Consider the following 144,179-nt stretch of genomic DNA (forward strand, 5'->3'; position numbering starts at 1 on the left):
AGTCACGTCGACTATGCCTGTAAGAGGGCTTCAACGGCCGCTGCAGGACTATCTCGAATGATGTCCAATAGCTCAGCGGTATATGGCAGCAAGCGTAAACTTCTTGCCAGCGTGGTTTCGTCCATACTTAGGTATGGTGGGCCAGCGTGGTCCAAAGCGTTAGGTACCAACAGTCATCGTCGAAAACTGGAAAGTACCTACAGGCTCATGTGCCTGAGGGTTGTGAGCGCGTACCGTACAGTGTCATACGACGCAATCTGCGTCCTGTCCGGCATGATGCCTATCAGCATAGCCATTAAGGAGGACGTAGAATGCTTCGATCAACGTGACACAAGGGGTATACGAGGCACCAGAAGGTCATTCTCGATGATCAGATGGCAGCAGGAATGGTCCAATTCCGCAAAGGGTAGATGGACGCATCGACTTATTCCGGACGTATCCGGATGGGTCGGGAGGCGCCATGGAGAAGTTAACTTCCACTTGACACAGATTCTGTCAGGTCATGGTTGCTTCAGGCAGTATCTACACAGATTCGGGCATGCGGGGTCCCCCATGTGTCCCGAGTGCGCGGATGCGGAAGAAACTGCTGAGCATGTCTTCTTCGTGTGCCCTCGTTTTGTGCATGCGCGGAGCGACATGATGGTAGTGAGCGGGCCAGACACCACTCCGGACAACCTAGTTCGGAGGATGTGTAAAGACCCAAACATTTGGAGGGCGGTTTGTACAGCCGCCTCTCAAATAGTTTTAGAATTGCAAAACAGGCGACAGGTTGACCACCGACACGCCAGTGTTAGCTAACGGCCAGTCTCCAGGTTAGTTAGCTAAGTTAGCAAAGAGATCTATAGAACCAACAGAGCACAAAAGCCGCTCCCCGAAGCAATACCTAGCGGTGGTCCCGGGGAGTATTATGGGCTGGAGACTGGAGGGGTTTTAGTGGGTCCGGTCACTGATTCAAACCAACCCCACACTCCCTGAGGTTGGTCACCTCAGGGGTTTGGATGCAAATTTCCCCTCCACCTGAAACAAAAAAAAAAAAAAAAAAAAAAAAAAAAAAAATATATATATATATATATATATATATATATATATATATATATATATATATATATATATATATATATATATATATATGTTGTGTGTGTGTGTGTGTGTGTGTGTGTGTGTATGTGCAACTTTTCTTGCTCACTCACTTTTCTCAGAGATGGCTGGACCGATTTTCACAAAATTAGTGTTAAATGGAAGGTCTAGTTGCCCCATAGATTTCTATTGAATTTCATTGTAATCGGATTGTAACTTTGTCCGTTGTTCATAAAAATGTGAAATCACATAACGAAAGTAAACATATTGACTTTCTCCTAACGATCACTGGCTAAATAAAAGGTATAAAAGTGATCCGAATGGCCGAATGTCATATACTACTCGACTAAGCTCGACGAATCGAGCATTTTCTGCATGTATGCATGCATAGGTGTATATGTTTGTGTGTGTGTGTGTGTACGTGTGTATGTGCACCTTTTTTTCGCACTCACTTTTCTCAGAGATGGTCTGACCGATTCTTTCTATCTTGGTGTCAAATGAAGGGTCTATTTGCCGCTTAGGTTGCTATTGAATTTCATTGTAATCATACTTTTAGTTTTGGCGCTGCGCCAGAATGTGAAAAACGCTCTTATATCTCAGAAGCTATGAACATAGTTGAATTCAAATAGATGGGCTTTTAAACCCTCAAACAATGAATTTCGTAATGTTTAAACATGTGGTTTGAAAGTTATAGAAAGAAACGTAACACGCAGACTGTTTAAAACCATAGCTACGATCAAAATATGTGGTCTCAACATCATTTAAATTTGATGTCGTACTATTTCAATGTTTGCGGCCTTGCTCGGGATTGAAGTTGAAATTAAAAGTCATTTCTATCATTTCACTATTTTTTTGTTTAAATAGTTTGTTTGACACGGCACGATACATTTTATGTTTTACTGAGCCAAATACAATTCTTATTATGTCTAGGTTAGCAGGAAAAAGAGAGAGGCACTTTTTTTATTTCTCGCGGCCGACTACGAGCTAGTGGGGATTACAGGTGAGAGGAGGGGAGTATAATTTTAACTTAAAACTTATTTCACTTTTTCTTTAGCACAAATATTACGTCAAATATTATAATTATATCTAAATTATTACTTTATATACAACATCGATATTCTAGTACCCAATGAGTGGAAGGTATATTGTATTGTATTCGACAATTTAAGGATGTTTTTCATAAACCGGAAGCGGCAAAATCGGGTTTCAAAGTGAAATAGGGAGTTTACTCGCGGCTTGCGAGCCCGGGATAATGTTCCTGAAAAACATTGGGTAATGTTTGTCCCTTTAAGGTTGTTTTCCAGAAATCGAAAGCTACTATGTATCTAGAAATTTAAAATGCCGTCCTAAGTTGATTTCTGGCCTCTGGGTGTAACGCTTCCGCAATACTCATGATGGATGATATTTGCTCATCTTGAATTGTTTTCCCGAAACTGAAAGTCGGCATCTTCGCCATCGAAATACCCGGATTAGGCAAAACTTGGCCATTTTAGGATGTATTCCGGCAACCAGAAGAAGTCATCTGGATTTTTCGCGTGACGTATTTGAAACGTATTTATTTCATTAATCCCTTTCCGACCGGGCCCATATAATTGTGTAGGTAGAAGGTGACTTGAACATAACCTCCTCTCTCGCATTTTGAACGTTCTATTATTTGTTTTATTGCTCACAACGCTAGTGTAAACATCGCAGTTACTGCGAAAAATAAAAAACCGGAGCAATCGAATGTTTTTATTTAGGAATTGCTTCGATTTAGGTTTTGTTATCCGTCATATTTATCTACACAATTGTGTGGGCTCGGTCGGAAAGGGTTATATTTGCTATCAGAAACTCCTTATTTAGAGTGAAAAATGAAACCACCAGAAATTCTCAAGGAGTATTGTTTCCTTTAAATCGTGTAAATCTATCTAAACATATAAAAATGCAGCTCTGTCTTTCTGTCTGATTCATATAGGCTAGGAAACTACCGAACCGATCGGCGTGAAATTTTGTACATAGGGGTTTTAGGGGCCGGGAAAGGTGACCAAGATAGTTCGAGACCCCTCCCCCTTCTACAAGGGAGGGGTCCCATACAAATGAAACACAAATTTCTGCACATCTTGAAAACTAACCAAGCAAATGAAACCAAACTTGGCATGTGGATGTTTTTAAGAGTAACAAATATGTCCGTGTTGATTCTACACCCTTCCCTCTTCTTGAAGGGAGGGGTCCCATACAAATGAAACACAAACTTCTGCACATCTCGAAAACTAATCAAGCAAACACAATCAAATTTGGCATGTGGATGTTTTTAGGAGTAACAAATATGTCCATGTTGGTTCAACACCCTTCCCTATACTGGAAGGGAGGGGTCCTATACAAATGAAACACAAATTTCTGCACATATCGAGAACTAACCAAGTAAATGGAATCAAATTTGGCAAGTGGATGTTTTTAGGAGTAACAAATATGTCCATGTTGGTTCGACACCCTTCCCTCTCCTGGAAGGGAGGGGTCCCATACAAATGAAACACAAATTTCTGCACATCTTGAGAACTAACCAAGTAAATAGAACCAAATTTGGTAGGTAGATGTTTTTAGGGGTAACAAATATATCCTAGTGGTTTGACACCCCTCCCTCTTCTACAAGGGAGGGTCCCATACAAATGAAACTCAAATTACGCACAGCTTGAGAACCAATCAATCAAATATAACCAAATTTAGCAGGTGAATGTTTTTAGGTGTAACAAACATGTCCATAATGTTTCGACACTCTTCCTTCTTCTGGCATGTCTCCAAATACCATTTCGAAATCCAAGATGGCGACTTCCCGTTTCTGAAAAATAGCGGCAAATGACCTTATACCACCAAACATGGATATTTCCGGAATTGTTATGGTGCACTGAAGCCACAAATCGACCTCAGACAACATAATTGTAAGATGGCGACTTCCGGTGTCTGGAAAGGAGCCAAAAATGATCAAATACCACTCAATATGAGCGTTTCTAATCAGATTGACGCACGGAGGCCAGAAATTGTTCCCAAATGCCATTTTGAAATCCAAGATGGCGATTTCCGGTTTCCGAAAAACAGCGGCAAATGACCAAATACAACCCAATAGGCGTCGTACACAAATTACGTAACGCATGGAGGGGGGGGGGAGGTATAAGTCTGCGTTACTTATTGTTACATAGGGGAGAGGGGGGTGGGGGGGTAGTTGAGCCCGTTACGTAACTGCGATGTTTGCTCAAAATTGCAAATTTGGAGGGGGGGGGGACAGGTTGTCCAGCGTTACGTAACCTTAGGGGGGGAGTCATATCTAACGTTACTTATCGTTACATAGAGGGGGAGGGGGTCTGAAATCTAGGTTTTTAGCGTTACGTAATTTGTGTACGACGCCATATGGGTATTTCCGAGATTGTTATGATGCACTGAAGCCACAAATCGACCTCAGACAACATTTTGAATTGTAAGTTGGCGACTTCCGGTGTCTGGAAAACAGCCTAATATGATCAAATACAACTCAATATGAGCGTTTCTTTAACCAGATTGACCGCACGGAGGGCCGAAATTATTTTTAAATCCAAGATGGCGATTTCCAGTGTCCGGAAAACAGCCTAAAGTGACCAAATACCACCCAATATGAGTATCTCTGGAACGAGAATTAAGCTGAAAATTGACCTCAGACACCATTATGAATTGTAAGATGACAACTTCCGGTTTCTAAAAAACAACCAAAAATGGCCGATTTCCATACAAAATGAGTATCTTCGGAACCAGAATGATACACAGGAGCTAGAATCGATCACAGACACCATTTTGAATTCGAAGATGGTGACATCTGGTTTCTGGAAAACAGCCGAAAATGACCAAATAACACCCAATATGGGTGTTTCTCAAACCAGAATGACGCTCAGGGGCCAGAAATTGTCTCCAATTGCCATTTTTAAATCCAAGATGGCGACTTACGGTTCCGGATCACCGGATCCAGAATGATGCAAGGAGCTATAAATTGACCTTAGACAACAGTTTGAATTAAAAAATGGCAACTTCTGGAAAACATCCACAAATAACCGAATACTACTACATATGGATAAGTCCGTAATCGAAATGATGTAAAGAAGCCAAGCATTGACCCTGGACACCATTTTGAATCAGAAGATGACCACTTTCAGTTTCTGGAAAACAACGAAAATAACTGAAATGCACCCAATATATATCCGGAATAGAGGTCATGTACAAAAGCCAAATGTTGAGGATGTTGTCATTCCGATAAAACCAATTATTTTTAAACGATATAATCCAATCACAAGGAATCAATAAATTTGAAATGTTTAAAATTATTAAATTAAACACTAAAATAGGCGGGACGAAGTTTGCCGGGTCAGCTAGTGAAAAATAAATCTATAACGGGCTTATAAACTTCTTGGTATTCTAGTGTAGGCGTATAATACACTGGTCAACAAAGGTGTGGCCTTTGTAACATCTGTTCTAGCATTTTTTTCTATTTTTTTTATTTTTTCACAATTAATTCTCAACTTACAACCCAACTTCGTAAGGTGTTGTATTTTCATTCTTTGAAACATGATAAAATATTTCCTGTCGGTATTTTCAAACTATTTCTGTGGAAAGTTTTTTGCTCATGTGTTTTGATCTGAATTCAAAAAGCTAGCTGCTTTATATAAAAATAGCTCCATGGCTCAATTCCCCTATTTAGAAATTGGAGCGAACGTCCTTTCCTTTCCCGTTTGATCTCTTGACGTAAAGAAGGAAAACAAGCTTTGACGAGCGAAGATAAAACTCAATTTTATCTAAGCATGGTATTAGCCAGTAAAGAAGCCTAAAAAATAAAAAAAAAAGAACGACTAAAACAAATTAAACGAAGACACTCGACCAGATCCGTTCTCCTACCCGGGGTTTGGTGATTCGAAAACTGAATTCCGTTGAAACAGCATTAAAAAGTTTGTTTTCTCGGCGCACTAAGTTGCTTCTCCAGTATCAACATCCGACGACGACGTCAGCACCGAACGAATCGGCGCTTGGTTCGGCCCCAGGACACACGGTTTCGCGTCAGCAAGTATATTTGCATCGTAAATTTGTCCATTCGTCACAGTTCACCGGATCACGGGATGTCGTTCGCCTTGGGGGTAAGCCCATCACCGACCCCGGAACGAAATTTCATCCAAACTCGGGGGTCAATGGTGCTGTTTCTGGCTTGTTCGATTTTGTTGCTAGAATATTAGTTGCAATTAATCATCATTAGGCTGTTCGATTTATGCTCGATTGATGATTTGAATTTTCTTATTGGGGTCGAAGCAAAGCATAGACTCTACTGAGCCATCGTCCTTGAGTAGTACCGCAAGTAAGCGTTTCTAGTGCGAGGTTTTGGTTGCGGATTTTTTTGCTTGTGCACTTCTGGAATCGTTCCAATCAGATCTTTCGCCGATGACGACACCGGCGTCGACAAGGACGGATCGGCTGGCCAGCTGTATGCGCTGTACTGGGCTGCGATTTGGGTCCGTCAGGCATGGCAAACGATGACAAGTTCGGAGAAATATGGCCGATCCCGAGATAGTAACTTCCGCTGCCAACGCGCTGCCCAACGAGGTGTGAAAGTTGATAATCGTAAATTAATGAACGGAGTCACCAGTTCGGGTCTGACTTTGAGTGCAGATGATCAACTGAAATATTGCATTTTTCGCAAATATAATTATGAATTCTGTCATGCAACGCAATAAGCATGCTTTTAATCTTGATGCATTATCTCAGCTCGTTTGTAGTAATAAATGTCGGAAAATTGCAAGCTGTATTTACTCGCAGGCATTCCACAAAACGGCAAAGTACAAACGAAACAACGCGCGATATTGCGCTACAATTGTGAAGCGAAATCCACAATTCAAATTCATCTGTTACAAACTCACGCCACCCTTTTAATGCGATAACAGCGTTTTACCTCCCAGCAACGCAGCAACAGCGGTACCTTGTCAGCAGGGCACGCAAATTTCCCACAAATAAGCCATTTAGGTTGCAGTGAGAATATCCCCGTGTACAATACATATATTTCAATTGTAACGTACGCTTGTCTGTTCTTCTGTTGGTGCCCTGCTCCTTTTGAGTGTTCGACCCACCGCTGGGGCCACCGACCGCCAGCGCATTCGAATCCTTCACCTTTCGCGCCACGGTATCATCTTCAGCATGTTTCACGTTTTGTCGTACACTCAGAAAATTGGCTCGGGCTGGCCAACTTCCTTCCTTCCCCTTCATTTCAATCGATCACTTCTGACGAATTGCTCGTCTGTACCTGAGTATCGAATATTTATTTTTTTCTTGCCTCAATTGTGCTCTCGATCAATCATCGACCTTTTTTTCCGCTTATTTTTTCGAGTGTACAAAACTGACACATTTTAAATGTTTTTCCACTTCATTCATATTACCGGGCTTGTGCCGGAGAGCTGCCAGAAGCTTGACGCAAGCCTTAATACAGCTCGGAGAAACGAGCTGTACGACAGCAGGACGATGAAAGCAGTACCGCGCATATCCTCTTTATTTGATTTTATTGGGCGCTATAAAATCAAGCGATGCTGTACGGTTTTCCTTTCTGCTTTATTTTTTTGTTGTATTTTCATTCTCATCCCATCTTGCAGCTTCTTTTGACAGGAAAAAATCGCATGAACAAAAGGTGACAGCCACAGCCATGGCAGAGGGACGGAGTGACAATAGCCGGCAAAAGCGAGCGAGCGACGCTGGCTGACGATGGCAGGTTCTCGATAACACAGCAATATCAATTTCTGACGGTTAGCAGAAGCACCCGATGAAATTCTACTCCAATGGTTGGGGATGCTACTGGCTGCTGGGTGAAGATTTGCAACATATTATGGGCCTATTGACAAAGGCATTGACAGGCACTACCCTTCAATACATTCGCGGTAACAATCTGCACGAACAGGAGTAACTCTTTATGTGTTGCAACAAAAGTACGTAACATACGCATTATTGATAATGATTCAATTTGTTCAATAATAGCAGAAAGGTGTCGAATGAAACAATAGAATAATTACGTATAATTATTCTACTTGATTTAAAGAGATTCTTCTACATTTAAAAGAAACTGACCAATTTTCTTCATAATAATTGCTAAAGTTTTCAATCCTAAAGAATAAAATGAAGAAAAATGAGCAACTTTTATTGATTATTGATGTATATTTTTTTATTTTTTTGATATATACGCAAAGGCATAAACTTTGGCTTCTGACATTTTTCCCTTCAATAGAATAAATTAAAATTATTAGCATATGGGTCATTCCATACGAAGTGTACATGCCACTTGGACACGACCATTACAGATTTTGCCCAAAGTTGGGGGAATTATTCATCTACTGTCTCTTTGGAAAAATCCCAATTTTGGTGTCGATTGGAATTCCCCCGCTTTGTAGGACCCCCCTCTTTATTGCGAAGTCGAGCAATTTTAGTCAAAAAACTCTTTTTTTCTTTTTTTCACAATTCATAGACGTAAGATGTCTGAAAAATACTGATAGATGATTTTTGCAAAAAATAAACCAAGGAATCCAAAAAAAAAAAAAATTTTGACCTGAAGTATTGCCAGATAAATTATTTTTGTATTCGAAAATTAAATTTACATTTTTTGGCAAATGCAGCAATTTTTTTTTTCAAGTTTGATAATTTCATTGTGTTCATTGGAAGTTTTTACGTATGAAGCAACTATCATTCCGAGGTCATATGAGCTAATCTCGAAATATAACATTTTTACGCAAATACTTGTAAGTTTCCTAATTATTTTATTTTATAATTTATAGATGTAAGACACTCGAAAAATAGTGATAGGTGAATTTTGAAGAAAATATACCAGGGAATCAAAAAAAAATAATATTTTTGACCGGAAGTGTTGCCAGATAGTTTATTTTTGTACTTTAAAATTAAATTTGCATTTTTCGGTCAATGCAGCTAATTTTATTTTAAATTTGATGGTTTCATCGTATTTCTCGGAAAATTTTGCATGAGAAACACTTCTCACCCCGCGGAAATATGAGCTAATCTCGAGATATAATATTATTACAAAAAAAAATGTTCGTAAAAATGTTATATCTCGCGATTGGCTCATATTACTGCGGGGTGATAAATGTTTCTTACGTAAAATTTTCCGAGAAATATGATGAAACCATCAAATTTAAAATAAAATTAGCTGCATTAGCCGAAAAATGCAAATTTAATTTGAAAGTACAGCCAAAAATAAAAACAGTTCATAACAAGTATCAGAAACCGTTCAAAGCCTTCAAACGACAGAAATTTTCATAAAACAATCATCAAAAGTTGTTGTAAGGCAGAAAAAAAATCTTCGAAAGTCGTTTGAAACTGCAAAAGGTTGTCAGAGAATTGATAGACTGTTAGCCAAAAACAAATCGCCAAAAAACTTGAAGGTCATCAAAAAAATTGTCAAAGAGATTCAAAATAAATATTACAAACCGTTAATCGGTAACATCACAAAAACGTGTTGAAAATTGTGTAAAAATTGTAAAACAAGAATAAAGGCTTCAACCTAAGAAAGTGTGAAAAATTTTCACAGAAAGATGAACTAATACCATTTAAATAAATACAACTAAAAAGCTATAAAAATTGTTCAAAAAGAACAAAAGTCAAAAATGACAAGTATGTGCAAAATGTCAAAAAGTTTCAAGAATATGACCAAACTGTTGAAAATCGTACCATAGTGATAATAAAAGCCAAAAGCCATCGAATAAATAATTACAAAATTAGTAAATAAATTTTTCACAAGTTTTCAGCTAAGCAAACTGAGTATTTTTGGCAGGTGGAGGTTTTTTTTTTGATTTAGAAGGAATCTGTTTGAAGTGGCGTGTGCATTTTGGTTCAGGTATTATTCAAAGCATCGTTGTCTCGAAACCCTTAATTATACAATCGAATTGTAGGACTAATAATGCGTTACGAAAACTTACTTATTTACAAAAATATTTACATCGTTAGAAATTTTTTTCACAAAGATTTATAAATAAACTTTGAATTTTAATTTGAAATAATTTTTTTTTTCAGTCACATATTTCAAATTTGAATTTTGAAAATGAGAAAATAAACGTAAGATTCCGAATTTCAAGCTCCATACTAATGTCTACCACCAGTGTACGTCAGCACCAATAGAAATTTCCCCCAGTCGCATAGCGGCAATATGCAACATGCAACAGTTGCACCCCTGATATCTGCTTCCATCCCATACGAAAATTTGATTGTCTTTCTGCCACACGACACAGTACATGTTATATTGTTGCATTTGCAAGAACTTCATTGATCCGGTTTCGCTGGTTGCCAACACGAAATGAGATTTATTTCTCGTGTATTAGTATTCTTGCGTTAGGAAAAAAAACCTTTGCGCGTTTTGCGCAGCTAAACAAATGAGATAACTTGAGACATAAAAGTAACTTGGCACATTGCATTTGCGATTCTACACTATATCATGCTGTCCTCAGTTATAGAAGCGAGCTGGTGATTTGTTGAATGCTGTGAAACTGAATCAAAATGATTGATTTGAAGCTCAACTTCTCGTCAGTTTACTTTTGAAAAGATATGCCAATTATTATACCACAAATTTGAGGCAACCTTCATATGGTCGGTGTGCGACCATACCGAACCAAGTGCCATTTTTTTGAAAATTGAGTTTTGAACACTAGTGGATGTTAAAATTGATAATCTATATTTCATGAAGAAACGAAATCATTTGAACAGTTTATAATGGTATTATAACAAAATTTCTCTGCAGCAGCTTGCAGGAAGCATACGGGGTTAGTAAACTTTGATCGCCGATTACTCGAAATAATGTTTTTGGCGCTTGGTTCGGTCTGGTCGCACGCCGACCATATTTCGATCAAGATGAGGGCGTTTGAAATTCGCTCAGTGGTAATAACATAGTTCACATTTTAAGAGGGCGCATTGTCATTACACTTTCCACAGCGTAAGTCAGATCCTACGTCAAAAAAAACAACATCAAATGAAGATTTTTATGTTTGCCAGTATTCTATCTATATTGCAGCTACGATTATTGTAATCATTTTCATCGTTCAAATAATTTACCTACTTAGAGCTCCTCCAGTTTCCCTCTTGTTAGATTTGTTTTTACTTTATTCTTTTATGTGTAAACATCAGGTTTATTTTTTGATAGTCCTCATGTAGTTATTTGATGATGTTAATTTGTTATAGCTCCATTTTATAACTTTCACATTTCATCATTGGCCGAGAACTGCTCGAAAAACGGCCAAAATATGAGCAGAGGTACGAAAAAGTGATTTACTCCATGACAACGCTCGGCCTCATATTGTCAAAGTCGTCTAAACTTGCATAGAAGCGCTCAAATTGGACCTCTCCCGCCAAATTCCTCCCAGATATTCTGCCGTTCAATTATTACTTGTTCCGTTGAATGATTCATGGTCTGGCTGATAAGGGGCCATCCACATTCCACGTGGACAGCTTTTGAGGAGGGGGGGGGGTTCTGCGTAATGTTCTGCGGGGGGAGGGGGTGTAGTAGGGGTGGTCATAATTTGTAAAAATCTGTCCACGTGGAATGTGGCTGGCCCCTAAGTGATTCACATCCATTGCGCTAAAGCTAGTGCACTAGCGCCGACAATAACACGTATCTTTTTCCTTCTTCCTTGCAGCAGATTTGGTTGTCCGATCGTTCGAAGCTGCAGCCGTTACAGCCACATAGCAGCGCCAAAACAGTCACATAGCAGTGAACTGGGTGCCGAATCACTTTACGCAACGACACAACTTACTTGTCAGTTGGCCTTGAACGGGGATTATCTATTCACTGCAGCCGGTAGCTTCGCAATACAGCCGCAGTGTGTGCCGGGTACGGAATCACTTCACGTAGCGACACAACACACTATAGCCGGTTGAATTTGAACGCGGATTATCTTCTCTTTTGTTTTGTACACACAGACCGAACTATAAATGCACGACCACTTTGCACGTCCGTTTCTGTCCCAGCCTCAAAAGTCTAACTGAAAACGCTAAGAGGATAAGACAAGGACAAGACAAGGTCATGACAAGGACAAGACAAGGACAAGACAAGGACAAGACAAGGACAAGACAAGGACAAGACAAGGACAAGACAAGGACAAGACAAGGACAAGACAAGGACAAGACAAGGACAAGACAAGGACAAGACAAGGACAAGACAAGGACAAGACAAGGACAAGACAAGGACAAGACAAGGGCAAGACAAGGACAAGACAAGGACAAGACAAGGACAAAACAAGGACAAGACAAGGACAAGACAAGGACAAGACAAGGACAAGACAAGGACAAGACAAGGACGAGACAAGGACAAGACAAGAACAAGACGAGGACTAGACAAGAACAAGATGAGGACAAGACGAGGACCTAGCGTGGTTGGTAACGTCTCCGCCAACCACGCTCGACGCCTGGGCTCGAATCCCACCGCCGACATAGGTGTCGATGGTTGTGAGGTGGCGTGATCCACTCACAACCAACCCAAACTGGTCTAGATTCAATCCTAGCCGACACCGGGACATTTTCTGAGGCGAAAAATCTCTGGGATCACGCCTTCCATCGCATGAGGAAGTAAAGCCGTTGGCGCCGGTCCGTTAATAAACGGGTCGTGAGTTAGGGTCCTGGGTGTGGAGTCGCCTCCCTGGGCGTCGGTGATTGGCCACAACAGTGGCGGAACTAGACCGACGGAAAATAAGCGAGAAAAAAAAAGACGAGGACAAGACAAAGACAAGACAAGGACACGACAAGGACGAGACAAGGACAAGACAAGAACAAGACAAGGGAAAGACAAAGAAAGATAAGGATAAAACAAGAACAACCCGAATAATCAATAACCATCAACGGATGATAATGCAGATTGTTTAAAGGACAAGACAAGAACTAGGCATGTATAAGAAAAGGGCTAGATTAGGATAAGACAAGAGCAAGATAAGGACAAAACAACGAAAAGATGAGCCAGAGAAGGGTGAATGCGGCTAAAAAAAAATCTGATCTCATTCGTTATTCTTTTGGGAACTTTTTAGTTATTCATTGACTGATGAAGCATGAGACAGCTATGTGATGAAATCAAAATAATTAATTTTTTAAAGTTATAAAACCAAATGTAAAAAATGGTTGCGAATACTCGAAATATTTATATGCTGAAAACTATGATAGAGCTGGTAAAAATACAGTTGAGAACAAATTCAGTCAATTTCTTGTTTTATCAGTTTGCTCGTCATCCAGTTAAGACATCAATTTGACTCCAAATGTAAGTTTTATAGCGTAACCAAGAATACCTTTTGCTATAATAATCGAGAGTGAGAGCTTGTGGGAAATGGTTGGTAGAATAATTTAATGTTGGTCTGTAACGAACGACAAAATAGATCGCAGTTACCCAGGATAAAGCCCTTTGACAGTGCTATCGAAATAACCCCGCTAAATTCGCAGTTGCTTTCAAAATTGACAATAAAAATGTACGAAGAATTTATCGAATCCGCCACCAAAGCGGTTCTCACAATGGCTACCGCAATGTTACTGTACCAATCGGACGCACTGGATGAACTACACCAAATTGTTGAGCAGTCAGAGGCCACTGGTAATTTTCTTATGCTGATATCATTATTTTGATTTACATTGATGATGAATTTTTAGGAGGGGAACACGAAATTTACAGTGAAGGGCCCTCTGCTCTCGGAAGAAGCAGTAAGCTGTTTCTTTTTATGGTATTTTTGGGTGTTTGATTAGATTTAATTCATTACAGTTCCAAGGCACGATCCCATGACAGAATCTTACATTGACCAACTGGAACAATCACAAACGATCCATTTAGGCGCGGATACTCCTTTGGTCCCCGATGAAAGTGGCGAATCGTTTCGCCTGATCCGCACTACTAGACCAGTGCGTCAACGTGATTTACGCGATGCTCCTGGATTGTATCGCTCGTACGAAGCCCCACCTCCAATGCCGTTAGCGGAAACTCCCGATGCCGAGAGTAGACCAACAATAACACCACCACGAATAGGCCATCGAAAGCCGCTCGCACAGAGATTTATTAGAAAAGAAACAGCTCAAAGCCAACCTCCGGTTGGAGAAGTCGAGTCCTTCCGGATTGTTCGACCTGCCAGAACACCTGTACGTTTCGAACAATCTGCAGAGTCTAACTTAGAACGGTCTTATATTGCACCCAGAACGCCGGCAGCTTATCAAACTCCTAGAAGACCCATTCCTATATCACCCGGAGAGGATCTTGATGCCGTTACTATGCCAGATGAATCTTTGCTGTCATTTGCTGGTTCACCAGCTGAAGAATCCTTTCGAATAGCACGTTCGTCTGGTCGCGTTGGTTGGCGAGATCATACTAGACACTCTGGTCTGTACGGTTCTTACACAGCAGCCCAACAAACTCCGGTGTTAGATGAGAGTTCGTTCAGAATCTCACGACCTGCTGGTGGTATTCAAAGAAGACATGTAGGATACGTCGATCCAGGCAATTACCGTTCATTCGAAAGTACGCATCCAATACGAACGCGACCTCTTCCGAACGTATCCACGACGGAGAACTTAGACAGTATTCTGCTTAACGACACCACTCTACCTTCATTTGCGGAATCGTCTCGCCACAGAAATCGTAGCGAAACGCCACAACTGTCTTGTATTCGACCGGATTCAACCCGGAGAGCCTATACAACCTTCAACGAACCTCCTAGTGTGCCCTTTCCCGAGCTTTCGAGGATGCCTCCCACCATAAGAAGATCATCTACCCAGGAGGAGGAAGTAACTGAACAAGAATACCTGCACGATATTGAACCGGACTTCGCTCCCGAACTTAACTCAACAATCCTAAGTGAAAACGGCGGCTCACAGCTGGATGAAACCATTTACAAGCTGCTAAACCGAATCAGTCGCCAGGTGGAGATTATTCGCGCCGATGAACGGGTCGGAATACTGCGAAGAAGCTCGGATGACTACGATTTTGAGCTGGGTAGAATGAGAGATTGATTGGTTTAACAGGCGTTTACCCGTGTATTGTAGCGAATAAAGCACCGCAACAAAGGTCCTCCGCTTGAGGACTGAAATTCTATCTTGTGAAATGCGATACCCAGCGGTCCCTTGTCTTCCTCCATCCGACTGTGATGTCCTTCACATTTTTCTTTAGCATGGGACATGCCAGCCGTCCATCACTGTAGCGTTAAAGATGGTCAAACAGTAAGCGACAAAATTAATAACATCAACCCTTGTCATAAGTCAGTATTAATTAGCAGCGAAACAATGGGGGGAAACTTTGGGGGAAAAGTTTTTCGGTACTTAACTCGCTACAAAACTGCTTCCAGTAATCGGATAGGCAGTAGCCGCAGCTGATTGTTTATCTGTTTTAGTTACATCACGCAACGCCAGATTTGGAATTCAGTTTTATTTTAACAAAAATACCGGAAAGTTTGACAACCACAATCGGCTGAAAATTATGATCACCGATCATAGGAACAATGATTGATGCAAAGTGCGTAGTACATCAAACTGAATTGAATGTGAAGGGAGGCTGTGGAGGCAGGACATATTTATCAACGTTTCTCCTGTGGAACAATTCCTGTTGCTTTCCTGCAGAAAGTGCACCGAGCGAAAAAGGAGGAAGGAAAGTGAGCGGCACATGATTTAACTCCCAAAAATTCATTTCCTGCTTCCGAGCAGACCTAGAAGGATGCTAGAGGATGATGGAATAATTTTGTACAGTGCAAGTCACAAGCAAAGCTGAGCTGCGAAAAACGCCAGTGGGTTGGCACTCATTCTTTTGTCATTCTGCTCATTCCGCTTGCGGTGAAGTTTCCACTGCCGGTGAGGCAGCTACTTGGTACACCACTATATTTTGCCCCGACAGACCGTTGGTAATATCCTAGATGGAACCATCGGGTGGGAAAGGTGCTTTATCATCCAATTAAATGTTGCTCTGGGGGTGATTCACGAAGAGATGAGAAAGGGAGCGAAAGAGTACATTTTTCACGGTCGAATCTGAAAATGATGGCGTTACGAATTGTCACTGGCGGAAATTGAAGTGATTCTAGGAATCGGCAACGAATGTTGTCCTCTGCTTAAAGGCTAACGTTCTGGAAGCTTGAGTTTGTTGTAAACCCTTGCTTTTAGGGGCATGAGACGCACGAAAAATTTGGTTTTTCGTCCATTACAGTTACATTTTTAATTCCATAGCACTTTTTATTATTTTCCTTCACTTGTTTGTTTGTTTTTTTTCTTGATTCGTGGACCTTTAAATTTTAGTTTTAATCAATGGCTTACAAAAAATTTCAACAGTAACCGGATTATTTTTAACCAACCGCGCTTGGTTTTATTTTGTGATAACCTTTTCTTTGGGTTTGGTTTTGGAATTCAAAAGCAACTCCTTCATTTTTTTTACCGAGCTCAGGAACATTTTCTTCCGTTTTGGCCCTCAATCTTTTCTCAGTAATTGTGGATCATGTTTAATACTTTTATTTTGAGACTCACTGGTTTTGTGTTTTCCAAGCATTTTCGGCATTTTTTTTTAAGTTATTCAACGTCATTTGTGATCAATTTTTTTATAACCAAAGAAAATAGTTTATTTATTTTGTACTTGACCAACTTAATTTAACTATACTGCTATTGCCTTACATCAATTGAACTTGAGAGTTAGAAAATCTTTTTTGATTTTATGGGGTGTCCTCATCCAAATCTGAAAAGATTTCTTCTTTTCCTATATCCTATTCATTCTTTTCCTCATTTTTTATCAATTGCAATTATTATTATTTCTTATTATATTTTGATATCATTAAAAACATTAGAAGCTTATCGTTATTTATTTCGATTCAGTCTAAATTTGGTCTCAATCCGGGTTCATAAATCTATATGTAAGCCACATACAGTGCAATTGATTCCTTGTTGAAAGTATTTCAGGGGCTGATAGAGGGTCACATTTGATGTTAAAAAATCTTCTACGCATATGCCCTAACGGTAATCTACTCGGCCCAATTTAATTTTCAAGTTTCTTGGATACTCTTTCATGAAGTGGCTCTAACTTTTAATGTATTCCATTCAGAGCAATTCTATCAGTTTTATTCGAAAGCTGAGAACGAAACATTATTGTTTTTTCAGCTTAAATTGAACATTTTTAACCGCTGAAAAAGTCACCTACTCTCTATCTATTTCAGTTGATCTTATTGATATTATTCCCTCCGTTTCTGAGGTGTACGGTAATCATCGTCCTTTCAAATTGTTCTGAAAACATTTGAAAACATAAGAAGGGACATACAGGTTTTTTACATGAAAATGTTCATTGATGTTCAGAAAAGACATTTGAGGAAAAACAATAGGTATCTAAATACCAAAAATTTGAATAATTTTATTATTCACTAAACTACGTGAAACACGCAAAATCGTGATTTTTATGTTATTTGCTTCTTAATCAAAATACAAAGATATGACATGTGGTTTTTGTATCATTAAAATGGTCGGTAATATTCAGGAAAAACATTTCAAGAAAAATTATAGCTATTTAATTTCTAAAAATAGCAGAAAACTCCATTTTTGTTCTAGTGCCAGTCAAGCAAAAACATCTACGTATCCGTTATTCCGTAGTAATGTGAATAGTAACACATCACTCGATTCAGAGTTATTTTAGTTTACTTAAACTAGATCTTAGGGCATAAAAACATTTAGTTGAAGAAAAGGCGGTTTCATCGGTTTATATACCGATTAGGAGCGACTTAAGCATTAAAAATAATGTTTTTTTTATTACTTTTCATGTAGTTTCGTGAGTTAAATCACAATTTTCAGTAATCAAAAAATCTAAACTTTTTCATAGAAGTGTTCCTTGGACACCAGCAAACATTATCGTGTAAAAAATCCGGATGTCATCACTTTAGAATTTACTGTAGAGGCGAACTTAGCGTGAATGGTCTTCCTCAATTCTTTTTACGTTGATTTCTTTCTTTCGAAAGTGACAGAAAAATGGGTTTTCTGTACACACCTGTAGTTTAGACCGAGTACTACCCGAAACTGGGATGACCCTACACACTATCTAGAATTCCTCCATGGCGGTTTCTGGGCCTCCAAAACAGTATGTATGCATATGTCGGAATAGGATGGCGGAAGACAATCCGGCAGTGGCGTAGTTATGGTTTGATGGGCCTGGTGCGGCAACAAAAATGTGGGCCCCCAATGAAAATGGCTGGGTAGTTTTTTCTTTCATAAAAGGAATTGAGACAAACAAAAAATTTAAATTTTTTTACTTATTTATTCCGTTGTCCCCAAAATTGAAAATTAGGTAAATTTAGATACTTACTTTCCGTGCCTTTTGGTTGGCAAAATCAGAAGTTACAGATTCAAAATCAATGGAATCAGTGATATCACGTTCGATTGATAAAATGGCAAGGTTTGTTAATCTCAAGTTACTCATCGTTGACCTCAAATAGTTCTTGATCAACTTCAACTTGGAGAAACTTGATCAACTTTAACTTAGAGCCAACTGTTTTCAAGTACATATAGTCACGTGCGAACACAGATTATTTCCCTCGCGCTGTTTCATGTTTTCAAGTTAGCCACACAGCAACACAGATAGACAACGTTTTCCAGACTTGGTAAAAGCACCGCTCCGAGCCGCTCGGTGACATCGCTGAATTATAGACACCCAGCACCACGAGCGTATTATCTTTTTATGCGACATTCGTAGCAAGCACCAACTCGGCGCAAGAGCTAAAGAAGCTACGAATGCAGTGCGGTAACCCTGTGTATGTCGCCGGGAGGCACTTTGAGCGTTTTTTTCTTTTTCGTTTTGTTTCGATCCGTGAAGAGATATTTGCTGTGTGATGCTTCTCTTAAGGGGTATATAAGGTATATACTTTTTAGTTTTCGAAAAACCGAAAAAAATTTCATTGCATTATCTTCAAATACAACATCTTGAGAACATTTTTACAAATTTTAAAGATCTGAGCAACAGGAAGAAAGTTAGAGCGATTTGCAGCGCGCCTCGCCACGGCCGCATAACCTAAACTTGAAAATTTACACGCGATTATCTTGGAATAGTGTTTTCCGAAAAATGACTTTGCCGTGATCCTGATTGCGGGAAAGCTACTGAACCGATTTCCTTCATCTTTTTTTTTAAATTTTCGTTATAAAATTCGCCGGTCCTTGAACGATCAATTTTGAAACATTTTTTAATGCAATTTTCAGCGCTCTAAACGTGCATCTTTTGGGAAAAACGTTCCCGTTTGCACTGAAAACAAAATACTTATAAAAGCGATCGTTCAAGGACACGGCACACTTCTAAACTAATGAAATAATATGAGTTTTTTGATTTTGGTTGACCCGTTGAGTCTCTATCAGTATCACCGCAAGGCTCTGCAAAAAAATAGCGTTTCGGGGAAACTCCAGTAATAAATGGTATATCTCAAAATCAAACGTATTTTTTGTTGTTGTTGATAAACTGTTATTGCAGATAAATACCACTTTGATGCAATAAAAATGGTGCTGTGTACTAAAAACTAAATTCAAACTTCCTTAATTTTTCTCGACCAAAAAGGTATATAACCCCTTTATTAGTTGCGCACCAAGCTGAAGACCAAAGCACCTAGCCCGAGTGTGTGTGGGTTATGAAGCAAGAGCAACAGCCAAGCTGTGCTTGAGATGCTGTGCGTGCTTTACCAAATTTGATTAGGAATTTTGTAATATTTTTCAAAATATAAACTCGTTTTGTGATTCAAGATTGATAATTATTCTTCCTGAAACGACGGAAAGTATCAAAATAGTATCTCAATAATTCTTTACTGTATTTTCTGGCTGAAGGCTCAAAAATATAAAGCAATTTGAACCTCATGCGAAACGCACGTTTTTTTTAAACTGTGTAATGCGCCCCGGTTTTAATGCCTATATCTAGATTTCAATATTTAGAGAACAACATCTCGTAGCACATCTTGCTTTAATTCTTGCTTCATTTTTTCAAAAGAAATAAATCAGCCTCCTGGTTTGCGCGTGTGGACACGTGTGGCACGTGTTAAAAAACATCAAATGTGAGGACGAAACAAACAAATCCAAGTAATTGCAGCTGTTGCATATAAAAAAAAATTCACGGCATGTTCTTTTGAAATTATAAAACAGAGCATTATTTTGCTGCTTAATTAGACTGAATTTCATTGAATGTCATTGAATTCATGAAATTTAATTTCGTAATTTCAAAAACAACACAAATTATTATATATAATCACCCACTCACTCGCATACGTCGTCAGCGCTCACCCTCTGCACTAGCTGCAACATGTAATTTAGCAAGGACTCACAAGGAGAAGCAGAGTACAAATAGACGGAGATGTCACGAAGCAAAAAAGCAAGCAAAATGACTCGGGGCTACACCGTGCGCTCTATGTAACTTTAGAAAAAACACCAGCGAAGAGATATCCGCTCTGTGGTGGTATTCTTCATTCTTCGCGTGCCGAATTGTCGACCGGAGCACCCAGCTCAAGTGCGTGTTACCTAGCAAGCAAGAGCTCAATTTTTATTCCGCTTCTAGTACGTTGCGTGCTTTACCAAGTCTGGTTTTCAGCATCGCAAAAAAAGCTCCTTCGTTGCGTGCTTCCACGTTGCATCGAATGTTTTCTGCGATCGCAAAACATTCAACTTCGGCGTCAGTTGAATCACGAATCATGGTGCAAATGAACATCGGTATCACGTATACTTTGTCCGTGTCGATCAGAATGGCGAGCACAAATACATGAGGTTGAGTTCAGATGGGGCCCTTGAGTGGTGGGCCTGGTGCTGAGCGCACCAACAGCACCTCCCTAGCTTTGTCTTTGATACCCGGTGAAAATGGTTTTTGTTAACGACCCGACTTGAACGGCTGGAAGGTGGCTCGATCAATTGGATGACGACCTGCGGGGCCTCTGCAGACGTCATGGCTGGCGAGCTGCGGCCGTGGAGCGAATTAAATTGAGACGACTTATTCGAACAGCGAGGGACACTTCGGTCTGGAGCTGACTGATAAGGTAAGGTAATCTTTTTTCTGAAACAAATAGAAGTTTCGCTGAGGTCGAAGAGATCCTCCACAAACATGAAAGTCCGGATCACCGCGTCGTATACATAAGCAGTGCGGGGGAACCTTTCCTGCAGCAGTGACCGGTACCAGTGAGGGGACGTTGAGCAACACGCAAACCCAACATGGAGAGTAACCTAGGACAGTCAACATCTTCACTGAGTAACTTTGCGGCAAACATCGCCTGTTAAATTTTACGCCTTTTTTCAAGTGTGTCCATTCAACAGTTTGCATCAGTTTTCATTTTCAGGAAGAACTAGAGGATTTCGCCAAGGTGACGCAGGGCCAGCCGGAAAGATCTTCGCTGAAAGACTTTAATTCTATTGATCTAGCACGTAACTTCAGGAAACAAGGACTTAAAGCAGTCTGGATTACTAACGTCTTTGGCTATTTCCGAAACGAACCCGATTGCCGATTGGCCTTGGCATTTAACGAGGTATAGTGGTCGTTGAATGTACGACTCCCAACTTGAATATTCATTTTCCCAACCTTTCGGAGTGAAGTGTCATTGATGTTATAGTCGAGTAAAAAAGTTCAATGGAGCATTTTGGTACGCTAAAGATTAGTTTGTAGCGAGAGAGCGAGAGCACCAATTTATGATCAGATTTCGCTCGTTTTGCAAACAGTGGCAGTCGGCAATTGAACGAATCACCAAATATATTTTCAAGTCAGCGGCGTATATAAGTTTGCAACCTAATCTCCCGATCCAATTTCGAAGAAACGTCGTTGAAAAATAGCGGAAACAACAACGGACCTGAGTTACTGCCTTGAGGAACTTCGGTTGAATTGCAGAAACTCGAGGATAGGCAGGAGTCAACTTTAACACGGAGTTCACGACCCACCAGGTAAGCCACGTAAAATATCCGAAACGAGCTAGTTTGGCCAACAGTATATTGTGATCGATTTTGTCGAAGCCACCTTCAAATCTGATGACATCAACTTGAATTTTGCACTCCATTGAAGTAATTCAGGTACTGACGAAGTCTAACGGATTCGAAAAGATCTCTTAGACTTAAAACCGTGCTGATCGTTACAAATCATTAGAGCTGTTTGATTGGTAGACGCTATGCTTCTTCGATAATTTCTTACGTTTACAGTTGCGTGTTCCCTTCGCTAGAACTTAACTAATATTACTACGACTCAATTTGTTAATAAATTTAATTCGCGAGTCTCTTTTCGGTAATCCACTCGTAAATATTTGAGAATATATTAGATCATTTGACGCATTTTGTTTATTACTAATCCTCAATGACTGTTGAATTTTCAATGATATTTATTGTTTTTTTTTTGTTTTTTTTAGAAAGCGCTTGGTTAGTTGTTAGTTTTTGTAGCAAATATTACTATATTTATGCATTTTTTCAAAACAATTTCTTACTTCACGTATTTCTTTAGAGTATAGCTTCATTACTGTAAATTTCGTAGTTTGTTTGTTTGTTAGAGAATATTTGTGCTAGTCTTAGGTATATTTCAAACAGTACTTATTCTATTTTGGATCTATTCCAATAACACGAGATGATGGTTTGGCATTACTACTGGGCTTCTTATTTTCAAATCGACGTTCCATGAATACCGAACTGCCGAGAAATTTGAGCTGTTAATAGATCTTCTGTCTCAACTGCTCGGAAAATACGTAATTTCTGAAGTCAATGAAATACGCTGTTTGCGATATATTTTGCACAAAATTGTAGCACAAACATATTGCAACAGAGAAATATATTTTTGCCCTATCCAGAAAAATGAGAAATTAAGTTGAGTTTATGAGACTTCCCATGCAACAAGGATACAAGAAACAACTGAGAATTATATTTTCAATGCATTTTTTATAACTTAAACTACATTTTTTAAAAAGCGTCATAAAATCGAAATAGAAAGCGTGAGAAAAATTAGCGTGAATTTGTCGAGTAAAGATGGAAACCAATGTTGATGAAATCAAAATAGTACTGTAATCCTCATCTAATTTACGTTTACATTTATTACTTTCTGCTGCTACTTTCATTACCTACGAAATTTTTTTTGGAGTCTATCTTTCAGTCAGTATTTTCCTATCTGCAATGACTGTTGCTTCGAATCGATTCAATTTCATCACTGAATTCGATCAACTTTGTCTGAATTTGGTTCCGATTCGAATTCTTTATTCGATGTATAAGGCTAAATGTTTTTTCTGCATTTCATTCAAATCCGCTTTAGTTGTTCTTTTAAACCCGTTTTTTATTGGGCCCTTTGATTGACGAACTCTGAAGAAGAGTGGCCCAAAAAATGAACCAATTTAAAATTTTCAACTAAAAAAAATGCACCTTTGACCAGTTAAGAATTGTTTGGCATCAAACTAAAATTTTTAAGAAGCTCTTCGTAGAAAAATACCAAACTATAGTTTGAAACTCATGATGATGACTCAAAGTATTGAGCTCTGTTATTAGACTAGCAAGAAATGATTCTGTTTACGCTTTCCCTGATGGTTATTAAAAACTAACGGCTTAGTACCATTTAATTGTTTGGAACATTGCAAATATTACCTAGATAACATATTAGAATGAATCAATATATAAGTATTCTTTTGAAACACGTAATGCATATACAGCACAAAAAGCTCAATCTGTATTTGCTTATAACAATAGCAAATTAGTGAATTCATCTGTGCTGCATTCCAGTGATCTCCAGCATGAGCAACAAAAAGCATCAGTCACACACTCTAGAAGCTCTAACGTCATTTGTAACAATAATCAGCATAGGCTGCACCCTGATGAGCCGCGTGAAACGCTTCACAGCCTCACTTCTCATCGCACGCAATCTCACACTACCACGCTACCGTGTGATTTGTGTGCTGGTGAGAAAAAACGAACCGCCGCCGCGGCGCAGACTCTTTGTGGACCCCCGACGCGAACTCCGAAAGGATCTCTCTCTTGACGTTTGCAGCTTCGCCAGACGATGACTGCATCTGGGTGTCATCACGCTGATGGTGAGCCATCTGCCGTCAGTGCTGATGCTGACGGTGACGAAAATCGTCATCAAGGACTGACGGGATGCACGTCTCTCCGGAAGAGCAATAGGGAAGTGAGAACGGGAGAGTAGCTCCACTCGAGAGTGTAGATTCAGCATCCAAGCGGATGCTGGGCAGCCTCACGAGCAGTGCTTTCCTCGGTCGGCTTTCAGTTAGTACTACGACTCGAGCGCGAATAGGCTGAAAGACGAACCTCGCGATCGGGGCCCCCGTACTCTGTGTTCGGAGTCTTGTGAATTATCAGCATTAGCTGCGGTTTCGCTGTTTGGTTCTTACCCCTAGGGCGGGTTACGTTTTAGCGTTGTTTTACTGGTGGTTCGTGTGGAGCCCACATTCCGGCTGGTGTCCTAATTGATCCAAGCGAAGTCCGCGAGTGAGTGGCCCGGTATCGTTGTTGTGCTTTTTGTGGGTAAAACTCGCGAAATTGTTTTGTGAACCGATAGTACCACACCCCGAATACCAACGTCAGCCGGAGCCAGGGTGGTCCAGGGCAAATTAATCATCTTCGTACGCGACCCGAAACGGGAGCCGCTGAACTGGTTGAACTGGCTGGCTGGTTGGAGTGATGCGGTGATGCGGCCGCACGGTCGGTGACCGTAGAACGAGAGGGAAAATGATAACGCGAAAAACACTGGAAAAAAGTTCCATCGAGCGAGCGTGAGCGGCAGTAGCAGAAAACGACCAGTCATAATCATAATAAAGGGATTAAGTGCATTTGTTGTACAATCGAGGTTGTTTCAGCAGCCGGTGCAGGTGTGAAACGATTGGCCCAGAGAAGTCGTAGAAAAATACCGTGGTGCGAATATTGTATTTGTCAGTCTTACCAAAAAAGGTCGTGGGAAAAACCCTCCGAAACAGGTGTGAATTGGAAAATGAGCAAGGCAGCGAGAGTGTGATAGAATAAAAAGATAATTCCTAGAGTTTTGTTTTTTTCTTGGCGGTGGAAAGAGACCGAACAACCGAACGGATATATCTGGTTAGAGAAAAATCTCGACCAAAAAGGGCACACTTTAACGAGGGTTCTGAGCGGTGATAAAGTACTGGTTAAGTGTCGCTTGCAAGCAGAACCAGGAGAGTGCTTGCACGGTACATGCACACAGCCAGTCTTCGTTCATTCAAGGATTGGTCAGAGCAAAGAGCGTGTCACTTCATCGAAACCATTCGAGGATAATTCAATTACCGCGCGCACTGGAGAAAGGATTCTCAGTTACAATGTATCAGCGAAAAGTGATACTGTCATTCATCTTTACTTTGCAGTGTAAGTGAATCCAACCATTATTGTGGTTGATTGTGTTTATTCTGAATCGAGAAGCTGTTTCTGGTTGCGTAGAAAGGTTTCCTATCCCTGCTTTGAGCTGAATCGAAGCATGGTAGCGAATCTTGATGGCTGTTTGTTCGATTGGTTCGCAGAGAAAAGGAAATTCTATTTTCATTGCGACTTGCGCAGACTAAAATAAATTTAATTGATGGTATAGCCACGCTCAAATTTACCAAAAGTCTAGAGTTCAGCACAGCTCAAAATACTCGTAATTTCTTACTTTTATGTTCATTCGATACAAAAGTTATTCGAAGCTATTTATTTTGTAGGCAGCAAGTTTATTTGAGCTGATAAATGTTTATCCGCGGTAGTCGAATGCCCAGAGACTTGCATTGTGAGGGTTTTGCATTGATCGTTCTCTTTTAATTTAATAATAATCTAGATGTGGGTATCAATTATTATATTTTGGGAATTGTGTAATCTAGCCCTAATTGCAAAGATTCGTTTATTTTTCTTTGAGTATTGGGCGTGGAATTTTTCTCTATTCATGCAGCTTTGTAGACTTTGTTTATCTTAAATCAATCAATTTGATAAACTTTTAGTCAGATCGATAATTGTTTATATTACAGTAAGCCAAACTGAAAAAATACTACTAAAAAAACTAAAAAAAATCACTGAATATTGAGATTCTAAAGGGAATGCCTCAAGATGCTACAATAAAAAACCTATGATAAGTTAGTTATTTGAAAAAAAGCTATTCAATCATAATATCAACAAAACCATATACTATCTCAATTAAATATAAGCCAAATGAATGGTGAATATATTTTCGAAAAATCTGAAAATTGATTAAGATTTATGGTAAAGATTTCGAGCGGTAGTAATTGTTTACCCACTAAAATTGCAAACATGCATTTTTCGTTGACAAAACAAAAGGAGCGGGATAACCAATGATAATTAACTTTTCGAATTTTGTTCAGCGGCATGGCTCAAAAATTTCTTTTTTTCGAAAATAGTTCCTTTGTTTAATTTGAGCTCTATTGAACTTTGAGAACTGGAGCCTCAAAGCGGTCAAAGTTTAACTTTTTGGTCAATAAAAAAATGCACAGTTCATGGAATTGTCGAAATCGTAAACAAAATTGTTGTCAAATATCTTCGAAATGTATGAACCGTAGAGCTCTGGTGTTGTTTAGAAAAAACAATTTCTAAATCGACTTTCTAGATAAAATTAAATGAACCCCTGTACATATTTTCTTCGGTCAGAAAAGTCAGACTTCGACTGCTTTGAGGATACACTTCTCAAAGTCCGATTGAGCTCGACTTTTTCGAGAATACGAAACTCTGGAACTAGGCCACTTAGCAAGGTTGTCAAGTCAAATTTTTTTTTGCCTTGTAATTGGCATCCTCTATTGTTGAATTTTGTACCGCGAACACATTTCAAAACTGTTGTAACATTCTCCGGTTTTTAATAAATCACCTGATCAGAGTGGAGAATTGATATGAAAAGTAGCTCTCAGTACCTGATTTAGGCATGGTTTCAGTTAGGTATTATGTGCCGTATAAACCGCACTACCTTAATTGGACAAGAATTTCCAATATTCCAAAAAGCTGTAACAGTGCCTCATCGAATAAGATTTCTCTTTTGTTGAAGAAGGCTAAAGATTCGATTCCTTCATTACAGAAAGGACAAATATCATTTTTAGCCTTCCCCATTAGTTTTAAATGATATTTCGACTGAAATGCCCTGTAATGAGACCTATACTGCCGTGAAATGCATATCAGTCTCATCTGCATTTTCGTCGATTTTTTACGCGGGGGATGCGTTCCAAATTTGTATGGGCTAGCGTAAAAACGACTTTTTGAGTTGCAAATATAACAAAGAAAACCGTCCTAAAACGTTAAAACCTCGTTTGAATATGATAATAGCCAATCTAGAGACCAAAATGCAATATTTTAAATTTTGAGTATTTACACCAAAAATTGTGAATTTTTTGAAAACTGATATATGATCACTCGTGGCCTAAAACGGAAAACGTGATTGAAATGAGGTCGATATTTTGTACCGTTTTTGAGTAATGGAGGAAAGCAACCCGCGTAAAAAACGACCTTACTGCATATAACTTATTCATCACCAATTAAATAATGAATTTAAACCGAAATAAATACTATATATTTGTTCTGTTTATATTCAAAGTGAAAATCAGTTTTATCATAACATTGGTAATATCTTTCGTATATAGACATTAAATTAGGCTCTGAGTAGGTACGTCACTGTCAACATTTTGTAAAAATTGGAATTAAATAATATTTTTAACTCTTATTATTATCTCCAGCTCCGACTTGATTATTAGGTTTCGATCCATCAGGGCAAAATAGTATAGATCCAGAACGAGTTTCTGTACCGGTACGAAACGGTAACGGTGATTCTGCCGCGTTCAAATTTAGTTTCAAGAATTTTTAATTAGCATCATACAAAATTTTGTAGAATTGGATCAATTAACTTGCAAACCCTTTTAATTGTTGTATAGTTATCCTGGAAGTTCCTGAAAAAATGAATCTCTCCCAAAATAAAACAGAGCTGAGAATTCAAACATGTTTCGTAGAAGCTTAATATGACGAACGATATCAAGGACCAGACACCAACACTTATCTCTCTTACTAAATGTAGGATTTAGTAAGAGTGATAAGTGTTGGTGTCTGGTCCTTGATATCGTTCGTCAGAGCTAAGAAACATATTCTTTTCAGTTTTTTCCAAGGAATTACAAGTTAGAACAAGGTTTCCTTTCTCTTCACTAAATATAAGCCGTTCTCGCAAATAAGCTGACCAGAACATTAGCAGCAAGTCTGGTTTGGGGAATTGTGATCGTAATGTTGTAATGGCAGGAAGAACGATGTTCCAATGAGACTTCTTCCTTTTGAGAAAAGTTCTTCTTACAGTAAACTCTCTCCGGGGAATCATAATTAGCGATATTTGCAAAAGGAACGAGGTTTCGATACGACCCCTTCCTGTTGACGTAACAAATCCTTCTTTTGAAAAACCTGACCATTGAGGAACGTATGATGAGATCCCTCGACGAAATTGTGATTTACCGATATTCGTAGAAGCTTGAAACGAAAGAATAAAAAATCTCACATAGCACTGATTTCAGTAATAAGTATGCCACTTACTTCAATAGTGGTACTGTAAATAATATAAAATGCGGACTACAGAAACCTGGGTAGTTGCACAACAAATCAATTGCTTCTAATCATATTTGCAGAGATGTCCTCTAGGATTATTGAATCATTTTGCGTAGTTATTTTTTTTTTTGAATCACGACTAATTTTCAAAAAAGGTTTATGCGAAAATGGTATTAAAGACTACAGATTACAGATTTTTAGAGCCAGAACGATTCGTTTGATCGGTGTGACATCTTCGGCGAAGTTATAAATAACACTGTTGTATTTTTGAAAAATATATGCTCAGAAATAAATAGTTTTCTTTGCTTTGGTAAATTTTAGCTTTTTTTCATTTCTCTTTTATTAGACAACAATTAATGTTTAGATAGATTTTTGTGGTTTTAGAGAAAAATGCAATGTTTAGAAATGTGTTTTTTGAGAAAATGTAATTTTAATTTCTTTTTGTACAAATTTTTTTTCGTGCTCTATATTATTTTTAGAAAGACAAAATTATTATTTACAGCTTCACCGAAGACGTAACTCCGATCAAATGAGTCGTTCTGGCTTTGAAAATATTTTTATTTAATAATATCATTTTCAAACAATACCTTCTCAAAACTAAGTCGTGATCAAGCTTAGGAAAATGACTGGAGAGCGACACTATACTGACGACTTTTCTCACTTTTCACTCTAACAGCCTCATGCATGAGCTATGAGAGCTCACATACAGCTACAGCTTACACAAGACAAAGAAACTGTCTCGTATTGCGTACGACAGCTCATTCTTGCGCATGTATTTTGTTCGTTCGGACATGACAGCCTAGTTTACTCATTTTGAGGATGTCCTGTTGCTGTTGACAGCATGCTGATCGGCTGCGGCTGTCATCGACTTGCATTTTTTCGTTTCTTCTTTTTCACAGGCTGGTGGCATATTGAATACAAAACAAACCGATTCCATTGTTGTTATTGTTCCCCACGTAAAAAAACGTGCTTCGCACCATCTTTCTTTCATTCTTTTATCGACCTTACAGTCGTGAATCATAATCACCTGACATCCCGCTCGAATTCGTGTTGAAGGACGTCGGAAGATTATAGGCTGTCATTTGCGACAGCTTGGAAATACCAACAGAGGAGATGAAGGAGATTAAAAATAACAGCCCATATGGAGTTGCATGTGTGCTGTCGTCAGTTGCTGTCGGACTGTTTACCGAACGTGTGGGGAGCAGAGAGAGCTGTGCAATACAATGAGAGCCGGATCAGTTGAAAATTTGCTGTCATTGTCTTGCAGTCATTTTCATAACACTGGTCGTGATTCAAAAACATTAAAAATGAGTATTTTTTTATTTATATAATAAATATTTATATGTTTATGTAAATCCCCTAACATATGGTTTATCAACATTATTTCTCAACAGTTCATGAAAGCGACCGACAACCGTCATTTATAATCAAGTGCTCGGACTTTTCTCTAATGTTTTCCATAACGTTCTGCACAGACTGATTCTAATATCGTTTGAATTTTTCCACGGTATTCGCTGTCTAAACATGTTGGCGAAGATACTTCTTGACCAGAGCCCAAAATCGTTCAATGGGACGAATTTCGGGACAATTTGGAGTATTCATTTTCTTGGTAACAATTATCGCGTTTTCCGATGCAAGTAAGGCCTCGTACACAAATTACGTAACGCATGAAGGGGGGGGGGGGCGGAGTTGAGTCTGCGTTACTTATTGTTACATAGGCGGAATGGAGGGGCGGGGGTAGTAGAGACAGTTACGTAACTGTGATGTTTGCTCGAAATTGAAAACTTCAGAGGGGTGTAGCTGATCAGGGTAACGTAATTTTAGGGGAGGGGGAGTCATGTCGAACGTTACATATCGTTACATAGGGGGGAGGGAGGGGGTCTGAAATCTAGGTTTTTAGCGATACGTAATTTGTGTACGACGCCTAATCGGTGATGAAGATTTTTTTTTCCTGTATGACTGAAGGGCACTGGGTACTGTAATGCCACTGCGACAGTCTTGCTGATTGTCTTTTGATTGCTGTTCACAGGTTACGGATTGCTCGTACTCATTGATGGAGTAGAACTGTTTTGTTGTAAACCTGTACCCCAATTAGTTACAACATAGTTGATGAAACTAATGACCTGATTGGGATTAGAGCTCCATAATTGGTATGGAGTTAAAAGGTAGCTCCCTAGAAAGTTGTACCTAGAGGAAGCAAGAGCTTCGCAAGAGCAAAGCAAATGCTCTGAACTCTCTGGTTCAGATTTGCAAAATTGGCAGGTGTCGTTTAACACTACACTGATTTTCTTTGAAAGATAAAAAGTGGGACAGTGTCCGGTAAGGAGTCCCGTGATTATCCGTATTTCACTACGATTAAGACTAAGTAACTTTCTGGCGGTTCCGGGGTTCGGATAGATTTACTGTTGAGCTTGTCTAAAACCCTGTACCTGTTGCCATTGGGATGCTATTTCTAGCCTTTCCCAAGTTAGTAGTTCGTTTTTGATAGCAGAATTGGACGTACCCAGAAACGGCTCTGGGCCAGTAAACCGCTGAGCTGAACCTTGCTAGGTGTGGAGGAGTGATGGAGATCTTCCTTCGTCTACTGAATGGGATTAGGACTGTTATTGAGGGGTTTAGGTTTAAACCCTCCTGTAGACACCATAACGTGGTGGCATTCAGAGCCGCTTGCATTCGGCTCGACAGAGTTGCGTCGTCTTTACCTCTGACGATGAGGACGATGTCATCAGCGTATCCAATGACCTCGTATCCAAGCTGTAAAAGCTTATTGAGAAGTGCGTCGACAACTAGTGACCATAACAAGGGCGAGAGAACTCCTCCTTGCGGGAATCCCTTGATCACTGACATTGTTACAGACGAATCTTTCAAGGTTGATGTGATCACTCTGCTAGAGAGCATTGCGCGTATGTAGCTCCTTGAAAGTATGGTCGATTCCCTTATTGGAGAGAGTCGTATAAATTGATGCAAAGGACGTGTTATCGAAGGCCCCTTCAATATCAAGAAAGGCACAAAGCGCCGTCTTCTGATAACTCAGGGACTTTTCAATCAACGTCACTAAGCTGTGAAGAGCAGTTTCTGTTGACTTGCCGCTTCGATAGCCATGTTGGTTCCTGTTCAGCGGGGAGTCTTAAAAAATTCATAACGGATATATTTATCCATTATTTTCTCCATCAACATGAGAAGTGATGAAGTCGGACTTATGGGTCTGAAAGTCTTAGGTAGGGTTTTATCCTTTCTTCCAACTTTGAGGATAAACACTACTTTCACCTTTAGCCAGTTATCCGGAATATGGCCCAGGATAAAGCTGGCTTTGAAGTGGTTGATGAGTTCGAACATGATTGCTGCGGCCGATTTTTGTAGAAAGATGGGTAGTATGCCGTCTGGATCTGGAGACTTCATAGGGTCGAATGACCTTAGAGTCCAACCTATTGAAGCTTCCGTGAACAGTCGACGGGCCAGCAGGATGGACTCCCGAGACGTCATATGTCTCGAATTGTCCCGCCGCGACCCATCACTATTCAGTTTTCGGTCTCTGTCGATCCAGGAAAGTAAAAAAAGTGGGTGATCATAAGAACCTTCAATGTTTCCTTGGTAGTGACAGTGAGGCATCCATCCTTACTTGTCCTTAACCGTTAGTATGGTCTTCGTACATCGTCTTCTGGAGCCGCGTAGCTTCCGGCAGAGTTTGGATTTGGCAGGTCCGCAAGGTAATTTTCCTCCCCGAACTTCCGGATCGCAATACGCACCGCTCTCATACCAACGTTCTTCAGTTTTTACAACTTCATGAGTGATAATGCTGGAACACGATGGCATGTCATTTTTCAACGGAAAGCTTTCGATTTGTGCATGAAACTTTATTGTGATTTGTGTTCGGTTTAACGTTTCAGTGTAAACATTAAGATGGCAGACAGACAGACCGAATAGAAATATGTAAATAAGTCTTTTTTTCTGGGACTCTCGCCCGATCGCTCGCGTTGGCGTTTAGCATTTTTCAGACCTAACTAGTATCTCCTATCTCCAGTTCCCCCGGTGTGCGTGTTGTATGCATACAGAGTAGAGAAAAAAAAACGCGACAAGAGCAGTCAAGCAGCATTTTTCCCGGTCATACAGCATGCAAACGTTGATGATTTCAAAGGCTTCAAATGCTTCTTGAAATCACATCACGATCTGTAAACTGCGTTATAGAAAAAACACAAACATTCGCCTTCTTGCAAGCTATCTAAAATACACACTCATTAGTCCATGGAAACTCATTAGGACCTGTTTGAAGATACAAACCACATTCGCAACTCTGATCACATGGTATTACACATTTCCATTTCAAGTAAACACTGAGGAACGAAACGAAAGTGTTTCTAACTAAACATTTGAAGTTATAACCGTCAACTGATTCTGATAATGTGTGAATAAAGGGGACAGAAATGAACCTGAGCGTTGCATCAATACAAATGCAGCGAGCGAAGACTCCATACAAATGCATTGCGGTTCTGGTTGTATGTTCTCCGCCAGAAACATATACAAGCGTGTAGCCGTCATATATTTGTTACTTTTTGATTATTACACTTTGTGTATAAGGCGGTGTCATAGAACACAAAAAGTAATATTATGTTGCTATAAAGTAACAAAATCTTCCTCTTTTCGGTTGGGAGTATTTAGTCTGGCAATTTCGAAAATGTATTCCAATTTCTTTTGTTTATCTGCTCTACTGAGAGGTAAAGTTTCCCTTTCCATATAGTGAAAAGATGCCATTTTGCGCTGAAAAAAAAAAATGGTTTGAAGTGTTAGGTATTACCCGTTTTGTATTCGTGGGTTTCCTAAAAATCTTTAATTCTAAGTCCGTAGACTTTCTGACTACAGCGACGTCTAGAAAAGGTCCCAAGTAACACAATAGGCTATATCTGAGTTTTTTGGTACTAGATAGAACCAAAACATAAAACCCTCAATGCCGACCACGCGGCTATGAAGACCTATTAACAACAGCTATATGCATGTGCCATGGCTAGTTGGCCCAGGTTTATTGCAGTCATCAAAACTTCATATGCGCCCCATCATAAGACCAGACGTTTTCAACAGACCGATTTGCTTGCCTCGAATTTTTAACTGAGATATATTCTTCAAATTAAGTGTAAAGCACCAAATTTTATCTTGGCTTCATTTCTCAATGACAATGTTATACTCCGACAGTGTAGTGAAAACAGAAATGTCTGAGTTTTCTTTCTATAATGGTTAATTATTATTGTCATTAAAATCGTTCTTGTGCATGTAAAACCACATGCCGTGAAATATTTATAGTGAAACCGGCCACGATTTTTATCGTAATTACTGCGCGTCGTCGTAATTCTGTTGAAAATGAATTTTCAATTAAAATTTTATTCTTCTGCACTAAGGTATATGAATAAATGCCATGAGTTGTTAAATTTTGTTAAACGTATAGTTTAATCCATCATTCGAATTTCAAAACTATCCTGTAGTATCGGTAATATTGTAAAATAAAATGCTGATTTAGGATTGAATTCCATAATTTTGCATTTTACCCATTCAAGACGACTTGTTGTTTTCGGATAAACCCTGGAACGCATCCAAAATCCTTCTTCATAACTGGTTCTTTTAATTTGATCAGAACACAGCATATCTTGAGCCCAACAAGCCTATCATGGTATTAATCTGCCTAAGATACGATCATCAAGTTTGATTTCAGCCACAATTATCGTCTGCAGGTTTTAGTTTTATTTGGTCATCAGTAGGACTATTTTCATGGCTATTAAATAAAACCAAAATATAAATTGAGGGGGGGGGGGGGGGGAAGTGATCGATTTTCCAGAACCAAGTTTTTTTGGTTCCTTTTGGGGCCCCAAACAACCCTAAACTTACCGGAAGTCGATTGGTTTTGTCTCAGCTTGGCGCATTGCATTTCAAATTTGTATGAAAATTTATATGGGAAAACCTACTTTTTTGCATTTACCTTTCTAGAGAGCTCAATAATAATGTAATAATGCATTACATTATGTAAAAGTATAGTATTTTAGATGCCTAACAACTTTGCAGAAGGCACTGAAGAACCAGGATGTCCCTAAGGCCATAGCTGTTCAAAGTTGAGTATGTCGATTTAAATGCAGAAAATCTTGTTTTCTGCCAACATTACCAATGTACCGGCGCCAGTAGGATTCCCATCAGAAATAACCTGTCGTAACGAGTTTATACACTCAGCTGGATCAAACAAATAAATTCAGGTCAATATTCTAGGCGTAGGTAGAATCTACAATGTGTTTCAGAGGTTACTTCTGATGGAAATCTGACTAACGCCGGTACACTGGCAGTGTTGGCAGAAAAAATGATTTGCAACATAAATTTCGACATACTCAACTTTGAACAGCTCCAGTATTCTTTTGGGACACCTTAACTCTTTGATGTCTTCGGCCAAGTTGTTAGGCATCAAAAAACCTACCATTTGGAGTCATGGAACCTACGGTTTGAGTCACTTTAAGCTCTTTAGAATAGAAAATGCAAAAACGTTGGCTTTTCCATACAAATCTTTATATACATTTGAAATGCAATGCGCCAAGCGGAGACTAAACCAATCAACTTCCGATAAATTTAGGATTGTTTGAGGCTTCAAATAGAACAAAAAAACTTGGTTCTGGCTTTCTGCTATCAAGTTTCGTTTTTTCCATATAACGATTCCCCACCCTAATAATCATAGACTTCTCAAATTTTCAACGAAAGCTCCTCGGATTTTTCATAAATACAATTGGGTAAAGTTTCCGTCATATCAGCAAGGCAATAAGAAATAATTGAAATGGAGTGGCTCATTAACATTAGTAGATTTTGTAATATATTGACGACTTCTCTCGTATTTTTTAATTACTTTTATTAAATCTTTAACATATGTTTAAATGCCAAACTTTTAAACATATCTTGGTAGATGGAGGCTACTGGATTTTTTTTCGTGGACTTCTTCACTTTGTGAGAAAAACCCGGGTGTCTGCTCGTTCCTCACTTATACTATTGGCCTAGTCCCTCCTACCAAATAACATCAATTCTAATTACCTGGAGAAGATTCGTCGTGCGTCATTCTGGCCAATTTCATTGGCAAAAGATACTTATTTTTTGTTTAGAGGAAGTTACAGCTATTATAGAGCTCAGTGTAAAAGAAGGGTAAATGGTGAAAGAGCCTGAAAACAAACCCATGCTTCTCTGGAAGGTTGAAAAATAATGAATTTTTGTTTTTTTTCGGGTGTTTAAAGTAAAGGGAATTTTGGCTAACGAATAAGGTATATTTGGAGATGTATTTTGAATGACCTGGATACAAATAAAGTAAGTACAGGTATGTTCCGTTTTTGGCAACATGCTTTTCGATTTTCAGTTGCCAAAAATGGAACAGTGCTAAAAACGGAACATTTTTTTTCTGAGCATATTTTTGCTTTTTTATCATTTTGAATATTGGTAAAAAACATTTAAATATTATTTAGACCCTAAAGTGTCTATAATTTTGTCTCACGAGTGAAAATTCAACGGATAACTTAAGGCGCAACGAAGGATTAGTCCCATATATTCTTCTTCTTCTTGTCCTATTGCTGAAGAGTCATTGGGTATAATTGAGTGAAGTGCTCAATTGCGGCTGAGAGAAGTAGCTTTGTGAAAAAACTTTTGTTATTATTCAACCTCTCAAGTAATTTATAATTAAATAAATTAAACAGAATGTTCCACGGAACAGCGTTCAAAATATGTAGAAAGATAACAACATGGAAAAACAGTGCTGTTTGTTCTTGTAGTATTTTTATCTTCAAAAAGTTAAAACGCTCAAAAGGCCATCATTGATAATTTGTTATAAAATTTTGAGTAAAGCTAGTCGATTATCTTTATCTTAAGAAATATTATTCACCAAATAAAATGAGAAGAAATATTTTTTTTGTATTTTTGTGATTCAATGTTCGCAATGTTTTGCATCAATGTTGTTTTTTGTTCGAAATTGAGAAAATTTGGTTGTAACATTTATAGCTTACTTTTTTAATGATTTTTTTTCGAAAAACAGTACTTTCTTTGTCTTGTTCTACATTTTGTTAAGTAATTTATGTTTCTAAAGTTGAAGACAAAACTTTCGTTATTCATATAAACAAGAAGAAAACATGGGAATAATCTTTTATTTACAAAAAATTGCATGCGTTTTTCTTAAACATTTTTCACACTCTTGAATTGTCTATCTAAAAACCATTGTCTAAAAAAATCTGAGATGACCTTTTTTTTCAAATCATTTTTTGGTTTTTCATTATTTAGATATATCGATATATGGAAAAGAGGTTCAAATTTCAGACCTTTTCAAATGATAGTCTGGATGAATTTTCAATAAAAAAAAGTATGCAAAGTTTTCTAGTGTAGTAAGGCCTACTCACTCACAAATGTTCATTAAATTCTAAAAGAACGTTGCCAGCCTTTGATTCGATTTGCCAAAAATGTGTCATATATTGTATGTATTTACACTAGTAGAGAACTATGAGGATTAGTTTTGAGCCGCCAATCAGTAAAAGATTAGAAAGAATTAGAAAAAAAAAATTGTGTTGCCAAAAACGGAACCAAAAGTTTCCAAAATTGGATCGTGCCAAAAACGGAACGTGCCAAAAACCTTCAACCTCCCCGCCTAGGTTATATTTCCACACCTTGGACTTAACGTTACTCATCAAATTCTGTGCAACACCGCAAGTGTTCTTCTTCCTTACACGCATTCATCCACTCTTTCTTCTAATCCTGGTCGTTTTTGAAGACTTGTTCTGTTTTCTGGTGCACGCGCTTCCTAACTCAGAATTTGTCGAATCCTTCCACACAAAAACATCATTGGCTTCGTACCACTCGGTTTTCTTCCACTGTCAGCTCCCCACTGTGAGGTCTGGGTGTTCTTGGACGATTTCACAACACGAAGCACAGTCAAATGGTCGATTTTCAACTATTTCACTGCCCACCTGTGCGACTAGGCAGGATTTTCCACGACCGCGCCTAGAATTTTTTATCGAAGCACTTTTTGCTTGGAAGCCATCTACACGCAAAAGTGGGATGGTGCGAAACCAGTACAAAATTGTGCGTTTTTAGCGCAATTGTTGATGTGGTTTGGAACCAGTACAATGATTGCGTGTTGGACATAACGCAATTAATGCTCTAGCGTTTTTTCAATGTATTTGTCAGCTCCAAACTACTACACCTAAACAGTTTCAGCTGGTATCAAGCAGCATTGCAAAGCGAGCGGGAAGCAAAACCTTCCTCCTCCTTTCTGCTTGAGAACGAGACATATGCTACGCTTCTCAAGTCTTGTGCACACACGCTTTCCCCTGAGTAGCAGCAAGCACACACCGACAGTATAAGTGAGACTAACAACACTGGCACCAAGTATGTACAGCACGGGTGTCTCGCTCATTTCGTAAAGCGACGAGACGTCTCTTGCGCGTCGCAATCCGAACCGAAAAAGAAGCGAAAGAGCAACCTGCAAATTATATGTGAAGTATCTAGTCTCGTCGCACGTATATGGAAAATCTACGAGCAAAAGAGAAAGAGCAGTCACTAATACACTCGGTGTGAGGAATAAAGTGTCGGTATATGATACATATCCTGATTTCAATCTATGTCAATGTATTCGCAGTACAACTGCTGCGTTATCCTTTTCACACATTTATTGTGCGATTTTAGTGCAAAATTTGTGCGAATCGGAAAGTACAATGATTGTACAAGACTTGAACTTTTGCGTGTAGATAACCACTTGACAGATTGTGACCAAATTTTGTACGCGTTAACCATTACACTCTAAACACGATTGATTCAAAGCTACCACAATATGATCCACCACTACTTTCTTTCCCACTCCGAGTGCAATTTCTCAACCTTTTACCAGTCCTGAGCTCGTAGAAAAATCATTTGCTAACTGCAAATCTACCACTATATTTAATGTCTCAGCGTTTTTCTGAATCTTTATAGTTAGGATATCGATACTTTCAAATACTTTTGCGGTAATTTTATTGTTGTTTTGGTGTTTTATTGACAGCATGCACGTGATTTTTTATTGTTATTTTTTTTAACATTCGGTGAAAATTTTTAACTTAGTGATATGCAGTTTTTAATTTGCGTATCAAACTCTATCGTTATTTCACTGTTGTTGATCCAGTATCAACTTTTGTGAGCAAGATCTAATATTCTAATTTAATTTATTTTAATTATTCTGTATTTGTCCGCCGCCGTTCATGAATAATTCATCGGCATTTATATTACAAGTTACGTCTGCGAAAAGTTTCAATAAAAGCTTTCCGATAATCTGAAGTTTAAGGCCACGATTAACCAATAAATAGCAATCATTTTTATGTACCGTCTCTGTAGAATAAATTGTGGTAGCTCTCCTTGCAACGCGTTAAAATTGGCTACCACGCGTCTCCATCCAAAGTTGCTACCATGGAGCCGCATTATGTTTTGTTGATAAGTTTCTTTTTCATTGATTTTTCCTAAGGAATTTGTAATTTAAACATGTTGTGAATGGTAGCTTGTGGTTTGTTGACATAGTCCTGTGTAGAAAATATCATTCGTTTTGCTGACTTCCCGGAAGGTAAATTTAACAGTCAACATTAACTGATCTGAGAAGCAAAATTCATCAAAAACAGAGCCCATTGAAATCCAATATAGGCTGTTATCGTACAACATGTGCTGCGTTTCAAACCTAGCTGACTAATATTTGCGCTTGTCTAATGAGTTTTGAAACGTCGGAGATTCTTACCTCATGACAGGCTGCCTGCGGTCACCAAAGCGGCTGCTGTCCAGTCGAACTGTAAAGCTGCCTCTCTACGGTGTCCCCTGATTCCTAGCTGTGATGCGTATTCATAACTTCGCTTCCATTTCTCTACATTCTCCACAGATTTCAAGCTGATCCGAACGCTGCAACTGACGGAAATCATCGTACCGGACGTAGTGGATGTTCGCGATACACCGACCCTGTCCTGCAGCTACGATATGGGCACACACAAGCTGAACTCGGTCAAGTGGTACAAAGACGAGCGGGAATTCTTCAGGTATGATAGATGCAATGTTTAAGCAGATAACAGCCTCATGGCTGCGAGTTTCACAGCCTAATATCGAATTTGCACAGTGATTGGATTCTTCCGATAATTGCTCGTTCGCATCTTTGCATCGGACATCGCTGATGACGGACACAAACATATAACATATACCTACATGTGTATATTGTCTGTCGTTTTGCTACTCTACAGGTACTCACCGATGATGGAGCAGAACGTGATGATATTCCCGGTGGACGGCGTGACGGTGGTGCGGAAATCGCCGGTACATTTCTGCAATCGCTTCATGTGCAGCATCCAGCTGCAGCAGCTGAACATCAAGTCGAGCGGTTCGTATCGATGCGAGATTTCCGGCGATGCACCGGAATTCAAGCTTGCACACGGTGTCGGCAACATGAGCGTTGCAGGTGAGTGTGAAAGTGTGATTTTTCTCGTGTTTACGCGAGTGTTAACATGTGCGGTAAGCGGTTGCCTTGGGGGAATATCGAGCGAGCGAGATAAATTCGATCGGGGATCACGGGAGGCACGGCTTCGATAAATTTGACATCGGTTTAATGCTAATGCAATTAAATATTAATCCGGCATTATCTGTCGGCAAACAATGTGAAGTTGATGGATTGATATACTAAACTGCGTATTTGGTGGAATCAATTTAAGTTGTGCTTCTTTTACGGGTAGTTGATGTATGTGACAATAAACTTAAAGCTCTAGTCTCCAAATTCAAAATTCTCTGACACATCTAATTCACCGATATGTTAGGAACATTGACAAAAGTTAATTTAAAATTAACATCATTCCTGGCTGAGTAAATTAGTCCTCACAGGCATACTGAACCGTATCGTTAAAGCTGCTCTGAATACGATTTCGTTTCCACAGTGACGCACATCAACGTATGGTTTCATTCAAAGCAACCCCCGAAATAAACTCAAATACAACGCGCCACCCTTCGATATAAATGTTGAGCAGCTTTTCTTCGAGCGTCGGTGTAGGTGTCGCTGCTGCTGCTGCTTCTGCGGTGGTAGCCGGGCAACATTCTTTAATTTAATCCAACGGCAATCACAGCCACAAACCGTTGGAAACACTCTCGCCAGCCCCCGATGTTGTTCCTACATCCCCGAGCCACGTTTCGCATGGTTAGAGTTTTCTTCGGTCGGTTGAAACTCCCTTCGCTCCGATACCGGCGGTTTACCAGGTGGAAGGGGGAAAATAAGACACAAGAGAGCCGGTAAAATTTTAATCTTCAAATTATTCAAATTCTAAGAAAACCACAATCGATCCAATTCATTCCCTATTGAACAGATTTGTTCGGCCTGCCTGATGGCCTGGAACATCTGGCTGAGGCAGCTGCTTCAGGAGACGAGTAGGGGAAGTATCATCGAGAACGAACGGAAGATTTGATTATTATTATCACATCGGGATGACTGGTCAGAGATTTCGTCTGCTTGGTTTCATCTTAGATCCGCATTGGGGGTACATTGTGGGACAGAAGCGAACGTTTGCAGTCCACAATGTGACACCTTATCACTAAGCAGTATTTTGACGCACTCTCCGGAAACCCAACGATCGACTCACCGTGCTCCGGACGGGGTGTGGGAAGGCTCGCAAGTGCCGGAAGATTTTCTGCATTTTCATGGTTATCTCTTTATTGTCATCCTGGAATGTGTCTCTGTTGTTCTGACCGGGCCGATGGTTTTATGCCTGCAGCGGTTTTCGATTGAAATAAGCCGGTCCCGAGATGTGGAAGATGAATGAACTGAACTGCGTACGTTTCGGTACCGCTGAATAATTCCTCCCGGGCCACCGGATTGCGCTTCAGCTTTCACCATCTCGTGCTCCTTCTCCCGCAAATTATACGTTCCCCCAAGAGAGCAGGGTTTGGCTTCGGGCTTGGGAAACGAACTTAATGTTGTGGAAAATTTATTGTTTCTTTTCTATTCGTCGGTTTTTGTGCCGATTTTATACTTCTGAGTCGCTAACGGTCGCATCGTCTCCGTTCGGTAATGCCAAAGCCAAACCGCGTCTCGCTTGTAAGTGTGTGTATGTATGTGGGCTCCGAAGCGCCCATGTCTCAGATTTCCAGCAGCTACCTCTGGCACAGTGAGTTGGCATAAATGGGAATTTCTAAAAAGTAAATTGTGCAATTGTGACTGTTCATTAAATCTGCTCCGTTGATCAATCACTGCTTTTATTAGGACAGTTGTTAGAGTGACGGCTGGCATTTCTTGTTAGCATCGCGAAATTCGGCGAACTGAACCTTTAACCGAATTTGCTTAAAATTATACTCGAGGAAAACTCAATAAACATTTTACTATCTTTTGCGTTTTGAAATTAAAAATCAACGAAAAATACGGAAATATTTTATATAATACATGTAGTTGTGAACTCATCAAATGGATTCTACTGCCTTCCACGAATAAGTTGGAAAAAGTGATGTGATTGATTAGTTCTAGATCTCATTTACCAAAGCAAACTTACCAAGGGACATTTTCGCAGCCATGTTTAATTAGTTTTTACTCCTAGATTCAAACAGTTTATCTCAACATGAATTATAATGATAAATCGTCAAGCCACTAATTGGATTCCATTCGTTGTCTTTCCTCGCTTATCCCCGAACAGTGCTTCCCCAGTACGACCCAATCATCAACGGCTTGCAGCACAACTACGCCTTGGGTGATTTCGTGGTGGCGAATTGCTCCTCGGACATGTCCAGCCCACCGGCGCGGCTATATTGGTTCATCAACGATCGAATTGTAAGTTATTGACCGCACTTGACGCCCTTGTTGTCGGTGGTACTGTACTAACTCCGATTTGTGTCGTTCTCGCGTTGTTTCGTCGCAGGTTCCGTCGGATTATCTGCAGCCACAGCAGGAGACTACGATTGAGAATGACGGCTTCATACTGCGCTACCGGACGCTGGAGATACGGTTTCACATCGACGAGGACCGGCTTGGGAAAATTAAGGGCAAGCTGGCACTCAAGTGTCTGGCCCGGATCGACGCTATACCGCAGGGCACGCGGGAATCGACCCAGGTCATGTACATACCGATGACGGACGAGCTGCGAAATCAGAAGCTCATTAACTGGCGCAGTGCGGGTAAGAGACTATGTTTTTCGGAAGCAGTAGCTAACAATTTGCGTCATTATTGAATTGCCATTCTTGGTATTTTATCAGGACTCCATAAATCACCTTAGTTTTTTCTTCTATGTTTAGTTTGTAAAACAGGGTGTAAACGTTGTTCCAACAACATACGATAAATAATAGAATTGCATACATTTTTCGTGAAAGAGTCAGTGAAAGTATTTCTGAACAATTGGCGATCTTACATTTTTAAAAATTGATAATTATAAGTATTAGGGTGGGGAAAAGTGATCGTTTTTTTGGTTCCTTTTGGGGCCCCAAACAACCCTAAACTTACCTGAAGTCGATTGGTTTTGTCTCCGCTTGGCGCATTGCATTTCAAATTTGTATAGAAATTTATATGGGAAAACCTACTTTTTTGGATTTACCTTCCTAGAGAGCTCAATAATGCTCTAATAATGCACTACATTATGTTAAAGTATAGTATATTAGATGCCTAACAACTTTGCAGAGGTCACTGAAGAGCTAGAAAGTCCCTAAAAAGAGCTATAGCTGTTCAAAGTTGAATATGTCGATTTAAATGCAGAAAACCTTGTATTCTGCCAACATTACCAATGTACCGGCGTCGTAACGAGTTTATACACTCAGCTGGATCAAGCAAACAAATTTAGGCCTATATTCTAGGCGTAGAAGTAATCTACAACGTGTTTCAAAGCTTACTTCTGATGGAAATCTGACTGACGCCGGTACACTGTGGCAGAAAAAATGATTTGCAACATAAATTTGGACATACTCAACTTTGAACAGCTGCAGTATTTTTTGGGACACCTTAGCTCTTTACTGTCTTCGGACAAGTTGTTGGGCATCAAAAAACCTACCATTTGACGTTATGAAACCAATGGTTTGAGCCATTTTGAGCTTTTTTGAATGGAAATTGCATAAAAGTTGGTTTTTCCATACAAATCTCCATATAAATTTGAAATGCAATGCGCCAAGCGGAGGCAAAACCAATCGACTTCCGATACATTTAGGATTGTTTGGGGCCCCAAATAGAACAAAAAAAACTTAGTTCTGGCTTTCTGCTATCAAGTTTCGTTTTTTCCATATATCGATGGGATCCTAATAAATATGTCATTTTTTAGAATCATTTTGTTTAATACAAATAAAAAAATCATGTTTTTAATCTGTGCACTGAGAAAATGGAAGTTTCATCAACTTAACGAAAGCTGCCAGCTTTTCGTGTCATTTTGGTCAATGAATTCAAATTCCTTATATGGTAGGGTAAAAATATTTATCCATAATTTGTACAACTTTTAAAGGAATTGGCGAAAATTGCGGCAAAAAAGTTTAAAAGTTCCGAAAAATTAGAATCATTAATGACGCTAATTTTCTGCATACGAATGAGCGATTTCACCCGTTTTGATTTTGTTACCTTTTGAAGTTGCTAGAAATTTGGCCTTCGGAACGCTAATCGCACATGTGATAAATTTGCAGAAGATATATAAATTTACCAAGAAATGTGTATGTTTTTCAATAAATTTAAACCAATCTACAGTCTATTTATCTACATTTTATTTTTAAAATTGCAATCCTTTTTACAGCATTTAAGAGCAATCTTTGTTTACCATCATAAGTGACAAATTTAACCTTGTAGCAATCCAAGCAATAACAGTTCATGCTCTTACCATTGTTCTTTAAACCCGTTCAATGACTTCTAGAGTTAAACTAAAGCTCATTACAGTGAGCGGAATATGTAGCTTTCCTCAAAGCGAAGGAAAAAACCATAACGAAACATCTAACTAAGATTTCTGCTTGATTTTTCGAGACCCGATATAATCGGTCATGTAGCATAGAGGCACAATTTAACCGTTTTTAAAACTGTTTTTCCTGAGCGAGGCTAAATACATCCTTGGGAGGGTTACATTACCATTAGTAGAGGTTACTAAAAACGGCAAACAATTGACGGAACAATAATATTCAATTACTTAATTAGAATACTTAATGTTTTAATTTGTTTAAAAAGTTTCGTTTCTCCAATAGCGCAGTATTAAAGAAAATATTATTCTTAAAAAGATTTTCCGAATTGCGCGATAATTAAATTAATTTTTTGCACACAGAACGATGTTCAACAATCAACTCATATTGAAATATGATTATTTTTTACAATATTTGTTTAAACATAAAAAAGAGAACCATTTGTCGAATGACTTCTAGAAAAAAACATCGTATCGCACAACTTCTGAAATAACGCATTTTTCTGGTGAATCTGTCAAGAATTACTACAGGAATTGAGAATAAGGTTTCTTAAAACGATTTTTGAGGATTGAGTTTTTGGAAGAATTTTTCTGTTTGAAAGCGTTTTTGTTGGAGAAAATTGTTCTCCTTAGGAGTGCCCAGTTTGATTTGTTCAGAAGATTTTTTGGCAACTAAATTGTCTAACTAAAAAACTTATTTCGAAATAAATCTGAAATGACCGATTTCTTGTCAAAATTACTTTTTGTTTTTTGAAATAAATATTTTTCAGTTTTGAATCAATATTTTAAAATTAAAATTCAGACGATTTCCTAGGAGCCATTCTATCTTTTGTTGTATTTCAAGAAAGGGAGCCTAAATACAGATATATATATATATATATATATATATATATATATATATATATATATATATATATATATATATATATATATATATATATATATATATATATATATATATATATATATATATATATATATATATATATATATATATTTTTTTTTTTTTTTGTTTCAGGTGGAGGGGAAATTTGCATCCAAACCCCTGAGGTGACCAACCTCAGGGAGTGTGGGGTTGGTTTGAATCAGTGTTATATATATATATATATATATATATATATATATATATATATATATATATATATATATATATATATATATATATATATATATATATATATATATATATATATATATATATATATATATAAATATATATATATATATTATTTTGGTAAGGATTTTTTTTTGCAAATAAAATTCGTACCAAAAATAGCAAATATTCGCTTCGTCTAATACCTGCTTTAGTCTGGTGAAAATTGTGGTTGAGAAAGCTTGTCAAATTCCGAACAACATTTGAGATTAGGTTATATATTCGGCTTTTTAGATGTACAGTTAGGTCTTTTTCTTGACGTTTTTTTACGGAAGTTGCTTTCCTCCATTACTTGTAAACGGTACAAAAAATCGACCTCATTTCAATCACGTTTTCCGTTTTAGGCCAGTTTGCCGGAAAATGTACAATTTAGCTTAAATATTCAACATTTAAAATATTGCATTTTGGTCTGGTTTGATTGACCGCTATCCTATTTAAACGAGTTTCAAACATTTCAGGACGGTTTTTGGAACTCGAAAAAGTCTTTTTTACGCGGGTCAATTTGGAACGCATCTCTGGCGTAAAAAAAGTATCTTAGCGTGATGTTAAAATGTAATTCCTGGGCTCGTACAATACTGGTCTAACAAATCAGTTGTCGTATGTTCGACTGCCGGCTCAGGAGACATTGTTAGTGTCAATAGTAGAGCAATTCCACAAAAAAGCGGACAACCTATTAAATCAACCATTTTTGATTTGGCTGAAACTTTGCATAGCTGTTTCTATAAGCAAAAGACGCCTATTTGAGCTATTTGTTAAATTTTTTGGAACACGACTCATTTTTGAGAAGATATTGAAAAATGCTATTTTGGAAGATATTGATGATTACAATTATTTTGTATGAAGTCTTCGGCAAAGCTGTAGATGATAATATTGTCTTTCCGAAATAAATATGGGTCATTCCATACGAAGTGTACATGCCACTTGGGCATGACCATCACAGATTTTGTTCAAAGTTGGGGGAATTATTCATCTACTGTCACTTTAGAAAAATCCCAATTTTGGTGTCGATTGGATATCCCCCCGCTCTCCAGGACCCCCCTCTTTATTGCAAAATCGCGAAATTTTTGTCAAAAATCTCTTTTTTCCTTTTCTTACAATTCATAGACGTAAGATGTCCGAAAAATACTGATAGATGATTTTTGAAGAAAATAAACCAAGGAATCCAGAAAAAATATGAGTTTTGACCAGAAGTGTTGCCAGATAAACTATTTCGTAATTAATTTTTCGTTAAAATGTTATATCTCAAGATTGGCTCATATTACCACGGAGTGATAAATGTTTAGTGTAACGTAAAATTTTCCAAGAAATACGATGAAATCATCAAATTTGAAATAAAATTAGCTGCATTTGCCGAAAAATGCAAATTTAGTTTATAAATACAAAAATAATCTATTTGGCAACACTTCCGGTCAAAAATAATATTTTTTCTGAATTCCTTGGTTTATTTTCTTCAAAATAAACCTATCACTATTTTTCGCGTGTCTTACGTCTATAAATTATAAAACAAAGTAATTACAAAGTTTACAACTTTTTTCGTAAAAATGTTATATCTCGAGATTGGCTCATATTACCTCGGAATGATAGTTGTTTCTTATGTGAAATGTTCCAAGGAACACGATGGGATTATCAAATTCAAAATAAAAATGGCTGCATTTGCCGAGAAATGTAAATTTAGTTTTCAAATAAAAAAATAATCTATCTGGCAACACTTCCGGTCAAAACTTATATATTTTTCTAGTTTCCTTGGTTTATTTTCTTCAAAAATAATCTATCAGTAATTTTTGGACATCTCACGTCTATGAATTGCAAGAAAAAGAAAAAAAAGATTTTTGACAAAAACTGCGCGACTTTGCAACAAAGAGGGGGGTCCTGGAGAGCGGGGGGTATTCCAATCGACACCAAAATTGGGATTTTTCCAAAGTGACAGTAGATGAATAATCCTCCCAACTTTGAGCAAAATCTGTGATGGTCGTGTCCAAGTTTCTGCCAAGTTTCGTGGTCACTTCGTATGGAATGACCCATATACACTCAAAAAAATTTTTTCTTGTTAAAAAGAGTTAAAACAAAAATTAAAAATTAATTATCTTAAAGAGCTTATATTTTAAAAATCTCATTTTTTGTAAAAAATCTACAAAACATTGAAATCAAGTAAAAAAAGTTAATATTTAAAAAAAAATTTTTTTTGGAAGGACAAAATTGTTATCTAAAATTTTGCCGAAGACACTATGCCAATCAAAAAAACCGTTTTGGCTGTAGAAATATTTTTTATTTCCTATGAAGCACTCTATGGGGAATTAAAAATATTTTTACAGTCAAAACGGTTTGTTTGATTGGCATAGTGTCTTTGACAAAGTTGTAGATAATTATGTGAAAAAAATAAATCAGAATTTTTTTCAAAAAATTATAACATTTTTTCCCTGATTTCTCTATGATCGGACCGGTTTAATTGTGTAGGTAATCTTTTGTAGATTTTATAAAAAAGTTAGATTATTTAAAATGAGCTTTTTCAGTTAAATAATATTTAATTTTTATTTTACTTTTTTTTCACAAAAAAATATTTTATGTATAAGTGTATATTTATTTCGAAAAGACAAAATTATTATCTACAACTTTGCCAAAGACTTCATACAGATCAAACAAACAGTTACAGCCCCAAAATATTTGCAATCATCAATACCTTTCTAAAATAGCATTTTCAATAGCTTCTCAAAATCGAGTCGTGTTTCAAGAAATTAAACAAATAGCACAAAGTGGTATATTTTGCCTATAGAGTCTATGCAAAGTTTCAGCTATATCAAAAATGACAATTTAAAAAATATATTAAAGTAGGACATTTTTTGTGGAACTGCTCAGTGTCGTAGCACTAATACGGCCAGTTATGCTTTAAAAAAGCAAGCAACTGTTTATCCTAATTATTACGGAGATTTGTAAGGTGAGCCTAATACTAAATTACATTCCATCTAGTTGGAGACAAATTGAAGTTATTTTCATGCCAAAAGCCGGAAAACGAGATAGGACAATCCCGAGAGCGTTTAGGCCAATTAGTTTAACTTCCATCTTTTTGAAAACTATGGAAAAATTAATCGACTATCATATTAATACAGTATATATGAAATCCAATCCATTAAGCAAATTTCAATTTGCTTACAAAAACAACGTATCAACCACTGACGCGCTACATATGTTAGTGGGAAAAATCGAAAAATCCAGCCATGCCAAGAAAATTTCCCTGGCAGCCTTTCTTGATATTGAGGGAGCATTTGATAATGCGTCTCACAACTCAATAAAAATAGCCTCGGAAAGGCATCGCATAGACAGGAACACAATAAAGTGGATTCATGCCATGTTAATAAGACGCGGAATAACGGTTAAATTTGGGGACACGTCCCTAACAAGAAAAACTACAAAAGGATGCCCTCAAGGAGGGATATTATCTCCCCTGTTATGATCATTAATCGTAGACGATCTTCTTCGGAGCCTATCGGAAATCGGCTTCGAAGTGATAGGTTTTGCAGACTGCAAACTGCACTTAATCTCACAGCTGAATGGTGTAGGCGAGAAGGGTTGAGTGTAAATCCATCCAAAACAACTATTGTTCCTTTCACTAGAAAAAGGAAATACATTATTCCTAAATTGCGATTGGAAGGCATCGATATGAAGCTTTTCACTTAAGTCAAATATTTGGGAATTATACTTGACCAGAAACTAAGCTGGAACACTCCAATAGAACAAACAATTACCAAGGCCACAAACGCCCTATGGGTATGCAGCAGAGCCATTGGAAAACGCTGGGGTCTCAAACCCAGCATGATACATTGGAAATACAAAACGATAATTATACCCAGAATAACATACGCCTAGTTAGTTTGGTGGCCCAAAACCACTGAAACATCCACTCAAGCTAAGCTTGGTAAAATCCAAAGATTGGCCTGTGCATCGATTTTTGGAGCTATGAGAAGCACTCCATAAAAAGCCCTAGATGAAATACTTCACCTTCTTCCACTTTATCAGGCGGTTCAACTAGAAGCGGAAAAAAGTGCTCTAAGGCTAAATCTACAGTGCAACCTAGAAGAAGGATATCTAACAGGACACCTGAGAATACTGAAAGATTTCCAAATAAATAATCTAATAAAAAGTAAGGATGATTGGCTGGAGAGGAAACCAAATTTCGAAATTCCCTACAGAATATTAGAGATAGAACGAGAAAGTTGGCAACAAGGTGGACCCAAAATTCGGGATGGTTCACTTTGCTTTTACACAAACGGTTCTAAAATGAATGGTTCCGCGGGTGCGGGATTCACAGGATCAGGAATTAATAATTTTTTCCATGGGACAGTGACCAACAGTATTCCAGGCGGCAATATACGCGATAATAGAATGCACGAATACGTGTCTGAAAAGAAATCATCGACACACAAATATTTGCATTTTCTGTGATGGTCAGGTAGCACTTAAGGCCCTGAATTCTCCTTTCTGACACTCTAAACTAGTGTGGGAAAGCATCCTGTCGCTCCGAAAGTTAGCTATGAAAAACCAGGTTAACTTATACTGAGTTCCTGGTCATTGTGGAATCGAAGGATGCGAGAAGGCCGACTTACTAGCCAGACAAGGGTCATCTACTAACTTTGTTGGCCCAGAACCTTTCTGTGGAGTCTTCCCGCGCGCTCTAAAAGCTGAACCCGGTGAATGGGAGAAAGCGATCATCAAAGCAAACTGGGATGTCATAAGCGGATTACGACAGTCGAAAAGATTCATAGAGCCAAATCGCGAGGAGAGCCTCGTGCTGCTTAGGTTAAATAAGAAAGACTTAAGGACATTCACAGGTCTTATTACAGGGCACTGTCCGAGTAAGTATCATCTCAAGAAGATAGGCAAACTTGATGATGATAAATGTCGCCTGTGTGGCATCGAAAGCGAAACTTCAGAACATCTACTTTGCGAATGCCGAGTATTAATACAACGCAGATTGCGTATTTCCGGTAAGGGACACATAGAACCTGCCGAAATTTGGAGGCAAAGTCCTGGTGAGGTAATAAACTTCATACGAAGTGCGTTGCCCAACTGGGATAAATGTGCAATGTAGCAAGGTCATCAAATCGCCAAATAGTGATGTACCTGCTCGTACGAACTTAGAGTAAGGTGAAGCATACTATAATAGATCAAACAATGGTCGCAGTGGTTCAGTCTTCTACAAGGGAAAAAATCGTAGCACTAGTTTCGCAATCGTCCTGTATATACACCAAATAGTTGGCCGCGCTGTCTGTGCATAGTAAAAAAACAGAAGGTCAATTTCCGATAACCGAATGTAGCACCAACAACGTTTTGCTTTGCTGTCTGTTCTGTCATGCATAACCCATCTACCAGCCGCGAGAGCAAGCAAAAATTAACTTGTCTCAGATCATCCAGATGCAAAGGGGCTGACTAACGTCGAGTACGCACACGAATGGGTAGCAAAGGTGGAACGAAAACAGCGAAAAACCTGCTTCATTGATCTTCCGAATCTGTATAGATGTAGGCAATCCACTGCTGGCGAGCTGATCAGAATAGTAATTTTTTTGAAAGAGCGAAATCTTTTCATCACTTTCAGAAGAACTGGTTCTTTTGATCAGCTCGCAGGCAACCCACTCGCGAAGAGCTAGTTTTTTTTTTCGATAGAGCAAAACATTTCGTGCTTTCAAAGAATTGGCACTTCTGATCAGCTCACCATTTGAAAGAAAAACACCAACATTGAAAATTGAAACTTTTTGACATTCTAAAACCCGCCTACTTTTTTCCAATAAAATACAATGGGTTGACATTCATTCTTCACCAATCACTCCACAGAAAGCAACAGTGAAACTAAACCAAAGTTTCTAAGTCATAGGTCAATTTGAAGAGTTATTCTTTAATTGATAATCATGATTGTAACAACGCCAACAAATACAGTCTGGTTGAAAATGACTTGGATAAGTTTTTGGACGTTTTTCAGTGATATTGCGCGAATCGAACATGAATTATTTAGACATTTATTATTTAAAACTTTAAAATCGAGATTTCTCGAGATCTAGTTGATGGATTTTTAAAAAGATTCACTCAAAGGTGTAGAATAGGGTGTCTCAAAATATCGATGTTAAAAAAGTCTAGGTGCTCAGCCCTAAATTGAAAGATAATGTTATTCACAGCATTTTCGTAGAACATTTCGACTCTCTAAAAAATTGTTTTCAGGTTGCCGAAATGTGATTTATGAAAAAATGACTTTTTCAAGCTACAAAACCACTCCTTTGCACTTTTTTCAATTCTGCTCGATTCTTAATTTTTTCTATATATTTTGACGTGGGACTACGTCTTTGTTTTCTATACTGGTATACATTCTGTAAAATTGAAAAGTAAACTGGCAAATGTGGCGTCAGATTTCAAACGATAATAACTGCATAACCACATGATAAATAACAATATCCAATATGTTGGTGGATAGATAAAATGTTGAAAAATTTTGTAATACAATAGTTATCATTATTTTTTCATTGCAAAGCGGTAATAATCGATAAAAAGTGTCAAGGACAAATTTACGCGAACAATGAATCAATCACATGCGCCAGACGACATGAATAGACACCAAGCGTTCCCTGTGATATTCTCTGTATCAATATCCAAAACAAATTAACATAGTCTACCCATCCTAACAGGTCAATTTATGTTTCCTTCCATGAATCTAGACTAATTTGATGTCTCGAAGGTAAAGGTTTTTCGAAAAGTTTGAAACAACCCCTTTTCTTGAACAATTTATAAACCTGCTGTTAGAGCGTAATAGGAACTGATGTCTTGAAAGAAAACATGCTGGTAAAAGCAACAGTACCGTAGAGTATATCGTCAGTAGAATTCAATACTGGCACAACTCAAAATTCTTAGTTTCAAGAAAAACGCGTTTGTAAATTTGCGTCAAAAATTTTTTTTTGCTTTTCCGTGAAAAATTTAAATTTAAAGACTTCCCATTTTTGTTGAATTTGTTTAGATCTATCATGTGTTGTAAACCCATTTTTCGGTCTTTTCAGGGTTATTTTAGATTTGTGCAATAATGGCACATCTACTCATATTTCTGGAATTATTGTGAATTTGGAAACGGGTCTTTGTGAAAAGAAACTTCATAGTATTTGGCATCGTTTGCCATCAATAACTCAAAACTGCAAAATTTTGAGTTGTGCCAGTTATGAATTCAACTGACGATATGTGGAGCAGAGCGCCGGTAGTTTCTCGTCGTCTATCATTGCAGCGAGCACGACTTCTATTCGCGTGCGTTTGAAACTGCAATGCTGCTACTGATGGTGATTGAAAGTTTATCTCATGAATATGATTACCATAAAAACCATGAATTACTCAACAAGAATTGAACATTTTTGCAACGATTACAAAGTATGAAGTTTTTTCCATTTACTAAAATCTATTCAGATTTTTTTTTTAAATTTCAACATTGTTAGATTTTTTTTTTGTTTTTGTCTTTACGAATAAAATAAAATTTACTTATATTAGCTGTCTTCGTAAAACAGTGAATGTAATTGTTAGCAAATGTAACAAACTTGTGAAGCAAAAAAATGAATCTTCTCTAGCGTTTCGTTGTAATTGTTGAAATGTTGTTGTAATTGTTGAATGTTGTTTACACAAAAAAACACTACTGGCACAACATCACCAGGTGTAAATTCTTTCGAGTGTAATTGAATATATTTCTGAAAAAATGAAGGGAAGGTGTGAATTAAAATACGTAAATCACTGAACAAACGAATTTATTGTCTTTGTAATTCGGTAATTACAGTATTTAGTCTCACGTCACCATTTTATACAACCCTAGGGCTATACACCTTGTAGAATTTTTATTTTTGTGGGATTTTTTTGAAATATTTTGCATGGTTCAGTTTAGCTTTGCATGCAGTTATTTGACTCCCAGAGCCCATTACATATCACAGAAAAATTAATTTTTTCCATAATTTTCAGATAAAATCTTTCAAAACACAAATAAAATTTTTTTTTGATCAAGAACTAAAATTTTCATTGCAAAGTGGGTTTATGACGATGATTTACATGACAAAAGATCCTTGATATCTTATCGGGGGCTGAGATAATGGCATTTTCATATGTGATGAAAAATTATAATCTGTTAAATAACTGTTTTGTTTTGGGAGATAAACAAATGCATTTTTAGATAGCTGATAACTTAGTAGAAGGTTTAAAAATTCGGGAAAATCTGTGAAAAAAGTTAGAACGAAAATTGTGATTTCTAGTGCCTTCTAATAGAAAACTTTATGTTGCTTGTAATATGCAAGAGATAGGAACATAATGTCTTCAGTAAAGTCTGTTGTTTTAAGATAACCTAAAAGATAACCTTTTTCGAAAACACCTTTCGTCTATCTTATTCCGAATAAAGAGTAAATTTCTTATCTCACTCATTGGTGGTTTGATCACCCTTCCTTCTACATTCAAAGATGCATTTTAGAATACCCTGAAACTTCGCCGAACATACCTTATGGCTATAATCAACATTTAAATCACTGTTCAATTAATCGCACAAAAACGGCAAAATAAAACGCTGTGCAATGGAGCTATTGAGCTTTAGTGGCATTTTTATGAAAATGCATTGTTTTCATCACATGTAAAAATGCCAATATCTCAGCCCCCCGATAAGATATAAAGGATATTTTTTCATGTAAATTTTCGTCTTTGCAGCAAAAATTTCAGTTCTTGAACAAAAAATTCTGCATCATTTTAAAATTTCAGTTCTTGATAAAAATTATGAGAAAAATCACTTTTTTGTGATGTTCAATGGCCTCTGTGAGTCAAATAATTGAATGCGATGCTGAGCTGAACCATGCAATATATTCAAAAAGAATCCCACAAAAATAAAAAAATATATGGAGAAATTTTCTAATCGAACAGAATTGAAAAAAGAGCTAAAGAGTGGTTTCGTAGCTAAAAAAGTCATTTTTTCATAAATCACGTTTGGGCAACCTGAAAACAATTTTTTGGAAAGTCGGAATGTTTTACAACAATGCTATAAATAACATTATCTTTCAACTTAGGGCTGAGCACCTTGACTTTTTATGGGACAGCCTAGTGTAGAATGACCTCAAGAATTTATCTCCATACTCGGATTTTTTTAAGTTTATACATTACATTATTAAAAAATTGGTTAGTTCTTTTGCCGCGAGAAAACGAATGGTCTAGCCTTCCTTTTCACATGTTGCTGTAACTTGAACTTTTGTACAATCGATTTGACAACCTTTTAGTGGCATGAGGTTAAATCCAGCCAAAACAGCACGGAGCCCGTTTGCTGCTGCAGGAACTGCAGGAATTTTTTTTTTTGAGACACTTGTTGACCTAATCTTCGTGGTTGATAGTACCGGTTGTTTTCTGCTAGCATTAGCTATACCACCTACCGAGCAACGCACTAGCTGTTTGAATAAACCATTGGGTAGTTTAGTCAATGGTCAATTCTTAAAAATTCTGTTCAAGGTTGGAGCAGAAATCGACTTTTTGAATTTTGTTTGACGGCAGGGCTCAAAAGTTTTGTCCTCTCGATAAAAGTTTCCATGAAACATTGCAGCTCAATCGTACAGCAGCCTCTTTCCCAAAAGCAGGTTTAGTCACAAAATCCCATTACCACACCTTTCCTTTGCATAGTCTGAAATGTTGTATTTTCACGACATTTCTTGTCGAAATAAAGTGCTGATACTAGACACCTTGTTTACCACCTTGTAGCAAAGGCAGCCTCAGGCGTAAAAAAAAAGTAGCGATAAGGTATTCTTACCTGGTAGCTATTGTTTCTTATTGAACTGTTTTTCTTCGGTTTTTCAGCAGGTTAGGATTAAGCAGAATTTGTTCTACGAAATCAATCTAGCAACAGACTTGATTTCGGTAATCGATTTTGACATGGTTTGAGGCTATTTACCCCGAAGTCCGATTGTGCAGAAGTTTGTAAACTTTTTTTTCGAGAAGATGACACTTATGAATCCTAGGACCTCCGCCGTAAATCTTCTACCTCTCATTTAGTTGAACAATGTACTCAGGCGTTAATATGAACGCTCTCGTGACTATGTTGAAAAACTATTAATAGAGATTCACAGATTGAGATTATGCATAGATTCGCTATCTAGAGTCGAAATATATAAACTATTTATAAAACTTTTTTGGAAACTATCGAAAATTTTTCAAAAATCTTCCAATCCTGTCCAAGTAATTAGAGATGAAAATCATTTTCCGATAATCAATAAACAGGAAGTTCAAAGACCTACTCAGTAGTTTGAGAGTTTTATTATTCGAATTTTAATTTTGTGAGCCAAATTGAATATGAAGTCATTCGTTAATAACAAATTTTTTTCCATGTATTTCTGCAGAAATAGTTCAAGTTATTTAAAATGAAATGAAACCAAGTGCCAACAATTTCCAAAACATGGGAGCACCTGAAGACAATGAAATTTTAAAAATTTTAATTATTATCTTCGTGAGAGCAAGCTATCAAAGTATGAATGTTCAAATGATACGGACTTAATTTTCTTTGTAAAAGCCAGACAGGTGCGCAAAGTCTAATTCAAATCAAGAGAGATTAAAATTTTGCGACATTTTGGCTGAAAGTTATTCACAGTTTCTCTTATGTTTGAAAAAAAAGGGTAAAATTCAAGCTATAGTGGCATTTTGAATTAAGAAAAAGTAGAGGGCTGTATTTGAGACCAGCGAAAGGACTCCCGATCAGGTCGAGCTGAAAATTTTCTCGACTGGGGCACGGTGTATCGTTGTACTTATCCTACAACATGCAAAATGTACCGAAAACAATATCGATAACGAATTCTCTCAACTAATCTAGTTGATCTAGACCGCATTACCACCCCCAGGTTAGCGGGCAATATTGTTCTGTTATATTCTACTCAGAACGCAGAATTAGTATAGGAAGAATCATGAAACTGTATTCAAATTGCAATCAATCAAAAATCAATTTTACGCTAGTTAAGTATTGAAATCGTCATTTTAGAAACATTAGCAAAAAAGCGACCATTTATCCACATTATCACAAAAACTGGACGCGAAGGAAAAGAATCAGGATCATATTTAGAGCGTTACAATAAATAAAATATTTCTTATACAAGACTGTGTTGATTTACGGCAATAAGTTCAAGTTACAGCAACAAAAGTCTCATTAGAAATAACTTTTAATTTATTCTATGGTCTTCCTTCATCTGCTTTCCACAGCGCAATCTCTGCACCACCATCGGTGTCCTCCGCCGGTTCAGCGGCTGCATCTGGCTTTGCTAGCGTTGTCTCTACTAGTACTAACGTCTTTCGTCCTGTAAAAGCCAATCCTGCGCAAGCTACATGAGGAGATGATGATGCTGATGCTGTGGTTAAATTGTGTATCGTTGTAATCATGAATGAAACGAAGCCAAAAAAAATGGAATCTTAAAATCAAGTAAGTAACAAGAAGCGTGATAGTGACCTCTACTGATAAAAAGAAGAAGAAAACAAAACACAAGTAAAAAAAACTATAGCTGTTAATTTTGCAAAGCAATTTTCGTTGATCCCTGTTTATAAGTATATACCCCAGAACATCCCAGGAATGGAACGAGACTTGAAGCTCGTTTACTCGTTACCGTTTTCGTTTTGTCAATCCGGTATACATATAGTGTAATCAAAAGTCAGTGTGTGGAGCGTGAGGGGGGAAATGAAATGATGATTCTTGTAAATAGCTAGCCTCCCTCCCTCCCCATCCTGCCTTCGGCAGAAACCTACACCAACAGCAAGAACAACAACAACAACAAAAGAAGCACAGATTAAGGGACGACCAGTGTCACTGCGTGTGAATGTGTGTGGCAAGGCTCCTCCCTCAATCGGGCTTGCGAGTAAGTTGAACCGATCCTATTGAGTGTTTAGAAAAAGAGTGTTTAGTGCGGAGAAAAGCGTGCCCTAGAATGGAGCACAATAAAAATGAAAGTATAGCGCCATTCCACGGAGGAAAGATCAAATGCAGGAGAAAGTTAGATAGTTTTTATAAATATTTTTGTAACGTTTAGTTAACAGCATATTTATACAGAGCATGAGAAAAAAAGCAAAACAAAAAAGCGGGAGAAAAAAGTACAATAGGACACAGAGCCGTCAGCAGCAGTGGTAGCATCTGCTGCCAGCAGCACCAGCGGCGGCAAGCGTCACACGAATGAATAGGGACGTGGCTGAAATTGGGCCCGCCGTTCTGTGCGAGAAAAAAAAGGCACAAAAGTTAAACAATTGCAAATCAAAGCCAAAGGCGTGTACCGGCAGGGTGTCCTTTGGTGACTGCTTCGCCATGGTCGCCATATTATTATGAGCAACTAAAAAGAGGAAAAAAACACACGCAAATTATGGATGATAATTGAATGTTGTTAGAATCCGGCGCAAAAAAAAAACAAGCGAAGAGCACCCTAACGCGAACGACACCGTTTGTGTTTGAGGCTTAGTGGGGGCAACAACAGCGAGCAACCTAAAAGCCATACCAGTTGAAGTAAAAAACACCTACCCACATAGTAAGTGAGAAAAATGTCCAATCCTGAAAACGAAAACAATGCGATGAGATATTTTCCATCATCACTATTGCTGCCGCTGTCGTAATCTATTTCCCTCGTTTTGGGTTTTACTTTCATTTATATTTCATTCTTTTTATTTCCCTATCCGCTGCGCTAACTTCGCGATACAGTGTCCTCGTTTTGTTTTTCTAACTACTGTAAGAATTGCGCCACAGTCAAATACAGCAGCTTGCCTGTAGCACCGTCAACAACAACAGCAACAGTAATAACAGCTTCGGTTTGTAGGTGGAAGCTTTTCTTCGAATGTTGGCCACATTATACGACCTACCCTACCGTAACAGCAGCAGCAGCAGCACCAAGGGAAAACAAATTTCGCGTTGTGTCAACAATATTCGTGTATGTATATTATTTTTAGACTACGGTGGCTACCGGTATTGCTCGGTTTGATCCTATAGCTGTCGTCATAGCTGTCAGTCGGTAGACAGCGCTCAGTAACTGTGAGCGACAGAACCTTGGTAACTTTTTTATCCGCGGAATCCCAAGCTGCTGTCAGCGAATTTATGCGCCCCGACTTTTTGTCTTTTGTTTTCATAACGGTTTCGGAGTAACGTTCGCCACAAATTGATCATCTCTTTTTGCACATTGGTTGGACTGTTTTTTTCTCAACAAGATTGAATTCGTGTCTAACTTATTCAAGAAATACGATTGTGTAGATATTTTCTAACGAATGTTGAATTCCCACAATGATGTCTTCTTGGTTCTCAATGTTTTTGGTAAACATAAATTTTGAACTTTCTCTCCTGCAAAATCAACAGTCAGTAGTGAAGGTCTCCGAAAGTTTTGCGAAACTCCAACAGCTGGTTGTTTCTTTTTGTTTCAACGTTAGTTGGTAATTTGACTGAGGATAGGCTGAAACAAAAAAAATAGAAATGGAAGATTTCCACTTTCCCCATTGATAATAAAACAAGTAAACCGGAAATCGGCCTTCAATGTCGTTACGAACCCTAAGATGGCAACTTCCAGTTTCTGAAAAGCCAAAACCGATGGAATATCGAAATTTTCGTAGGCAGGCTGACAGCTAGAGGTTGTAAATAATGCCTAAATTTAAATTGATAATAGTTGTGCCGTCAAATTGTATACACCGTTTGTATTAAAAACTGTTTTGAAAACGTTTCTATATCAGGGTTATTGCACTTTCCGATATTCTACATACGAAATCCCCCACCGTTCTTTCTATCGATTAGTATTGAACTTTAAACGAACATACAAAGTGGGTTATTGTGCTATTTGTGGCGAGTTTCCGCCTTTTGTCCAGTTTGTCCATTAGCTCTGTATAATAATTCATCATAACTGTTCTTTCGTTGTGCAGACGTCTCATAAAAGGAAAGCCACTATCATGGGGTCTAATAAAAAAGCTAATCCCCGGATGAGGGAAATATTATAACTTATTAACTATAATGCTAATGAAGAGATACTTGACCAGAGCAATTTATAGTTGTGGTTATTTTTGGTTTTGTCCAATCGATGCAATTGTTTTCCCGTGAGTGTTTTCCGCTTGTGCCAGCACCTGAAATAATATGCCATTTGCATCCCAGAAAATGGAGGTAATGACGATAGCATTATGACAGCTTTAGTTAAATTTCGTAGCTTTGTTGCCTCTCCGCAGGTTTTGTATTGAGCTCGAGCGTTCGGTAAATGGATCCACAAATCAACCATCATCACAAAAAGGTCGGAAAAAGTTTACTTGAATTGTTTTTGCAGTTTTTAAATATTTAACTTTCTTTTCTTCGTTTGTTAGTAAGATACTAAAAATAGTTTTTCCAAGTAACATCCCCATAACATTTTTCCAACTAGTTTCTTACTCTAAAAACCCAGTTCGTTGGTTTTGTTTGAACAATTTGGCGTCGATAGAACATAATTGACAAAATAACCTTGAAAAGTTATGTCAATTTGTCCAATTTCAAATTCCAAGATAGCTGATACGGAGTCCAAACCACGCATGCATGTGTTAGTATGGGACGTACTAACGAGCAATAAAATGCTTTCAAGCGATGGGGGTTCTTGAAATCATGTCTAGTTTTTGCGATAAAACCGAGTGGTTTTGGAAACTATCACAAAAGTCAGTCTTTGGTCAAAGATAACGCCAAGATCGTTTACGTAATCGACTTTTTTTGGCTGCTGCGTATGCAAAAACTATCGGTGATTGACCCCAGTGAAATGTAATCACTGCACATTTTGCTGTGCTCAGTGTCAAGGCATTTAATTTACACCATGTCACAAAGCAGCCCAGTAGCGACTGAAAACGGTAACAATCTTCGATGTTAGGTACGAACTGTCAAATAAGCTTTTAAATCATCAGCGTAAACAAGTTTGTAGCCTATTCCTAGGGCACTAGCAACGTCGTTTGAAAAAAAAAATGAAAAGTAGCGGCCCAAGAAAACTGCCCTGCGGTACACCAGATTTATTCGTAAAGGAAGCTGAGTCAACAGAACCAAGCCAAACTGGTAACGTTCTATCACACAAAAATGATTTTAATCACGTGACGAAACGTGGTAAAGCTCCCAATCGAGATATTTCCTTTAGCATAATACGATGGTCGATACGATTATAAGCACTGTTCGAAAGACCCTTTTAGATCAGTATAAATAACATCAACATGAGCTAACACGAACATTCCAAAAACCCGATGATTAACAGACCGGTGCCAACGGCTTTAATTCCTTTTGCGATGGAAGGAATGATCCCAGAGATTTTTCGCCTCAGAAAATCTTCTGGTGTCGGCTAGGACTAAATCTGGACCAGTTGGGTTGATTGTGAGTGGATCACTTCACCCCACAACCATCGACACCTATGTCGGTGTTGGAATTCGAACCCAGGCCACGAGCGTTGTTGGCAGTTATGTAACCAACTACGCTAGGCCCTCCGCCTTATTCCTCTTTTTTATCTTGAGTTGAGGAGATTTACTCTACCCTTAATTTGCTTTCGAAAGTATAAGAATAAGAAAGTTTTTACGAGTGATTTTTTTTGCGTCGATTTGATTATTTACGGAGTTATTTTTCATGCAAATGTTGGGATTTACGTTGTTCCTACAACAATGTTTTCACTGACCTTTCTGTAACTTTTTTTAGGATTGGTACTTGATGCCTGGTATAGAGTTGAGAGGTAAATTCCGAAGAAGATGAGCCCCTCAAAAGTAAAGCAAACACGCTGAGCTTTTAGGTTCAGCGTTGCAAAAGCGCCAATTGTCTGTTGGAACTTTGCCAATTTTCTTCCTATGATAAAGAGCATAACAGTGTCCAGTGTGGAGTCCGGTGATGATGCGGAGATCACTACGAGTGTAACTAAGTAGCCATTTGGTAACCGCATGGTTGGTGTAGATAAACTGTTCAGCTTGCCTGGAACCCTGCGCATGTTGCCAATGAGATGCCATTTCTAGCTTTTCCCATGTACTTAGCTCGCCTTTAATGGCGGATATGGAGGTACCCAGAAACGGTTCAGGTCATGTCCATTTTCTCAGATTCCGCAGTGACTGGGTACCCAAAGTAGTATTACTTTGTTGAGCACTCCCAGACTAGTGTAGACCCACCCCTAAAAACGAAGGTCACTTCTTCTAATAACTATTGAGACTTTTTCATTAAGCAGACAATGTGTGCAGCAGGGAAAGCGAAAAATAAGCGAACTGGAAATACGATACAGATTTGGAAAAATATACCGCATCCCGACGGGACTTGAGCCCGCAATCTTCCTGTCTCCGGCATGGTGTCGTTTTCCCTGCTGCACACATTGTTTGCTTAATGAACTTGAATGTTAACGGGTAAAAGCCGTCGTTAAAATAGAAATTTTATTCGAAAAATATTGAGACTTTCTGTGAGCATTTCATTCAATTTGACTAACCTTACCAAACAGTCTAAAGTCGTGGTGTGCCTTTTGATGTATGTAAGAATCGTCTTCACTCAACTCGGTCCATGTCTGCTTGTCGCTAGCTTGGCAGTTTGCGTAGAGTCCGTATGTTTTCTTTCACCTGATCGATTTAATTTGCTATCGTCCAACATTTTTACGACGAGACCAGCCTATCGTAACCTTCTAATCTTAGTGGTGTGGACGATAGATTGCTCATTCATTCGCATTTTCCACGCTGTCGAATAAACTCAGTCTTCAAATGAAATATATGGTCAAATACAAAAACGGTATCTCGAATTAAAGATATATTATAATTCAGGCCAATACAAATATCATTATCATTTTATGTCACTACCCCCCCCCCCCCCCCTCCCCTTCAAAATATTGAATATTGGAAGGAAAAGAAAAAAAGCTCAAACCGTTTTGTTAATATTATTGACTTTTCGACAACGTATATGCTAAATTTAGAAACAAACGTGTCCAGTGACAGTGAAAGTGTCATCAAAAGGCAACCCAAATGATTAATAATGATAATAATGAGTTTTTTTTTCAACACACTTTGGCATGCAAGTTACAAACGTCGTAACTTGCACACAATTTTTTATGAAAGTTATTCCTTTTTTTTCTTCTCCGTGTTATTTATTTTTTGCCCTCCCCTTAGCTAACTTTGATAACTCTGGACATAAAAACTCTTCAATATTTGTATCAGCCTTATTTACTCAATAATAAAGAGATACTGTACAAAAAGTTCACTAGTTTTAGTCCTTTTTCGATTTGTCCAATTGAAATTATTATTTTATTATTATAATTATGAAGAAATAATATACCATGCGCATCCTGAAAACTGAGGATATAACGTTGGCTTTTTTGCAGGTTTGGATCGTCACAAAATGGTCGAAAGACTATCACTGAAATTGCTGATTTAGATTACACATCAACAGGTCGCAAATCACCTAGTTCATTGTTCTTCCTGCCATGGTCGATTTTTTTTTGGCAAAGCAAGACTTGAAGATCATTGAATTTTGAAATCTATTTTTTATGAAATTCAACATCGAACATTTTTTTTTGTTACAATAATGGCTATGTCTTGCAAGTTATTTGAACTAGTCTCACGTTGGTCATGTGTCATAAGACTGCAAAAGCTATAATTTGATTTTTTTAATTAAAAATACCTTTGTTTGGCTTTACTGGTAGAACGGTAAATCGTAATATGTAATATGTTTTCTGGTGCACATATATATATCTGCATTAATGTTGAAGAATTTTTCGAACTAAATTACTATTTTTAACAACGGCTTTTACCCGTTAACAGGCAAGTTCATTAAGCAGACAGTATGTGAAGTAGAGAAAGCGAAAAATAAGCGAACTAGAAATATAATACAGATTTGGAAAAATAATGTACCGTTCGCTTATTTTTCGCGTTCCCTACTTCACATACTGTCTGCCTAAGGGGTTATATACCTTTTTGGTCGAGAAAAATGAGGAAAGTTTGAATTTATTTTTAAGTGTATAGCACCATTTTCATTGCATCAAAGTGGTATTTTTCTGAAAGTACAGTTTATCAAAAACAAGAAAATACGTTTGATTTTGAGATATACCAATTATTACTGGAGTAATGGCCGTTTCCCCGGAACGCTATTTTTTTTGCAGAGGCTTGCGGTGGTCCTGATAGAGACTCAGCGGATCAACCGAAATAAAAAAAATCATATTATTTCATTAGTTTAGGAGTGTACCGGGTCCTTGAACGATCGCTTTTATGAGAATTTTGTTTTCAGTGCAAACGGGATCGTTTTTCCCAAAAAATGCACGTTTTGAGCGCAAAAAATTGCAATAAAATTTTTTTTGCGGCAAAATGTAACTGTATGTTTCAAAAAGCGACCAAGGACCGGCGAATTTTATAACGAAAATTGAAAAAAAAAGATGAAGAAAATCGGTTCAGTAGTTTTTCCGCAATCAGGATCACGGCGAAGTCATTTTCCGGAAAAAAAACTATTCCGAGATAATCGCGTGTAGAGTTTCAAGTTTAGCTTATGCGGCCGTGGCGAGGCGCGTCGCAAATCGCTCTAACTTTCTTCCTATTGCTCAGATCTTTATGAAAATTTGTGGAAATGTTCTCAAGATGTTGTGTTTGAAGATAATGTAATAAATTTTTTCCGGTTTTTTTTTTAAACTAAAAAGGTATATAACCCCTTAATGAACAATGTTGAAGAAGTTTGCAGAACGATTTCATGCCAAATTAGGAGTAAAAATTACACCTTTGAATAAAAAAACGGATTTGTTGATATTTCTAATTGATCAATTAGGTCAAATGTGAAAACTGATTATTTTTAATGATTATAGTTAATAGTTTCTTAAGGGGGGACCCTACTCTAGAATGTCGAAAAATCATGAATTTTCATATTTTTTTTTGGCTGTCTAGAGTAAAGTGAAGTGTTTGGCTATTTTGGCTATTGATTAAGGTATATTTGAAGATGTATTTTCCATGTCGTGAATGTAAATATAGTGAGTATTACACTGTTGGCTGCTGGGAACGTGGATGCTCTCTAAATCAGTACCTAACTGGTGGTAAGTTTTTCTTAGCTTCTAGTAGACCGATCGGGCTGAATTTTTTATTCAGTATATAGAAACATTTTATCTATCTTGTTACGTAGCCGTTTTTGAAAATTCCAGAAATTGCCAAAATGGCGGCCATTTTAGTAAAAAAATGGTTTTTTTAAATGAAAAATCACTATTTAAAAATCATAAAACATTGAAAAACTCAGATATCAAGAAACGGCTACGTAACAAGTTAGATAATCCATTTTTACATGTTAAAAAAAATTCAGCAAAATCGGTTCAGTAGATGCTGAGAAAAACTTACCACCAGTTGAAAAACATGGTTTCGAGAAAAACACTGCCAATAGCGTAATACTCACTATATTTGCACCCACGGTACACAAAATACATCTTCAAATATACCTGAATCCATAGCCGAAATGCCCGAACACCTCACCTTTCTCTAAACAACCGAAAAAAATATCACGAAAATTCATTATTTTTCAACTTTCCAGAGTATGGTCCCCCCTTAATGTATTTACTGAGATTAGTAGATGATTTTTCACGCGCGTTGTAAGTAGCATACCGCGGTGTTTCCAAGAAAGATACTCATCGTTCGTACGTTTTCGTAATAAGCGAGCTTCGCGCGCATTCCATCAATTACCACGGTTACATAAAAACACAAACTTTCCTTTCCCCCGCAGTCGCGTCGATGCAGATATAAACTTGGTCTGGCCGTTTGGTCGAAGATCGCCCCCATTGCTTTTACAAAATTCACGCCTGTGCATTCGTTATCTATAGGGTGCTCGAGAATAGCAGTAAACAAATATTTAAACATTTGGATGCTTCTGGTAGTGAACAGCATTCGCGCGCTGCTCGTATAGGCCTGCGGGGTCTGACAAAAAAGATACTTATCGTTCGTCTTCGCAATGAGTTAACTTCGCGTGCAACCTTGTCCGGCTCAGTCACATACCACGGTGACATACTCTTCCTTCCCGTTGCAGTCGTGGAGATGCGGAGGTAAACTCGGTCTCCTACCACAACGACTTTTACATCGCTTTCCTTATAACATCCTTCCTCACTCTAAACGTGGCCGGTGCCGTTATCGATCCACTGAATTGTTGTACACTGAAGATGGCAAACTATTCCCAAGTAGCCATATACGGGGTTCCTTGTGCAACTTCACTAGCTCAGATCGATCACGGAGGAGAAACTACGAAATGTGCGGTCGTTCAAGCTCGAGAGTTTTTTAATGTATTTACTGGATACTGCTTAATGTGTTGTTCGGGCTACTCCGCATATCATCTGATATCGCCAGATGATATCGGATATCACTTTGAGTGTTCACGCTATAGTGAGGTGATATGGTTTGACATTTGCTCATTTGATTTGGTAATTAAAAAAAAAAGAAATCAAAAGTACGTTAAAACAAAAACATTACACAACATTATGACAGCTGATTCGGGGCTACGAAGTTAAAAGTGATAGTGTTTTGCGGTGTGATATGAACGGGGTATAAAAAAGTTGAAAAGTTTTATAGCGCTTCACTTCCTATTCCTCGTTCATTAGTAGGATACTGAAAATAATCTTCTCATGTAACATCTCCATGGCTAATTCTTACAGGATTTTTACGCCAAAATAATGTACATATTTGCAGGGAAGAAATTGCTGATCATTTAATGACAGCAACCAGGTAATGATGGAAATTGTTCATTTGAGTTGAATTTTTTTGGGATTCAGTTCAATTCAATGATTTTCCACGACATCTTATACTACCTTCACAATATTGACGTAGAACTACGTCTTTGAGGAAAATATTGGGGTGGGGTAGGGGTGTAAAAAGACAGTTTAATGTCGAATTCGTTTTTACGGCAGGACTATATCGTCCCGGACTTCATTTTGCAGTTGAAAAAAAAAAAAACATCTTTCGAGCAGATGCAATGGTGTGCGTAATACCAGAGGTAGCTGTCACTTTTGTTTTGGTCATTATCGCCATTGTCTTTTGATTGCGCTTGTGCTACTGTAATTTACTGAAAAATGACAAAATAACAAAATCAAATAAATAAAATCCAACCTGATGTTTGACACGCGAAGAACGATAATCGAGGCAAACCGATTTTGACAAAAAAATTTTTATTTTGACACATACGTATGAATGGGTTGGTGTCTTCATAATTGCACTCTGTTTCTTTCGCGGACTGTCCGGGACAGAAAAAGGGTAGTCCGGGATAGTCCGGAAAATGAAAAAAAAAAAAAACAGCTTTAGGACAAAGAGTAGTCCGCGGAGTAGCCACACCACAAAAACGAAAACGACGTAATATCGAAACATGCAACGAAACTTGTCCAATTTCAAATGCTTATAAGTCAGTTAGTTTTCAACGGAATTCCTTCGTTCTTGCAGCAAGCGATTGGAAAATGAACTACGCATTCGCCAAAATGTAGAAAATTGTAACTTGATTATGCCAAATATTGTACTTATTTTACTTTGTTGGCTAGGGCTGAACGAATTAGAGATGTCCAGCTTCTTTAGTCTGGGGAGCCGTTCTCCAGTCTCCTCGTAGACCAGCAGATCGTCCATTTTCTTTAACCGCGCACATATTTTCCTGATTCTTTACTGAAGATAGTTTTGGCGGTTTGCCCGTCAGGCATTCTGGCTACATGTCCAGCTCACTGAAGCCTGCCCCGCTGTATTACCTTCACTATATCAGCATGTTCGTACACCTGGTACAACTCGTGATTCATGCGTCTGCGCCACACTCCATCTTCCAATTTACCGCCAAGTATTGACCGCAGAACTATACACTCAAAAACTCCGAGCACTCGTCGATCAGCTTCCTTCAGCGTCCATGCTTCATGTTCGTAAAGGGCCACTGGGAGTATCAGTGCTTGTTTTGAGCGACTTTGCAAACTACGGGACCTTAGCTGGTTCCCTAGTCCGTAGCTTCAACAGGACTTGTCGCCAACAAAGGATTCCGTCAATGGTCTCAATCTGAAAAACAGGACTTCATATGCGGAGTTGAGCAACGTCATGCCTCGATAGCTGCAACAATCTAATCGATGATCATTCTTATAGATAGGGCATATGAGGCCTTCCAACCAGTCGTTCGTATTTGTTCATCCGCCCAGATCCTTAGTATTATCTGGTGAATCGCATAGTATAGCCGCTCGCTTCCCGCTTTTAGAAGTTCGGCCGGGATACCGAATATATTTTACTAAGGCATTTTTAGAAATTGATGATGTTGATCTTCGGTGAGATGTAGAGAAAAAAAAAAAATCCAGTTACAACTCTATATAATTCTTCTACGCTTTAATTGCCAAATTTAATTTTATAGTTTTTTGTTTAGTCTATACCGATCTGATCAAATAGAGAGTAATTCCAATCAAGTTGCACGAAGTAGTAATTCTGGATTTTTCCCCAGCTTTTAGTACAATTCGATAATCGTTTCTTAAAGGATGTTTCTCTGTGATGCCACAAAACTATTGGACAAACTGCTGCTCAGTTTGTCCAATAGAAGCAGCATAATACTCTCCGCAATTTTGTTCTCTTATGCTAAGATTTGAAGAACTAATATGCCGTGCACATCCACAAAATGGAGGGTTTACGTTAAAAAAGCGCATACTTCTACACGGTATGTATGTTTCGCTTTAAAAAATTTAAAGTGTGATGAAGTAAAACTATTGAGTTCAGTCGAAATGGAAAAAAAAAACACAACAATAAATAATAAAAATAAAATAAAACATAATTGTCTATCTTGAATATTTTTTATAAAAAAATCTGAGATGACCGATTTTTAAAATCACATTTGGTATTGATGATTGAATTTTTTTCAGTGTAGCGTCTCGAATTCAATTTTGTTAAAATTTTTAAAGGAAACTTCAGATAATTCTCCAGAAGTCGTTTTTCTGACAATTTTCTCTATCTATTTCTATTCGGATATGTCGATTCATTTAAAACAACCTCAGCCTTTTTCAAATGGTAGTACAGATAAATTTGAAAAGAAATGCAATGTTGCTTGAGGTTGTAAAGCCTACACACTCACAAAGTCTTATCGAATTTTGGGAAGGGGGGTCTCAACAGATTGAGGGATAAAAAATCTATGATCGATATGTTATTTTTGTGCAAATAAACATATTCCATTTTCTCCTTTCATGAAGCAAATTAATGTTTTTCTTTTCACAAAATGGTTTCCGGTATACATCTGAGATAAATTTTTACTAGCTACTATTTTTTTAAAATATTTTTCCGGTGTTTCGTTGCGTTGGACAAACATCGTTACTGGATAATATTGTTCCGAAGCTGATACTTTCCTATACAGATAATTAATGAATTAAACCCTGCAAACTATTCATTAGACTCAGGCTTTCAGTAGGACCCATTTTCTATATCATTGTATTAAAAAAGATTTTTTTTTAAGTATTTCTTAGAATGAAACATTTCTTCACAAAACAATAAATTCTGATATTACAGTTTTTTTTTGTTCAATTTGAAGTCCCGGTTGAAAAACATTAAATTCACTAGTCTCACGGTGACCATGTGCCAAGAAACTTCAATGGCTACCATTGGATGGAGCTGTTCACCACCGCTACTTCCGTTTCGCTCCACTGGTAGATTTTTTGTTACTGATACATATAGGCATGGCACTATTATCGAAGAAAGTAACTGAACAATTTCCACTTTTGTTACTTTTGTTTTGGCAGCAGAAGATGTAAAACTGCATAACTTCGACCGCACCACGTGCATCCGCTCGGGCTTCGTTTCGTTGTGTCACCAAGGCACGGAGGATGCCATCCGAGGTTGCATCTTGCATTCCTACGCCGGTACCTGAGCGTGCTGCCTTGGGTTTTCTCGGTTTCCAAGGCGTACGCTAGCACATCTAGCGCTGGATCCAGTAGGGCACAGAAGAGAATTACTGCATATTTAATGCCAACAAAAGTCAAAGCTCATGTGTTCCAGTGACTGCGTTATGCATGAGTTATGGGTTTCACATGAATTGTTATTCTTGCAAGATACAGACACGATTTTGCTGTTGCTGCTGCTGCCGGTTTGCACGTTTTCCTTCTCGTTTGGTTGGGCTTGTTTACGCTGGGATGAAAGTGAATAAATATACCGCGACGTGAGCCCTGACACGAGATTCAATCGTTGGGGTTTTGCCTAGTTTCCACTGAATCAGCGTAGCGCGGAAATCGTGCCAAACCAAGCAGAAATGGTGTTCAGTGATGCTCCTGCTGCTGTTGCTGTTGTTGTTGATGAGAGATTACTCACGAGTGGAATCCTGTCGACATCCTAGTACCGGGAAGAAACCGCTATTGACTCATTACACTGACGATGGACAACGGTGGAAGGGACGGTAGTTGTCATCACATATACAATGACGAGATGAAGATAAAAAAGAGGCCTTATAATTTGTACATTTAGTGTGAAATTAACACATACATAAAGAAAACAGATGGTGTGAAATGCCAGCGGAATCTAGTCCGTTAAATGAGAAGACATTCCCATTGGAAGAAGTAAAGCACTAAGATTAGTCAAAACCTTCAGCCAAAATAAAGTTAAACCCCCTTTAACCGTAAAGATGTATGTATATCAGAAATCCACTAAGCCAGGGATTGTGGAAGTTTAGTTGTTTTTTATCAGAAACAGCACAGCTGAATGCAAGGAAAAAAAAAACAGTCAAATTAAGCGCGATGATGTGTATTACTCTAGGCACTAAGCATTTTCTCTTCCCACGATTTTGTCACAATTACAACTTGCGTGAGTTGGAAATAATAAACAAAAAAAAATCACGTAACGATGTAACCAAAGCAATGCTAATTCATTTCAAGCAACAGCCGGCTGAAAACTAGCGCTAAATGAATCGTCCGATAAGGGTTCTTGAATTACGATTCATCGAAAACTAATTAAAAAAAAAATCAAACAAACAAACAAACACACAGTTCATGCACGGGATAATTTTTGTAAGATAAGAAAGTAACCTAAATTTAAACACAGTATGAAGAAAAAAACTAAACGCTATATCAAGTATAGGAGTAACACACAGACACACACAAAAAAAAAAACAAAAACCTGCTACTTTAAAAATTACGAAACTAAATGTAAACTAGGCTCTAAGGAAATTGAAACGCTGAAACAAAAAAAAATTGTATCCTCGGTCGTTTGTTTCGAATTTTTTACGATTGTGTTCTTTTTTTTTACTCCGGTTCGCGTGCCACAATCGAACTGAACAAAACAATGAAACCAACCAAAGAAAATGCAACTGAGCGATAGAGAGAGAGATACTGGCGGTTGCAATACGCCAACCGTAAATAACGTTGACATTGAAAAATGAATACTCGCGAGCAGCCAACCCGCAGGCGGCGGCGGTGCCAACGATGAATGGCGGTTGCAGAAGAGATGGCAACAGTAACAAAAAAAAAAAACAACAAAAAAAAACGCTAACAATTAAATTAACTGTAAAAGTAATTAAACATATCAGAAAGCAAAAATAATACTGTGCATAATTGATAGGTTCGATGAAATCCAATTAGGTTCGTTCGATCGTCCGGACGGGCGAGAGTGACTGTGCGCCAGCAGCCTTCGCCCATCCAAAAACGGTGCCACGGGGTTAGCTGTGTGTGGCGGGGTAAGAGGTGGACACATTGCACATTGTTTGTTTTGGCTGATGGTTTACTGTACCGAATGTGTATCTCTGCTTTTGTGTGCATTAGCGGAGAAATGTATGACATTTACTTTTCCGCTTGGCAGCGTGCGGCGAAGGTTGCCTTGGTGGATGTGAGTGTGGGTATGTGTGGGAGTAAACCTCGCTGATGTCATTTAAGTACCAGATTTATTATCATTTATTTTCCGATTGTCATTGTCAGAGTCGGTGTGAGATGTGTTTCGGGCAATACTTTGACTGTCAGGAGCGAAATTAATAAAGAATTGTTACCTTTGTTGGCAGCGTGATTTTTGGGGTTGCAATGACGGTGGAATTTTATTAACTGTCAATATCAATCGTAACGCGGACGGTTTTCCGTTCAGCTGTTGCTGAATTGTGCTGCATTGGATTCCATGAGAAAATGCGGGAATGAATTTTTGCTAAATTATGTACCATTGGATTTCATGAGAAAAAGAATTCTAAAGTACCACAAGGAAGTAAGTTGGGAGTGTTTTCGCTTCTCTTAAAAATTTGATTGTTATTATTTCTCGTTGTTTTTGGTCTCAGACCAGTTTCATTTTGATGTTTTTCTAGCTTTTAGAAGAGTTTTCCGGTAAATTCAAGCCTATAAGATATTTTTTTTTTTTTCTTAGCATTTTTCGAGTTTTTGATCGTCAAAATTGGTTTTCAATAATTCAGCGATTGATTTTTATCCTTGTCTTGGGTGGTTCCTTCTGGCCTTAATTTTTTTTTGGTTCTGAGCTAACTTGGAGTTGTTTTGTTGACCAATATATTTTCGGTGATTTCAACATGTAAAAACTTTATCTTCTCTAGTTTTTAGTGAGATTTTTGTGATTCTGAGTGCAGCTGAATATGAGAACACTATGATCTTACAATTTCGGCTATTTTTTCCTTATTTACATTTTTAACTGACTAATTTTGAAATGTGAAGCGTACCCTGGTTATTCTAGTAACTTTTTTTTCTGATCCTGACAAGCAGTTTGAGTTGCTTATTTTTCTAGCTCATTTACGCTGGCTTGACGGAGTAGCGTTTACAATATATTTTATTTTTACGGAATAAAATCAAACTTGTTAGAAAGAGTCATCGTTACACCCGATTTACTGGAGTTAGTAGTGGTTTTAAAATTTTCTGATTGGGGGTTGTTGGGTTGGGAGGTTGAGTTTTTTTGTATGATTAAGTAATTATTAACCCTCTAGTGCCCAATGCCGCCTTTTGGTGGGCTTCAGTCAAAACGTTTATTTTAGAGTTTAGTATCAACATTTTTCAGGAAACAGTATAGCTCTGACATATACTGGAGATCATCACATCCTAGAATGTCTCTAACGGGTACATTATAAATTTTACTGCGAATAAAGTTTTTTTGGTATAGATTGAATAATTGGAGCTCAATTTCGAATTCTATTCTTTAGGTTTTAGCAACCTCAAAAAATCCTATTTCGACGAATCTCAGCTTGATTGTGATTTTTATTACGTTTTTATAAGCTTTTTCGTTTATTCTCCATTTTATTTCTTAATATTTTTCTACAACTTTTTCAGACTAATGCTACAATACAATACTAGAAACCTATCGCTATTATTCTGTTCAATAAACTTTAGATACTTGCATTGACGGTTTGCCATTTCATTTCTAACTATTTTTTGCTATTTTCATCTTTTTCAATTTGTTATATCTTTAAGAAAGGGTTCTGAAGGTCCAGAAGTCTTCGTTTAGTAGTGTGGCATGCTATGGAAAGTGTTACGAAAATGTTCCTTCTTAAAAAGCATATAATGTTACTTTCTGTTTGCGATGTTTATTATAAATCCATGTTGTAAGTGGCTCCACCTTTTTTTCAAATTACGTCATTTTTCCAGTTCCGCAAAACCATAATTTTATAATATATATTATATATTGATGTTGTCGATACACCGATGTTGCCATAGCTTATTCGCAGGACAGTTAGGTGGTATGGATCTGGGATCACGTAGTTAAGATAGCAGGAGTCCAGTGTTGCAAAATTTCGAAACTGAAAAATGAAAATGATACAAAACTGATTTCAAACTAATATTGAGTGTCACCCGAGTCAATTATCAGTGGAAATCATGTCAGTGACATAAATGATATGTCCTATTTATTACCGTAATTATTTGATCTGATCCAATCCATTGCATGAAGTTAATGAAGTAGGTAGGTATCTTTATCCTCCATCGCATAAACATCGCTAAAGTAACACAGCGAGTGTGAAATCACCGTAATACTGCCAGTCAGCATTATCACGGTCAAGTTATGAAACTGAAAGTAACTATCACTGTCAGCTCGTTCGTGTTGAATGTGATATTCGCAGTTTTCAGTTTCTACTGAGAATCTATCACTGACAGTGAAAATTTGCAACACTGCTCACGATAAATTGAAGATGATAATGTGAGTTCTAAAACCGTTGAATTGTTTGATCTCCGGCTTCCGCCAGTCATATACTTGTATTTGTTACTTTAAAGATGGCCTCGATATCAGAGTAGCCCAAGTGGAGGAAACATAGACCATGCTGAGCTTGACCATGCAGTACGGTAGCAGAATCCCATGTGCAGCTTTACTTACCTTGCCAGTCAGCTCCAGGCCGAAGTGTCCCTTGCTGTTCGAAGAAGTCGTCTCCATTCAACTCGGTCCATGATCCATCTTCAATCTGCACTCCACCACAGATGTTACTCAACACCTTCCGGTCGAAAACCCCAAAACAGCAACGGGCCTAAATTGCTCCCCTGTGAAACACTAACAGTTAAATTACATAGGGCACTTTTAGCTCCATTGATCTCCACGTACTGCGTTCGGCCAGAAAGATAGCTACCAATCAATCGATTGGCAACACCTCTAATTCCAGAGTACTCAAGCATCTGAAGTAAGATGCTGTTAGGGTGTGCATGGATAAAAAGCCCCCCGGGATATAACGCTCCAGTCCATTTATTCGGAAACATGCAAAAAAAAAGCTATGAGACTATTGGAAATTCCTCGCAATTCATGGGACCAAACTTCTGGGCAAGTTTGATAGTTTGATAGTAGCAGCAAAATATAAACAAAAATAAATTTTGATTTGAGCTGCTTCTTCACTAGTTTATAAAGTTTATTCACTGGTATTTGCATGAATCTAAAGCAGCTGTATCAAGTAAAGGATCGGTATGAATTGTATAACTTGCTTGAATATTTAATGATTTCTGCTACACTGCACCTCCGAGCGATATGTTCCATTGCTTTAGCGTTTACTTTTGATTGAAATCGAATTAGTTTTGTATATTCCGTAGTTTTTGTAGAGCATTGTCGAGTTGTGGTTGGGCATTCAACTATTGTGCGAATTTCGATCAAAGTTGCAATTTGAAAAAAAAAAAACTTGATCTGAAAATGACTGATTGATGCAATTACAAATCTCATTTAGACCGCGTACGTTGTCCGCACTGACAACATACCATCCTTTGTCTTCTGTGGTTCTAGTTTTAATGAGATTTAAGCCAAAATATCATTTCAATTCGCGATGTTTGGTTTAAACCCAAGTTGTAAATGGCTTCGCCTTTTTTCATGTTATGTCATTTTTTCAATTAAACACGACGCAAAGAGCTTTTATTTCGTATGAATTAGTAATGTACTAAAAATGAATCTAATTTTGTGTTGGCATACTTTGCTTAGATGTTTGTATGGGCAACAGATGCCATTTTGTGCTGTTGGTTTAATATTTTGGAACACGACTCATTTTTGGGATGCTATTTTGGGAAGGTATTGACGATTACAAACATTTTTAGAGCCAAAACGGTTTGTTTAATCGGTATGACGTCTTTGGAAAAGTTGTATAGAACAATTTTGTCTTTCCAAAAAAATGAACTCTAGAAAATAATTTTATTTTAAAAAAAATAGAAGAAAATTTAAAAATTGATTGTCTTATCCGAGACATGCGCTCATGTTTTTGAAAATTTGCTTTTTTTTTAAACTATAAAAGATTCATTAAGCAGACAGTATGTGAGTAGAGAAAGAACGAAAAATAAGCGAACTGGAAATATGATACAGATTTGGAAAAATATACCGCATCCCGACGGGACTTGAACCCGCAATCTCCCTGTCTCCGGCATGGTGTTTTAAACTAATTAAACTACGGGGGACGGTGGTACTGTTCCACAAAATAAATAAAAGATTACCTAAACAATGAAACCGGTCCGGTTGTAGAGAAATCAATAAATAGCATTTTTAAAAAGCATGGCTGTTCTTCATCTCAACATGTGTAAAGAGTAGAGTGAATATTCACCGCTCTCTTTTTGTTCTGAGAGCTGCATATAGCAACTTTTTGCATCATATTTTTCCATTCTGCTTGGTGCTATGTTTTTGCCGCTCACAGAAAAATAAATGAAAAGCAAACAACGCAATCTATTTTTTTTACCTAGATGCTCCCCTCATTTGCGATATGCTTAAGAGACACACAGTTAAAGCACTGCAGTGAGCTCTGTTGTGTAGCAAGTGCGTCGCTTTGTAGAAGCAGTATTTTAGCAGTGAATGATATTCTCCTACACGTCAGTGATTCTCTGAGGAGTAATGACAAGCCTGTGAAAGGATACAGCTTTCTAACCATTCCTGTGAAAATTGCTGCCCATAACAAGCTCGGAAGTACGTCAAAAGGTGGTTAGAAAGCTATAATATTTCATTTTTTACCAGTTTGAGCTTTATGGCAAATTGTTGTTTTTTCGATGATGATAATATCATCCACTAATTGTTCCCTAAGTTGCAAAAATCTCATTATAGATGATGTTATTTGGCGAGATGATATTATTTTGAGGGCACTATTTCTTCGATTTATTTGGTCTTTTATTTTTTTCAAGGTGGTTCTGAATTTTGAATTTGCATTTGAAAGAGGAGTTTTGGTTAGACTTGTGTGTTCTGTTTTCGGTTTCTCGGTGTTTTTCAACTCAGTTCTAAATACACCTTCTTGGCTTTTACTGACAACTATTTAAGAAATAATTTAAATAAACGTTTTAGGCTTAATTTTGAACCATTTTTGTAAAACTCGTGATTATTTTACGTTATCTTATTCCGATGATTTTTTTGTTTATTCTAATTTTTCATCTGTAACTTTTTCTGCTCTTTAACTTTTTCATACGTTCATTAACTCCCAAGCAACATTACCTGTTTTAGAGCGTATTGCAAATAAGTTTTAAAAAAGTCTCCAAGAATATCACAAAACCCAAATCGCTACTTGGATTATAATACAATTCAATTTGGTTTATCGATTAGAGGCGGTTTTTCTGGTAAAACTCATTTAAAATCTGGCATTTTTTGTTTTTTATTTGGTGTCTAATTTGTGAAAGTCTTCGTTTTTATCTCTCATGATCCATGTTTTTCGGACCATTTGATCTTAATGAGAAATCACTGTTTATTTTCTTGGTTTTTCAAAGAAGTGGCTTCAGAAAGTTTTATCAAAAATTCTGAACTAATTTGTGATCATATTTCGAATTCTGTAGTTTTGCCATTTCGGCACGTTTATGCTGTGGACAGTGGTACGAAAGCTCAAAATCGTGAACTTTTCCATTCACTCTTCAAATACTGGTTTCATTGTAATACAGTAATCACCCGATTATATCTGTACCCGATTTTATCTGCCCCCGATTTTATCACATTTTTCACCCGATTTTATCATTGAACATTTCATTAAAAAATGTCAGAGTGAACTGATTTTCTAATACGCTTCAAAATTCAAGATATTTTTCATAATTCTGTGTATCATTCTGGATGTAGTTTACATTGAAAATTCAACCGATGCACAATGTTACATTTTGCTGTTACCGTGCGAGTAATTGAATAGTGAAATAAATGTTTATTATAACCGTATAATATGTTCGGAGAAGTTTCAAAATATTTGAAAACGCATCTTTTGATGTAGAAAGCTGGGTGATCAATCTTCCTAAAAGTGAGATAGAATATTTACTTTTTCATTAGATAAAGATATACGCTTGGTGTCTTAGGCAAAGTATTAGGTGATCTCAAAACAAGAACCTTTACAGAAGACATCATGTTTCTATCTCTTACATATTGCAAGCAACATAAAGTTTTCTATGAGAAGGACTTAAAAATCGTTATTTACATTTTAAGATTTTTCTGGTTGCAATATGTGAGAGATATCAGCATGCTGTCTTCGGCAAAGTTTAGTGTTGTTAGAACATCTAATATTTTGCTTATGGTACTGCGCTACAAAAAAGCAAGTAATTCATTTTACCAATTCAAACAAAAACACGAACGAATAAAAAACTTTATTGTAATTTATTTGCAACTTTACATCGATTTTTTTAGTTTTTCTATTTTTTTAGGTTTTTTATTTTTTTAGGTTTTTAATTTTTTTAGGTTTGTTCAGAAAAGTTTCAGGCAACTGAATTATCTATCTAAAAAAATGTTTTAAAAAACAGTGATGATCGATTTTTTATAGTCACTTTTTGTTTTCGAAATTTTTTATCAGTACAGGATCTCAAATTGAATTTTTCAAATATTTTTTTTTAAAAGCTCAGACAGTTTTCTCAAATTCATCCCTAGACAACTTTTCTCTATCTTTTGTCATTATTCAGATATATCGATTTATGAGAAAAAACAACTGCAGCTTTTTTCATATGTTTGTACAGATAAATTTTTCAAGAAAGATTAAAATCGCTGATTTTACGTATTTAGTTAATGATTTAACATCTTCAATAAAAATTTTTTTTTTTTAAATTTCCCGATTTTATCACTTTCCCTATTTTATCACGCCAAAATTCATCAGGGTGAGATATAATCAGGTGATCACTGTATTATGTTCAGAAGATATTTAGTATATGGAAAACCTAGTATTTAGAAAAGTTTGTTTGTTTTTTTGAGGATGTACAATGAATTATACTAGATTTATATTTTTTGGCAATAACTCGGTCTTAATAGAAGCAATCTTTTTTGGGTCTTCCACAAAGTTATGTGCTTCAATAATATGCAATTATATACTGCACATTGTTGCCTTCTAAGTGCTACATTTTTTCAGATGTTTGAAAAAGTTGAACTTTGTAAAAGGATTCATTTCTCTAAAGTGTGAGACTGAAAAGTGAAATTTTGTGGCACCACCATCGGCGGAGATTTGAGGCTTTTCAAGTACTAAACATCACCTGCACATAAATAGTATGTCAATAGAACAGTATTTGCAGAGTAAATGAAGACAGTTCACGATTTCGAGCTCTTGTGCCACTGTGATGTGATGCAATCACTAGAATTAGTCGACAAAATGAAAAAAGGGCATTCCAAAAGCTCAAACCGGCAAAAAATGAAAGATTATGGCTATTCAACCATTCCTATGAATTTTGGTGCCCCTAGCCATTACCAAAACGCGTCAACTTACGTGAGAGTGTCGTATAGAAATTGATCGCCGGGTTCGTCGCTTTAATCTTATGTTTTCGAGGAAACTCATTTAAGGCTTTAAAAAAACGATAATAATAAGGGACACCAAAATTCACAGGAATAGTTTGAATACCTATAATTTTTTTTTTTGTTTTCCGGTTCTTTTTGAGTGAACCTGTGTTGACCACTATTATCAATTTAAATAATCGGATTTAAGCTTAACTTTTAATAATTTTTTACGGCTTTCACTGTCTTAAAAACCGTATTTCGGTGATTCTGAACAACATTAGAAATATTTTTTTCCATTTAACTGAACTGTTGTCCGTGTTAAGGTTAATTTCTGAATAATTTTTCCATTACAACTTCTGGTCGTGAGTAGCTTGTACCAGGGATAAGCATACTTATATTTTTGGTCTTAGTTTCCTAATTCTGAAAAACGCTTCACAACAATTCTCAGTTTATGTTTTTTCCTCTTAGATTTGTCTTTTAAAAAGGATTTTTGATATAAATGAATAGTAAAGCGCTTTATTCGAGAAAGTATCTATCTTTTATCTCTCGTTGTTCATAATTTTCAACCGATTCGATTTTAATTGTAACTTCCTGAAGCACTCTCTCTAGCGATTCTGAGCTTACTCGAACATTGTTCTCTTCTGAGGTGTTTATTTCTTGTCTTGTTTTTCTGTAATTTTTCTACTAAATCTGAAAAGGTTCTATCTCTTCTGAATTTCGAATAGTTTCCGGAGATTCTTTTCTTCGACAGTGGTTTTTTTTCTGGTCTTCAGAGCATTTTTTGACGGTTCTGAAAGCAGTCTGAGGTAATATTTAAGTCCAGTTTGACGTTTACTTCTTATTTTTAGTATACTGTGTATCATATTTTTATCATATTCTGTGCAGATATTTTTCGTTTTTTGGTAAATTTGAGTTTGATTTTACATCATCCTTCACAGCTTGTACTGGAATTCGGATATAAAGTTTGAGGTCAATTGCAAGTAGCTTGACTTTGAAGTCATATTTGTTTCTGATATGTAGAATTTTTTTTATTCGAAGCATAATTTCTAAACATTTTCTTAATAACCTCCTTTGGTCCCTAGAATCGTGTCTCGGAGATAAATATGTTTGAGGTTTTTCAAATTTTTAATACGTTTGTCAATGGTTCTTAGCTTTATGTCGATTCTTTTTACGAATTATTACGAACGAATTAAACTTTTATTTAAAATCGTTCTCTTCTCTGGCTTTCTGTTTCGCAATAGTATTTTTAATGTGGAGTCATTTTTGTTTCGCAGTTAATTTGGTTCTCATAAGCATTTTAATCGCATAACATAAAAACAGGGAGCGGAATTGAAAATTTTCCATATTTGACCAATAATGAAAACTGTCGAAGAAATTTGTATTACAATTTGAATAAATCGCAGCTGACTCTTTAGTAAAGTTGGGGCAAAAACAATCACAAAATAATCGATGATGTTCAGTTTTACTGTAGTTGTTCTCGAGTTTTTTTGAAGTCAAATTGATGGAAATTAAATAATATCAAATTCTTTTAGCAACAGTATAACCGTAATTTTTCTATTCGGTGAGTTAAAAAATCTAGGTCACCCTATTGTTTGCATTTATCTTAGTTTTCTTAGGAAATTTGACAAAAAATTAAAAATTTTGAAGGAGGTATATTTTTATTACTTTTAAGGATAACTTTTTTTTAAATTTTTGTCAGTAAATATATCGAATATCATCCTTGATTGCGGTAACTTTTTTCAGTGGAGACGATGGGAGTCTAATATTGATATGAAAATACGAATATTTTTAACGTGCAATTGCTCAACAAGATATTCCTAAGAAGCCAACTCATTCATGTTAGACACTCTTGCTACCTGTCTAGTCGGTTTGCGCAACAATTTCAAAACAAGGCCCGGTTGTTTTTTCTTCATTTTGAGACTGTTTAGAATAAGTTTTACCAAGAATGAAGAAGAGCTGTAGAAGTTTCAGACAATAAGTCAAAATAAAGATGTTTTCGCCATTATAATCAATTGAACAGTTGTTTAGCATAGCAATTCGGTAGGCTGCATTTCCGAAATAAAATATAATGCACTCATAACGTGTTCTTTATTCAATTGAATTTGTTGAATTCTATTGAACAACACCGTTTGTGTGTTCAGTTTCCACTATGAATTACAAATGTGGTTTCACGCCGAATTTCATTTGAGCTCGAAACTCAATTTATTTACGAGACCATGGTTTATTGTGGTTAATATATTGGATATGAACTAATTATCAAAAACGTCAACACCCTTATAATCCACCCCCCCCCCCTCCTTCCCTGCTCCAGCTAACAAAGATAAACTAATTCAAATCTACGCAGTTACTCAAACCACAACCCGATGTTTATTTCAGTTTCCGATACCGAGAAAAAAAAAAGAATTCGACAATCCGCATCAGCGTTTAATAATTTCACGTTAGCCGCCGTTTGATCGTTGATTGATTAATTTCCAACCCATCATGGGCAGTAGTTGTTTGGTGCGATTTCGTAAGCCCTCATATTAACTGCACGAGCTCATCACGTACTTTTTGCAAACATACTGGCTAATTAATATGCGAGTGCATGCATGCGGATGTGTGTGCGTGTGTGTCTGTGTGCGAGTGTGGGCGTCCGTGCGAACTTTCTTTATTGGCAACGTGTCAACTTTCGGCTGCTGATTGTATTTGGGCTTTCATGTCGAATTCGTTTTCACTCGATTTCGGAGTGCCACGCACGAACGCAACCGCGAAAGTGGGAACAACGTGGCGAAGGAAGAAGGGTGGGGATGGAAAAGGCGAAACACCAAAAATCAGCGCTCGCCAACACTCTCTCGCCCGTAGCCGGCCGGGCCGAACGCACTGTAATGAAATTTATACGAGTATTCAATTTTTAATTTAATCGCCGTTAATTGAATTTTGAATTCGCGCCGAATTGGGCAAAAAGCAGACATGGGGGGATCGAATGCCAAATAAAACATTCTCACATACACAGTCACACTCAGTCAACAATACTGATATAATGAAAGCCGGCGTGTGGGCAGCAAACGAGCTCCCAGCGAGGCGCGGACGGGCGACACGTTGTGAAACAGGTAAAACTATTAAAATAATCACAATAAATGAGTAAAATGCATTAAGAACGTGAACATGCACGCGCAGTCAGGAGTTGTAATGCCAGATCATGGATTGTAGGCAAGCGAGAGAGAAAACAAAAATCACCCCGAAATGAAAAAAAAAAATGTAAAACCACGTGCACTAAAGCGCGCTCGCGAGCACAGTCGAAGAAAAAAACGCATTAAAAAGGCATTGAAATGAATAATGAATTATGATAATTAAAAATAATTGTAATAAAAACTGATATATTTTACATTAACAATAGCGTTTGGATTTTTGGTGCTCTCAGTCGAAAATTTTGGCTTACCGAAATGTCCCTGATGCTTGTCGCGGTGTTAATAATTAATTGAACAGAGGGCTGATATTTTTCGTCGGTGTAATGGAGCGTTTTTTTTTTGCTGCAAGCAGGTAAGTGTTTGAAGTCTCGGTGTTGTCAGTAGACACACGCGCTTGGGAAATTTATGGTTCGTCCAACAGTTCAAAGGTGAATTAAGGTGTGATGTGTCTGATATGTGTACTCCTCGTATAGACTCAGTAATATGTGGTTCTACAATCAATGCACCACTTGTAGTTCTACTGAAATGTAGCTCTCTGAAATTAAATACCTGGCGACTCCATCGTGAATTATTAAATGGAGGCGCATGGTTGTCTGTAGATCATACGTGTTTACATATAACACTAGCCAACCTAGGTTTTCGCCCTAGATCTTAACAGTTCCTAGATCTCAACAGTTCCTTCGAATTTTGGTATCCCTAACTGCCTCGCAATGATGTTTAATTTTTTCCAATTTGAGCTCAAGCCCCATTTTTTTTTATTTTGTCTCTCAAAACACATATTAGAATTCAGTAGATTTCTATCAAGTGGTTGCTTCATCACTTTCGCTTTTATAGGTATAATATGGCGGCACAAAAATAGACGTTTCCAAAGTCAGATTCCTAAATGTTCACTGAGTTTGCAAGCGGGTTATTTTTTAACTATTATTTTAACTTGTCTAAGGACAGTATTAGTTATAAATTACCTCTACTTTTTAGTGTTTTTAGGAAATGACTTAGAGATAAAAAAACTAAATTTTTTTTTCTTCAGTTATACTTGTTGTTTGTTTCTAGATTTTTATTCCAACTTGGGCTTTTTTCGTTGCCGGTTATTTTCCTCGATTAATTCTATCCTAATCTTTGGTTTAATTTTTGACACCCTTTTCGTTGTAAAATCTGTATTTTTTTTCCTATACGGTATTGCTTTTGCTCAATTATATCAATGTTTTATATTGAATTGTTTCCATATCTCTTAAATCGGTTCTTGTTTATTCTTCTCTCACTTATTTCGGATTTCTCGTTTCCATTTTTAATTTGAAGTTTTCATTTTTCATGTCACTTCAATATATCTTTTTCCCTTCTACATTTCTTCGCGCAAATTTCATTTTTTCTTATGCCTTTTACCTATTTCTGTACGATATAAATATAATTAATTTTTCCTTGTTATACATTTATTCGATTGTTAATGTATTTTCTGTCATTTTTTCTTTTCCGTTTTCACTCTATTCTGTCATTCCGTTATTCTCTTATTTGAATCGATTACATTTTTTATATATTTTTATTGCATTCTTATATTATTTTTCTATTTGTTTCGTTTTCGTTTTGTGTAATTGTTATCTATCTCGTTACTTCATTTGTTTGTTTTCGTTTTATATTATGCAATTTGATATTATTTTTGCCGATTTTCGCTGTGTCTACAATTCTGTTTTTAATTCTTGTTTTATCTTTGAACTAAATTTTGCTCTAATAAAAAAAATTCTCAGTATCTGATCTCCATTTTTTCTTCTGTTCTGTTCGCATTTTCCTTCCTCTATTTTCTATTTCCATTTTCCTTTTTCATGTTCAATTCATCATATTCTTTCCCATTTTACTTCTTATTTCCTTGTCCCAATAAATTTTGCTGTTTTTTTCACCATTTGTTTTTCCTAATTTGTGACCATCCCACGTTCTTTTACCATTTTTAGTTTTTTGAATGCTGATTTTGCTTTCTGGTTATTTCTTTATTTATTTATTTTCTCATCACGTATTTGAATTTTATTAAATTTTTTATTTTTCTTACTAATCAATCAGATCTTGTTATATCATAATATATTTGTTTTGTTCTCCCATCTTGTTCTGGATTTTGTGACACATTCTTTCTCTTTACCTTTTTTTATTTCCTTCACTCACTTTTTAGTTTCCTATTTTTCTAAAGTTCCTTTGATGTTTCAATTTAGTATATCTAACAACTTTTTCCATAATTTTTACATAAACGTACCTGTTTGCTATTCCCCAGTTACGAGCTGCATTACATATATATGTCACTTTTATGCAAGTATTTTTCCGATATATTTTTAAATCATTCATTTTAATGTACGGTTAACATAACATCGATCCTATTGTTCATTCCCACTGTTTATTTTTCATTTTCCTTCTACAGTTTATTTTTCTTTTCTTTTTCTGCAACTTTCTTCCTCCTCTTGTTTCTACTAGATTTTGCTTTGAATATTTTAATAACTTTTATTTCTCTTAGTTATTCGAATTTATTTGTATTATTCGAATTCAAATTTTGATTGGTTTTGCTTACCCTCTCGTAATTGCAAACTATTGCTGTACCCAGTTGCTGAGAGGTTCTGATTTATTTCAATACATGTTTGAGAACGTCGTTTACCATATACTCACCATTTTTCCTATCATTTACTTACTAATTTTTACGTGAACTCTTCTGTTCCTTTTCTTAAGCATTTTTCTTTATTTCTTCTGCTCTTTCGTTTTGAATATATCCTTCTTATATTTCCTTATTTTCCATTTTTCTCTGTCATTTTCTTCTCAATTTCTCTTTCCCATTTTTTTCATCCTCATATGCATGTCAGATGTTTCGATCGAGTGAGAACTCGATTGTTTGAGTCACTTTTTCCTTTCCCATTACAATTTTTTATTTTTACTTGTTTTCAACTTCCTTATGTCCTTCTTATATTACTTTCACAAGTCTTTAACTCAACTTCATACATTCTTGTGAGCTTTTATTTCCTCTTCACTTTGTATTTTTTTCATTCAACTTCATTTTCATTTCAAATCGTATCACAATCTCGCTGTTTTATTTTTTCATTTAAATTTCCAGTATTCTTGTGTTTTTCCTTCTAAGGATTTGCGGTTTTAACGTTGTTATCTTTATTTATTATCTTTTCCTTATACCTTTCCTCTTCAATTTGTTCTTCACCTCATTTTTTCGAATTCTTTTTTACTATTTATCTTTTTTAATTTTTCACCATTATTCTCTCGCATGCTTCATTGCTAATTTTCCTTTCTCTTTTTAATCTTCGTTTATTTACCCTTGAGCCAATTCTGCCACTGTCGTTTTGCTGTTTTCTATTTGTTTTAAAATTAAATGTATGATTTCTCGTGTTTTTATTTATTCTTTTGATTGTATGTTTTCTTTTTCTCCCGTATATTGATCATTATTTTTTATATTCTAATTTGCTTCGCGTTTTTATCTTTTTTTTAATCTAATTGTCCAATTTGCTTTTCTTAATTTGCGTTTTTCCTTTATCGCTTTTCTCTCACATTTTGTTACCCTACTCGTTTTTTTCTCCAAGTTAGCAGTTTTTCTTTGGAGCTCCTTCCTTCGTTGCATATTATTATTTTTCAAAAATTGCACTTTGTGCTCTGCTCCAAAAATCTTCTTTTTTTTTACATTTTTCTTTAATTCTACACAATATTTTTTCTCTATTCTTCTTTCTGTTTCTATTTTCATCCCCTTTTCTTCATTTTCTTTTCACGTTTTCATGCCATTTTCCGCCATCCATGGTTATTTTTATTAAATTACTTCCCTCTTACATTAACTTTCTTTTTTGTTAATTCTTAAGATCATCTCATTTCCTTATCTCAGATTCTTCCGCGTTTCCTCATTTTTTCTCAACATTTTTTTCCCATTTTTATACCTCATCACTCACTCATCACATCACTCCCACACCTCCTTCTATCCCAAATTTAAATGTTATTAATTTTTATTTTTATTTTTTTTTTTTGGTTAATATTCATAATGCAGAAATAGTACTACAACTTGTGCCTTTTTGCCAATTAAAATTATAAATTGTTTTTACTTATCATTCATATCTTATGATTTTCATCTATGTTTGTACTCAGTTTTCAATTTTCTTTCACCTTTTTTAAATTCGTTCACTTTTTTACTCATAAGCATTTCTTAATTCTAATTGTGTTTCTTATACGAACTTGTTTCCAGTTTTTTTACATGTTCCCAAACTTTTTTTGGAATTACTTTGAAAGGTTTTCCTCTCATTTGTGTTTTGGATATAATTTTTCTTTTTTTTTGCATATAAACTGCTCATTTTTGGTTTCCCTTCTGCAGTTAATGTCTCTGTTTGCTTTTTCTATTTTCCTTTCTCGTTTTTCTACAATATTTTCAGTCTCCATGTTTCTGTTCCATTTTATTTTCGATTTTTCGTTACCTTTCACCTCGCTTTGTTGTTAGATTTCAATTGGCTTATTTTTGAGTTCGAGTTTTAAGTTGTTATTGCACACCATCTCGTAGTTTGAAGCCTTTGCTTTACTCATATTTTAACTTGTATTGAATTACTTTTATCCATTTTCCCTTAGTTCATTTATAGGTTTTCCTTTAATTTACTTCACTTTCTTCTCCGTGAACCTTGTTACTCCATTTCTCGAACTTCCTTTATTATTTCCCTTCTTCGCTATATTTCCCAAGTTTTGTTTCCATATTTCAAAAGGTCAGATGATATAATTAAATAAATACAATTAGGAATACAAATTTCCCTTTCTTATTTATATTTTTTTGGCTCTATTCTTTTCTCATCTAGATTTTTTTTTATTTCACTGTTCCGTTGCCGTTCACCCACTCTTCCAATTTTAATTTCCTTCTTGCAGTTTCTCATTACCAAGTGCCTTTTGCATTCCTTTTACTCTATTTCATTTTTTATTTCATTTCATTTTCACGTTTAGTTTTTTTCAGTTGAAAGTTGTTTTGTATTTTTCCGTACATTTGTTCCTCCTTTTTTCTCATTTTCCTTTATTTGCTATAACATTTTAGTTTTATTTTATGTCTTAATCTTCTTGTCCTGTTTCATTTTTCAGTTGTACACCTTTCCTATTTGCTTCTTATTTCCTTTCCATATTTTCGTTTAAAATATTGGTTCCATATTTCTCTCGTTTCATCTTTCATTTATTTTCCTTTCTCATTTTACTTCTCAATTTTTTTTTTATTTCTCATCCTTATTTTCTTCTACCATTTTTTTCGCCATGCTCTTTGCTTATTTATTTCAAGCTTATTTAAAACCTCATTTCGTTTTAAAATTTTTTTTTACTGTACAATTTTCCATTCTCTTTATCCATCTTAGTTGGATATTTTAACTCTCTTTAGTATTTCGACCGTGTTGTTTAATATTTTTTTTTCTCTTTCTCATTCTATTTTTTTTCGTTTCAATTTTCTACTTTGCTACTTATTTGATCTATTCTCAGTTTATAAAAAGTATAATTTGTTTCTAATAATTATGTTTGATTCTAAGGCTGTAGATATCTAAATTCGTTTTTACTTGGAAGTCTTGTTTACCTGTAATTTGGTTTGTGTGGTTTTTGTTTCTTCAGGTATTTTTAATCAGAGTATCATAAAGCAGCAATAAAATATACGAAGAAAATTTTTATTGTTAAAATTATATGATACAGCCATCGGGTGATTACCCGGTTCATTTCTGCGAGTCAGATGAAATTTGACAGACGTTTGTTCGATTGCTCGGCTTTAACCTTGAGGCGGTATGTTTTCTTCTTCTCTTACAAGACGAGATAGAGAGAGTTAGAGAGAAAGTGCAAGGCAGCGAGGCTTGCCTCATTATTATGCACCTCCAACCGTGGTGGAAAACGAACAGAACATTAACGGTTAGTGGATGGCGTTGCTGATTTATGGCTTTTAATTTGATGCTGATGCCGCGCCAGTTCGCGAAGAACGCGTTTGAATAATTTATTTTTTTCTGCTTGCAAATGATCTTGCTATGATGGTTGGAGATGGTTTTTCACCTTCCAAATGGAGTGCATACCCTTGGGATTGCTTAAACATCCGAGTCCGTGTGTTGGGGCAAAATTATGTGTTGTGGGGATCATTATGTGCAATGGCGAATGGCTGCCAGCACAAGAAACGACTGATGTGCAGTGAATTTAGATTGGAGATTTGCTGGTGTGCACAAAATCATCATTAAGCTGAGTCAATTTGCTTGAAAAAGTCATAAAATTCTAATCACTTCCGATTTTATTCGAAATGATCATTTCAAAATCAAAATGCAGCAAACATTCTCGCATATAAAGCCAATTCAAAACACGCTCTCCACAGACATCCGAGGCAATTACTTGAAAACCGCATCAGTGACAGCCTAATGACTGGGACAAAAGAGGTTTTCAGGAAGCTATTCTAGCTTCTAAATAAATCTGTCATTTTCAAGCGACATGTGTCCCGGTGCGCTTCCCGGAGCTACTTCATTCCTACACACCTTTCTTTGCATATGACAGGTCCTTGTCATACTTTATCAAAACTTCATCTCGTGCTAAAATATCCTTACCACCGAAAAGCTCGCAGCCGTTTAGCATTATGCAGTGCTTTGAGCAATTTCATTTTTACCCTCTCCCCTCCCTCTGGTGGGTGGGTGCAACTTCCTTCAATGCACATAGGTGAAAGCTCGAACCTCCAACTTCACTCTTCAGAATGCAAAGTGGAGATTCTTTTACCCACTCAGATTTCAAATTTAAAGTGCAAGATTACAACACGACAGCTCACAGACAAGGCTTGGATCGGACATGAGCGCCATTTTCGACTGGTTAGGGTATGCAAGAGAGAGAAAGAGAAACACTACCAATTACAATCACCGTACGAGAGACCGAACCGATTTTGGCTATCAAGCACAGCTCCGATTTCCCCTAAGAGCAGCGTACGTCATCGGAAGCTGGAGTCGGGCGCAAAATGCACCCGAGCTTATGCTGCCGGACACCGCATCCGGTTCGGATTGCTGGATTTGGCACTGTTTCAATCTGCGTCTACGTTACTTTATGCTTTGTTGACGGTCAGGGAAGGACCACAGTCGGGACGTTGCATCTTCCGCTGGCTGGCTAGCTGTCTGCTGATGACGTGGAACAGGTAAGCGAACAACTGAATGGGAAGGTTGGTGATTTGGGAGTTTAGTTCTGGTCCAGTTTTGTTACACACTCTCTCACACACACATGCACATTCGAAGGTAGGGAACTGGACGCGCACGGATAAGGGTAATTAAAATATGCACTCTGACAGTTCGTATTCATCTGTCCGGCAATGTCGCTCCTCCTAAGGACATAAAAAGGAACGTACAGATCCTAGCGCCAGGCAACCGAATGAGTAGCAGGAGAGCAGGGAGCCGATATTTACCCAAGCCGGCTACTTTCACCTGCTTTGCAGTCACATTTATCAACGAGATTAGGGGCTCTGTCGGTTGTATTATGGGACGCCCTGTTCACCTCTGTGAGGAGGATTCCGCTGCAGCAGCACTGTTAACAAGGTTGCTTCGGATTGAACAATTTGTAAATATCAGCTGCTAATTTATTGGGTTATGCATGGTAACAGAAGCAGAAGCGCCATCGTGAGTTCGGATTCGGACTGTCGCTTCGATGGTGTTTTCTTCATTTGAATGCCGCCAGTAGCAGAAAGTCGTTAGTAGAAATGGTGCGAACTGAGGGCGTAACATTTTCTGCAGATAAAAGTTAGAGAGGAAATGATTCGGGATTGATAAACATGCGGAAATGTGAAATGAACGCGGGTAAGTAGAATTGAAAGTTAAAGATATCACCTGAAATTTAAAAAGTACAGTCATATTAGGAGTAAACGAATTCGTATCGAAAAAATACTACAGAGCAAACTGGCAACATAAAAATAAAGAAAAAGAATGAAAAGAAAAAGAGCATTGGGGAAAAACAGATGGAAAAATGGAAACCCGGAGTGTTGAAAATAATAGGAAATGAGAAGGAAAAAGTATAAAATCAAAATAGGGAAGAAAAACGAGACACAGAAATAAGCAAGAGAAATAAGTTCTAAAAACTGTGAAGGGAAATATGAAAGGGGACTATGTTTGGGAAATGAAGCAAATTAGTACAGCGGTAGAAGGAAAGCAGAGTTAATAGGAAAGGGAAACGGAAATGGAACAAGGAAATCAAAATGAACAATGAGAAAAAGGAGAAGAAAGGAAAAGAGAATTTAGAACGCGAAATGAGCAATGAAAACGAGAATAGAGCAACCAAAAGGCAAATGTTAAACGAAAATTAGGAAAGGAAATTCGAAAGGGAAAAGGAATTTAAAACGGTATTCACCGAAGAAGGTAATGAAAAAATCAAATAGAAAAGTGATAGGAGAAAAAAAGTGAGGCATATAAATGCGATAGAGAAATCGAAATAAAAAAAAGATCAGGGAAATTGGAAAGACAAGCGGGGTATATAAAAGAAAAACCTAAATTGGAAAGAAGAATCGGATATACAAAATGAAAATTTAAAAAAGAAAAAGGAAATAGAAATAAAAAATGGCAGAGGTTGGTTAACGTAGAATTACGTCAACCTGTCTTATGTCAATAAATTGTTTGCAATAGGTTTGGAAATTCCCTCGATTAGGGTTAATCAATTTAATGGAGAGAAGCGGTTTTATTTTTACGTATATTTTTCGTATATTATTTTTGCTCTAAACATGAACGAAATCCGTTGGAGTTTAAAGCATTTGAAAATGGGCAATTTTCGTGACACTCTCGATGTTTTCGGTTTTATAATTTGTACCCCTAAACATGTTGCCGTAAGACGTAATTCTACGTCGAAAGCGCACTAATCGATGCGATTTATTTTGAATTTCTTAGAAAATTCTACATGCAATATTATATCTTATTTTCATTCCGCCGCAGGTATAAATGAATTAATTTCTAATGCCCACAATAATCACCATGCGTCTCCATTGAAACAAGCTACCTCAATGGAAAGAAATTTCAAACGATAGGGTTTTCTGCGTTTTGAACCTTTCAAAATGACAAAATACGGTTGGTATCATCATACTGCATTGTGGTAGCTTCTTTCGAAGAAGACACGTGGTGTTATATTTTTCCTTGAGAGTTACCTTCAATTTGATTCCAAAACATTTATAATCAATGTTTAATCAACTATAGCGATTTTGAGTATGACCGGAGCAAACAAATATTCGGGTCGGACTTTTTTTGCAAAGAATTAATGGGGAAGCAAACTGGTAATAACAGCAAAAAGTTTTTATTTTGTAAATAGAGTGGAAAAAAAATTCTAAAAAAATAATACTTTGCAAACAGAAAAATAACGGCAAATGGAAATATTAAAGAAAAATTAGAAAAAAATTGAAAAAAAGGAAACAATAAAACTTAACATAATATATGAGTGTGATTTTTTTTATTTGTCGTAGATATAGTAGGAGAAACTTTTGAGAAACGATAATAGGAAAAATAAATAAATAAATGAAAATAAATCTAATATTCGTAATAAGGCGTAGTAAAATAATTAGTAAGGCAAAGAAATGGAAGAAAAAAGAAATACACCATTTGAGGTAGTTGAAATTATTTAGAAAAGGGGAACAGGACAGACCAGGCTTGCTATTCTCCTCAATATGTGGAAAGAGCAGAGTTAATATTCACCACTTCCTTTTTGCCCAGTATGAGCGTGTAACACCAACTTTCTTCTTTCTGCTCTGTGCTGGGTTTCTGCTGCTCGTCAAAAAGTTAAAACACTTACTGTTTACACCACAGCTGAGCGAAACAAGAGTTTCAAATCGCTCTGGTGAGAACTGCACCGCGGTACGCAGATGAATTCGACAGCATTCGAAGAGCAAACGTGCGTGGCGGGCGACTTTTGAGATGCAAAGCAAGCAACGCAATCTTCTTTCTACATAGATGCTCCCTTCTTTTGATATATGCTTAACAATAGAAGCATTGCATTGGAGGGATGTGTATTTCAGATTTCATTGTGGTGTTTTTTTTGCAAGTTCGTCAGATACACATATCGCTACTTTTCAAGCAAGTGCGTCGCTTTGCCTACCAGTGTGAGAGCAGTTGTTTTCGCAGTGAAAAAGAGTTTTCCTACAGGCTAGTGATTCTTTGAGGACAAACGGCTAGCCTGCTACAGACGATAGAAAACATAAACAAAAAAAAAAAAAGGAAAAGAGAGGAAATGGGAATAATGACAATGAATGAATTGACATAAAAGTTGCAAAGGAAGGAATATTTCTGGAAACTATGAAAAATATTTAAATAGTTGCGAAACGCAGAAAAATGTTATGGAAAATATATAAAATAGCAATGCTGCGGAAGCGCAAATCGAACCGAGAGATAAATTAAATTAGAGAAAAATGGAGAATATGAGACAAAAAGCAAGAAAAATTGCGGTAAGTAAATTGGAAATATGTGAAAACGATAGAAAAAAACAAAGGGTCAATGACCGAAAATGCACATAAAAGCTGGGAGAAAATATGAATTAAAATGGAGAAGGTTGTCTGAGAAAAAATTGAGAGAGAAAATAGCAAACGAGTTACATTAAAGCAGATATAAAACAAACGGTACGTTATCTTTTGAAATGTGGTAAGGAATTATAAAAAATAAAATAATAGTAACTAGTATTATACAAATTATTATAAAATTAAAACAATCAGTTGAAACGAGAATTCTAAGCAAATACTAGATTTTGGAATAGAAATATGAATATGAAAATGAATATGAATGTGAATATGAACATGAATATGAATATGAATATGAATATGAATATGAATATGAATATGAATATGAATATGAATATGAATATGAATGTGAATATGAATATGAATATGAATATGAATATGAATATGAATATGAATATGAATATGAATATAAATATGAATATGAATATGAATATGAATATGAATATGAATATGAATATGAATATGAATATGAATATGAATATGAATATGAATATGAATATGAATATGAATATGAATATGAATATGAATATGAATATGAATATGAATATGAATATGAATATGAATATGAATATGAATATGAATATGAATATGAATATGAATATGAATATGAATATGAATATGAATATGAATATGAATATGAATATGAATATGAATATGAATATGAATAAGAATATGAATATGAATATGAATATGAATATGAATATGAATAAGAATATGAATATGAATATGAATATGAATATGAATATGAATATGAATATGAATATGAATATGAATATGAATATGAATATGAATATGAATATGAATATGAATATGAATATGAATATGAATATGAATATGAATATGAATATGAATATGAATATGAATATGAATATGAATATGAATATGAATATGAATATGAATATGAATATGAATATGAATAAGAAAATGTGAGGAACATTGATATGAGAAAGCAAAATTCAAGAATGTTTCACATTAATAATACAAAAAACAACTGAACTAAAAGTTTATATTAATTTTTAAAAAAAAGTCAATCAGCAATAGTGAATTTCAAATTTTGTTGCCAAAGTTATTTAACCAATAGGCAATAATAATAATTCAAACATATAAAAATGCAGCTCTGTCTGTCTGTCTGATCCACATAAACTTGGAAACTACTGAATTGATCGGCGTGAAATTTTGTATATAGGAGTTTTCGGGGTCGAGAAAGGTGACTAAGCTAGTTTGAGACCCCTCCCTCTTCTGGAAGGGAGGGGTCCCATACAAATGAATCACAAATTTCTGCACATCTCGAAAACTAACCGAGTAAATGGAACCAAATTTGGCATGTGGATGTTTATAGGGGTAACAAATATGTCCATAATGGTTCGACGTCCCTCCCTCTTCTAGAAGGGAAGGGTTCCATACAAATGAAGCACAAATTTCTGCACATCTCGAGAACTAACCAACTAAATGAAACCAAATTTGGCAGGTGAATTTTTTTAGGGGTAACAAGTATATCCATAATGGTTTGACACCCCTCCCTTTTCTATAAGGGAGGGATCCCATAAAAATGAAACACAAATTTTACATTGCTCAAGAACCAATCAAGCAAAAACAACCTAAATGGGATGTGAATGTTTTTAGAGGCAACAAATATGTTCCATAATCGACCTCAGACAACATTTTGAATTGTAAGATGGCAACTTCTGGATTCTGGAAAACAGCCAAAATTGGCCGATTTCCACCCAATATAATAATATCCGGATCTAGAATGATACACAGGAGCTGCAGTCGACCACAAATACCATTTAGTACTCTAAGATGGCGACTTCCGGTTTCTAAATAACAGCTGGAAATGACCAAATACCACCCAATATAAGTGTTTCTTTAACCAGTATGACGTTCAAAAGCCAGAAATTGTCTCCAACTGCCATAAGCAAATCCAAAAGGGCGGCTTTCGGTTTCTGAAAACCAGGGGGAAGTGACCAAATATCACCCAATATGGGTATTTTCGGAGACGTAATTATACACAGTGGCTAAAATCGACCACAGACACCATTTTGAACTCTAAGATGGCGACTTCTGAATTCTGGAAAACAGCCAAAAATAGCCAGAATGACGCCCAGAGGCCAGAAATTATTTCCAAATGCCATTTTTAAATCCAAGATGGCGACTTTCGGTTTCTGAAAAACACCGAAAAGTGACCGCACCCTATATGGGTATTTCCGGAGTCATAATGATGCATTGAAGCCACAAATCGAACTCAGACAACATTTTGAATTGTAAGAAGGCAATTTCCGGTTTCTGGAAAACAGCCAAAAATAGCCGATTTCCATTGAATATGAGTATCTCCGGAACCAGAATGATGCACAGAAGCTTAAAATCGATCACAGACTTCATTTTGAATTCAAAGATGACGACTTCCGGTGTCTGGAAAACCGCTTAAAATGACCAAAAACCGTTCAATATGAATGTATTCGGAACCGGAATGACGCCCAGATGATCAACGTTGCCAGGTCATTTTTTTTTTAAACTGGAACATTTTTTTTTTAAACTGGAAAAACTGGAAATAAAATCTGGAAAAAATCTGGCAGTCATTTTATGGGGCGAAATTTGAATTGATGACCTTTTTGCGAAACAGAGAAAATAAAATCTGGATAAAATATGGAATATTCATGAAAAATCTGGATAATTGGACATTGAATCTGTCTATCTGGATACATGTTCAAAAATCTGGATAAACCAGAAAAATCTGGATACCTGGCAACGCTGCAGATGATAGAAATTGATTTCACAGGCAATTTTGAAGTCCAAAATGACGACTTTCGGTTTCTGGAAAATAGCCTGAAGTGACCAAATACCACCCAATATGAGTATCTCCGCTCCGGAGCCAGAATGATGCAAGGAGCTAAAAATTGACCTCAGACACCATTATGAAGTGCAATATGGCAACTTCCGGTTTCTGGTAAACAGCCGAAAAAGATCGAATAACACCCAAAATGGGTGTTACTTCAACCAGAATGACGCTCCGGGGCCAAAAATTGTCTCTAAATACCATTTTGAAATCCAAGATGTCGACTTCCGGTTTGTGAGAAACAGCCCAAAATAACCAAATACCACCTAATATGAGTATCTCCGGAACCAGAATGATGCAATGAGGTAACAATTGACCTCCGGCACCATTTTGAGTTGTAAGATGGCAATTTCTGGGAAACAGTCGAAAATGACTGAATAATACTCAATGCGGATATTTCTGTAATCGAGATGATACAAAGAAACCAAACATTGACCCTGGACACCGTTTTAATTTGAAGATGACCACCTTCAGTTTCTGGAAAACAACCAAAATAATTGAACACCACCCAATATGGGTATTTCCAGTATGAGATTGATGCCAGAAAATCAGTTGAAAAAGACCAAATACCACCCAATATGAATATATTCATAATAAAGACGATGTACAGAAGCCAAAAGTCGAGGATTTTGTCATTCCTATAAAACCAATCATTTCAAACGATTTGTCTTTTGACTTGGATCATATCCTATGGCTGATTCGTCGTGCATTTGCAGACTATAAACACATCGCAAGGAATCAATGAATTTGGAATGTTTGAAATTATTCAATTAAACACAAAAATGGGCGGGACGAAGTTTGCCGGGTTAGCTAGTTCTTATATTTAAGAATTTCAGCAGATGGCAAATCAATAAAGTTAAACTGCATTAAATAAATTCGTAAAAAAGAAAGCAAAAAGTTGGACTTTGTAGACGCCTGCTTTTCACGTCAAATTGATATTGTCCAGCGGAAAGAGTTATCGCCAATGAGAAAAACCACAAGAAAACGGCACCGAAAGGGACAGCCATTAATCATCGAACAAGGTGCTTACGGTCGGCACTCGCCAAGCGTATGTCCTTTTGTTGCGCAAATAAAATCATTCCTTCATTTCTTCTGATTAGGCAAAAGGTATAGCGAGCACATGTTCACCTACGGAGCAAATAGAAAGGTCCTGGTCTTGGGCGGCAACAATGGGCCCATCATCGGTGGGACAAAGCGCTTCCGTGATTCGCCGTGCGCGCTCTCTTCGGGTAGTCTTCCCCGTACAGTTGACAAATTACCTCCAGTGCGCAGAATAATGGTTCTTTTCACGATTCCTATTTTTCATTTTCGTACCCCGCTGCTGCTGTCATTCTCGCACCTTTCTTCCTGCCTGCTTGCCAGCGCACCGAATGCAGACCAATTTTAACGAAACAAATTTTCTCAACACTCCATTTAATGTTCTATCGCCACATTGCTTGCTGCCGTGTCACCGACAGGGAGCGTCATCACCAGGACAAAAGCACCCGCTGTCTTATGTTCCGTAACTGACTGGGTGATGATGTTCAACATTAAGGCTCGAATCCACAGCGGAGAGCTTCAACGAGTTGAAGCTGTGTGTCGAATTGGTGTTATTGTCTTATTTCCTAAAAAAAACGTCGTTTAAATTGATACTACCTTTCCATACTAGATTAATTTCGTTCCCTGTTCCAGTCAATTCCCTTTCATCCCAAACAAATCCCTTGTTTTGCTTTAAGGTCACCGTAGCTGTGTTCCGTCTTCCGTCACGAGATCTCTGCAGTTCGGTGCGGAGAAAGAACTGTCTTCAGATGATTACCGCCATCAGGCCTATCGACCTTTGGGCCATCGTTCGGCTGCAATGGCCAGAAGGAATCGAGAAATCAGAGAATCAACTTTTCTCGTTCCACTTGCTTCTGCCAGTCAATTTCGTTCGGAACGCGCTGGGACTTGAAAGCGCCTTCGCCACCTTCAGTTTTATGGCAATTTCTTCCGTACGAAAACATACGAGTCTACGAGGCGGAGAGCAGGCTTATTTATTTCCGTGTGCTCGTATGCCAACAACGCACTGGCACTGGACAGTCGTCTTGATTTATTTCGGAATGAATCTAATTTCAGCTGAACGTGATATGTTAGCACCGTCGTCATGTCCAGCCCACTTCAGGGGGAATGGTGCGTATGTTAGTATCCTCTCGTCGATATATTTAAAGGTTTCTAGCTTTTTCCGACAGAGTCAAATTTTGTGCTAGAAGTTAAATCGGAATTATGAATTGGCAATTATTATCATTATCATTGATCATAATCCCAAAAGTGACGCTTGAAACAATAATCTTTTTCGATCGGATTACCAATTTAACTCCGAGCTGGATTGCTTTCTCCCCTACAGCCAGGCAGCAAAAAACAGCATTCATTGCGTTAAACTAGGAAAGATAAATTATCGCCTTTCCCATCCATTAGATTAGGGCGAAACCTGTTCATTTATTATCTGTAATTGTGTTTCCCACTGCTGAAATCCGAAAAATTAGGATCCGGCAAATGGAGAAAAAAAGACACTTCCAGCACCCTCTCGAATGTTTCGTTGCTCAGCAGAAGAGCAAAACAAAGGATGGGAGCCCATTTTCGGGGTGCCTGGAGAGGACCCAAATGGCCGGAATCAAAGTAATTCTACGCAACAAACAATGGCAACGATTTGCCATGAAAGGTGTAACACACAATAACACGCATTGTTACCGGCAGCAGCCTTCCGATCCCCCTTGCTTTGCCTCAGTCACCCACCCGAACCCGAGCCTGACTTACGTAGGTTAAATCTCTACCGCAATGCCACCTGTGTTCAGGCGCTGTGTATGATATTTAAGAATCTGATAAACACCGTTCTCACGCTTTCCTCCGGCGATGGCAGGATTGAGTTTCACAAAATGGGAAACGTGAAACAGCCGTGGTTACTGTAGTGGTGAGGGGGGTTTGGATAGGGAGGACGGTACCGCTACACGAGTTAGGACCTTTTCCATCAACTTGAAGACTAGCTGAGTCAGGCGTGCTCACTCCCTGTGCCATTCGTGTTTGCCACCTTCACACGGCAATTACTTCCAAGCTAGGCAGGCAGAAAAGGCTGATGGCTTCCAGATGGGGGTAACGAGATTGGAAACCGACGCGGTACTGGAATTACCTGCAGAACAAATTTGAGCCAATTTGATGCAAACAATGGAACACAATGAGGCTGGCTGGCCGTGGGGCCAGCTTGTAGCTGTGCTGGAGGTCTTAGGAATGTTGTTTGCTGGAGTGGTTTCTGAAGATTTAAAGCATGGTGCGTGATAGTTCCATTATCGAACAAATGAAAAAATACTTACTTTGTGGATTACATTGATGCATCATCACTTTTTTTCTTTTCTCCAGGCTGAGCCGAACTTTTCTATCTCATTTGCCACAAATTTCTTTTTCCGTTAAACATTATCACAAATAGTGTAAAAATAACGAATTTTTTATCATCTCAGAGATTATTCGATTCAATTTGTATAAAAGAGTGATATATCTATGAAACCTATAATCAATGAATTTCATGATGATTGCGCACATGGTTCAGAAATTATGTTGAGAATAGTAATCCACAGACTGTTTTAGTTTATATTTTTCAGCATGTTTAGTTTGTTTAGGAGGCGGCAGAGTACAATCTAATATGGGTTCTATATTCGCCTCTCGCAGTTCCTATTTGGGCCCATTGCGGTGAAAATTTTTACACCAGCAAACGATTTGCTTTTGTTATCTGATTATCTAATGTTTTTTGATCGGGAAATCTTCTTACTATTAAGGAAAAGCTTCAGTATTGGGTTAATAAAAAAACTCAATTAAAAATACCGCTGAGATCATCAGGTTAAAATGTTACCAGAATTGAAGTGTATTAACGTGCTAATTTTGTGATGATTGGTAATTTATTTTACAATTTGATTTCATTATTTTACACCATTCTGGAATCGTAATATCCAAAAATGTCCAAAATTGTTTAAACTTAAAATTACACAATGCACAAGTGTGGAAATCTTAAAATCCTGAGACAGTAAAATGCTAATCTCTTTAAGCCTCAGTCTCCTAAAATTCTCTAAAATACACAATGTAATATCCTAGAATCCAGAAGCTCTAAACTTTTACTCAGAGGTGGGCGAAACGTCTCGTTTGCAAGAGCGGCTCTGAACCGTTCACTCACCGTCCCGAACCGACTCGAATGAACGGTTCAGAGTTCACAATGATTCACGAGCGTTGACAGCTTGTGTTGTCACCGTAAACTTCGGGCTTGCGCGAGCCAAACACATGCATGTACAAAGAACTGTGGTTCTTTCTCGTGAGCCGTTCGTTCTTTCACTCTTTTCTAAGAACCGGGTCAGAAGAACAGCTTCTGAGCCGTTCGCCCATCCCTACTTTTACTCAAATTGTCCATTCCAAAATTCACAAATTCGGAAACACTTAAGCCTCTAGTGCAGCGGTTCTCAACCTTTTTTTGTCCGCGTACCCCTTGACGATATTTTTCATATCAATTGTACCCCTTGGCTTGGAATGTTCTTGCAGAGTGGGAGAGAGTAATGGTGGATCATGTTGTGGTAGTCTAGTTAAGGTTTCAAATTGAACTGTAGCTCGTTTGATTGCTACAGTCATGTTTTAAAGGCTAGATTGACCAACAAATGAAGTCTTATAGAGAATAATTGCTTCGTTCGCCATTATTGATTTTTCTTTCGCGTACCCCCTGAAGGCTTTCGAGTACCCCCAGGGGTAGGTTGAGAACCGCTGCTCTAGTGCCCAAATTAGTTTTTAGACGGACTTCGAAAAAATCACTATGAACTTTTGTAAACATTTTTTAAGTATTTCTTGAAGCTTTTTAGAAGAGGTTTAACTGAAGACGGTCTAGAGGCGGCACTGGGCACTAGAGGGGGTAATTGATAAGATCCCAAAATCCAAAGTATACTGATACTATATTCGAATTTTTATTCTGGAAACATAAAAACCTTACTTAATTTACTTCACTTTAATGGCGACAGATCGTTGAGATCCTGGCGAATCCAGAATACGTCTCCACAAAACTCGGTCTCGGGCTGCTACTCTCCAGTCTTCCCTTACACCCGCTGCTCTGGCATCCTCGTCGACAGCCTCGAAGTCGTCGGCCTCTATCCGGTTCTCTGCTATATTATCTTTACCGGTCGTTCATCCGCCATCCGTGCTTCGTGAGGCGGCACTGGGCACTAGAGGGTTAATTGATAAGATCCCAAAATCCAAAGTATACTGATACTCCTGAACCACAATACTTAAAAACACTGAATTTTTCAATCAAGAAACACTAAAACCCCTCTAATTCTAAAATCCAAAACTTATAAAAACGATCCTAAAACCTTAAGATCCTCGAGTTTTGAAATCTTGAAAGCCATTCCCCAAAATTTCATAACCTTAAATCCTTCTATACAAAAGTCCTAAGTACAAAAATCCGAAATCCTAAAATCTCAAAACTTTGAAATCCTCAGAAAATCTAAAAAATTATACTGCTACATCCTAATACCTCACCGTTCTCAAATCGGAAAATCCTTAAACTCGCAAAATCACTGGGATTTTATAGGATTGATACAGTAAAATCTTCCAGAAAATCCCAATATCTTTGGATCGTTTGAGTTCAAAAATGTAACAATGTTAGAATTAGTAAATTCCAAATCTGGAAAAAAAGTTTTTTGGTCCTTGAGAGTTATAGTCCTCCTAAAATTCGGCAAGCCTAAGATTCCGAGTTCTAAAATCTTAAAACACAAAATCCTCAAAAGCATTCATCCTAATCCTGAAACCTAAAAATTCTAAGCTCATAAATTTCTTAAGTTGTTTAATTTGGTAATCCCAAAAACCCGAAATCCCAAATCCAGTAATATTAAAATTCCGACAGGCTACAATTGATTTAGAATTAAAATATGGTGATCCCAAATTAGTATACAGTACGCATGTTTTAATGGGTTTTCATTTTCAAATCGCTTATTTAAACTTTGAAACCTCAAAGACCAATAATCTCAAAGTCCTTTAATACAATAAAGCTCAAAATCACTCATAGGAGCATAAAATCCTAACGGCGTAATATCAAATATTGACTAAATTGATTTTTCGTTTTTAGAATTTTTGGTCCTTCTAAGACTTTGCAATCCTCAGATTCCAAGCCCTAAAATTTCCAACTCAGTTTTAAAGTTCAATATTCAACGAATGTAAACTTTCAAATCTTTAACTCCCCAAAATCTAGACTTTTAATATCCTAAAAACAAAATATCGCAAAATCTTTATCATCACCTTAAAATTTTAAAACTCTAAACTCCTGCAATTCTCAAATCATTTGAAACTATTCAAATGTCAAAAATCCTAGAACAACAAAATTTCAAAATTCTGAAGTCCTAAAGCCACCCAATTTCAAAATACAGAAATGCTAGAATTGTTTGAGGATTGAAATATTGAAATCCTAAAATATCATGTTCTTAAATTCCCTACTACAAAAACTAGAAAATCTTGAAGCTAATTCTAAATCACAAAATGTTAAAATCCTTGAATCCATATAATAAATCTCTAAACCCAAAATTTATAAAATCACCAATTAAAAATTCCTGAGACCTCTTAGTCCTACAATCTGAAAAGCATCACAACCCAAAACTTTGTATCTCTGTAGTCAAAATCCTGAAATCGTTCATCTAAAGTTCTATGAACTAGAAATCGTGAAAGCACAAATTATTAATATCTTCAGATTTTCGAATCCCAAAATTCTAAAATTTTAAAATAATGTTACACAAGATTTTAATAAGTCTCGTAATCATATTAGGAATGAAATAAAACGATCCAAAAATCTTAAATATTGATATTCAAAATCCGTTCCATCTTTAAATCCCACAGTTCTAAATATTGAAATCCACAAATCCTCAAACTCTTGAATCTTTAATATCCTAAACATAAATTTTTCATTGTTAACTATGCCTAATTTAATAGTATTCTAAACATTTTTGAATTCTTACATTTTGAAACATTGAAGTCTCTTAATCTTAAGATCTTGAAATATAAACAATTCCAAAATCGTTAAGTTCACCGAGCTTATAAATCCTCAATGCGTTATGATCTAAGATTCATACTTTTGGAATAATCCTAGAATCTTGAGAAAAAGAAATTCTGATATCTCCAAATTTTTTAATCATGAACACCTTGCATCCTTACTAACTTTATTTTTATGGCGACAGATCGTTGAGATTTTGTGGCGATTCCAGAATACGTCTCCACAAAACTCGGTTTTGGGCTGCTTCTCTCCAGTCTCCTTACACCCGCTGCTCTGGCATCCTCGTCGACAGCGCACATGCAGCGCGTGCGAGGTTTGCCTCGAAGTCGTCGGCCTCTATCCGGTTCTCTGCTAAATATTATCTTCGCCAAACGCTTATCCGCCATTCGTGCCACGTGGCCAGCACACTGTAACCTGCCGTGTTTCATCAGCGTGACAATATCCGCGTGTTTGTATGCTTCGTACACCCCTTTCTCTAGTTTGCCTTCGAGTATTGATCGCAGGATTCTACGCTCGAAGACCCCAAGCACTCGTTGATCGGCCTCCTTGCACGTCCACGATTCATGTCAGTAGAGCGCCACCGGGAGGATCAGAATCCTATAGAGCGGAAATTTAGTCCGGAGCTGTAGGCTACGGGACCTAAGTTGGCTACGCAATCCGTAATAAGCCCTATTCGCCGCCGCAATCCGCCTCTTCACCTCGCGGCTCACCTCGTTGTCACATGTCACGAGAGTTCCACGATAAACAAATTCGTCGACCACTTCGAAAGTATCCCCATCCATCTCCACCGCAGCACCAACACACGCAGACCAACCACGCTCTCTGCCAGCCATCATGTACCATAGAACGGGGTGAAATTGTTAAATTTTTATCTTATTTTCCAATTAGCTAGCTTTATGTACATTTTTCCCGAAACAGTATATATTTAAAACAAGTACTGGTATGTGCTTCAGAAAACCTCTATGGCTATTGATGAAATTTCTATCGTCTGCTTCATGAAATAAATTCTAGAATTCAATAAGGTACTATGAGATAAATCGGGGTGAAATTGATTACCCTCTTCGATATGTTCATAATAAATGATGATTTCTGACCTGAAAAATATCAATCACAGCTAGTTTGGAAACGAAAATAACGTTATTTCAGGTTAAAATTTATTCATTTTGGTTCACGAGCTGAAGTTTGCTGAATTTGCTCTCATTGATCATCGTTAGATCGATTGCAATTCGGTTTTTTTTTTGCAAAAACTCAAAAACTAGCTTTGAAATAAAATCTTTGTGGTTTTCTGCGAATTCATCAGTATTTCTTTAATGGTATGGAATGATCATTGTTGAGCTCCGAAATCTCACATTCAATGCTTGGAATACACCTGAAATGAAGTTAACTGTACACTCACTCTCACTCTTTGCAGTGATACTGAATTGAATCGAGTTACCCATACCCCAAATTCAACGTTCTACTGATTCGGCTGGTGTTACTCTTTGTCATGCTTTGCCAAGCATTCGTTCAAAAAAGTAATGAATGATATCAAACTTATAGCGCCTATTTAGTTTCGTCAGGCTACAGCAAGCATTGGGTGCTCTACAGGATGAAGCATGATTCTTTAAATTGGTGTTACTATAAAACCAGTTTACAAGAAACCAATGGCTAATAGTTATTTCAGCACCAGGAGTTGGGAAATCAAATTTCACTTACTTCTCCTAATTTAACGTAATTACCCTCAACTAAGATAACTTTAAGTAAATTCAATACTTTTTTTGTTATTCGGAAACTTGTTCGATCAAATTTGATTGAGTTTTGACTGAGTTAGAAGAATTTTTCGAATACATGTAAAATTGCACCGGGCATGCAAGGGTTACCTTTGACAGGTATGTGAATCTTGCAAAAGATGCATTTAAGGACACGTAAACATTGCCTAGTGTTGTAAGATCAATATCTTTTGATTAGTATTTTTTATCACGAATTCTCAGGTGATCAACTTCATCCCACTGATCAATTTCGCCCCATTCCACGGTACCTCAATTTGGTAGTGTTTATCGTGAGTCCAATTCTCGCAGCTTCCCGGAAGCCGTAAACACCTCCTCAACTGCTCTACGGTTAACACCAATTACGTCAATGTCGTCCGCGAAGCCCAGAAGCATGTGAGACTTAGTTATGATGATACCGCTCGTCTCCACTCCTGCACTTTGTATTGCACCTTCTAAAGCTATGTTGAACAGCAATTTTGAGAGTCCGTCACCTTACTTCAGACCATCTAACGTCAAAAACGCGTCCAAAAATTCACCTGCTGTCCTGACGCATGATGTGAAACCATCAAGCGTCGCACGTAACATTTTATTTAGTTTTGTTGGTAAACCATGCCCAAGCATTATTTGCCACAGCTCGTTGCGTTTTATTGTATCGTACGCCGCCTTAAAGTCAATAAACAGATGAGACGTCTGCAGGTTGTGTTCTCGAAACTTGTCGAGAATCTGTCTCAAGGTAAACATCTGGTCCGTTGTAGATCGCTCCACTCGAAAACCGCATTGGTACTCTTCAAAAAAGGCTTCCTGCAACGGCCTCAGTCGCTGGAACAGGATACGAGAGAGAATTTTGTGAGCGGAATTGAGGAGGGTTATGCCTCGATAATTACTACAGTCAAGCCTATGTCCCTTCTTGTAGATAGGGCATATGAGTCCTTCCAACCAGGCCGTAGGTAGTTGTTCCTCAGACCATACCCTTAAGATAAACTGGTGAATTGCACTACACAGCCGCTTGCTCCCGACTGTGAAAAATTCGGTCGGTAAGCCGTCCTTCCCAGCGGCTTTGTGGTTATTTAGCTCTTTTCAAGCATTCTTCACCTTGTTCAATGTTGGTGGGTCCACAGCCTCGACGACTCTCCTACCTACCTCACCGTTCAAAACCACTTCAAAATGTTGCTTCCACCGCCTGGCCAGCTGCGATTTATCGGTAATCAGGTTCCCTTCCCTGTCATTACACATGGCAGGTACTGGCACGGTCCGGTTCCTGATTCCGTTGATCGTTCTATAGAAGCTCCTCGTGTCGTGCCTGGTGAAGTAAGTCTCCGTCTCACGTTTCTTACGGCGGTGAAGCCTCTTTTCGGCAGCTCTCGCCTCCCAGTATTTCTCTCGCTTGTGACGCGTCACACGATTAGCTGCTACTAACGTGTTGGCGTTTGCTCGGTTCTCCTCTTCCGTCACCTCTAGACACTCAGCATCGAACCACCCATTACGCGTGGTTATCGTTGTCATGCCTATCACCTCTAGCGCTGATTCGCTAACCACATCATGGATGTGCTTCCACTACTCGTTTAGGCCCACTCCAGCTGGTTCTCCGATCCATCTATCAACTTTTCGAGTATACTCTGCGACAACTCCTTCCGCTGATAACCTCTCGTTATGTCCAGATGTATCTTCCTCGCCGATCTCGATTTAAATACGTTGGACAACTGGGCGCGAATCTTGCCTACCACTAGATAGTGATCAGAGTCGATGTTTGGTCCTCGAAAGGACCGCACATCTATGACGTCTAAAAAGTGCCGGCCGTCGATCAGCATGTGGTGGTCGATCTGGGAGCAGGCCTCTCCATTGAGGTGTCTCCAGGTGTGCTTCTGAATGTTCAGACGTGCAAAATGGGTACTACAGATGGCCATTCCCCTGGCCGCGGCGAAGTTCACTAACCTCAAGCCGTTGTCGTTGGTGGTAGAGTGAAGGCTTTCCCTACCAATAACGGGACGAAAGAACTCCTCTCGTCCGACTTGTGTGTCCGTATCTCCGATGACGATCTTTATATCGTGTTGTGGGCACTCTCCATACGTTCTCTCAAGGAGCTCATAGAACTTCTCCTTTACGTCATCGGTTTTATTGTTTGTCGGCGCGTACACGTTGATAAGGCTGTAGTTGAAGAATCTGCCCTTGATCCTCAATACGCATGGACGGTCATTAATAGGCTTCCATCAAATGACACGCTTCATTTGTTTTCCGAGTAGCACCAACGCCCCGTTCCGCTCTGTCGCCGCCACTGTAGTAGATGTGGTACTTGAAGGAAGTGCCCGCGGGCCGACCGGAATTCACGTTCTCCGGCTTTAGGCCAACACACCTCTTGTATGGCTGCTACCTCCACTTTTGCCTTCCGTAGCTCTCTGGTCCTTGCATTCTAAAATCTCTAAATTTCAAGCCCCGAAAATTTTCCGATATGAACTCTTCCAAAATTATTCAAGGCTGAGATTCACTTGCACAGCGGTGTGTGTAGCTATTAGGGGTGAGCAAAAGAATAAGTCGGCAGTGGAATGTGATACGATTAGAGATTGTGGAACAGTACCACCGTTCCAGTAGTTGATTTGGTCAAAACACCATGTAAACAAGGATATTGCTGGTTCCAGTCCCGTCTGGATGCGGTATATATTTTCCTTTCTATATCATATTTTCAGTTCGCTTATTTTTCGCTTCCCCAGCTGCACACACTGTCTGCCTTCAATGAACTTGATATTCTAAAATCCAAAATTCTAGAACATGACAGCCTAATGCTCTAAGATTTAAACTTTACAATACTACACTCTTAAAGTCTAAAAATCTCAAGATCTTTGAAATCAAAAACCGTAGTGTATTATTATTCTTGAATCTTTAAATACTGAAACTCTGCAATTCCAAAACATCAAATTCACAAAATCATGAAATTACTAAATTTTGAAATCTTAAAATCCTTAAATCCGAGTGTAATATCTTAATAAAGTAAGTTTTTTGAATCTAAATATAATGAATTCTGGAATCCTGGAACCCTGTATTTTTTAATTCTTTAAATCTAAAACTGTAAATCTCAAATCCTTAGTTCTTACTATCTTATAATTCAAAAATATCAAAATCTTGGAATCCTAAAATCTTGAATGCATCATATCCTAGATATCTGTTTCTGAAATTCCTGAAATCCTCGAAGTTTTATTCTAAAAACATTGAGCAATTACGAGGTCTTAAAATCCTATGATTTTTGAATCTAAAAATCCAAAAATTTAACAATTTTACCTCAGCTGTTGATAAAATCATAGAGTCCTGAGATCGTTTGATTCTAGAATTCTTAAATCCCCTGGAAATATTTCCGAATTAAAATAAAAAACTTGAAACCTGTGATTAAAATGTCCTGTCATGCTGATATCCTAAAGTTATAAAATCCTAAAATCGCAATAATTATACCTTTAAATCTTCAAATCGTCAAATTCTAAACCCTTTGGAACTCTGCAGTTTTATAATAGTAAAACCTTCATTGAAATACTTCAAATTCTTATAATTCAGAAAAAGAAAACTTAATAACTTCAAATCTTGAATTTTGAAGACCTAGACTCCTGAACAATAAAAATTTAAAATTCCTAAATCTCAAATTTCAATGAATCATTGAGTTTTAAGTGTGTAAATCGTGAGATCCTGATAAAATAATCTACAATATTTTAAAATCCGGAAATCTGAAACTACTTCAATTCTTAAATAGCAAAGCTCTAATGCCTTAAAGTTCAAATATTCGAAATTCCCCAAATATCAAAAACTATACATTCTAGAAGATTGAAGTACAGGTCAAACTCGATTATATGGAGACTCCATTAGGGGAAAGTAGGTAAAGACGGACACCCTAAGGTTTAATCTAAATAATTACTTAGGTATTGCTATTTAGATCGCAGTAGTCATACAAATTGAAACTTAAGGTCATCTGTTTTCATAATCATTTTTGGTGTAAGTGAACTTCCTCCAAGTTTTATGTGTTTTGGGTCTTCAAAAATAAGACTACAAATTGCTGTTTTTTGACATGGTTGGGAAAGACGGACACTTGGGATGGGTAAGATGGACACTACGAAGGTAAAGGAGGACACTCACAAAAAAGATGTAGTACGTTAAGTATTCTTTTGATTTATGTGTTAAGTGATGGCCATACATTACTCTACGTTATTAGAGTCCATCTATACATCACGTGAACAGTTTAAGAGGATGGGTTTCGATGAAGGCGAAATTTCTCCGCCTATATGGCCTGTTCTAACTGCTAGGTGATTAATATCTGCTGGTTTCTCTCGCGGGTGTACTTTGTAAATATCTGTAGTACACAACAGATGCTACATGTGAAAATTCTTGAAAAATCCGTGTGTCCATCTTTCCCTACCTTAGTGTGTCCGTTTTGCCCGACCTGGTTGTAAATTTTTCAAACGATCGTAGCTCTTCATCGGAACATCGAAAATCTGCTGGATTTTCACTAGAAAACCGAGGAAAGACTAATTATTCAGTTTACTATTGTGAACAAATGAAAACACGTAAGTTTCACGAGTTTGTCACTAATTTCCGTGGAATAAAAATTACATCGAATTGCGCGATCACGAAAATATTCTTTGTTTTACTTACAAATTTGACAGTTTGCTTACTGAAAACCGATAATGCAACTCAAAAGCATTAACACACTATAAAGAAGGTATTCGCATCACTCAACTATCATAATACATTCTGGTTTGTGAAATATTAAAAGTGTCCATCTTACCCGCAGTGTCCGTCTTTACCTACTTTCCCCTATATATTGACTCGATTATACATGGAAGCAAAATTTTTTTTCTTGAATTTCAAATATGACTTCTCCTGAGCTAATATATCGTAAGAGAATATCTACAAAATACGTTAAGCTTGGGAAAAAAATAGAAAAAAAATTTGAAAATGTTCAACAAAAATTAAAACGATAAAAACTAAAAATACTTAAACAAAAATACCTAAATAAACATAATTTCAAAAATTGAAAAAAAAATTTGATTTTTAAAATTTTGAGTAATCAAATGCAAACAGGTTGACAAATCTACATATACTTTTATAATTTTTGTCAATAATTTTTCTTTACATTTGACTACAATTGCATCAGGAATAACTACAAGTTTTTTTTTTGTAGGAAATGTGTTTTCTGACTTTTAGGGGGATGAATCAAAAATTAAAATTCTTATTTATTTGAAAACAACAAATGATTTATGAAAAATAAATATAAAATATTTTTTTTCTTCTGATTCTGACACTTTACAAATCGAGAAGCACATAGATTTACTTTCAAAATTTGTAGAAATTTGACAGTAAATTAGACAAATGAGAAAAATCAGATGAATATAGGTGCACCTGGCTGTTGAGATGAATAATGGAGCGATTACCCTATTTAAATAAAAAATAATGTGAATATAAAGGAACTGCTCCATTATTCATCGCAGCCCATATATTCATCTCATACAACACGAAAACACAATTGAAAACAGGAAAAAACGCATATTTTCTGACTAAACCAATCTGCTAAGCAATGGAATGAATTCTTATTAGTTCACTTTAGATTTCTTATAAAGTAGAATCCTGAAAAACTCACTTAAAAGCTTTAAATTTGATATTATAGTCGGGCATCTGCACTCGAAAACTCATTTAATTCAATAACCTACCTCAGAGAACAAAATCCGCGCATTGTTCTATACGGCTATAAAGGGACTCGTTCAGAAGCCAACCGAGATTTTTTCCATCACTAGCGGGTCACTTTCTTTTTTAATCACTAAACAAAATCATTCACTACACTGAGAATACTTTACTCTTCGAAATGTTCACCTCATATTTCCAAAAACAAGCTTGAATTAGCAGAAATATATGCGATGAATTTTTACAAATCCTAAATTTTAACTGTATGTATTTTCATCTGTTTTCACTGCGTTGAAGAAAATCAAAAGTTACCAAATCAGTTTCTGTTAATACGAAGAGATCATACTGAAAATGTTGAATTATTCCGACATAATTGACATAAATCGACAGCACTGCAGTGGTTACCTAGGTTACCAATTTTTCACGTACCTAAACAACCTCAGCGGAGGTAACCTACTACGAAGTTCATTCATGATAATGTGATACATTCATGATTAACAGTGTGATGAATATAGGGGCGTCATGAGATGAATAATTGAGCAGTGATTCAAGTTTTGAGATGGAAGCGTTGTGAAAATAGTTTGTTTTACAAAATTCAGGATAAATCTAGCTAAGTTTACTAAATATATAATTCTGAACGATTCCATAAGAGCACGTAAGCGTATTTTTTTTATTTGTTCAATGATTTCGTAAAAATTTGGTGTTTAATCCGTGCATTCTTCGTGAATATCGGTTTAATGAGATGAATGATGGAGACGTTTCACTATTGAAATACCAGAAAAAAGTTCTTAATTAATAAAAGTTAAGAATGGTAACTCAGAGACATTAAATTTAGCTGTACTTGTGTTGGTTGGGTTAGTTATATTTTTGTCGATGTTATATTTTCGTTCGTCAATTTCTCTCAGTAATGTTATGGATGTAAATAAATTTCGTTTTCATCTATAAAAATACAGTCAAGCTGTTTACTCGGATTTTCAACGAGTTTTTTGCATAAATTTTCGAATTAACACGGTTTTTACGAGGAATTTTTAATTAACGCGTTTTTCACGCGAATTGTGCACCAAGAACGTTTCAGTGTTTACTGAGTAAAAGACTTATTCAAAACAAAAAAAAACCTTTCGCCTCTCTGAAGGACCCGGAATGGCCGTCAAAGAGGACAACTATAAATACTGGTCGTAGATCGTCTCGGATTTTTTTCTACAGCCTTTCTTGATGGTTTACTTTACGTGATTTTTTTATTTAGCGCTATTTTTTAGCGGATTTCAGGTATGTATCTTCTGCGTAAGAAAACCTGGCTGTACAATTTTTTGAAAGCGGTTGTAAGTTTTCCAAAAATTATAATCTTTGGTAACTTGGAATTCAAAACGATAATGTTTAAATTCAGAACAAAATGAGTGATGTGTTCAAAGGTATTATTAAATTGTTTAAATTAAGGTTTTTTGCTAATCAAAAAAGTTGCAAAATAAACAACAGGATTAAAAAGTAACGGAGTACTAGTATAAAATTTATACACAGTTTTGGCATGTTAGCAAGTAGTGAACATAGAATACCATGCTGGCTGAAATATTTTCAAAAAACCAAAACAAAGCATTGCTATAGACGAATTGGTTACAGAACACAATATTCATAGGCATCAGTAATAAAATATACAAATGAGCGAGCGACGCTATTCCTAGAAACAAGAGCAGCAGGATAGCAGCACGGTCACACGCAAAAACTGTTACATCCATTAAAGCAGATTATCGAAACGCAGAAAATGACTTACGCACACCCCCGGTAGGATTAAATCCAATTTTGCAATCCGCGTGATGTATGGAATATGCTTCATTTTACCTGTCCAGTGACTATCATTTTGCAATAATCTGCCTAACAGTAGAGAGGTATTGTTCAATTCAGAGTCCACTTTTGTCTATTCTCGTTGATCCCGAATCCCCATTTCCATTTACAGTCAACCAGCCGCCTCCTCCCCTCGACCGAGTCCATCTCTCTGTGTGTGTGTATGGCAAATCACCCAAAAGCCATTTGCCACTCGATGCACCTTGTGTCGAGCAGCAATCAGTGACGCTTTATCAATTACTTCTGTGCAATTAAACACGCACCCGTACTGCCACCCTGTCCGCACTTGGTCGTGCAGTTTCATGGTCCTCCCCTCGCTGCTGGAATGTAGATATTAGCTCTCGGTCGGCTCGTCATCAACGCCGCCGCCCCATCGCCGGCCACTGCCGTTGTTCGAACACTCGAATACAGTTTTATTAGGTGTGCTGCTTGAGTATGCGAGTGTGTGATTAATGATTGCCATAATCACACCACGAAGCAAATGTTGAACAAAACTCATTTACCCTGCTGGCTCTAGGACTAGGACTGGGGCTAGGGCGACGGGAGTTGGTCAGTCCATGGCGATGGCTTTCCCCCGTGATGATGTTCTGAGATTCGCTTCTCGCTTCCTGGTACGTTTGCTATAGTGCTGCGCTACAGTAGCTGCTGCTGTTGAACGTTAGACCTGATAATTATTTATAAATCCTGTAAGTAGCCGGTTGTCCAGAACTGGAGTCCGTATAATTGTGTGTGTCTGTGTGGGTACAATGGTTGTCGAGTGACCTATATCCATAGATCGCTTGGGTGCGCTCGGTTTGAGGGTAATGTTGGACATCGTGATACAGTATTTCAAGCACGGACCGGACCGTCGTCGTCGTTGTCGTCGTCCCGCGCGGCGAGTCCAGGCGCGAGGCGAGTGAAACAGACGGGAAGCTTTGATAATGAAACGAACGGATACTGAACTCATTAATTTAGCTGAATCTGTTCCCGGCAGTAGTGGCGCCATGGGAACAAGCGCGGGAAACTGCAGCTCACTTTGATATGAAAGTGGAATTTCAAAGTTAGGTCGGGATAACAGGGCGGCACGGATTCGGGAGCGAAGGATGTCGTACATTCACTTTAGCGTTTTCTTTATTTCCCTGCTTTACATGTGTATCTTCGTAGTCGACTTTAATCGGAATGAATGACTGTTTGAGCTGCTGAATTTCAATGCGAAATTGTAGCTTTAAGTTTCCCTATTTTATTCACTGTATTCAACTCGAATAAAGACTCAATAACTGCTTCTGAATTATGCTTGTCGATTTTTGCCAATTGTAAGCTGTTCTGGTGCAGTTTTGAAAATAACGTGACGCTGTAAAAGATCCCCTCTCCAATTTCGATTCGAAGTCCTTATCAGCCCAGATTGCCTCTTGGTTGTTTAGAATAAAAACCTTTCGTTCGGGGAGGAAGTATTTCCACGACTAGTAACATTATTTCTACATTTTAGCTGGTACCTTTAAAACGACATTTTGAATCGTAAAGAAATTCGGAAGTGAACATTTATCCTACAACATTTTTAAATGATGTCGTCTGAGTGGAGCTTCAAACCGGTCAAAGTTTGTCTCATTTTACCTTTCAAAAAACTAATATTGTTCTAGAAGCCTCACGTAAATCTAGATAAACGATAAAGAACAAATTTGTAAATTTAATCTGTTAATAACACGATCGTTTTAAGAAACTTTGTAAGATAATTGAATTCAAACGAAAAACCAACAGTTTTGAGCCACTTGTGGACCACTCAGATGCAACTTTATGCAGCTGAAACCTCCAACAGGTCTTTTCTCAGAACTGAAATTTTAATCATCGTAAAATTTATTTCAGCCGCGGATACTTGCTTGGAACTCACTGATATAAGGTATTGAACATTGATTCCTTCAAGGATACATAGGTTCAAGAATGTAAAGAATAAAGGGTTCACAGTCTTAAGTATTCAAATTTAGGAGTTCATAAGCTTCAGAGTTTTGAGATTTTTTAATTTTAGGATTTGAGACCATAAGGATTTCGGGACTTTAGATTTTTTTTATTCTAGCCTAATGAAATATAAGTATTGAAAAATCATGAGATATTAACCCTCTGATACCCAGTGCTGCATCTAGACGGCCTTCATCAGAAACTCAATGTCTCTTCATCGAAACGTCTGTTCACACTTATTTCTCATTAAATGAGCTGAAATCACTTTTTTCTTATGTTTATCTGCGGCCTCATGATTATCTGAATCGCACGATAGCAAACCATCAAACTTTTAACGTGAACGAATGACTAAATCGGGAAAATTAATTATTTTGCGCTTCATCCTGCAATGATATTTCAAATTAAAAGATTATTAGTGAAAAATTTGATTCAGAATAATTATCAGTGGCTGTTTAATTGCTTTATATTTCAGGTTTGTATAAGTTTTGTTTCTATTCAACTTTAAAATACCGAAAAATTTAAAAAAAGCGAAGACCGCCTAGAGGCGGCATTGGGCACTGCCGACATGAAACATTTTCGCTGATGCCAAGTAATGTTTTTTGATCTGTTTCTTGTTCAGTCATGAAACGGCGACAGGAATCGAAGCTTTGATGATGCAGGAGCTTGACATGAAACTAATCTGGACTGTGACATTTTAGATGATTTGATAGTGACGATGATTACAAAGGACGTAATTATCTTACACATGCGACGCGCATTTATCCAACCGCCCCAAAAAACGGTAAAGCAAAAGCTTGGCCATCGCGTTCTACATTTTTATAGTCATAAATTTTTGAGTCGAAGCTGCGCCTGCATTCAAAAAAATAATCAACAAGATAAAAAACTTGAACTGCCGAATTCTCTCATCTTTTTAAACACGATCCCTTACCTGAAAAGTTCAAAGAGCTGGACACTTCATTTGAATACTTCAACTATTTAGATGAATCTATATGCTTTCTAGAAAGATGTTGGAACAACTTTAAACACTACACCGTGAAAAATTTGCAAATTTGTAGGAATTTTGTATTTTATGTCTGTTAATAGTTATTCTAGTGTTCTTTGAAATGGGATTGAGTATGCATTAATAGCAATCCAAGAAACCATGCCGAGAAATCGTTTCGAGCAAAAAATATATAAATCTTCACTCTACCGACGACAGTGCAGTTCCTCGTGAAGGACCTTCTGGATACGATAAGCTATTTAAAATTCGACCAATTATTAACTATGTCAACCAAACCTTCCAGTCAGTTCCAATGGAGTAGCACTTTGCGTCGATTAGCAGTTGTGCTCCACCAAAATGAAACTTTTTCAGAAACAATATATGCCAGACAAACCAATAAACGAGACATCTAATTATTTGTCCTGTGTGACGCACATGGCCATTTTTGTTTCACTTTGTGGAAGGATTGCTTTTTCGATTTCCATCATCGCTAGCTGCATAACAATTTAGTTAACACAAAATGAGCTCGAAAAAAATTCCGTTTTGAAATAATGTTCCTTTGATATTTTTTTTTACGCTGGTGCCCAGTGCCGCCTTTAGGCGGTCTTGATACTTTTTCAAATAAGTAACTATTTTTCAAAACAGAAGTTTTCTTGTTATCAGGCATGTGTTACGGATCACAAAACAAAGCGGCTAGAATTTTTCAAGCGAAAAAATCATCAGAGGGTTAAGGTTTTAGGATTTTACAATTTTAGGATTAATAGATCTTAGGATTTTTGGAGTTATGGATTTTTGGTTGAAGAATAATAAAATTTCAGAGGATCAGAATTGTAGAAATTCAGGATATTGGGACTCAAAGATTTATGGATCCAAGGATGTGTAAGTTTAAAGACTCATGGATTAGAGGATTTTAACAATTTTTATGATTTTGGGATTTGAGGATTGTATTACAATTTATTGGATAAAGCAAGGATTTTAAGGTTGCGGTAAAAAAATTGGATTATTTAGATTAAGGAATTTCAGAACTTTGGAATCTTTGAAACTCAAGATTTTATTATTCCAATTGGGTTTTAGAATTTTAAGATTATAAATTTTGAGATTTAAGAATATAAGGATTTGAGAATTTAATGATTGTGGGCTTTTAGAATCATGGGATTATAAAATTCATGGAATTTAGGATTTGAGAATATTAGAATCTTAGAGTAGTAGGGTTACGAGATATTAATTATTTGAAGATTATGAGATTGCAATTTTGAAATTTTAGGATATTTGGATTCAGGGGAAATCGGAATTTTCGGATATTGAGATTTTAACAAGATCTTATGAATTTAGCATTTAGGATTTTTTTGATCTTAGCACTTTAGTTTTTAAAATTGGGATCTTGAAAATTGAACTTTGGACTGTTAAGATTTAAGCATTTTGGGATCTAATGATTTTAGAATTGTTCCGGGATTTCTGAATTTTTATATACTATCGAATTAGGACTTAAGGGCTCATGGCTTTGTTGCATTTACGACGATAGGGTTTTGGGATTTTGAAATTTTAGGATCCTAGACTATTATGATTCTTGGATTCCGGAAGTTCTTAAATTTTATGTACAGGTGATTAAGTTTTTAAAAACCATAGGATTGAAGGGTTTTTGGAATTCAAAAATTTAGTATTACTGGATCCTATGATTTTTAGGTTTATGGATTTTAGGTCTTTAGGATTCTCTGATCCAAGAATTATAACATTTCAGAATTGTATAACATTTCAGAATTGTAGCGTTTTGGAATTTTGGGTCCCAAAGATTTATGGATTGAAGGATTTGTTTCAAGATTAATGGATTTCTGGATTTCAACAAGTTTTGTGATGTTATGATTTAAGGATTTTATACTGAATTTTGAATGGATTACAATAACTTGCTATGTTTAAATTTAAGAATTGCAGAATTTTGGAATTTCGGGACCTGGATTTTGGGCCTTTTTGATTATATTTGGATTTAGATTTTCACATTTTAGATTTGAACAATACTGGAAATTATCACTCGCGCTCAATTTTTTCTCAAGCCGATAGCTCATCTGATAAGCACGTTCTTGAACAACTTTGTATGACGAACTTGAAGTCTTCAAGTTGTACTACAATTTTGTCGAAGAAAGTATTGCTCGTACTCAAATTGCTCGTGAAAATTATCACGATAATTTGCGAGAATGGGCTCTGACAACTCCGATGTTTAAGTACCAACAATACTCTCTTCGACGGTGTTGTAATACTACTTAAGGACTTCAAGTTCGTCACACAAAGTTGTTCAGAACTGTGTTTATTAAATGAGCTATCGGCTTGATAAAAAAATGAGCGCGAGTGATAATTTCCATCCTTGGATTTGAAGGTACATGGATATTATGATTTTTGGATTTGTTTTTCTAGAATCATAAGATTTTAGGAATATTATGGAATTTTCAAATTCGAGAATATTAAAATATTAGGGTTGTAGGATACCGAAGCCAGACTGCTGGATGTGAGCATTATAGGATATTATTATTTTAGCATTTTAAGATTGTTGGATTTAAGGGAAATCAGAACTCCCGGATATTTAGTTTTTGATATGATTACACATTTCTTGTTTATCGGGTTTTTTAGATTTTATTTTCTTAAGACCTTAGTATTTAAGATGGCAGAGTAATTTTAAGATTTACATTTCAACAAAAAAATTTTCGCACTTGTACGAAATCGGAGGTAACAAATTTGAAAAAAATCCAGCTTACGCGGCTCGACAACAAGCAAACAAACAAACGAACAAAATTGAGATCGTGGAAATTGGACTCAGCATTTTGAGGATTTTAGCATTTTCGGAACTGAGGATTTAGGAATTGTAACGTTTTAGGATGTTGAGATTCAAGTATTATATTGAATTAGGACTTTTCAGCAAATTTATGTATTTATTTTTTGGGGGTTCAATGTTTGAATTGAGTAGAGTTTAGGATTCGGATATTTAAGTAACAGTTTGGCATTTCAGGATGTGGGAATTTTCAGTCATAAGGCTAGGAGGTTAGAAGTTTGGTATTTTAGTGTTTGAAATCTGAGATATTAAAGATCTTAGTTTTTTTAAAGATTTGAGATGCTTAGGATTTCACCAGAGTAGGAGTTCAGGACTAATGCATATCTGATACTAAGCTCAAAATCGTAGTATCTTCAATCTAGTCTCAAAGTTTTTCTAGTAGGCTTTCAGGGTTTGGAATTCCCCCTATAACTTCATGTATCTAAAATATTGGGATTTTTAAATCTATGTTAACGATGAATTTAGTATTTAAGGATTTGAGGAATTCATGACTCTACGATATTTGGATTTCCGAAATTCAGAATTTTAGGATCTAAGGATTTCATTGATTTGATTTTATATTTTAATTGAATCTTACAATTTTGGGATTGTAAGATTTTAGAATTAAATTACTTTAGATGTTAGCATTTTACGATGATTTACGATAAAGCTTTGGTGCTACATTCCGATTCCGGACTTGACATTCTGTTTATTTATACACCGAATTCGCAGCCGACTGTTTAGTGTACAGGACAATTGCGGAACTAGCGCTACGATTCTACTGACACTAATAGTCTCTCCCGAGCCGAGACTCGAACATACGACGACTGGCTTGTTAGGTCAGCATCGTACCTCGAGACCATCTGAGATTTTGTTATATGAGGGTTTTAAAATTTCAATTCCAATTTTTTATATGAGAGGGTATTATTCTATTACTGCTTATTAGGGAACATCCATAAATGACGTAGCTTTTTTAGGTTTTTCGACCCCCTCCTCCCCCATCGTAGCATTTCGTCACAAAGTCAGGACCCCCTCTAGATAATTACGTAGCTTTATAACAACTCGCCTGCCCCCCCCCCCCCACATGATATTTTGTTTTTGTAAATTTTATTATCCGAAATATACCTTGAGTCATGAATGAACAAGAAAAGACAAGGAAGTAATATAAATGACCCTAAACAGACAAAACAGTGATAAAAAAGAACAACTAGAAAATATCCAAATTTTTTTCTTAGTTTCATGTTTGCTACGTAGCTTTGCTTGAACCCCCACCCTCCCCCTCGTCACATTTCGTCACAAAACTGCAAACCCCTCCCTCCCTCCTCAAATGCTACGTCATTTATGAATGTTCCCTTAGGATTATACAATTAAACACTGCGACCAGAAACCTTTGATGATATCACCCAGGTGTTTTCTGTATTCCATCTTCATTATTACTTATATCACTATTGAGAGCTAGTGTCATGGTAATTTATATCGTGCTTGAGAGATTCCTTTTTCAACCTTTCGTTTTTAGGCTGACTACTCCGAGCCTGGCTGCCTTCGCTCAATATTATCGCCAATTACAATTCCCTGTAGTTGTATTAACTAAATGTTCTTCTGACCAGTTTTAATGTAAGAGAGACTTATTTTTGTTAAGAGGTATTTGACGCGGTTTTGTAGAAATCAAAGTGAAATCGAGTGGTCTGGATTCTGGACTCAACTACCTCACGATTACTTGCTTGTCAAAGCGGACTCTAGAATTTTGTGGCTATGATTCTCCCAATCTGAGGATTTTAATTTTATTCTGAAGATTTCAATAGTACTTTTGAATTGTAGCGTTAGTGATTTTAAGATTTTGGGATTTTATAGTTTTAGGACTGTAACACTTAGAAATTCAAGGTATTTTATGACTTTAGGATTTTATGGTTTTAGTATATAGCATTTTTGAGATTTTTAAGAAGGATTAAGGGATTTCAGCTTTCGAGGATCAAAGGATTTCATGAATTTAGGGTTCAAATGTTCCAGACGACTTAACTATTTAGGGGTCTTAGGTTTCTTGTAATTTGTGATATTGGTATAAAAGAATTTTGGTAGTTCGGGGTATTAACATTTTTAGATTTTTGTATTCCAGGGTTTGTTGAGGATGTTAGGGTTTTTGGAATTAAGGGAATAAGAAGTGTGGTATTTGAAGGTTTTATGAATCCAGCAAATGAAAATCTCATGGTTTTAGTATTTAGGTTTGGGGATTTCAGATTATTCAGATTTCAGCCTTTAGAAATTCAGGAGTTTAGGATTGAAAGGAATTTAATATTTTATGATACTGAGCTGAGTAGCCGCGAGGTTACAGAGAACCGCTTTGTCAAGCAAATGGTCGTAGGTTCAAATCTTAGTACAATCAGGCCATTCGATATCAAAACTGGATTTTTAAGTATGGGTTAATTCTCAGGCTGCCTACCACTTACTCTTCCTTTACGCTGAAATCTATAACACCTTTGTGTGACTCCCTCTTAACAAAAAAATAAGTACCTCTTAATAATAAAACTGCCCAGAAGGGCGCACGACGAAACTCCTCCAGGGAATTATAATTGGTGATATTTGGCATGAGGAACGAGGCTCGGTATAGTAGAACAGTAAGCGTGTAAAAGGAAGAGTATCACATTACAAACAAGCACTGATAAACAATAGTAATAAGCATGCCATTTCTCAATAGCGGTATTGCTAAAATAGAAGTGCGGGATACAGCACACGTTTCTATGGGTAAATGAGGCTATTTTGTGCTAATGGTTTAATTTTTTGAAACAAGACTTATTTTTGAGAAGCTATTTCAAAATGCTATGGAGCAATTCCGTGGAAAATAAATTAAAAAATTTTTTTTCAGCATGGCATTTCAGATTACGCTGAAACTTTGAACCGTTATTCCGTTTTTCAATCAAGAATCCAATTTATGATATCAGTTCTTCATGTAGATTCTTGACTGCTGTTTTAAAATGGTATATCTTAAAATGTGACTGATGAAAATAATGTTGAAATATTTTTGTATCAGAAAAACGGCATGTTCGATTTAAATGGTGTCTTCAGCAAAGATGAAGGTAATAAAAATGTGGTTCTAAAAAAAATTTATTTGCTCTAATTTTGTTTGTTGGGCCAAATTTTCCAAATTGACACAGAATATTAAATATCTCAGTAGCCTTTTGGGAAAATTTCATTTTTTACACATTTAAGACAACAATGTTTGCTTCAATCTGACGAAATTTGGTGATGGTAGCATGAGAAACAAAAAAGTAAAGAATTGCAAGAAAAATATTTTTTATTAGAGCCAAAATGGTTTGTTGGATTTATGTTATGCCTTCAGAAAAATTGCAGGTTTGAAATTGAAACATTATAAATTAAATATATTCACATACTGTCTGCTTAATGACCTTAAATTTATACAGACGAATAATTTTTAAAGATCTGAAATTTTCTTCACAAAAATTAGACATTATTGTCAAAACATTGATACGTTTTGGATAACGATAGAATAAAAACTAAATAAGTTATCAATTTTTGAAAAATAAAAAAAAAAACAAGTTTTTTTGCAATGCACATTTTTTCTGGAAGGATAAGATTAATATCTATAACTTTGCCGAAGACACCATACCATCTTTAAACAAACTTTTCAAGCGTTAAAAATATTTTTCATCAAAAGACACTGGATTTAAGAATACAGTAATAGTTAGTGCTGTGGGAATTTGAAAATTTAGGTTCTTAAGTTGGCCTGATTGATAAATTTTTGGATTATATGATTGTGGTTTTCGAGTTTCGACTTTTTGAGATTTGGTAGAAATCAGTATTTCTAAATATTCGATTTTTAGTCAGATCTTACAGTTCAAGCATTTTGGGATTTAAAGATTATTTGATATCATGACTTAGGACTTAAGCGTTTAGCAGTTTTTGAACTTTAAAAGATTGTTATTTTGAGTCTTTGAAGTTTTTTTTATTTTAGCATTTTAGGATCTACAGATAGGATTTTACAAGTAGGGTTTTGAGATTGTAGAATGTTATCGATTTAGAACTACAAGAATAAAAGAATTCTGAGAATTTGGGATTTCTTAGGATAGGATTTAGGATTTCTTCGGTTCTTAGGTTTAAGAAAATAGAGAGTTCCTAATTTTTATTCAGGATTCCAGGTTTCAAAGGTTTGTTAATCCTGGATTTTGGGATTTAGAAATCTTAGAAGATTGCAGAATCATAGGTCAATGGTAATTGTAATTTTTATTTCCTGAGTTAATTTAGATTCTGAGGAATTTCATATTATATGAGTCCAGAATTTCAGAATTTAAGTATTTCGATAAGAGTTTTTTATTTTAGGATGTCAGGGTTTTGGATATTATGATTATTGTATTCTATGGTAAGGATGAAAATTATCACTTGCGTTCATTTTTTTCGTAAGCCTACAGCCTATTTGATAAGCACATTTTCGAACAACTTTGTATGACGAACTTGAAGTCCTTTAGTAGTACTACAACTTTGTCGAAGAGAGTATTGCTAATACTAAAACACCGGAGCTGTGAGAGGACGATCGCGATAGCTTTCTCAAATCTGCTCTCACGGCTCCGGTGTTTGAGTACGAGCAATACACTCTTCGACAAAGTTGTAGTACTACTTGAGGACTTCAAGTTCGTCATACAAAGTTGTTCGAAATTATGCTCATGAAATGGGCTGTAGGTTTGCGAAAAAGTGAACGAAAGTGGTAATTTTCATCTTTGCCATAGAATACAATTATTATTATTGGACTTCAAGTTCGTCATCATCGTTGTTCAAAATTGTACTTATCAAATGAGCTCGGCTTGCGAAAAAAAAAAAATAGCGTGAATGATAAATTACATCCTTGTTCTATGATTATATGAATTTTAAATTTCATGAGTTTTTTGGGTTTTTGGATATTAGAATTGTAGAATTTTAGCAATTTGAGAATTTAGTGTTTGAGTATCTTGAGATTTTGATAATTGAGAATTTTATGGCCTTAGGATTCAGAGTGTTTGGATATTGGGATTTTTATATTTGGAGTATTCAGTATGTTATTATGCATGTATGATTTTTGGATTCGAAAATTTAAGGATTTTATTATTTTGCGTTTGTTTTAGGACAAGACTTTAGGTTGTTGGTACGTAGGAAAATTAGGATTGTAGGTTTTTGAGCTTCCAGGATATCAGGATTGTAGTACATATTACGGGATTCTGGAGTTGAAGGATTCTTAGCGAGATTTTCGATCAATTTGATGATTCAAAGAAGATTTAAGATTTTTGGTTGTCCCTTTTTTATCCCTTTAATCGGGAATTGAGAGATATTTTTTTAAGTTTTGCTAATTTTCCGTCGGTAGAGCTCCGCCACTGTGGTTGTGCCAATCATCGACGCCCGGGGGACGACTCCACCCAGGACCCTAACTTACGGCTTAACTTCCTAATGCGATGGAAGACGTGATTCCGGAGATATTTTGTCCCAGAAAACCTACTGATGTCGTCGTTGAGAGCCCGAGCCACCGGGTTGCTGGAGATATTGCCTACTACGCTACAGTTCGCACTCGAATTGTGAGTTGTTTTTGGAGTTAAGGAATTTAGAATTGTTTTGCGGATCAGAAAATTCTATGGTTGCAGAATGGATGGATGTATTATTTGAGCTTGAAGATTCTTTATACCCGTGGTGTGTTTGTTTTAGAATGAATAATGCTAGGATTTTGGCTTCTAGCCTACCAAATTGAAAGTTAGCCCTCTAGTGCCCAGTGCCGCCTTTCGACACGCTCCAGTTCAACCTCCAAAATGCATTCATAAATACCTAAAATATGTTAATAACGATTCATAGAGATTTTAACGAAATTTTACCGTCTGAAAAATAACTTGGGCACTAGAGGGTTAAGCTTTTATTCGACAAATTTGAAAAGTCATGGAAATCGTAGAGGATTTATTTCATACGATCTTTATCTTAGGGAATACATGATTCCTGAAAATTTTTATTATAACTTTTTATATTGAATTTTTGGCAATTTTTTCATGCATAAGATTTTCTTGCGCTTGCATGTGATTGGATTTGAAATTTGGAATTTTAATATAGTAGTGAGTAAGTCGACATCGTCTCGAAATATTGAACTTTAGGAATTTTGTATTCAAGTAATTTAGATTTGTTCGGATCGGAACTGGTCAACTGGAGGATTAGTTGTCATGATATAGATATACTCAATGCTTGGAGTTTAGGGCGTTTTCAGGGTGTAACTCATCCATTTCTAGTTTCAATTCAAATTTTACAATTCAAATCAAATTCAAATTTTACAATTCAATCGTTTTAGGATTGAAGATTCGTGGACTTCAATATTTTGGGCCTTTGCTATCGATGTGAGTGTTTCGCTGTTTTGGAATTGAAATAGGAAAGAATTGTTGTAGATGTATGTGGATTATTTTTTTGTGCATATTATTTAATGAATTTTCAAATTTTGGATTTTTTGCATTCAAGGTTATTGAGATTAGGAAATATAGGATATAATTGTAATTTTCGTGATCTGAAAACGTATGGACTCCATGATTTAACGATTTGAAGTCATCAGAAATATTATTGATCTACTTTTAGCAATTTTAATGTTAATATTGTGAAATGATATTTTACCTTATCCGATTATTATGATCATTTTAAATTTAGTTTTTTGGATATTTTTTCTCATTGTTATTTGAATTTTAAAACTTTGAGTTAAGAGCATTTTAATAATTGTTTATAATTTTTAATATTTAGGCCTTGAGGAGTTCATGGTCGATTTGAGAAAACGTATCAGTGATTGTTAAACATGAAGCTTAGAATTATTGAACTCTTAGGTGTCGAAGTAACCAAACTTCAATACTATTACTACATATATCCTACAACAAAATAAAAAAAAAACTATTAAAAATTTTTTAACAAATTGTTGCAAAAGGTACAAGTTTTACTTAACGTGTTGCAGAGAACTTTACCCGTTACAGTAATTTAATCATTCGCTAAGTACTATGCGAAATCAAGGGCCACCCATAAATACTTTTTTCCCCACGCAATAATCCACTGCCGACAGAACTAAAGCATAAAAGATGGCCTTCGCCTAGCTGGAGGCACTGAAAATTTTAATGAAACGCAACAGAACAGTAGTAGCTAACTATAACCTTATAATGTCATAAATCTAAGGTCCCGGATGAGTAAACGGGTGAAATATGATGGTTACACAGCGACATCATTCTACGCGCCGGCGAGGGTTTGCTAGCCGGCTGCAGCTCTCTTACGGTCTGGAGCGGATAGTACGGAACGGAAATGGGACTGCATCAGCACCGGAGGGGGAACGAAAATAAAGTATCAGCTGAAACGAGAAGATTTCCGATGGTTCATCGTGTTCCGTGCCCGGAGCAGCTGAAGTGGCCAGCTTTGGGACTTCATTCCCGGTTTAACCTCTGGTGGATGAGAAGGGTGTGTGTATGTGTATCAGTACGACTGAACGGAACGACAGGATTTACTCGAGCTTAACTTGGATGTCAAATGTGTCACGGGCGGATTTGAACTCTGCAGCTGCTTGCCTGGGTTACGATCCGAGGTGAGGAAATCATGACTTGGCCGGCCGTCCACGGGTTTTTGCTGGGTGATGGATTTGACCGAGTGTTGAGGGCAGTGATGTGGCCAGATTTACCACCGCTCACGCCTGTTTTCGAGGTTGGGATGTTTTGTTTTTGGGTTGCGATGAATATTTATTACTTCACGATAATTACGTCTTATAAATTGTATCACAATTTAAAACAACAAAACAGGTTTGTTGTTTATCAAAGCACCACGAACAAGTGGAAGTTTATAGCTCGATAATTTTTAGAATTGAAAACACCGGAAAACAATACAAACAATCATAAAAATCAAAGCTCACATTCGACGTACGATGTATCGGATCTACAACCATCAACATGGTACCGGAACTGCACCAGATAACTTACGAAGTCGTGGATCGAAAGAGTTTTTGAAAAGGACCCAACTTCAATAGACTCAAGCCATTGTTCGCCCATCGCTGCTAATGGTAATCCCCAGCTGCGGAGGGCACCAGACCCCCCTCAACGTCCAACTGCAACAACAGCAGCAACCAGTCGAACATTCCCGCCCTCGTCCCGGGCGGCAGTGAACGGCGTTCCATCTTCCCCATAAAGCTAATATTTACCGGCTATCGACAAACTTTCGTTCGGACCAGGACGACTCCCGTTCCGTTTCATCGCACTTCGGGCAACCGGAATCACAGAAGCAAAAATCAGCTCAGACTGACTATCCTTGGCTTGGCTTGGTTTGGCTGGTTGTGGAAGCCAGCACCGGGTTCCAACACGACGAGAACGAGAAAGTTAGTTCCAATGTCACATCATACTTTATGGCAATGTGTTTCCCCATTTGCGCTCGCTCGGTGCTGTGCCGAAAACAACCATAACCAGCCTGGCTGCGTCGGCTGGGTGGAACGTTGGGGTCCGGAAAAAGCGGTTGCTGTTGCTGATGTTGCCCGCCGGCAACAGCAGCAGCACACAGATGACAAACGTGCGCACGACGACGACGACGACGAGGAGACTGAGCGACATCGAAGCGCTAAAGGTTATTACAATAAATATTATTTCGGAAAATGCAGACAGTTGATCACCCCCGCACCAAACCTCCTGCCTCAGCTTCGATGGAAGGCACAAGGAGGGGGGGGGGGAGTAATGATTGTGGAAATGAAAACTGGGCACAACTTTTTTGTTATATTTTTTTGTTGCTCTGTGCGGTGGCAAACCCGTCTTCTTGCGGTGTAGGAGTAAACGCTTGGCTGCTGAACGGGCTGCTGCGTGAGAGGAGGTGATTTAATGTTGTTTAGTGTACTTTTGAGGAAGTTTATTTTTTGCACTCTCCATTCCGATAACGCGACGCAGTTGTGACGGGGAGAAATTGGGGCGACGAAACAGGAAGGATGAAAATGTGTGTCGAAATCGCGATTTGTTGGCTTTGGTTTGTGGAGAAAATTCAATGGTTTAGTGCTTTTGAATGACTCAGACTTGCAGAGGGGAAGGTGAAAGGATGCAGTTTGCTGTCAATTTGAAACGGTGTGTGAATATAAAATCAAGAGTGATCAGAGCTTGGTTTCAATTTTGATAGGATAGATTTTGTTGCATTTACGACTACCACCAATGACTTTATAAAGCCTCGGACCTGAAAGTATAATACATAAGAAATGCTCATTAAAACCCTTATTAATCTAATTGTGAATACGAAACGACATTTCAGTGATTCAAATACATTCGGAGTCATCAAAGAGGTTTATCCGAGTTTTATAGATGTATGATTGCAATAACAATTATTCGAGCTTAAGAGTAAAATGAGATTTTCCAGTGTAGATAGTACTACTCGTAGATGTCTTTGAATTCCGTCAATATTATGATAAATCCAAGAAAAAAACTAATTTTTTTTTCTTAATAGAACTTGAGAGTTTCATTTGAGATTTTTTGGCAGGAGGCCTTGTTACAAATAAATTTAGAATGTAAAATAAATTTAGTGTATTTAAAATAAAGTTGAATTTTTCCTGAATTCATATTTGTGGATTCAGAACAATTCAGAAGTGATCGGTATGTTCATATTTACGAAAAAAAAACTTCTGAATTATTCACGTAATTTATTGCTGCCGAAAACGAGTTTTGTAATAATGATGGTATTTCCTGTTTCAACCCTTTTTTTAATGTTAATATTTATTTTTACATAGTGGCTTTGCTTTGATCAATTTATTATTATTATTATTATTATTATTATTATTATTATTATTATTATTATTATTATTGATATTTTACGGCGGGGGCCATGCGTGGTTGGTAACGTCTTCGCCAACCACGCTCGACGCCTAGGTTCGAATCCCACCGCCGACATTGGTGTCGATGGTTGTGAGGTGGCGTGATCCACTCACAACCAACCAAACTGGTCTAGATTCAGTCCTAGCCGATACCGGGAGATTTTCTGAGGCGAAAAATCCCTGGGATCACGCCTTCCATCGCATGAGGAAGTAAAGCCGTTGGCGCCGGTCCGTTAATCAACGGGTCGTGAGTTAGGGTCCTGGGTGGAGTCGCCTCCCGGGCGTCGGTGATTGGCACAACAACAGTGGCGGAACTAGACCGACGGAAAACAAGCGAGAATAAAAAAAAATTGATATTTTCCTTAATATGTGAAAAAAGCGGAGTAAAAATTTATCGCGCACTTCTTACTCGGCACGAGCGCTGCGTGTAACAATCTTTTGCATCAGAGTTTATTTCTTCTGCTTCGTGCTGCGTTTCTACCGCTCGCAGAAAAAAACTCACTTGCTGCTTACTCCACAACCGAGCGAAACATAAGTGGTCAGTCACTCTAGTGAGAATTCACAGATGTACACCACGGTGTGCACTGTTGAGACAATACAAGGAAGAAAACTGGCGTTTCTTCGTAGAAGAATGTGATGCGTAGTGGCGCATGGATCTATTTTTTCAGTTTCGAGATGCAAAGCAAACGCAATCTACTTTCCTATCCAGGTGCTCCACTCATTTGATATATGCTCGAGAGACTTCACGTGAAAGTATAGCAGTGAGCTCTGTTGTGTAGTTATTGTGCGTAACGTCCTTTCATGTGAGAAAGCTCACCTCAATTTATTTTCTATAAAAAGAGATATTTACAGTTTCCACCACGGTGATTTTTGCAAGCTTCTCAGATACACACGATTCACTGATCTCTTCAAGCACGTGAGCAGTGTGAGAGTTTTATCGTTATCGTTTTAGTAAAAGAATGATTCAAGAATGAAATAGGAGAGTAAGACGGTAAAGATAAGTAGACAAATAGAAATGGAGAATGTGTCGAGAAGGCAAATCAAAAAGCGGAGGAAAAAAAATAAAAAGTTCGATCTATACAGTAAAGAAACGAAGGAAATTTTAAATCGAAAAGTGGAAGGAGGCAAGATAATGGAAAAGGCGCAGATAAATAGCAAATGAATTTGGAGCGATAAATAGTAAAACACAAAATCAGGGATATAAAAAAAAAGAATAATAATAAAGAAACATGCAAAAAGGTAATAGTAAAGAAAGACGGGGAAGGGATTTATGAGATAGGAAAGGTAAAAGGAAACTGGAACGTTAAACGTGAAAGGGACTGATAGGAAAGAGCAGCAACAAATACGAAAAGAAATCAAGTAAGAAACCCAGAGTACGGAAGAAAAAAAAACCAGAGACAATTTACTTGAGAAAGGGAATTCAGAACGAGAGAGAAAATGAGGAAAACATGAAAGTTCAAAAATGTTGGATTACGGTAATAAAATTTGAATTCGAAATTAAATAATGCAGCAAAAAAATTTGATTGTAAAAAAAGTTGTATGCAAAATATATGGAATACCATGAAAGCAAAATAAAACTGCATAACTAGTAGAAGAAAACAGGTAAAAGGAACAAAAAATTAGGAAAAGAACGGAGAGAGATAAAGGAAACGAAAAAAAAACAGAAAAGAGAGTAGAGAAAATGGAAACACATACAGAAAATCATAAATGCAAACGATGACGAAACAAATTAGAAAATTAGGAAAAATTGTGAAGCAAATTAAGGAAAAAACGGATCAGAAAAAAAACCTCAAGTGTAAAGTGATAAAAAAGGCCAATTAACGAGAAAAGAGAGAAATAGAAATTAGAAACTATATAAGAACAGAAGATTGAGTTCTATCTACGAATAGGAAAATATAGCAAGAAATTCATGCAAATTGACGAAAACGTATGCGAAATATGAGAATTAGGATTATATTAAAAAGTTAGTTTGAAAAAAAGCAAGCAAAGAAGTTGGAAAAGAAATTTGGAAAAAATAGTACAAGTAAAGGTGAACAAAGAAAAAATGAAAAAATGTAAAATTAAGAGTGAACCTGTAAAAAATTGAGAACGAATAAAATAAGTGAAGCATAATAGTTAAAAAAATTAAAATCAAGTTTTCGAAATTTGGAATCGAAATAAAAAAACAACGAGTTACAAAACTACAGAAAGAATAAAATGTGGTAAGGGGAAAGCGAAAACGAAAGTTGATAAAATTGGGATATATAAGAAATCCAATAGCACAGGAAATAGGAGAATGCAAATAGGAAGAAAATAAAGAAAATGGCAGATGAAAACTATTTCATGTGATAAAAATAATAAATAAATAGAAAGAATGAAGGAGGAAAATGGACAAGCGAAAGGGAGAGTAAAATGTTAAGATGCGGTTATTATATATGGAGAACAAAAATAAGAAAACAATAACTGGTATAAAGAATGGGACAAGAAGTTTTAAAAATTAGAGACTGAAAGCTGGAGAAGAAGTAAATTCAGGAACCCAAAATAAATAAAAAAAAACAGAATTGTATATGAAAACAAAACACAAGAACATGGTAAAAGCAGACAGAAAAAGATAAACAAAAATACAGAATATATAACGAAATTGCATAAAAGCAAATTAAAAATAAGAAAAGACATAAAGCATATAACAGAAAAAAATCTGTTTCAGTTTTTTTTAGAACTTATTACAAGCATAATTTGATTTTTGATTTTTTCTATTTTCATAAATTTGAATATTTTTCATAATCGCTTCACGTCGATATTTTTGCAAGGTATTGTAAAGTTACACAAATGTTTCCCAGTTTGTTTCTTTATTCAAATCCTTATAGTCACCATACTTTCTCGTTTGCTCCTCGTGAATTTGGTTAAAATTATGCTGTATTTATTTTTTTTTCATATATTTCTCGCCTTACATAATTTTTGCCAGCTGCATTTATCATTCATTCAATGTTTTTATCAACATGAGTTGCTCATTATTTTACGTATTTTCACTGTCGTTTTACGTTTTACTTATTTTGTGTTTTACATTTATTTCAGTTTCAAATCGATTTTTTAGTCTCCTCTGATTACAAATAATGAGTATTTTCATGAAAAAATACTTTCTGACATAAAAAAATTTGAAATATCTCTTAAAACATAATTCTTTTTAATTGCAATTACGACTAGAGCTATTGCTAATCATTGGAATGCGATTATTCGATACGAATATCAAATTCAATATCATCTCGTTTTAAGACACTTTTCATTTAAAACTAACGGTTTCTGAGCACTGTATGTTTTTAATAAAGCTCAGAAACCTAAGAACACTGATAAATTTGGAAAAGTATGATAATGATTATTCTCATAATTAGGCCAAAAATCTTTTAAAAGGCGACAGCCCCAGTAATTCGGGGTAATCAGAGAGTTTTATTAGAGTATGATTATTTACTAAGATTTTATTACAGAAAAAGATTCTACCTTAAACCTTTATGTTACAAAGGAATTTTTAATAAGCGCGCTTTTTATTACTTTGGAGCGCTTTTGAAGTTGAGGCCACTGACTCCAAATTTCAGTAGTAAATTTCAATAATCTCGACTCGTTGTTGGATCTTGTATCTTTCCTTTATGAAATGTCGAACCTTACTAAAGAGAAATGTCAAACGCACACCGACACGCAAAAACTCTTTTGTATTGCTTCTCTGCGACTGTGAAAAAGTACGCGAGTTCCTGCTAGCCAGTAGGAGTACTCGACTAAAATTGCTCGACTATGAGGACTGCTTGAAATACTGTGCTCGAAAACGAAAATGCTTTCTTCATCTACCCGGTTTTGCTTTGTGCACCGACATCGGACTGTTTCGTAGTTTTAGCAGTCTCAGGCAAAACCAGCCGAAGCAAACCGCTACTGAAATATTCCGTTACACTATTTGAAATTTTTTTTTGTCCCTCTGCAACTATCGTAATGCATTTTGAAACACTTGTAGGTACTCGACTGGTTGTTCTCGTGAGAAGGGCACGCGAGTAAAAGAGTAGGCGCGCGAGTGTGCGTATGATCTCGGGAACGAATGCGGGCAAGGAAGAACGAGAAATAGCTTGAATTGAGAATGCTCCAGTGTGTGATATCGGCAGCTACGAGAACCTCACTTCAGGTGTTGCATGGTGTTTATGAGTGAGGTTAACAACACTGAATAAAACATTACAGGTATGGTTCTGTACTTCGTGAATGAAACGTTCGATCAGAATCTGCTGGAATGGTTGCGATGCTCGATATGACTGAATTTATGCTTGAGTGGAAGAATAAAAGAGGTTTGTGGCGATGCTTCGAGTTGGAGATAAGAGTGCAAACATTTTTGACAGGCCTTCTTCAGAGGGTTGAATTGTTTTGAACCGAAATCTGTTTCATATTTTGTAAAAAGGGAACAATATATTGCAGTTTATAATTCAAAATTTCTATAAACGTTCCTCAAAGTTATTAGTTGGGCTTGCCTCTTTTCATATTATACGTGAACAAAAATACTTTTGGGTCGCTCTTGTGGAAATCTCACCAAGCCCCTAATTTGAATCTTCAATAATAACGCCATTATAGAATGGTTATTGAACCCGGGAACACCGTAAATTTCGAATAATTTCTAGGGAAACAAATGATGGTTTTGAGTTTCTTTTCGTGTCGATTGATTAAGTAATTTTCAAGTTTAAGAATCAAACAGACTGAGAGATAGATAGGCAGGGAGACAGACAAACAGAATTCGATTTTTATATAAGTATAGATTTTAGATTATGAAATTTGTTTTGTAAATTCCTGATATTAAGGGTTTAAAATTTCAAATTCCGTTTACATATTTTGATCTCCTTACCTTTGTTTTTTTTATCATATAATCATATTACCTAATTAGGATAGCTTTTGTTCAAAACTCGAGTTTTCTGCTTCCATCACCCATTTTCACCATTGATACTTCAAGCTACCACTAGGAGATTCTAATTAAAAATTAACTAGAAAGAAAGAATGTTGTATAGAAAATAGTTCTGATATCCATACCTTAAATTGTTTGCATATTTTATCAACAACCATTTCATTACTTTTTTTCTATCCTAATGGTAAAACACAGCTCCCATGTTTGCTTAGTAGCCAGTGAGTTAATCCCTTAGAACTCCCAGGTAGCCAATTCTTGTGATGCAACAATATCATAAAACAATATACGGAAAGCCAAGCCTCCTAATCAGAGCCACCGCGCGTCGCGGTCTCCACAGTCATTTACCTGCCAGGTGGGTCACGTGCTGCTTAAGCTTAGCCCGTGCATTACACGCTCACACACAGAGACATATTTTTTTCCAATTTCCCCAAAACACAATAAATTTTTGATATTCAGTTAGTCAAATTGATTTACAGCTCATTTTCCATCCTGTCGCCAAGTGCACAATTTATTACTGCTCAGTTTCTTTATCTGGGCGGTCCCAGACTACGTCGAGCTCCTGTTTAAGATCGTGACTGTATCGTGTACACCCACCTACAACTTACCGTAGACACAGACACTCACACACATACACCTTCACAGGCCCGGGCGTGTTCACTTTTGGGGATAATAAAATATTAAACCCAATAAATTTCCACCGGAGGTCGGCACGATGAGTTCCGACGGTGCAAGAGCAAGTTCATCTTTTTTATTGGATCCTATCGGCAGGTTAGGAGACAAAAAGTCGAGCCAAAGGAGGAACGCACTGTCTTTTTTCGTTCTTCATCTAACAATGGAGCCGAGAGAGAAGCTACAGATTGGTCTCTGTATGAGCAATTGAATTGGAATGATGTTAAAAATGTTCTTCGGACAAAAAAAACCTGCTGAACTCGATAGTGTATCTTGATGCAAACATGTTGAAACAAAAGAAACTATCAGCTTTGTACGCTAGTAGACGAAGAAGCCACAACTCGAAGCCCTAATTAAATAGAATCTTACCAACCTGATCAGGATTCCATCGGGAAATGGGGAACGTATAGTTGTACGAAATTGAAAATTCCGCTTCCTAGCGTAGTGAGCTAGACCAAAAAAAAAAAAGAAAATAAAATCCTACTCACAAAACATCACGTAGCGCATCCGGGAACGGGGAGGCAAAACCGCTTATGCTTGGTGCCTGCCGGTGCTGCTGCTACTGAGTGCTGATGTGGAAATGTAAGAAGACAAAAAAAAACTATTACCTACTCGTAACAGAAAGTACAAGTACTCTCTCTGGAGGCCTTGTGAATTTGTTTCCATTCTGGTGCATTTGTCGGTCCGCAGTAACCGAAGGATGTGCGCCACACTCACACACTACATAAAACTGCATATTTTTTCGTAACACTCGTTTTTTCTTCATCGTCCTGCGCTGCTGGTGTATCGAAAGTTTACGAACTGGAGGATTTTTTTTTGCATCCTTGTTGCCATATGCACCACCGCCGCCGCGAGCCGCTCCTCACTGTGTAGTCTTGGGCGGGAGAAAGTTCGTTATTTCCTACTTTAACCACTTGAAAACTTGCTTTTATTTTGTCCGACTGCTCTCGAACGGGAACTTTTGTAAACTCCGATTGCCGACTGAAATGCCCATTCATTATGGATAGTAGCTCCTTTTTTGTGTTTACATTATTGGGGATTGATCGAAATACTGCGGTTGATGGGGAAATTCGCGGTTGCAGAGTATTATTTGGGTGCATTTACCTATATACTTCATCAATGTTCAATTTACGTTTGAATGATATGTGATAAAAGATTCTACCTCCCCTTATGAAATGATATGGAAAAAGATGATAATACCAACAAGGTGAAAATATCACAAATACTAGAGGTAACAAAACATATCCTAAAGAAAACTAAAAGGGATTCCAAATTGAGTTCACAATGACGACGGATTCAAAGGCTTGGAATTACACAAAAACGCTTCGAAAAATTGAAATACTAGCAGACATGACCAAAATCCTGATATCTTCCACTCTTGAAATTTGTTTCCCTGAAATCTAAAAATCCAAGAAAACTAAAAATCCTAGAACCAGAAAATCGAAAATTCCTAAAATCCTTAAGTCTCGAAACCCTGTATTACCAAAACGTTGGAAGCCTAAGAATGTTAAATATTTAAATTCGAAAAGTGAACCTCAAATCTGAAGACTTGTTCAAAATACTAAAATCCTAAGAATGTAAAATGTTTAAATCCCGAATGAAAACCTGAATTTGCTATTTGAGGAAAACCTGAAACCTTAAACTACTTAAATTCCGATCTCCTAAAACTCAAGTAACCTGACATATTAAGATCTTCAAAGCTTTGCATCCTTATATGAAAATATGTTATTAGAATCTAAAGATCTTAAAGCAACTACCATATTTTTAACCCCTAAATTTTCTAAGATTTCAAAATAACAAAACTTTTACACGTTTAAATACTAAAATCCAAAAATCCTAAGTCTTATTAAACCATGAATTTGATAAATTCTAAAATGAAATCCTAAATCGCTGCCTTTTTTACCTTAAAATTCCAAGATTTCTAATAGTGATGAATCCTTAAGTTTTAAAGCAATAGATTCCTAGAATCTCAAAATCCAAATATCATTAAATATCTAAATCGTAAAAGTTAATAGTCCAATTATCAAGACCTCAATGATAAATAAAATCCTAAAATCTCTTATTTCCAAAATGCCAAAACTTTAGAATCTCATTAAAATCTCAATATCCTAAAATATCCTTTTTCCTTTTATTAAAATATACTAAAAGTCAAGAATCGTAATGTTCCATGGTCCTAAAATTCAGTAATCCGGCCTACCTGAAATCCCAAAATCTCAGTATTCTACAAACCTAAGATCCTCCTACTGATGAACCCCTCAACACAAGGATGGTTTACTCGCTCATTCTAACCTATTGGAAAAGGGCTATTTATTCTTTTACTGATAGGGGAGCTCCACAGCCGCAAGATTACAGAGTTCGCTTTGACAAGCAAGTGGTCGTGGGTACGAATTTTAGTAGAATCAGGGCATTGTCAAGGATTTTAACAGGATTTATTCTCAGGGTCCTCACTATAAACCCTTCCTTCAAACTGAATGCTACAGTATTTCCGTTGATTTTCCTCTTAACAAAAGTACTTCTCTCTTATAATAAAACTGGTCTGAGTAGCGTATAATAATTCTTTTCAGGGAATTCTAGTTATGGCGCAGTATTGGTTGGAGGAACGAGGTCTCGAATAGACTTCTTACTATTGACAAAATATAAATAAACTGACCAGAGGAATATCTATAATATCGTTGTTGGCACAGGGTACAAGGTATCGATAGAAAAGAAGAATGATTCTAGCCAGAGAGAAACGTTAGATGAATATTTAAAATATGTTATGTTTCCATTTGAATCTACTACCGTTCGCACGGTTTTTTGACGTTAGATAAAGTGCCTCTCCAGAGAATTGTAATTTGGCTTTATTGGTAGGATGGTAAGAAGCTCGGTGGGTATAGTAGAGCAATAGTGAGCTTGATAAGGAATGGTGAAACCTCGCACACTAACACGGATTTAGATGATAAGCGTAACACTTACTTTGATAGTGATATCGCCAAAAATATAAAGTGCGGAGTACAGAGACATCTGGGAAATATTACAATAGATCAAATGTCTCTGGTCGCAGTGATGAGTCCATACTTGGAAAAAAATCACAAAAGCCTAAAATCACTGCATCCTTGAATTCTCAAAACCGTAAAATTTTTAAATCATGAAATCCTGGAACACTAAAATCCAAAAATTCTTAAATTGGAAATTGCAAGAACTCTTACATTCCAGAATTCAGAATCCCTGAACTAGTAAATCTCTTATATTATTAAATACTGGAATCCGGAAAAAATATGAGACCTGTAGTTTTGAATTCCTCAAATAAATTGGTTCATTTCCATTCCCCTGAAGTCTACAAATCTTGACATCCTGAAATCTCCAACTCCCAAAATGCAAAACTTTTTAGATATCCTCCTAAGACCCCCGAAACCAAAGCTTCTTAGAGTTTTGAAATCTGAAAACTCAAAATGTGAATGTCATAGAATCAACTAAAAGACCAAATTTTCAAACCCAAAAAGAAAACCTAAAATCATGAGATAGCCGATTCGTCAAATCCTGAATTCGCGAAAATTCTAAACTTTAAATGCCCTTCCTTAGATCCAAAAAATTTATCGTCTTGAGATCCTCAAATCTGTTTAAAAAATAATAGAATTTAAAAAACGTGAGTTCCATTATTCCAAAATTGTAACAATTTTAAAATCGTGTATCCTAATAATTCTAAAAAATCCTAGATCCTTCAATTTTCTGAAATCCCAAAATCTTAAAATCCTTAAATAGAAAATCGTGTAATCTTAAGATCACAAAAAAATATTTTTTTGTATTCAAATCCTAAAACCCTAAAATCTTAAGATTTTTGACAACATGAATCCTCAATTTCTGAACGAACATTCCGAAATCTCTATCTCACCATATCTCAGCACCAGAAATTCCTAAAAGTGATGAGTCCTAACGTACTAAATCAATAGAATTCCAGAACCTCAAAATCCCAAAATTGTATAATTTGTATATCCTGAAATGCTTAAATGTTTCTATCCCATAGTCCATCTTCCAAGATCCCAATCCCAAATACTTACCCAATCCGCACGAGAGCCACAAATGAAATAAGGCTTTGGTCTCAATATTTTCCCCCAAACGTTTTAGAAAAAAATGGGACAACAGTTTTTGTAATTGAGTAACTATTACTTTTAATAGGAAAACTTGTGTGAATTTTCTCACAAAAGCCACTTCAATTCCCAGAATCACAGACCAAATTATTTTTCTTTGTAAGCGAGCGTATTTTTTATTAAGTAGTAACGGTGATAATTTGAAGAAAAAAAAAGACATTTTGTTCAGAGCAATAGTTTTCCCATTTAGTCACTGTGACTTTAGAGAGGAAATATACAACAACAGTTTTTTTTTAAGAAGGTGTGACCTTTTAAAAAACTTATAAGTTATTAGCATTAATACAGTGATTTTGGTAATCATCTCTTTTGGGTTGTGCTGATATCAGGAAAAGTAAACATCAAGCTTTGACCGACAAATATCACAGTTTGATCACCGTGGCTTTTGTCAGGAAATATATGTTAAATGTTATTTCAGAATATGTGGTCCTTTAAAAAAATTATATCTTATTAACATTGTCACATGAATTCATATAATTATTTCTTTATGGTCAAATAACAAAGAAAACATTACTTCAATATCACATATTCCCTCCACCCAACGTTCGATTAGTATTGTCTCACAAGAGTCTTCATATCAAATGATTATTAAATAATCTATGATCATTATCAAAAAGAATGAATCTTTTTTTTACAAAGGTCTCCAAAAATAATTCGTGACGGTTCCCTATAGTGTTTTTGGTTCATCAAGATGGAGGTAAAAATATATATAAAAAAATATAGCATAATATAATTTACACATTTTCCTCGTTAACTTCATATATTTTGTAACAATATTATAACAGGGGTTGCATTAGAACAGACATATGATTAACCCTCTAGTGCCCAATGCCGCCTTTAGACGGGTTTCAGTAAAACCTCTAAAAAGCTTCAATAAAAACTAGCTTGGGCACTAGAGGGTTAAAAAGAGAAATAAATGTAATATTTGTGTGTTTCTGAAATATTTAAAATTTTCCGAATGTTATTCAAAACCTATTTTTTCTGAAGGCGCATAAAAGTTTTAGGGGTAGGCGATATACTTTCAACATAAAAATGGAATTGTATTTGAAAAACACTTTTGGAATTTATCGCAATTTCAACTTGCTGTGAGTTATCTCTTTATATGTACACATTCAGTCATTTCTAATATCCAACAGCAGAATAAAAAGAATCTAAGATAGTAATGGGAGTTGGTCACGAATGAAATATTTTATTCTAGAACTTTGTCACGAAAAATATTCATGCATGTATTGATGAAAATACGACTCGCGGTGACAATTTCAAAAAAAGGAACGGTTCCTGGTTTCTCCTATAAACATCACCAAATTGTCAATACGAAAAAGCAGAACATTCTAACAAATCACTTTGCGACAATTACTAAAAGTTTGTATAAGGCTCTAAGCCCCGTCTTTTCGACGCTTTTTAAGTATTTCTGACCATTTACAGAGAATATTCTTCGTACGAATATGAATTTTCTTTTAAAAATCAACAACATGCCACTCGTGCGGACTGGGTAAGTCCTAAGTTAATGAAATTCTAAAATGCTAAAACTTTAGGATTCCTTCAAAACCTCAATATCCAAAAATATTTAATTTAACATTCTAAAATTCAAGAATTCTAATGTTCTATAATTCTACAATCCAATAATCCAGGCAAACCGGAAATCCCAAAATCTCAACCTCAAGATCCTTATATTCTCAAATTTTAAAATCTATAAATCTCAGGATTCTGAATGTCTTAGATCTCAAAATAATAAAATCCTTAATCCTAATATTCATGAATCCTAAAATTCAAAAGTCTTCAAACTCTTCATCTAAACATATAAAAATGCAGCTCTGTCTGTCTGTCTGTTCTATATAGGCTCAGAAACTACTGAACCTATCGGCGTGATATTTTGTATATGGGGGTTTTAGGGGCCGAGAACGGTGACTAAGATAGTTCGAGACCCCTCCATCTTCTGGAAGGGAGGGGTCCCATACAAATGAAACACAAATTCATGCACATCTCGAAAACTAACCAAGCAAATGGAACCAAATTTGGCAGGTGGATGTTTTTAACAGTTTGACACCCGTCACTCTTTTAAAAGGGAGGAGTCCCATACAAAAGAAACACAAATTTCGCACAGCTCGAGAGCCAATCCACCAAATAGAACCAAATTTGGCATGTTAATGTTCTTAGAGGTAACAAATATGTCTATAATGGTTCGACACCCCTCCCTTTTATGTGAGGAAGGGGTTCCAAACAAATGAAACACAAATTTCTGCACATCTCGAGAACAAACCAAATAAATAGAACCAAATTCGGCAGGTAAATATTTTTAGGGGTAACAAAGATGTCTATAATGTTTCGACACCCCTCCTTCTTCTGAAAGGAGGGGTTCCACAAAAATTTCTGCACATCTCGAGAAATAATCAAGCAAATGAAACCAAATTTGATATGTTGAGGTTTTTGAGAGCAAGAAAAATATTCGAATCCAGACGCCATTTTTAAATTTAAGACGGAAACTTCCTGTCTCCAAATATCATTTTGAAATCCAAGATGGCGACTTCCGGTTTCTGGAAAATAGCGGGATATGACCAAATTCCACCCAATATGGGCATTTCCGAAATCGTGATGATGTACTGAAATCACAAATCGACCACCGACAACATTTTGAGTTTTAAAATGACGACTTCCGGTTACTGGAAAACTGCCGAAAATGACCAAATACCACCTAATATGGGTGTTTTTTCAACCAGAATGACGGTCAGAGGCCAGAAATTTTCTCCAAATGCCATTTTAAAATCCAGGATGGTGACTTCCGGTTTCTGAAAAATAGCATAAAGTGGCCAAATACCACCCAATATGAGTGTTTCTTTAGCCAGAATGATGCATGGAGCTAAAAATTAACCTCAGACACCATTTTGAATTGTAAGATGGCAACTTCTGGGAAACAGCCAAATTCTACTCCATATGAATATTGCCGTAATCGAAATGATGTATAAAGCCAAGCACTGACCCTGGACACCATCTTGAATTCGAAGATGACCACTTTCAGTTTCTGGAAAACACCGAAAATAACTGAATACCACCCAATATGAGTATTTCCGGAATAGAGGCTGCAGGCAAAAGTCGAGGATGTTGTCATTCCGATAAAACTAATAATTTCAAACGATATAAACAAATCGCAAGAAATCAATGAATTTGGAATGTTGAAAATTATTAAATTAAACCCAAATATAGGCGGGACGAAGTTTACCGGGTCAGTTAGTAATATCATAAAATGCCGAACCCTCAAAATCATTAAATTTTCAAATCTTACAATCCCATCCCAAAATCCAAATTGATTATGAAATTCAAAATTTCTAGCATTTCTAAATCTAAATAACCCAAATCGTGTATTTATATATTCTTAAATATTAAATTAATTCAGAAATTTAGAATAAAATCTTTAAAGCATAAAAATTTTAAAATATCAAAATACTAAAATACCAAAATTATAAAACTGTGGAATTCTAAAGTCGCAAAATCCATCGTTGATTCTCAAAATACAAATATAAATATAATATATAAATTTTCAAAATCCATGAATGTTACAATATTAAAACACTTCAATCCTAGAGTCCTTAAATCGGAAATTCTCAAATCCTAATATCTGACAAATTTTTCCTGTTCCCTACATACTCTGAAGTGAGAGGAAAGATATAAACTTTAGATCAGAGGTTTTGAGACCTTTTGCTTAGTGGAGCACTGTTTCAAGCTAAAATATTTAACGGAGCAAATTGAATGAGTTGGTTAGCAAATTTTTGATAACTTAAATTAAGGTTCCACTGCGACTGACAGGTAGCTTTAGCGAAAATGTTCCTATCTTAACCTCCTCGGGGTGCTCACTAGGATACAAGTAATCTTAGTGAAGAGTTTTTCCCAAACATGGTGGTCCTATGCTAACTGAAGAAGGTTTCCGTAATCGTAATCGTTCTCCCATATTGGGCGGCGTATAACTGCGTCTGAGGCGGAGCAAACAGCTCAGCTACGAAATGTGGTGTCTAGCTAGTTATATCCAAGACGGCGGTGATCGTAAGACTAGATTTCGCGGCCCTAGTAAGTCAAGGCCGAAAATATACTACCCGTACTGCAGGTTGAAGTCGCAGCCATCTAGGAAGTGTGGTCGACGAAGACGGGTAAGCGTGGGCGTGTGCGGTGGATTCTATCGCGAGAACGACCTTCAAAAACCATGTATCAGTAATGAGAATGGCCTGAGGTTGGTAAATTTCACTGCAGTTAGAGGGCTGGCAGTCTATAGCACATTATTGGGACACATGGCAACACCCTAATGGCAAAACCTGCTCTTACCTTATTCTGGTGGACAGGCGGCATTTCTCAGACGCCATAGCGATATGCTGTCCTTCCGGAAATCAAACGTCGAAAGGAACCTTATAACCAGTGAGACATTGATGGTCATGCGTTAGAAACAACATTTCGAGGTTAAACTATGAAGAAGAAAGAATTTTCGACAGAAACGAAAGAGATATTGAGGAAGATGAACAACCTGTGGATTCGTCAGGTATGGATAAGGTCGAGGAAGCTTGTAAAAAATTAAAAAAGCCACAAAACAGCTGCAAGGGAGTGCATGTCTGCTGAATTTTCAAAGATCGGGAGTAAGCAGCTGTTGCGTTGCCGCAAATAGAACCTTTTACGGAAGGTTAATTGGTTGGTAAACGGCTGGGCAATGCGCACCAGCAGTACACCCGTACTAGTTGGCAGAAAATAGACCCCAGTGTGGTCCATAGCATAATGCCCAGCAACTCCTATCCCTACCTCCACGTGGTACCGACTGGGATACGAGCAACCAAGGGAAGATCGGTTAACCAGTGGGAACTTGGTCGTATGCTGACAGGGAAGGGGGAGTTGTTCTCCTTGGAGAGCAGCTTGCCTGAGCGTCTGTTCCCCAGGTCAGGGGCGGCTCAAACAGCGACTGATCCGGAGCGGACGGCTGAACTATGAAATGCGGTGTCTCGCCAGCTACACCCAAGACGGCAGCCCCGTCGCGAGACTAGGCATCGCAGCCCTAGTAAGGCAGCATGCTGAAAATAAACATACTACGAACAATCCACAGAATGATACGAATCGGAACAATCGGTATAGACCTAGGCAAACGAAAGAGGACAACGATTGGAAACTTGGTACTTGGAATGTTAGGACTTTGCTCGAACCGGCACGCGTGGGCATCTTGGCCAGAGAGCTACGGAAGGCAAAAGTGGAGGTAGCAGCCATACAAGAGGTGCGGTGGCCTAAAACCGGGGAACGTGAATTCCGGGCGGTCGATCCGACCGCGGGCACTTCTTTCGAGTATAACATCTACTACAGTAACGGCGATAGAGTGGAACAGGGCGTCGGTTTCGTACTACTTGGAAACCAAATGAAGCGTGTTATTAGGTGGAGGCCTATTATTGACCGTCTATGCGTATTGAGGATCAAGGGCAGATTCTTCAATTACAGCCTTATCAACGTGTACGCGCCGACAAACGATAAAACCGATGACGTAAAGGAGGAGCTCCTCGAGAAAACGTATGGAGAGTGCCCACAACACGATATAAAGATCGTCATCGGAGATACGAACGCACAAGTCGGACGGGAGGAGTTCTTTCGTCCCGTTATTGGTAGGGAAAGCCTTCACTCTACCACCAACGACAACGGCTTGAGGCTAGTGAACTTCGCCGCTGCCAGGGGAATGGCAATCTGTAGCACCCATTTTGCACGTCTGAATATTCGGAAACACACCTGGAGACACCCCAATGGAGAGGCCTGCTCCTAGATCGACCACATGCTGATCGACGGCCGGCACTTTTCAGACGTCATAGATGTGCGGTTCTTTCGAGGGCCAAACATCGACTCGGATCACTATCTCGTGGTAGGCAAGATTCGCGCCCGGTTGTCCAATGTATTGAAATCGAGATCGGCGAGGAAGATACATCTGGACATCCAGAGGTTATCAGCGGAAGGAGTTGCTGCAGAGTATACTCGGAAAGTTGATAGACGGATCGGTGGACAAGCTGGAGAGGACCTGAACGAGCAGTGGAAGCACATCCATGATGCGCTCAGCGAAACAGCGCGAGAGGTGATAGGCATGACAACGGGAACCACGCGTAGTGGGTGGTTTGATGCTGAGTGCCTAGAGGTGACAAAGGAGAAGAACCGAGCCTACGCCAACACGTTAGCAGCAGCTAATCGTGTAACGCGTCAGATGCGGGAGAAATACCGGGAGGCAAGAGTTGCCGAAAAGAGGCTTCATCGCCGTAAGAAACGTGAGCACTACGATCGCGTTCTCGCGGAGGCAGAGAATTGCTTCACCAGGCACGACACGAGGAGCTTCTATAGAACGATCAACGGAATCAGGAACCGGACCGTGCCATGTGCAATGACAGGGAGGGGAACCTGATTACCGATAAATCGCAGGTGGCCAGGCGTTGGAAGCAACATTTCGAAGTGGTGTTGAACGGCGAGGAAGGGAGGAGAGTCGTCGAGGGGAACAGGATAGAAATTGGTGAGGACGGACAAGCTGTGGACCCACCAACATTGGACGAGGTGAAGAATGCTTGCAAAGAGCTAAAAAACAACAAAGCCGCTGGAAAGGACGGCTTACCGGCCGAACTTTTCAAAGTTGGGAGCGAGCGGCTGTGTAGTGCAATTCACCAGATTATCCTAAGGGTATGGTCTGAGTAACAACTACCTACGGGCTGGTTGGAAGGACTCATATGCCCTATCTACAAGAAGGGACATAGACTCGAGTGTAGTAATTATCGAGGCATAACCCTCCTCAATTCCGCTCAAATTCTCTCCCGTATCCTGTTCCAACGACTGAGGCCGTTGCAGGAAGCCTTTGTTGATGAATACCAATGCGGTTTTCGAGAGGGGCGATCTACAACTGACCAGATGTTCACCTTGAGACAGATCCTCGACAAGTTTCGAGAACACAACCTGCAGACACATCATCTGTTTATAGACTTTCGAGCGGCGTACGATACAGTGAAACGCAACGAGCTGTGGCAAATAATGCTAGAACATGGTTTCCCAACTAAACTGATTAAACTGATACGTGCGACGCTCGACGGTTTCACATCATGCGTCAGGACAGCGGGCGAATTTTCGGACGCGTTTGTGACGTTAGATGGTCTGAAGCAAGGTGACGGGCTCTCGAACTTGCTGTTCAACATAGCTTTGGAAGGTGCAATACGAAGGGCAGGTGTGCAGAGGAGCGGCACCATCATCACTAAGTCTCACATGCTTCTGGGCTTTGCGGACGACATTGATATAATTGGTGTTAACCGTAGAGCAGTTGAGGAGGCCTTTACGGCTCTCAGAAGGGAAGCTGCGAGAATCGGACTCACCATAAACACTGCCAAAACGAAGTACATGGTGGCTGGCAGAGAGCGTGGTAGTTCTACGGGTGTTGGTGCTGCGGTGGAGATGGATGGGGATACTTTCGAAGTGGACGACGAATTTATATATCTTGGTACTCTCGTGACATGTGACAACGAGGTGAGCCGCGAGGTGAAGAGGCGGATTGCGGCGGCGAATAGGGCTTATTACGGATTGCGTAGCCAGCTTAGATCCCGTAGCCTACAGATCCGTACGAAATTTGCGCTCTATAGGACTCTGATCCTCCCGGTGGCGCTCTACGGACATGAATCGTGGACGTGGAAGGAGGCCGATCGACGAGCGATCCTGCGATCAATACTCGGAGGCAAACTAGAGAACGGGGTGT

The 144,179-nt window shown here is 37.1% G+C and overlaps 2 protein-coding genes across 3 annotated transcripts; both read left to right on the plus strand.

Annotated features, from left to right (window-relative positions):
• The first annotated feature begins 13,449 nt into the window (after window positions 1-13,449).
• On the plus strand, window positions 13,450-15,126 carry LOC129717518 (uncharacterized). 2 transcript variants are annotated; one of them, XM_055667482.1, is made up of 3 exons: window positions 13,450-13,666; window positions 13,723-13,773; window positions 13,832-15,126. In XM_055667482.1, exons 1-3 carry the CDS (start codon window positions 13,543-13,545, stop codon window positions 15,067-15,069), a joined length of 1,413 nt encoding a protein of 470 aa, XP_055523457.1. In that variant the 5' UTR covers window positions 13,450-13,542; the 3' UTR covers window positions 15,070-15,126. The 2 variants fall into 2 exon arrangements, with proteins under 2 accessions (XP_055523457.1, XP_055523458.1); XM_055667483.1 differs by lacking the exon at window positions 13,723-13,773.
• A 9,156-nt stretch (window positions 15,127-24,282) lies between these two features.
• Window positions 24,283-81,919, plus strand: LOC129719073 (uncharacterized). Its single transcript, XM_055670458.1, has 6 exons — window positions 24,283-25,371; window positions 39,434-39,587; window positions 39,786-40,000; window positions 42,210-42,343; window positions 42,432-42,687; window positions 56,791-81,919. The coding sequence occupies exons 1-6, from the start codon at window positions 25,326-25,328 to the stop codon at window positions 56,889-56,891; spliced, it is 906 nt and encodes a 301-aa protein (XP_055526433.1). The 5' UTR covers window positions 24,283-25,325; the 3' UTR covers window positions 56,892-81,919.
• The last annotated feature ends 62,260 nt before the right edge of the window (window positions 81,920-144,179 follow it).

This window comes from Wyeomyia smithii, chromosome 1 (genome assembly GCF_029784165.1).
Source record: "Wyeomyia smithii strain HCP4-BCI-WySm-NY-G18 chromosome 1, ASM2978416v1, whole genome shotgun sequence".
Taxonomy (NCBI): Eukaryota; Metazoa; Arthropoda; class Insecta; order Diptera; family Culicidae; genus Wyeomyia; species Wyeomyia smithii.

Excerpts from the sequence above, each read along its gene's own strand:
- LOC129717518 (XM_055667482.1), top strand. The coding sequence starts at position 13,543 with ATGTACGAAGAATTTATCGAATCCGCCACCAAAGCGGTTCTCACAATG. Across the intron at positions 13,667-13,722 it reads TGAGCAGTCAGAGGCCACTG|GAGGGGAACACGAAATTTAC; the intron begins GTAATTTTCTTA and ends ATGAATTTTTAG. Across the intron at positions 13,774-13,831 it reads CTCTGCTCTCGGAAGAAGCA|TTCCAAGGCACGATCCCATG; the intron begins GTAAGCTGTTTC and ends AATTCATTACAG.
- LOC129719073 (XM_055670458.1), top strand. The coding sequence starts at position 25,326 with ATGTATCAGCGAAAAGTGATACTGTCATTCATCTTTACTTTGCAGT. Across the intron at positions 39,588-39,785 it reads GACGAGCGGGAATTCTTCAG|GTACTCACCGATGATGGAGC; the intron begins GTATGATAGATG and ends GCTACTCTACAG. Across the intron at positions 42,688-56,790 it reads CATTAACTGGCGCAGTGCGG|CGCAATCTCTGCACCACCAT; the intron begins GTAAGAGACTAT and ends TGCTTTCCACAG.